The sequence below is a fragment of the Prunus mume genome, linkage group LG7 (genome assembly GCF_029339155.1).
Source record: "Prunus mume cultivar Tortuosa linkage group LG7, ASM2933915v1, whole genome shotgun sequence".
In the NCBI taxonomy this organism is placed as follows: Eukaryota; Viridiplantae; Streptophyta; class Magnoliopsida; order Rosales; family Rosaceae; genus Prunus; species Prunus mume.
In genome coordinates this window covers 5,553,113-5,661,513 of record NC_142704.1, presented here as the reverse complement: position 1 = coordinate 5,661,513, position 108,401 = coordinate 5,553,113, and the positions used below count along the sequence as shown (strand labels likewise).

General features: G+C 36.8%; 20 protein-coding genes, 2 long non-coding RNA genes, 1 other non-coding gene and 3 pseudogenes across 35 annotated transcripts; 14 read left to right on the top strand and 12 right to left on the bottom strand.

Moving 5' to 3' along the window:
* The first annotated feature begins 459 nt into the window (after positions 1 to 459).
* Positions 460 to 5,190, top strand: LOC103338072 (coiled coil protein). 5 transcript variants are annotated; one of them, XR_016121980.1, is made up of 10 exons: positions 460 to 1,022; positions 1,208 to 1,334; positions 1,572 to 1,890; positions 2,018 to 2,094; positions 2,206 to 2,260; positions 2,488 to 2,915; positions 3,058 to 3,095; positions 3,206 to 3,367; positions 4,018 to 4,290; positions 4,399 to 5,190. XR_016121980.1 is itself a non-coding variant. In XM_089041379.1 (8 exons), exons 1-8 carry the CDS (start codon positions 754 to 756, stop codon positions 3,273 to 3,275), a joined length of 1,383 nt encoding a protein of 460 aa, XP_088897505.1. In that variant the 5' UTR covers positions 460 to 753; the 3' UTR covers positions 3,276 to 3,452. The 5 variants fall into 5 exon arrangements, 4 of the variants coding, with proteins under 4 accessions (XP_088897505.1, XP_016651399.2, XP_008239479.2 ...); XM_089041379.1 differs by lacking the exons at positions 4,018 to 4,290; positions 4,399 to 5,190 and having other exon boundaries at positions 3,206 to 3,452; XM_016795913.2 differs by lacking the exons at positions 4,018 to 4,290; positions 4,399 to 5,190 and having other exon boundaries at positions 461 to 1,022; positions 1,572 to 1,857; positions 3,206 to 3,452.
* LOC103338073 (glucuronoxylan 4-O-methyltransferase-like protein (DUF579)) lies at positions 3,385 to 5,011 on the bottom strand. Its single transcript, XM_008241258.3, has one exon. It carries the CDS (start codon positions 5,009 to 5,011, stop codon positions 3,992 to 3,994), a length of 1,020 nt encoding a protein of 339 aa, XP_008239480.2. The 3' UTR covers positions 3,385 to 3,991.
* A 595-nt stretch (positions 5,191 to 5,785) lies between the features above and the next one.
* Positions 5,786 to 10,761, bottom strand: LOC103338074 (uncharacterized). Its single transcript, XR_514568.3, has 3 exons — positions 10,549 to 10,761; positions 10,318 to 10,432; positions 5,786 to 6,021 (listed from the first exon to the last, which is right to left on the bottom strand). It is a non-coding gene; the product is annotated as an uncharacterized LOC103338074 (long non-coding RNA).
* Positions 10,762 to 12,335: 1,574 nt separating this feature from the next.
* On the bottom strand, positions 12,336 to 14,903 carry NF-YC1 (nuclear factor Y, subunit C1). Of its 2 annotated transcripts, none has more exons than XM_008241261.3 (2): positions 13,948 to 14,903; positions 12,336 to 12,599 (listed from the first exon to the last, which is right to left on the bottom strand). In XM_008241261.3, exon 1 carries the CDS (start codon positions 14,663 to 14,665, stop codon positions 13,949 to 13,951), a length of 717 nt encoding a protein of 238 aa, XP_008239483.1. In that variant the 5' UTR covers positions 14,666 to 14,903; the 3' UTR covers positions 12,336 to 12,599; position 13,948. The 2 variants fall into 2 exon arrangements, with proteins under 2 accessions (XP_008239483.1, XP_008239482.1); XM_008241260.3 differs by having other exon boundaries at positions 13,953 to 14,903.
* Positions 14,904 to 16,375: 1,472 nt separating this feature from the next.
* On the top strand, positions 16,376 to 16,807 carry LOC148915313 (uncharacterized). Its single transcript, XM_089041879.1, has one exon. It carries the CDS (start codon positions 16,376 to 16,378, stop codon positions 16,805 to 16,807), a length of 432 nt encoding a protein of 143 aa, XP_088898005.1.
* Positions 16,808 to 18,758: 1,951 nt separating this feature from the next.
* Positions 18,759 to 22,509, top strand: LOC103338076 (uncharacterized; annotated as a pseudogene). Its single transcript, XR_016121895.1, has 2 exons — positions 18,759 to 18,955; positions 19,849 to 22,509. The product of XR_016121895.1 is annotated as an uncharacterized LOC103338076 (transcript).
* A 1,773-nt stretch (positions 22,510 to 24,282) lies between these two features.
* Positions 24,283 to 26,612, top strand: LOC148915312 (uncharacterized; annotated as a pseudogene). Its single transcript, XR_016121896.1, has 4 exons — positions 24,283 to 24,832; positions 25,037 to 26,003; positions 26,110 to 26,194; positions 26,328 to 26,612. The product of XR_016121896.1 is annotated as an uncharacterized LOC148915312 (transcript).
* Positions 26,613 to 26,904: 292 nt separating this feature from the next.
* On the bottom strand, positions 26,905 to 29,981 carry LOC103338077 (protein NUCLEAR FUSION DEFECTIVE 4-like). Its single transcript, XM_008241263.3, has 3 exons — positions 29,429 to 29,981; positions 27,953 to 28,884; positions 26,905 to 27,841 (listed from the first exon to the last, which is right to left on the bottom strand). The coding sequence occupies exons 1-3, from the start codon at positions 29,762 to 29,764 to the stop codon at positions 27,346 to 27,348; spliced, it is 1,764 nt and encodes a 587-aa protein (XP_008239485.2). The 5' UTR covers positions 29,765 to 29,981; the 3' UTR covers positions 26,905 to 27,345.
* Positions 29,982 to 32,166: 2,185 nt separating this feature from the next.
* LOC103338078 (thylakoid lumenal 17.9 kDa protein, chloroplast) lies at positions 32,167 to 33,826 on the bottom strand. Its single transcript, XM_016795652.2, has 4 exons — positions 33,451 to 33,826; positions 33,035 to 33,149; positions 32,744 to 32,813; positions 32,167 to 32,524 (listed from the first exon to the last, which is right to left on the bottom strand). The coding sequence occupies exons 1-4, from the start codon at positions 33,723 to 33,725 to the stop codon at positions 32,301 to 32,303; spliced, it is 684 nt and encodes a 227-aa protein (XP_016651138.2). The 5' UTR covers positions 33,726 to 33,826; the 3' UTR covers positions 32,167 to 32,300.
* LOC103338079 (uncharacterized) lies at positions 32,206 to 33,444 on the top strand. The gene is made up of 2 exons (XR_514569.3): positions 32,206 to 32,342; positions 33,055 to 33,444. It is a non-coding gene; the product is annotated as an uncharacterized LOC103338079 (long non-coding RNA).
* Positions 33,827 to 33,955: 129 nt separating the features above from the next.
* TRNAS-UGA (transfer RNA serine (anticodon UGA)) lies at positions 33,956 to 34,037 on the top strand. Its single transcript has one exon. It is a non-coding gene; the product is annotated as a tRNA-Ser (tRNA).
* Positions 34,038 to 35,157: 1,120 nt separating this feature from the next.
* LOC107881573 (uncharacterized) lies at positions 35,158 to 36,722 on the top strand (annotated as a pseudogene).
* A 1,700-nt stretch (positions 36,723 to 38,422) lies between these two features.
* NPC6 (non-specific phospholipase C6) lies at positions 38,423 to 41,437 on the bottom strand. Its single transcript, XM_008241265.2, has 3 exons — positions 39,868 to 41,437; positions 39,325 to 39,501; positions 38,423 to 39,044 (listed from the first exon to the last, which is right to left on the bottom strand). Exons 1-3 carry the CDS (start codon positions 40,976 to 40,978, stop codon positions 38,746 to 38,748), a joined length of 1,587 nt encoding a protein of 528 aa, XP_008239487.2. The 5' UTR covers positions 40,979 to 41,437; the 3' UTR covers positions 38,423 to 38,745.
* A 1,131-nt stretch (positions 41,438 to 42,568) lies between these two features.
* Positions 42,569 to 48,854, bottom strand: LOC103338083 (CBS domain-containing protein CBSCBSPB1-like). 4 transcript variants are annotated; one of them, XM_008241268.3, is made up of 16 exons: positions 48,715 to 48,854; positions 48,401 to 48,457; positions 46,594 to 46,762; positions 46,076 to 46,244; positions 45,802 to 45,934; positions 45,539 to 45,709; positions 45,295 to 45,373; positions 45,092 to 45,205; positions 44,879 to 44,945; positions 44,573 to 44,678; positions 44,426 to 44,484; positions 43,902 to 44,011; positions 43,656 to 43,789; positions 43,381 to 43,466; positions 43,199 to 43,288; positions 42,569 to 43,065 (listed from the first exon to the last, which is right to left on the bottom strand). In XM_008241268.3, exons 3-16 carry the CDS (start codon positions 46,728 to 46,730, stop codon positions 42,883 to 42,885), a joined length of 1,638 nt encoding a protein of 545 aa, XP_008239490.2. In that variant the 5' UTR covers positions 46,731 to 46,762; positions 48,401 to 48,457; positions 48,715 to 48,854; the 3' UTR covers positions 42,569 to 42,882. The 4 variants fall into 4 exon arrangements, with proteins under 4 accessions (XP_008239490.2, XP_088912005.1, XP_008239489.2 ...); XM_089055879.1 differs by lacking the exon at positions 48,715 to 48,854 and adding an exon at positions 48,537 to 48,598; XM_008241267.3 differs by lacking the exons at positions 48,401 to 48,457; positions 48,715 to 48,854 and adding an exon at positions 46,992 to 47,401.
* LOC103338082 (uncharacterized) lies at positions 48,406 to 49,153 on the top strand. The gene has a single exon (XM_008241266.3). The coding sequence runs from the start codon at positions 48,603 to 48,605 to the stop codon at positions 48,906 to 48,908; it is 306 nt and encodes a 101-aa protein (XP_008239488.3). The 5' UTR covers positions 48,406 to 48,602; the 3' UTR covers positions 48,909 to 49,153.
* Positions 49,154 to 50,931: 1,778 nt separating this feature from the next.
* On the top strand, positions 50,932 to 51,451 carry LOC103338084 (uncharacterized). The gene has a single exon (XM_008241270.3). The coding sequence runs from the start codon at positions 51,095 to 51,097 to the stop codon at positions 51,302 to 51,304; it is 210 nt and encodes a 69-aa protein (XP_008239492.1). The 5' UTR covers positions 50,932 to 51,094; the 3' UTR covers positions 51,305 to 51,451.
* Positions 51,452 to 54,978: 3,527 nt separating this feature from the next.
* On the top strand, positions 54,979 to 56,971 carry LOC103338085 (MADS-box transcription factor 7-like). Its single transcript, XM_008241271.2, has 8 exons — positions 54,979 to 55,184; positions 55,303 to 55,390; positions 55,734 to 55,798; positions 55,909 to 56,008; positions 56,144 to 56,185; positions 56,341 to 56,382; positions 56,486 to 56,562; positions 56,673 to 56,971. Exons 1-8 carry the CDS (start codon positions 55,003 to 55,005, stop codon positions 56,680 to 56,682), a joined length of 606 nt encoding a protein of 201 aa, XP_008239493.2. The 5' UTR covers positions 54,979 to 55,002; the 3' UTR covers positions 56,683 to 56,971.
* A 575-nt stretch (positions 56,972 to 57,546) lies between these two features.
* Positions 57,547 to 60,957, top strand: LOC103338086 (gamma carbonic anhydrase-like 2). The gene is made up of 2 exons (XM_008241272.3): positions 57,547 to 57,993; positions 60,310 to 60,957. The coding sequence occupies exons 1-2, from the start codon at positions 57,621 to 57,623 to the stop codon at positions 60,684 to 60,686; spliced, it is 750 nt and encodes a 249-aa protein (XP_008239494.1). The 5' UTR covers positions 57,547 to 57,620; the 3' UTR covers positions 60,687 to 60,957.
* Positions 60,958 to 65,050: 4,093 nt separating this feature from the next.
* Positions 65,051 to 69,143, bottom strand: LOC103338087 (F-box/LRR protein). Of its 2 annotated transcripts, XM_008241273.2 has the most exons (10): positions 68,766 to 69,143; positions 68,546 to 68,653; positions 68,342 to 68,434; positions 68,095 to 68,238; positions 67,804 to 67,905; positions 67,638 to 67,677; positions 67,142 to 67,297; positions 66,197 to 66,378; positions 65,861 to 65,979; positions 65,051 to 65,664 (listed from the first exon to the last, which is right to left on the bottom strand). In XM_008241273.2, the coding sequence occupies exons 1-10, from the start codon at positions 69,006 to 69,008 to the stop codon at positions 65,235 to 65,237; spliced, it is 1,617 nt and encodes a 538-aa protein (XP_008239495.1). In that variant the 5' UTR covers positions 69,009 to 69,143; the 3' UTR covers positions 65,051 to 65,234. The 2 variants fall into 2 exon arrangements, with proteins under 2 accessions (XP_008239495.1, XP_088897452.1); XM_089041326.1 differs by lacking the exon at positions 68,342 to 68,434 and having other exon boundaries at positions 68,766 to 69,135.
* An 825-nt stretch (positions 69,144 to 69,968) lies between these two features.
* LOC103338224 (F-box/LRR-repeat protein At5g63520-like) lies at positions 69,969 to 73,022 on the bottom strand. The gene is made up of 10 exons (XM_089041557.1): positions 72,729 to 73,022; positions 72,542 to 72,649; positions 72,359 to 72,451; positions 72,155 to 72,283; positions 71,938 to 72,039; positions 71,790 to 71,829; positions 71,499 to 71,651; positions 71,117 to 71,298; positions 70,847 to 70,953; positions 69,969 to 70,725 (listed from the first exon to the last, which is right to left on the bottom strand). Exons 1-10 carry the CDS (start codon positions 72,951 to 72,953, stop codon positions 70,290 to 70,292), a joined length of 1,575 nt encoding a protein of 524 aa, XP_088897683.1. The 5' UTR covers positions 72,954 to 73,022; the 3' UTR covers positions 69,969 to 70,289.
* Positions 73,023 to 75,228: 2,206 nt separating this feature from the next.
* Positions 75,229 to 78,797, bottom strand: LOC103338088 (squamosa promoter-binding-like protein 13A). The gene is made up of 4 exons (XM_008241274.2): positions 78,441 to 78,797; positions 77,382 to 77,907; positions 76,617 to 76,750; positions 75,229 to 76,059 (listed from the first exon to the last, which is right to left on the bottom strand). Exons 2-4 carry the CDS (start codon positions 77,798 to 77,800, stop codon positions 75,401 to 75,403), a joined length of 1,212 nt encoding a protein of 403 aa, XP_008239496.1. The 5' UTR covers positions 77,801 to 77,907; positions 78,441 to 78,797; the 3' UTR covers positions 75,229 to 75,400.
* A 4,308-nt stretch (positions 78,798 to 83,105) lies between these two features.
* On the top strand, positions 83,106 to 86,609 carry SAE1A (SUMO-activating enzyme 1A). 2 transcript variants are annotated; one of them, XM_008241275.3, is made up of 11 exons: positions 83,106 to 83,264; positions 83,350 to 83,445; positions 83,590 to 83,641; positions 83,759 to 83,954; positions 84,182 to 84,261; positions 84,356 to 84,472; positions 84,742 to 84,792; positions 85,176 to 85,242; positions 85,726 to 85,829; positions 85,929 to 86,033; positions 86,161 to 86,609. In XM_008241275.3, exons 2-11 carry the CDS (start codon positions 83,363 to 83,365, stop codon positions 86,266 to 86,268), a joined length of 963 nt encoding a protein of 320 aa, XP_008239497.1. In that variant the 5' UTR covers positions 83,106 to 83,264; positions 83,350 to 83,362; the 3' UTR covers positions 86,269 to 86,609. The 2 variants fall into 2 exon arrangements, with proteins under 2 accessions (XP_008239497.1, XP_008239498.1); XM_008241276.3 differs by having other exon boundaries at positions 83,118 to 83,264; positions 83,343 to 83,445.
* Positions 86,610 to 87,199: 590 nt separating this feature from the next.
* On the top strand, positions 87,200 to 88,420 carry LOC103338092 (uncharacterized). The gene has a single exon (XM_008241278.2). It carries the CDS (start codon positions 87,432 to 87,434, stop codon positions 88,227 to 88,229), a length of 798 nt encoding a protein of 265 aa, XP_008239500.2. The 5' UTR covers positions 87,200 to 87,431; the 3' UTR covers positions 88,230 to 88,420.
* Positions 88,421 to 88,523: 103 nt separating this feature from the next.
* Positions 88,524 to 90,026, bottom strand: LOC103338090 (putative WRKY transcription factor 43). The gene is made up of 2 exons (XM_008241277.2): positions 89,692 to 90,026; positions 88,524 to 88,918 (listed from the first exon to the last, which is right to left on the bottom strand). The coding sequence occupies exons 1-2, from the start codon at positions 90,024 to 90,026 to the stop codon at positions 88,741 to 88,743; spliced, it is 513 nt and encodes a 170-aa protein (XP_008239499.2). The 3' UTR covers positions 88,524 to 88,740.
* A 345-nt stretch (positions 90,027 to 90,371) lies between these two features.
* Positions 90,372 to 92,880, bottom strand: LOC103338093 (UDP-arabinopyranose mutase 1-like). The gene is made up of 4 exons (XM_008241279.2): positions 92,238 to 92,880; positions 91,837 to 92,087; positions 91,537 to 91,705; positions 90,372 to 90,899 (listed from the first exon to the last, which is right to left on the bottom strand). Exons 1-4 carry the CDS (start codon positions 92,544 to 92,546, stop codon positions 90,546 to 90,548), a joined length of 1,083 nt encoding a protein of 360 aa, XP_008239501.2. The 5' UTR covers positions 92,547 to 92,880; the 3' UTR covers positions 90,372 to 90,545.
* A 7,041-nt stretch (positions 92,881 to 99,921) lies between these two features.
* Positions 99,922 to 102,101, top strand: LOC103338094 (heavy metal-associated isoprenylated plant protein 7). The gene is given in 6 exon segments (XM_008241280.3): positions 99,922 to 100,067; positions 100,195 to 100,384; positions 100,387 to 100,446; positions 100,541 to 100,743; positions 100,860 to 100,947; positions 101,498 to 102,101. Coding segments are annotated over 6 exon segments (984 nt in total). The 5' UTR covers positions 99,922 to 100,058; the 3' UTR covers positions 101,932 to 102,101.
* The last annotated feature ends 6,300 nt before the right edge of the window (positions 102,102 to 108,401 follow it).

The window sequence follows — 108,401 nt, the reverse complement described above, 5'->3', positions numbered from 1 at the left end:
GGAAAGTTTTGAGATGATCATGTGGTGATGGTGGGGTTCAAATTGTTGCAGTCACACTATGTGGAAATGTGAATCACAAACCATAGCATCTGAACTGGACTGTTTATATACCCTACCAGAGAAATCTGAAAATTTTCTTACCAGGCAGTAACAGAAGGATGCAGTCAAAAGCAATTTGATGGGACAATGTGTTTTACAGCAATAAGCTGGAAATTTTACTTGAAGTTGCGCAGACCAATCGATGCACTAGTTGATATTCTACTGCAAAGTGTGTGACAGCTCTTGAGCTTTAAAAGTTTGGCATTAATCTGAACAGGAATTCTTTGTCACAAAGGACCGACGTGCATCGATATTGTCGATAACATGTTAGTACGTTTTGTTATTTCACGATCAACATTTAAAAAGTCTCATTTATCATATAAGCTTTAAGCTTCAAGCGTTGTTTAGTGAATTTTGTTTTTGGGTCTATAAGTGAAGTCACAGTTAAGCCTGTAAACAGTTGGACCAAAAAAAAAAGGAACAAATTACGGACCCGTTACTCCGGATAGCGTTTTCTATCACGGCTTCATTGTTGCAAGATTTGCTGAGATCGTTCGGAACAAAAAGAGAAAACGCAAAAGCAGGTGTACCGGCTGTTACACGTTTGCCTCCAAATTCCAAACAAATAGAGGGAGAGAGAGAAGCTGTGTCCATACGGCAGTGGAGGAGGGACGATCACAGGTACCCTAACCCTAAAACAAAACCAATCGAAAGATGCCGGAGAAGAAGAAGAAGAAGAGGTACGAATTCGAGTACTGCGTGGTTTGCAAGCTGAATCATGACCAAGGCCCGAGCCACAAGTACATACCGAGCCATACCAAGTCCCTCTCTACCTTCCTCTCTCGGTTCCAGGACAAGCTCTCCGACGTCCGCTTCTTTCTCAAAAACCCTACCCCTCTCCGCCCCGAACTCGCCTCTCGCAATCGCCTCTGGTGCGTCTTCTGCGACACCGACATTGACGAGCTAGATAGCTCCTTCGCTTGGTAAGATTTCTATCGCCATGCTTGAATTAGCTTTTCGACTTCTGTTTGTTTGCTGAGAAAACAGAGGAAAATAATGGAACATGTGGAGAATTGCTGTGCAATTTGTATTATTTAGAGCTACCAAATCGTGCATTGTGATATAAATGACTTTGGCCTTACACTTTATTGGTGTTCTTGATTATCAGTGGTAATGCAATTAATCACCTTGCAAGTGTGGAACATCTGAAGAATTTGAAGCATTTTTTGTGGAAATATGGTGGAGGAATGGATCGCCTTGATACATTTAGAATATCGGAAGATGACCTTGCTATGGTATGTTTATATAGTATATATGCTTTCAGTTTCATTCATCATTTATGTCATATGAGGCAGTGGGAGTGAACAGAAAGATTGTAGAATTCTGTGGATTTGTGTTTTCATGTGATTTGTTGAAGAAAGATGGTAGAATAATGAATCTTATAGTTCCAAAGAAGAGAGTAAACAGAAATTCAAGTCAGTTTTTAGAGTCGAGTCATTAAACGTATGGTTATTATCCCTTTGTGGCTGCAGTGGGAGAAGAAGTGCAAATCATTGAAGAATGAAGCTGTGCCTTGCGGAGAAAAATCTCGAGGACCAACGTTTGGACCTTCAAATGATATCCATAATGAACTGAAATATGGAATTATAGATACTTTTGAAAATAATAGTAATTCAAGTTTTTCAAATGGTGTTATGCCTTTACTATATCATACAAATGAGCATCAGGTATCCCATTCAGGACCCCCTCAAGTTACAAATGTTGGCTGCTTTCCTCAAGACGTGGCTACCTCTTCTTTACACGGGGAAACATGTTCTGGTACATATTCCATAAATTCAAAAGGTTTAACCGGTATGCATGTTCTGTTTATATGATATTTGTATCCATTTGGTTTGTATTTCATAGAAGTTGCTCCCCTGTAGTTAAAAGGCTTATGCTAGTTTTATGATTTCTGCTGTCTGCTTACATCATGACTCAGTTAGCAGCAGTACCCAACATTCTTTTATTTCTAATGGTAGAAAGTGCTCAGCTGATGGTTATTTCAGTAATGAAAGGGTAAGTTTGGTCATATACACTCTTCACTAAAAGCATCCGTTTCTTGTGGTTGTACTTATATGGTTGGCTATAACATTGGAAAATTCCAAATATGTAATTCATTTGGTGTAGATGAGCGAGGTGTATCCGCATGAAAGAATGACAAAAGGACTGAGCAGTTCTCCGGGTATTAACCTTCAATTTTTTTGATGTTCTTATTCTCAATGCTCCTATTAAGCTGATCATACTGATGCCAAATGTATACGTCATTTGAGAAGTGAGCCATCTGTTCTTAGGAATTGCAGAAAAATTTATGTACGTCTGTATCGACTCAATGGCTTAGCGCAGGAGGTTGATGGAGTTATGATTTATTTATTATAGCTGTGCATCCTCATTTAAGGTTCTTTTCTTCAGGTTTTCAGAATCTCACACAAATATCTTCCACGGGTTCTAAAGAGGCTAGTGGAAATGTGCATTCTGGGGCACCTCCTCCTTGGCTTGAAGCAGATGAAGAAATTCAGTTTACTGTTCCACTGAAACCAGCTTCAGGTATCCGTATCTCTCCGTCAAATAAGTCGGGGAAGTCCAAGAAATTGAACCCAAAACGAGTGGGAGCAGCTTGGGCAGAAAGAAGAAAGAGGGAGATGGAGATGGAGAAAAGAGGGGAGATTGTCAAGAGTGACTGTGATGCCAATTGGCTCCCTAATTTCGGTAGAGTGTGGCAATCTGGTAGCCGAAAAGAATCCAGAAAAGAATTTGAGTTGGAGAAACAAAAATTACCTAAGGTTGAAAGTGAATTTGAGATGCCAATTAAGATACAGCCTTATGTCAGCAAACGGATGGTGAGTTCCATGTTCCCTCTTACTATGTCAGTTTGTTGTAGATTTCAAGATTTTTAAAGCTAGTTATGATAGATGGAAAAATATCTTTATTTAATGTTGTGATACAACATGCATGGTTCTCAATACACGGATGCTATGACAGTCCCGTTTGAATTTCACTAGACCATGCAGCAAACTGATGTGAGGCTTTCATTTTATTGTTTTTGTAAATAAAATCCATAAACTTATGCAGACACATTTCAAGAATTACCAAGGCTTAGGCATTTTTTATTGTGTCCCTCTTCATGCAGCGAACAAATGAGAGTGAATGATTGTGCCATGATGGTTATGCAAGTTGATGATAGCTCTGATGACAGTTGAGCTGGAATTTTGAAGGAAGGCAGGAAGCAAACACGTGAAACTCTGCCCAAAATTGGATGATCAGTTTTTAGGCTGGTGTACAAAATAGAGTTGTAAGTTCAAATGATCATGGCACTCAAATGTATTCAACTTAAATTTTTCTCCATCAAATATATTAAACTTGAAACTTTATCCCCATATGTTATGCATGTGGCAAATGAGGTCTTCTTTTGGTGACATCAATGGTTAGATCCTTCAATAATTATTTAATGTTGAAACACTGTGTCAATAGTCTGGAATTTCTTTAACTGCAAAAACTATGTCAGCCCTATGACTATGACACCATTAATAGAATTGAGACATTTCGACCTAAAAAGAAAAAGAAAAAGAAAAAAGAAATGACATTGTTAGGCACTGGATATTCGCCCGCAAATAATGATTCTTATTTACAAAGAAAATAAAGAGGAACAAATGATGGGAATATTTTTTAAAGGACTCTGTACCCCAGGAGAAAGAAAAAGAGCTCCTATATTTTTATGGCTGCAACCTCACAATTTGAAATAACTGTTTTTCTGTCTGCCATGTTGAGCTGGTTCAGGAAGAAATGTATGGCATCCGGTTTTCCTACTTTTACCATTGCTCTGTTGAAACTATCAATAATGAAAGGAGCTTGTTCTTTCTACTTACACCTCATGGGGGAAAAATAAAATAATAGTAACAATATAAGCTATATTATATTACTCTATCGTAATGGTCTTGGCAGGGCAAAAATTTGTAGAGTTTGATTGGCCTGTGATCCTAAAGTTCCATAATCTCCCTTTCGAAGAAACTAAGTTCTCATCACACAGAAACTCCCAGGAAAACCACTTCTCAATCGTTCGATCTACATCATGCACTACCACATCTGTAATTTTCCCATTTCTTGCCATCATACTAGCAGTATAGATTGCTGCCATCCTACCCGGTTCGTCTGGTGTACTGCCGCTTGGTCCGTCCACCACCACCACATCCCATTTAAGCTCATAAACTTCTTGTGGTAAGTTTTTCAATGCAAGTTGACATTTGGATAGTTGGAGTTTTGAGCTAGGTGCACAATCTGGGTTTTCCCTTGCATGCTTGAGCAGTTTGTAAGCCTCTTTTGCAGGTATCTGGTAGTCCACCTGGTAGACTCTGGTGGTGTTGGAATTAGTCTTCAGTGTGCTTATCTTGTTGTGATCGTCCTCTAGAAAGATGGTGGTGCCACCTGCATTGATTGATGAGAGAGATACATACTGAGGATCAATCCCGAAAATGAGGAGGTTGCAGGGAGCTTTCTGCGAAATGAGATTTGACAGAAGGCGGTATTCCTTTTCCCTGAGGCCGGTGACGTTGGCAGGCACCTTTTTTTCTGAAGGAAACTTGGAGCATGTGGAGAGAGGAGAACATGCATCTCTAAGAGCAGTAGGAGGCAAGGCAGTCAAGGCAGGAAATGGGGGGGAAGAAGATGAAGTTGTTACTGCAATTCTAAGAAGTCTGAGTACAGAAATGATTGAAAGGATCAAAACAAGGAAAGGGATGAGTTTCTTTCTGCTAAAGTTCATGTTTTTAGATCCTCTGCAGTGCTTGTGCTGATAAGGTTGATCTAGTGGTGCCTTAGGTGACACCGGGGAAGAGAATCGAACTTGAGGAGTTACAGGAGAGCGACAATGAGGCACTTCTGGGGGCATTTTTTGGTGTTTCTCTTTGCTTTCAGGACCTCCACAGCCAGCCACTATCATATCCTCAGTGTAGGTATCTGTGGTGGGGCTCTTGATAATATAAGCTGTTATGCTGAAAGTCTACTTGGTTGTATCTTCTTGAGTGAGGAAGAAGGAAGGCTTTGCTTTTGTTCCAAGCGTTGCTTTTCTTATATCCAGGTGTGTGTTTGTTACCTAATGAAATATTGCATTCCGAGATCGATCTGCTATTCGCTTACCTAAGAAAAAGAATAACAACAATAAAGGGTTGGTGTTCCAATAATTTATTTACAACTTTATAAAGAAAATTATTTTTTAAAAAAAAAAATAAACTAAACTTTCACTGTTGGATTGTTTGGTAATTATGAGTGAAGTTGAAGGAGGTTAGCTAATGCGTGGTTGCTGGGCCACTTTCAAGCTTCAATCATGACCTTTTTTGTTAGTTATATAATATTTCCCGTTTGATTGCTGGTTTTGATGGCTAGTAGACATTGATGCATAAGGTTTTTGCATGCCAAATGATTTGCTGTTTTACAATCCTTTTGGGGCAGCAATCTTTAGGGAACTATATTATATAATTAAACTCCCCATAAGATATAGGAAACATCCAATGAATCAAATGTGCCCCTCAATTTGGAAAAGTAGTCACAAAAATGAAGCTCAAGGGGATCAAATTTGGGGTTGTTGACCCAGCCCATCAAATTTGAACATTAAACCCTAGTCGGAAACCTAGAAAAGAGGTCAGTCAGGGAACGGGGTTGCCTCGTTTCGGGGTTATATTGTTGAATGTTTTTTTTTTAAAAGAACAAATAAAACTTTGGTTAAAAGCGGCATATGGATGAGGTCTCAATTATGGAAAACTAAACAAGTTGATGTATCACAGTTTTACATATGTTTGGGCAAAAAGAAGCATCATAATTTTACAGAACTAAGGCAAAGAAGAGCCCAACCAAATGAGAAATAAACTAAAATACTATTGCTTTCTCTTTGAGTACAAGTTGCTGCCTGCCTCCATGATCTAGTCAACTCAGAACCTTAAGCATGACCTGAAACTAGATTGGACAAATAAAATAAATCAGTCCCAAATTACACCATATTAATCTAGAAAATCCGTCTTGAAAAAACCCATCATCTAATGGAGTGGAAGTATCACCGGCTGACGTAATGGTACAATACCACTCTATAGACGTAGTGGTACAGTACCACCCTATCATTTCTCCATCTAATGACAATCAGCAAAATTACACAAATCGATAAACCCACTAAGAGCATCCACAGTGGAGGGTGTATGTTAAATATACACCCCGAATCACCGGAATCGCTCCAATGGGGAGATGTATGAAACGACCCGACCCAAATTCCACTTTGAAATCCGCCAATCTGCTTAAAATCGACACTGGTGGGTGTGGGTGATAAATGACAAAATGCCATAAAAACAATAACACAAACCCGAGGCCCTAACTCGTGGTCGCCCGATAATCGTAGGTCGCCACGCATTTTCGAGAGATCAAGCCACACGTAGTTCTTTCCTCTGTTCGATCCGCAATCGTTCGCTTATCTCAGAATTGGTTTACTTATCAGAAACTCACTTTAGGGTGACATTCCCGGAATATTAGGGACTCCGTTTACGATCCGTGCTATATGATCTCGCCAAGTCTAGATTACCATATATGAAAATAGTTACGATCAACGGTTCAAACTATTGAACCCTAAATCATACAATATGCGAGATCCGTTCGGGTTCAAACGTTAACCAAATTGAAATCCGTGAATTCCTACGTGCTCGTGACGACCCAAGTATCATTCTAGAACCGAAAGTGGTCTCTACCAATTTGCCCACGCGCTGGTGGCTTGATCAATTCTGGCGGTCGGAAAAACTCCAAACCACCGCCCAAACTCCAAACTTAGATAAAATACCCCATTTGGAACAACTTTGTTCTTGGACATAACCCAAAAACTGGCGGAAGTGGCCAAGCGGACGAAAATCTGAAACCTAACTTAAACAATCGAATGATCTACGCTTGAAATATCAAATCCTACCCAACCAGCTAAAGTATGAAAATAGTTAGAAAACCATACCTCACTCGTCCGATTTGGTGGCCGAGGTGTCCGAATGAGCTCGTGAAATTCCATCAAAACTATCCAAATTGTCCTGCTTGTGGTGGTTTCAGCGATCACGACGGCAGAATCGGGATGTGAGGCCGAAAAAGGGGAGTGAGGCGTTCGCTTGGCATCGGTCTTGCTCGAATTGGTTCTTGAGTGAGAGAAATCCTCTCCTAAAGTCGGCTGGTCCAGTTGCCGACATAGGAGAAATATGGGTTTTAAGAACTCAACTTCGAAATATTTACGGCTATGCCATGAACTTCTTTTGATCGTAACTCCTTCGTTACAACTCGATTCGAGTCCACTACGTGTCTACGGACTCGTTTCGTCGCACTCTACGCAACGGTACAACTGAAATCCCCAAATTCCTTCCCGATCAAAAAGTCAACTTTTAAACTAATAAAATATTCTAAGGGATATAATAGTCTTTTATTGAAATAAATTAATAATTAAATATTAATTAAGGACCGGGTTATTACAATATACATATATATATGTATTTACTTATGAACTTTATTTATTTTAGTTTAGTTTGCTTTAATTTATCTTAGTTTACTTTATTTAAGTTGTTTTATTTTATTTCATGTAAGTTGTTGGCTTTCATATTTTACTATTGGATATGGTATTAAACAGTTCCAGTATTTCTAGTATATTTTGCCCCACGAGTCTTACAGTTATACTGACCGTGGGAGCGAATGCGAATCAGTTGACTGGATGTCTCATGAGTCCAAAGAAGGATTACATAGCAAGATGAACTATATATTCAATGTTTTTCAGCAAGATTACGCTTAGTAAATTGTGTATAAGCAGGAATGCATGAGTTCAAGACCTTACTATATGCTTTTAAACATTTTAAATTTCATGTCACTGAGCTAGATTACCGAATATTATTACTGAAATGAAAGTTGAGATTGATTAGCGATTGATTTATTTGGTTTGTTACGACCTGAGACCTGAATATTATGATGTTTGATTGCTTAGATATGATTTAATGCATGCTAGCAAATGAGTTATATAAATATACATGCTTGTTTTACATGTGTAATATTTTTTGGGAATGTTTAGTTTATAGGAGACTCACTGAATTTTCTGTAGAAGTCGACTTGAAATTTAGTTAATTTCAGTTAAAAGGGCAAATTAGTCTTTGGTGCCCAACATTAGCTGTGTCGGACACTTCTAGGAAAAAGGGATTTTAGTTAAATATCGATTAATGGCAGAGAGTTTTAAGTTTATCGAAATTCACTAATTAACAGATCCTTTCGAGTTTTATATTTCCTTAAGCCAGCTCAGGTATTCAGATATAAATGTGTGGCCCTCAGATTTTATTGATTGCCTTATAAATACCGTTGTTGAGATGCAAGTGGTGAGTGCAGTATTAGAATAGCAGACTTGAGAACCCGAGTAGCAGTCGTGGGCCTAGTACCCTCACCCCTCAAGTGAAGGTTAAGTAAATTTCGAGGACGAAATTTTTATAAGGGGGGTAGATTGTAACAACCCGGTCCTTAATTAATATTTAATTATTAATTTATTCCAATAAAAGACCATTATACCCTTAGAATATTTTGACCGGGAAGGAATTTGGGAATTTCAGTTGTACCGTTGCATATAGCACAACGAAACGAGTTCGTGGACACGTAGTGGACTCGAATCGGAGTTGTAACGAAGGAGTTAGGATCAAAAGAAGTTCAGTGGCATAATTGTAAATATTTCAAAGTTGAGTTCTTAAAACCCAGATTTCTCCTATGTCGGCAATCGACTAGCCGATTTTAGGAGAGGATTTCTCTCACCCAAGCACCAATTCGAGCAAGACCGGTGCCAAACAAACCACCTCACTCCCCTCTTTCGCCTTAGCCCATCCCCCTCGATCCGTCGTCAGAGTTCACTGAAACCGCCACAAACAGGCGGTTTGGACAGCTTTTGATGAAATTTCACTGAGCTCGTTCGGACACCTCCGCCACCAAATCGAACGAGTGAGGTATAGCTAGGCGGTTTGGACAGCTTTTGATGGAATTTACTGAGCTCGTTCGGACACCTCTAGCCACCAAATCGGACGAGTGAGGGTTTTCTAGCTATTTCCCATGCTCTAGTCACTGGTTGGGTAAATTTTAGATATTTCAAGCATAGATCATTCGATTGTTTAAGTTAGGTTTTAGCAGATTTTCAGTCACTTCGCCACTTTTTGGGTATGTCCAAGAACAAAAGTTGTTCCAAATGAGGTATTTTACCTAAGTTAGGAGTTTGGGCTGGTAGTTTGGAGTTTTTCCGACCGCCAGAATTGATACCCACCGCGGCGCGTGGGCAAATTGGTAGAGACCACTTTTTCTAGAATGATCCTTGGGTCGCCACGAGCTCGTAGAAATTCGTGGATCTCAATTTGGTTAACGTTTGAACCCGAACTGATTCACATATTGTATGATTTTGGGTTCAATAGTTTGAACCGCTGTATCGTAACTATTTTGATATGGTAATCTAGACTTGGCCAGATCGAATAGCGATTGACGGATCGAAACTGTCCGGATACTCCAGAATGTCACCCTAGAGCGAGTTTTACAAGAAGTAAATCGATTCATGATAAACAAACCGCAGATCGAATAGAGGAAAGAACTACGTGTGGCTTGATCCTCGAAGTGGTAACGAAATTATCAAAGCGCAACCACGAGTTAGGGCCTCTGGGTTTGTGTTATTGTTTTTGAACATTTTGGTCATTTATCACCCACACCCACCGATGTCAATTTTAAAGATTCGCCCGGATTTCAAAATGGAATTTGGATCGGGTCGTTTCATGTAAATGGATGTGAATATACACCACCACCATATGGATGTAAAATAAAATGTATATTTACATCTATTTTTACATCCCTTGCAGGCAGGACCCACCAAGAAAAGAGAAGAAAAATGAAGAAAAGTTAACATAAAAGGTTGGACCCACGGTTACACCTCCCATTGGAGCAACAAATATATTTACACCCCCTGAATTTACATCCCCCATTGTGGATGCTCTAAACATGAAACTAAGAAAAGAAAAAAAAAAAAAAAGGTAGTGGGATAACAAGTGTGATTAGATTTATAATATCTGAGTAGGCTGTTCTGGTTTTCGTATCCAACTTCTAGATCTTATACAGCAATATCAACAAAGTAAACTCAGCTAAATTCTCAACCAAACCACAAGCATGCAAATTAAAGCCACTAAATTTAAACTTAATTGCATTGATCAGACGGAAATTGAGATGTAATTGAATGAATACCTAAACAGAGCCGACGATGATGTTGTTGATGGGGATGAAGACCAGCTTCACGAAAAACCCAACGAATCCCATTGCTACGAACCCGATGGCTGTACGGATCGCCACCTTCGTGAACCTGCACCGAAATCAACCATTAAGTACGCATAAATTAGAGAATTAAAATCCCCAATTTTTGTTAAAATTTGATCCAGAACAGATCCGAATGTTATATGTAGATTCTTAATTGGTTACCTTTGCGATCAGGCTTGTGGCACCTCTTCACCAGTCAAGTGCTTTACTTTGCGAACACTCTGAGAGGATCGACGGCTGAGTCTATGGCTTCAATTTTCTCTGAAGACCAAATTGAGAGAGAGAGAGAGAGGTGTATGAGAAAGGAAACGAGTAGTTGGGCGCGTTAGGACTTTTAACTAACAGGCGGATTTTTCAGACCGAAGGAAGAAAAAAACCTGACGAGAGGAATTTATTTATTTTTGTCAACGTTTAGGCGTTCTTCAACCCATTTGGTCATCTCATCCCCTTCCAAAAAGTAACTATTTTATTTTGCCATCTAAACTCTAAATTCAAAATTTAAGTCTATAACTTTATTACATTATTTAAGAATGGTTTAAATCCAATTCATACTTATAAAGACTTTTTTTTAAGTGAGTGACTTTCAAGAATGACAAATTCTTAAATACTCTCATAGAGTTGATAAAAGTACTTAAATTGGCAAGACTTTTGCTCTTAACAATACTTAAAAATATGGAAAAAACATTCAATAAGTTTTTTAAAAATATTAACTTTTTTACCACCAAACAAAATTTAAGTCTGAATACTACCAAACTTTTGAATACTTTCACAATGAATACACTTTTTACACTCTTTAAAAGTTTAAATTGAATACTTCCAGACTTTTAAACTCTATAAAAGTCATTAAAAATTTGAATTGGATACACCCCCCTAATTTTTTTTTCATTGATAACTTTTCTTCATTTAACTTTTTAAATAACTTTATAATTTAATTTTTAAACAATTTGATAATAAAAAAAATTGAAAATCCATAAATATAATTTTATTTGAGAAATGAGTTGGTATTTATAGAGTTTAGAATGAGTTTTGGGGTTGGATATGATTTAGATTAATTTAAAATAAATTTTTGACTTTTGAATTTAAAGTTCAGCTATTGGATCTTTTTCTTTACCGTTAAAATAGCTTGGATTTAATATGAATAGTTGATTTGGGTTATTGTTGGAATTTTTTTTTTAAAAAAGGAGTTGTTTGAATTGTGTCGTTGGATTCTAATGGCAATATCATCAACTTCCGACACCTGGTGCGACAACATCTGCAGCACAATAGCCGCTGGCCTTACTTTTTTTTGGGTTGGGAGAAGAATTGGGCTAAAATTTAGGACTTTTTGAGTTTGGCCTGCTGAGTTGGAGATGGCCTAAGGAAGGGGAGGGGGTAAAACTCTCACACACAAGACCAGTTGGGAGAATACCAAAGTTGTGGGACAAGGAAAATCCCATTTTGTCATTTGTATGTGTATTTTTATGAATTTATTTCCGTTTTATCTTACAAAATTTTTTGATTTTAAAAATTATTTGCCCATATGTCAATGGAATGACAGAGCAGAGTAGCCCTAATGCTAATGTTGAGAGTGAGTGGAAAGTCGAATTCGGATTAAGCCAAATCAAGATTCTGATTCCCTTCCATTCTAATAAAGGAAAAGTATTTCATCATATCTTCAGAGTTTTAAACAATTTCAAAAGGAAATATTAAAATTGTGTAGAAAAGATAACAAATTATTATATTTAGACAGATGGCGGGCTGTGATAAAAAAGAACTAATATTCCCACATGTATAATATAGTTTAAGGCCTTGGTTTTCTAAAACTTGGTGACACTTGTGACTCAAAATCCATGTTTATCAGAGAGGGTTTGGTCATCGGTGACGATTAAGAGCACCAACATTCAGAAGTTCCATAAGCAACCAAAAAGAAAGAAGAGGGGAAAGAAAAGAGGAACAGAAATCACAAAACATACTAAAAACTACCAGGTTTGATTAATATGAAATGACCACAATCATTCCAGTTAGCAACACAAGGACCTAAATTATAAAGACTGCACATTCAATATTAAACACAGCAGTGATTTTCCAGCTGCTCTCGATCAATAGTCTTAACAGGTCTAAGTCATCCTCATAAGAAAAAAAAAATTTAATTCAAGCAATCAAAAATCATCTGCAAAGCTCAATATCTTTCCTTCGCGCCACGCAGCATGTCATCAGCAAATTAATCTCTTTAACTACATAGAAAAATTGGGAAAAAAACAAGTTGGTATTAGTAACCAGTTGGAGTTACAACTTAGGCATACTACTAAAAGTTCAATGATATACATTCAATTAGTAAGGTCACCTTTACTAAAGCACCCAAGGAACTAAATTCCCTTTGCAGCATCATACTTCTAATACAGCTAAGGAAATTTCACAACAAAATCCCAGAAGAGTTGCCAAAATTAAGCTTGTCGCAATTCAACTAGCATTTTTAACCATTGCATCGAAATACAAGCGTTTTAATGCATCTTACTTTAAATACATCAAACGAAAAAAGCACTCCATTTGGAAGATAAAGTTAATTCATCATGGAAACACAAAACGGTTTAGTTTCAATTTTTTGCCCTGCAAAGTGCTCCTCTAAGTTGATTGATAAAAAGAAAACATGAATATGAATTCTACAAACAAGAGTATTATAAATATGTGCCACGTGCCACAACAAGAAAATTTAAAAACCCTCTTCACCTAGGGGGGATGCAGAGAACAAAAGAAAACTTCACGGCTCCCATGGGAATCAATTGCTACCAGCAGCTGATCGTGTTAAACACAAGCAGTTTCAAGTCACAACCATGAAATCTCTTGGTGCATTCTCCCACGAAAACTATAAATCACTGCCCTAAAATCGATTAAACTAATTCGCGTTATGTGAAGACCAAGTGGAATCACCTTGATCTTCTCTTCCCCAGACAAGCATACGTATAAACCACCATGCGATTGAATTCCATAAAAGCACAGTAATAAACTTGGCTTGTAAGAGTTGGATGCAAAAGGCTGAGTCAAGTTTCACGTTGATCAATTTCAATAACATAATAAACAAAAGTGTCTTCCTTTTACCCTAATGAAATTGCCCCTGAAATTAATATCCACATTTTTGCATGCATCTAGGATTTCCATTTTCCTTTAGTGCAGGAAGCACCGAGGCGGCCCACACTATAAACAATGAAAACTCACAAGCAGGTGCAAGAGAAACAGAAATATTTCAAGTTTACAGATTCAAAAGCCAAAATGCCTCCTTGGGAATGAACAACATTTATGTCCCCAAAAGCTATAAACTCTAGCACCTTGAAACGAATTCCATTAGCACTATTTGAGAAAGAAACCATTGGATTCAAATATCACAAATGAAGGTCCACATTTTACCTAATCAGCCTAATAAGAACAAAAAACCACCTACAAGAAGGTAATTTATCAGAGAAGCATCAAATTGCCACAAACCCAATAACTAAACTCACAGAAATCTCAATTAAACAAACCAGCAATACCCGCATCAAGAATAATCAAATCATACCATTAAGAACACACATTTTGATAGACACATACATTACCTTTGACCGTCAAGGTTGCCCTGTCCACTGCTGCCACCACTCCCATACGACCCATCATCCGCCGCTGTCTGCCACACCGACTGCCACGCCTGAGACGGCGGCTGCACTCCATAAACTGCAGCGGGGTCTACCGCCGGCCTCCCAATCATCATCCCCCCGGGCCCACCAGCCGGCTGACCCATCGGCGGATAGTAGTACGGGACACCACTTGCCGTGGCCCCCACCATCCCCCCGAGCCCCACCGCCTCGTCCTTGATCTCGTCTCGGGGCACAATATCCACCAAGAAATCGAATATATCGGTCCTGGTAATCGCGGCGGCAATGTCGTTTTTCTGCAAAGTTCGTCGCTTGTTCTCCTCGGCGTGGAGCCAAGAGCGGATTGTGAGCTCGAGGATGAAGAGCTCGCAGGCCTTGGCGAAGAGAACGGGGGCCTCGGCCGATATCATGCGGACGTCCTCATCCGCCTTCATGATCTTCTTGATGCGAGCCAATGGGAGCTGGTGATTCTTAAAGTCGTTGACTTGTTCAATGTCGTGGCGCTGGTAGTTCCAGAACATCTGCAGCTGCTGCTGCTGCTGCTGGAGGAGATGATGAAATGGAGGGGCAGGGACTGAAGATTGGGTTGGTGGGTAGGAGGATTGAGCTTGCTGTTGTTGCTGGGTGGGGTTGGGGGTGGTGGTGGTGGTGGTGGTGGTGTTGGGGTTGGTGTCCATTGGTGGGTGTGGCTTGAGCTTTTGATGGGGTGGGCTGATGAGGAAGAATAGCCAAATGGGTGTTTGTGAGTTTTGGTTTTGGTTTTGGTTTTTGGGGTGAGTGGGAAGGAAGGGGGTTTGATTTGATCAGAGGGATGTGTTGAGATTTGATTTTCAGGGATTTTTGTGGTGGGATTTCAAGGGTTGGAGATGGATATGAGAGAGAGTGAGAGAGAGAAAGACAGGAAGACAGGGATGTGATACAATACAGCCTTGCAGATTCTTTTTTATTGGGCCTTTTTTTGTCTTCGAATAGGCTTGCACCACCTTGATATAAGAGAATAGGCTAACCAATATAATTATAGGTTACCTGAAAATTATTAAAATAAGTTGCTATTAGGATGTTACGCGGTACACATATGGAACGAATATAATTAAAACGCAAGACGAATTATATGAACGAAGAAAGAAAATATAATGGCTTGCATTTTCCTTTAATTATCTTCAAAAGTACATGGTTATGTGAAGTGCCTCTCACATTATAAAAATTAAATAAATATTTGTGTGTGACGAATGAATGCAATACGAATGTCGTTCATATAGGCGTTGCATTACTTCTACGAGATCTTCCATGCATGAGAACTGAACACGTCGCAGTTGTTTATAAGAGTACCATATTCATGGGAGAAAGAAAAAACCAAAATACAGATATTTTGTAAATCTCATATCATTTCAAACACGTCGCGTCCGTTCATAAGAGCATCATTAATGAGAGAAAGAAACAACCAAAATACATATATTTTGTAAGTTTCATACTTTCATTTCATCGTCTATTGGTGTGAGTGGAAATTCAAATTCTAGATTTGTCTCACATTTTTTAAGTAAAAAAGTTAAATCCCTTTCTTTAACCAAAGTCTACTTTGCATTGCACCAATTACAGTTTGAGGCAATCAGGAATCAAAATAGAACCTGCACATTTATGTGTGTCGTCTATTGAAAAATAGATCTATAAGTCAATGAACTAAAGCAAACACATTTTTTACTTGATGGCACCTAAGCCACTCAATTACCCATATTTAGAATTATAGGCTTTAAGCCTATACCCAAATGTTGTTGACTTGACTGATGCCTGTTGTCCCTTACTTTATAGAATATATTAAACAATGCTGCTTATTATAATATAACAAAAATGAGAATGTCCCTCCATATATAATATAATAAGAATGAAAACATCCCTACAGTCATGCCAGCCAGGGATAGAAAATTGAGAGTTTTACTAAAACGCTCAAAATATGGGCTGAAATTATAAAAAAACTTAACATCCAAAACACTTTATAAACACACTCAAAACCCATCATTACACACACTCAAAACTCATTTATAAACACACCCAAAAAATATACAATTGTTGATTTTGAGTGTGTTTCTATGTTTAAATAGTGTTTAGATTTTTTTATAAATACATGTCTAGGATTGGGTTTATTTATAAATTTGTATTAAGTAAATTCCATATGTATAACCGTGATAATACCCAACTTTGCCTCCTCTAGGCCTATACCTTATTGAATGGTTTTAAAGTGTTGGTACTTATAAACCATGAAAGGAAACTACTCCCTATCAATGTGGGACTATGTGAAAGTGTATTTTCCTATATAAACTCTAACAACCATTCCTAATGTTCAATGTGTTTGCTATGTTACCAGAGACTTCGCCTATCCTAGACCACTGGCTATGGCTGTAGTTCAGGTCATCATGGCAATCAGGCTCTTCTATTATGCTGTGGGGTTGCCAGGACAAATATATGTGACAACTGTGTTGATAGGGCTAGGGTATGGTGCTCACTGGGCAATTTTGCCAGCTGCAGCTTCAGAGCTATTTGGCTTGAAAAGTTTTGGGGCCCGTATAATTTTCTTACAATGGCAAATCCTGCTGGTTCTCTTATCTGCTAGTGGTATATACGACCACTACGCGAAGGAACAAGCTGCACTCAGACACCATGACTCGGCTGAGATGATGACTCACTCAGTTGTGTCGGTACTATATGCTATTCCCATTACTTGTGGAATACTCTCAGGACTTTGCATTGTTGCAGCTGCATTGAGTTTAATTGTTGTTTACCGGACTAGGAGGGTTTTTACGAAACTCTATGGATCGCGCGGTTGAGCTGTGAAAGCAAAGGGCAAGTGGATATCTCCTGTCAGCAGAATGAGTCTGAAAGGTTTTTCATCCCTATGATATATGGCTGGAGTCTTTCTGAGGGTAAGAGAGTCTGAGGCAAACATTTCTGCTGCACCTATTATCACAAAAGCTGCTAACCAGCCATCTAGTACATCTAAATTATTATGCCATTGTATTATAAATCCAATCCCTCTGTAGGCATTCTTCTCTGAACATGAAATGAAATTGTTTTCTTGTCATGGCGCTGTAGTTTTCCCAAATTTCTTTTTCCTATTACAACAGAAGAGCAATGCCGAAGATCTGCAGGATATACCATCCGACGGATTACTTTATGCCAGTACATAGGTATTTTTATTCATGCTATGTCAACAATACAGGTGCAGAAATTGAATGAATCTATTGTCTACAAATCCTTTTTGACTGCTTTGATGTTTACCCTTAACTTCTGTTAAGAGTTTCATTTTTGTCCAACCAAAGAAAAAGCTGTTATTACGTCAACATGAACAGCTTGAGCTTGAAAAAGCTGAAATTCTGAAAGAGCTGCCAAGACATTTCCAAGACAAGAATGCCAAAGCACTTTGTGTATAATTCAGAATTCTTATCGAAACGGAGGAAGAAACATAATGGTAACTAAGCCTTCATCATAAGAACAGAGGAAGTGCACTAGAATGTGAAATGGAATTCTGTGATCGACATCAGATAATAATATCATGTTATTCAGCATCTGTAATAACATTGTCCATATTATTAACTTGTCACTTAAATCCAGTCAATTTTAAAAACTTTAGTTTGTATTTGTAATTCAAAATTACAAAATGAAAGACAATTTCTCTCTTTCACACACACCAAATCCATATTTTAGACTTCATGTCCTTCTCGTTGTATTGATATGATTGATTCTCCCCTCGTACCTTCGTACGTAGTTCTCTTAAAAATAATAGTTATTACTTTACACACATACGAAAACAAGAAACCAATGTAATCATTATCTGTGATTTCCTCATTTGGGTTGGTCTAATAAGGCAATTAGTTCCTACATATCTTTGAGAAGTTTTGTTGGTTCCACTTGACCATGAATGAGATTTTCTTGGTCAAATGAAATGTCTTAGAATATGGGAAGAATCTAAATACATGCGTATCTAGTCAGGACCTGAGGTGGTATGCATCAGATTATGGTAGTATAATTCTCCTTACTTGTAATGGTGCTGTTGCTGTTGCCAAAAAATGAATAAAATAAAACAAAATTACAAGGAATGTAATATCCATCCATATTTTCAAAAAGAAACCTTACTATGACTTCAACAATAAAAGTTAAATTGAAAAGGAAAAAACTAGTCAGTTATTATTTCTTTTTTAATCAATGGGGAGAAATGATTCGAATTTAGACATCTTTCAATAGTGGAAAGAAATATCACTAATTAAGAACTTGCTGGTAACTTTTCATCGTATTTACAAACTTACGTAAGATGCTAAAGTGTTGTGTCACTAGATGAGACTCATTTGTTATTCATTTAGTATTAGTACCGTTGTGTGTAACTTCATTAACTTTTACAAGCATTTAGTCTTTTAAAAATTATTAAAATTTTAGTTGTATATACCCGTCTTTATATAGACTAATGTACTTTAAGAGCTTATTTTAGAATAGATACACCATGCAATTTTTGAAACGATTAGAATGTGAACAAGAGGAACATTGTGAAATAAAATACCTAACAAAATAAAATAAATTGAGGTAAAAATATGGCAAACCAAAAATTAATTCTTGGTATTATCTAATCAAAATTTCCATGTTTAGGGAAAAGTAATTATGGATGGAAATGTAGCAACCCTGTAAAGCAGAATAAAATTGACCATGGTTAGGGTTTTAACCATAGGCCGAAAAATGGTTAGGTGTCATGATTAACAAAAATATTTATATATATATGTGTGTGTGGATATATAAATATTATATTGTCATGCAAACTCTCCTCTGGAATTGAAAGAAATTCACCAAAAAAGAAACGAAAAAAAGAAGAAAAAAAAAACACCGGAAATTGAGATTGTTTAAGTTTTGATCAGGGCAATCGGGGCAAACATAAGAATTTTGTTGGGAATTCATCAATGGCGACTCTGCGATACGAATATTTGAAATGGGTAAATTTCATACCTCTTTTATATATCTGTGTCTTTATGGTTTTCACTGTGCCCTGTATGGAATATTATTTTCCTTGTCGTTGCTTCCGTTAGATTTTCAGTAATGCTATAGACTTTCTAGGGTTTTAACCAAAACTACTGAAATTGGGCAGGTTGAATGTGTAATTTGAACTATCATTGATAGCTAATTCTGATTGTTTGCATGTCTCTATGAGATTGTGGGTTTGTCTATTCTATCAGATTTTAGTCAATTTAAGAACTGTATATATGTTTTTGTTCTTAATTCTCCAAATTTGGAGAATTGGTTTTTCTGTTTGGGATTGTTTATTTATTTGAAGTGTATGATAACTGAGATTCTACTTCTAAGAGAATTGTCCTCTGGTTTCTGAGAAACCGTGAGGAAGGAGAAGTTGGAATTCAACATTATCCTTACACCCTGCGATCTGTTCTTAGTTTTGCCAGCATTTTTCAGGAACAAAACTGCCATTGTTTTTTTTTCCTTCTTTTTTCAAAACTAGCTATTGTTGATTGTATCATCTCTGTGTGATTAGTGTATGAATGTGAAATGTGGCTGGCATTGCAATCAGGTTAACCTCAATGTAGTTTTGTCTATCCATCCAGTGCTTATTTTGGAAGTTGAGTGCTGTAACTTGTTAAATTTCAAGGATTCTTGATTTCCCGCGTATTTCGGTTGATTGAATTAGTATTCTAGATTTGAAGGTGTTAAAGATTCTGTAACTGATGTTTCGGAGGAAGTAGCTCTTTTTTTCTATGTTTGTAGTTGTGTCTTTGATTAATCATGGCCATATTGCTCAACTAATACTCGCCATCTTTATTTAATATCTTAAATAAATTGGTTTCCTTATTGTGGTTTTTCTGTTTTCCGGTTGCAGCTTCCACAATCAAAAGTAACTTCTTAATGATGCGCGAAAATATCGGGTGTTAGATAAGAAGTAATACCTGGATTGACTCTTGTCCATAACGTGGCGGCCTATTGTTAAAAAGAAGAAAAAAAGGAAGTAACGTGGACAGATACAGAGAGTTGCCAACATTGTGAAAATGGAATGTAATAAAGACGAGGCCCTTAAGGCGAAAGCGGTTGCTGAGTTGAAGGCTGGACAGATTGATTTCCCTGGGGCTAAAAGGTTTGCTTTAAAGGCCCAAAACTTGTATCCAGAGCTTGATGGTATTTCTCAATTTTTAGCCACTCTTGATGTCTACATCTCTGCTGAGAAGAGAGCAAATGGGGAGATTGATTGGTACAAGGTCCTCGGTGTGGAACCTTTGGCTGATGAGGACACAATCCGAAAACAATACAGGAAACTGGCTCTCATTCTTCACCCAGATAAAAATAAATCTGTAGGCGCAGATGGTGCTTTCAAAATTGTAAAAGAAGCCTGGAGTTTGTTGTCGAATAAAGCCCAGAGAATTCTTTATGACCAGAAGCTGAACTTCAATTATATGCACGAAAGAGCTCCAGATGGGAATTCATCCGTGGCAACTAATCAGAATGGTTTCCATAATTTCTCCAAGCTATAATCATTTAAATGCAAGGATGAGGAGTGCTACTCATACCAAGCCTTTTCGAACTCCTTATCCACAAAAACCCACATTTTGGACCGTGTGTAATAGTTGCAAGATGCATTTTGAGTATGTTAGAGCTTTTCTCAATCACAATCTTTATTGTCACAACTGCCATCGGCGCTTTTTAGCCTATGAGACACCACTGCCACCCATAAGTGAAAATGGTTCATCCACTTCATGGACTTCCTACATTCAGCAACAGAATTCTAGTCTGCGCAACAGGACCAAGAATTCATATGCTCCGGGAAGGACACAGACTGCAACCACAAATGTGAAATTAGAAGGAATCTCTGGTGTTGACACTTCAAAGAAAACTTTTCAGGCAGGTATATTCTTCAAGTCAAATGTTGAAAGTGTGCATTTACCAGCTTCCAGTGCTGGTCAAGCTGCACGTGACGTTCAGCCAGCATTTGGGCAATTGAAGAGAGGGCATGAAGAGGCATTTCCACACAAGGAGGCCCATAATAGGAAAAATCTTGCTTTTAAGAAAGCAGATGCTGCCTTAGCTACTGGGTTTCCGGGTGTTTTTTCCAGTTCTGTGCCCAACAAAGATAGGACTAAAAAGAAAAGGCATCTGAACAGGCAAGAGATGGCAACTCAAGTAGGAGTGGAAACTGGAGGAGTTGCTATTAAAAGTGTATTTGGACCTAACAAGGGTATTGCTGTTATGGAAAGGTCTGATGTAGCCGGAAAGCATAGAATTAATTGCACAAGGGAGCTATCACAGCAACAAATTAGAAGTATGTTGATGGAAGTGGCTAAGAAAGAAATTCACAAGAAGCTTAATGTATGGAATGAGGCTGCTACACCAAAGACTTCATTTATACCAAAAACTGCAGATAATAACGAGGTGAAGGAGAAGGAAAAGGAAGAAACTGCTCTGCATGGTGTAGAAACTGACGTGACAGGATGTAGGGTATCTGTGGATGCCAAGAATGTAACGCATGGCAAAAGGCCTTCCCTTGCCAATTCTGGTGTTGACTCTGATGTGGAGGAACATAATACAGTGTCAATGACTGTTCCAGATCCGATTTTCACGATTTTGACAAGGATCGCACAGAGAAGTCATTTGGTAGCAATCAGGTTTGGGCTGTGTATGATGAAGATGATGGCATGCCTCGTTATTATGCTATGGTTCACAGTGTGATATCTTTGAAACCATTCAGACTTCGGATTAGTTGGCTTAATTCCAAAAGCAATAGCGAACTTGCTCCGCTAAATTGGATTGCTTGTGGTTTTCCTAAGACTAGCGGGGAACTCCGAATAGGGAAGCATGAAGTCTATAGGCATCTTCCTTCTTTCTCACACAAGGTTAGGTGGACAAAAGGCACAAGAGGAGCAGTTCGCATATATCCAGCAAAGGGAGATGTCTGGGCTTTATATAGGAACTGGTCCCCTGATTGGAATGAACATACCCCAGATGAAGTGATACACAAATATGACATGGTGCAAGTGCTTGAAGATTACAATGAGGAGCGAGGTGTGAGCATTGTCCCGCTGGATAAAGTAGCTGGTTTTAAACAGTGTTCCGCCAACATTTGCATCGAAGTAAAACCAGGACAATTCCAAGAGAAGAAATGTTTCGCTTCTCTCACCAGGTCCCTTCTGTCTTGCTCACTGGTCATGAAGGTCCTAATGCTCCCAAGGACTGCTTGGAGCTTGATCCTGCTGCTACTCCTTTGGAACTGCTTCAGGTGAAATCAGAAGCATATGAGGATGAAATGGAGGAGATAGCTGAAACATGTAATGGAGAAGATCCACTGGGATGGTTGAAAAGCACCAAGGAAGAGGCTCTGGCGGAGAATGGAAAAATAACAATAGAAACAGGTTTGGTAGATGATCCTGAGAAAAAAGATGTGGCAGACATGATGAAGAGGGAAGAGGAATCCCGAGGAGCAAAGTTGCTAGTATATTGTCGGAGACGTTTCAGGAAAGGAAAAATGGAGGCTGCTAAGTGATTGCAGCTTTAGTGGACTTGTCGTAAATAGAAGAAATCAACGATTTCTTTGTTTTATGTCGTTTACTCTGTGGCACTGGAAGTAGCAAAGATCGTTTGAGAAGAAGAAGGCTTGCAATCTCTTCCACCCGTTGAATTGAAAGTCCATCCTTTTTTCCTGCATCTTCTTTGCCAATTAGGCAGGGCAGTTATCATGAGTCACAGTACTGAGGTACAGCAGTTTTTGTTCACTTTTGTTTGTGTCGATGGATCCACAGTTTTGTTCAAAGGCATGCAATGCCCTTGAGACCAGTTTCAGCTGTATTTGTGACTTGAGCCACAGTTTAGGAGGTTTTTGTTTTCAAAGTTTTAATACCCCAGGAAGGGCTAATCTTTTGCAGCTGGTCAAATTTGCAGACCTAGGAGCTGCTTGACTTTTTTTGTTATACCTCATAATGCTTTACAGGGTTCGGTATCTGTTATATCAAGAAGAAAATGAAAATTGAATGACAGTTTCAACTTTGATAATCTGTCTACTACGTGGCCAATACTTGTTATTTCCTTATCATGCTTACTCTTCGTTGTCATTGCCGTGTTAAGTCCATTTATTTTTTATTTTTTATTTTTTATCATACTCTTGATCTTCAGTCAATGTTTTAATTTACATATACAATCTGCCATGTATCAAAAGTAAAGCATTTCACATTCACTATAAAGGGATTTTGAAATCCTTAATTGTGTTTTTTTATCTTGTGTATTTTACCTGTACTGTCCATAGGTAAACAATGGTAAAAACTGAATTTCAGAGGTTTCCATGTTAAATAATCCGTGGTTCTAAAGGAGAAAAATTTTCCCAGCACGGGTACATTGTAACCTTTCTCTCTGTCTCGATCATTAGCCAGTCAAATGAGGGGTGAGATAGAGCAAAATATTTTCTTGCTCTTCATTCAACCTGTCAAATGAGTGAGATAGAGAAAAAAGTACATTGCTGCTGTGACACCACTTTTCTATACAAATTTATAAATAAACCCAATCATAGACATGTATTTATAAAAAAAACCTAAACACTATTTAAACATAGAAACACACCCAAAATCAACAATTGTATATTTTTTGGGTGTGTTTATAAATGAGTTTTGAGTGTGTGTAATGATGGGTTTTGGGTGTGTTTATAAAGTGTTTTGGGTGTTGAGTTTTTTTATAATTTCAGCCCCCATTTTGGGTGTTTTAGTGAAATCTCTTTATTTAATTTCAAGATACTAGCTTTGGGCTTTCTTGCTGCAACTATGCAGGACTCTATCACCAATCCAAATTAGTATTTTCTTTTTTTGATTATTTATATAGAATATATTTTCGTGTTATGTTATTTGTTTAGGGGGCGTTTGGTATCCTATTTAAATAAGGAACTCAAAAACTTTTATTTTTCTTAAAAACAAGGAGTTCTTAAATCTATTTTTAAGATTCAAAAATTTGTTTGGTATGCAACTTAAAAACTGTTTTCAAATCTTAAAAATTTGAGAACTTGTGGGTTGTTAGAAAAAAAAATTGAAAAAACAGATAGTTTTTGTTTTTAATAATTGGGGTGTTTTTTAGTTGTTCTTGAGTTTTAGTTTTAAAAAATAGGGCTACCAAACATTTTATTTATTTTATTTTTTATTTTGGACTCAAATTCTGTTTTTGAGTTAAAATTTTGGATTCAAGTTGAATGTCAAACAAGCCCTTATATTCTGATTGTTACCAAATCCCCATCCCGAAACCCTAAATTCCTTGTGCCACAAGTTAGCATTTTAATAGCAAGCAAAGCCCCTATAAATACCCTGTTCTTCTAACATTTAGATTTGAATATTGAGTGAACCTTTCCCTAACACTCTCTGATTTCTACCCTTTTTTTCGTTCATTCCATTCGAAACCAATGTCCCTTCTGCCGCAGCATCCCCATCCCCAAACCCTAAATTCCCTTGTGCCTAAATTTTGCAATTTGATAGCAACGGATCCGGTATAATGGGGGGTTGGAATAAATCTCAACCTTCTGCCTCCGCGGATTTGCTCCCCTACGCTCTCCCCTTGGATCGAAATGTTAACTTATCCCGTTTCATCGAAACGTTCACTTCAAGCAACCATGAGGTCCTGCACGATGTACAGGAGGTCGAGAAATCTATGCGCCAACCGTGCGAGAGAATAGAGATGGAGATACCTCCGAGCGAAGTGGGCAAGATATCGGTGATGAATAATTCTCTTGCCGTGCTTTCCGCCCAGCAAATGCAACTTGTCGATTTAATGCGTTCAATGTCGGAGCAGCTTCGCTTAATACAATCAATGTCGGTGCAAATCCAACAGGCAGATAATCCTGACCCAAGGTCAGTGCATGGTTTAGTAGATTTCATCATCTTTTCTCTGCAAAATTGTGCATGTTTTTCTATGTCAAATTTTCCTCAAGTTTTCTCTAGTTGCTGCATGCATGTCTAGCTGCTTGGACCTTTGCTTCATTCATTAATTCTCTCTAGCTAGTTAGGTCGGTGTTTAAAAGGACTTACTTGTTGTATATACTCTTCTCTGTCCAGCTTGACGGAAGCTGCATCTGTATATTTATTTGTGTCTTATTTTGGGATTCAAGATGAAAGTAATGCAATATATGAAGTGAAATTCAAATACGGAGCCCCAGTAGTTGGGCGTGTTGACAGGTTTTGTGAGCGTGAGAAGAATCAGGTTGTTGGCTTGGTCGCTGCACAGATCCGCTCCAATTTATACTTCCTTGCACGGGATTGTGGATTTATTATTGACACGAAGACTATGTCCAGATGCTCATCTTTTACTCCTCCAATAAAACATAAACGATCACAGTGTCTGCATATGACAAGCTCTATTGTCTTGCATGTCCATCGAGCTTCCCACCAAATCCACAGGCTTCCTTTGAGAGATATGATCCCAATAAGAAACTCTGGGAGATAATGCCTTCTTTTTCATTTTATAATGATTATGACACCTATATGAATCTAATTGGTTATGCCATTTGTTATGGGGGTTATTTTGTTTTCATTGTGTGCCTCGAGAGGACAGAATTTCGATGTCGTTGCATTTCACATAAGTAGAAACCAATGGAAGCCAGTGGAAGTTGACATTTCTGTTTATTATGCTCCTTTCCAAGGGAGGGCCGTGGTTGTAGGCGAGAAAATCTATTCCGTACATGGGGAGGAGTTTATAGCATTCGGCTTTAAGATGTACAAAGGTGATGACGGTAGTATTGTATATTTCCTAAGCCGACTTCGTATTGGAAGGCCCGGAGATTGTGCGTCCACCATTGCCATATGAGGATTATGAGACAGACTATTTGGTTGATTTGGGGAACAATGACTTTTTCCATGTCAAGACTGGCCGTACACTTCTCTCAGTTCAATATCTTTGTATCACCATGTTTCGAATTGTTGTTGGAGAAGGAGGAAGTCTTATGATCAAGACCATACATTCTACTGTTCGTTCTGTGGATATACAGCCCAGTGAATGGTTCAATCTTGTTTCCTGCTTTGTGCCGTAAGTTTCCTTCACGTTTCTTCTGTTTTCATCAATAAAATTAATTTGTGCATTAGAGTTCTGTTATGTTTTGTATGTAACAAGGTTTCTCATTATTATGACTTAGTGGGTGCGATGATTATGAACCTAAAGAAGAAGAAACCAGTATGGATGAGAGTTTTTCTATGTTGAACCATAGGAGAATGGCAAAGGTGAAATGTGTTTAAATGAAATGTTTTTGTTTATTTAATGACCATGAATCAAGAGACTCAATTTTTTTCGTGTCTATAAGCGTTTTTTTTGGCCTTTGAATCTAATTTCTTGTAATATAATTGGCTTTTGCAGAAAGAAGCTGGGCGTGGAATAGCTGCCAGGGCGCTATAATTGAAATCCGTCAGGAAGAGGAAGAGCTAGGCATCGTGAGAGAGTCGTTGTTGTATGTAATCTGTTGTAGCTACGGCATGCTTGCTTCTCTATTAGCCTTTCTCTCCATGATTTAGAACAAAGGGTGTCCCCGTGATGTAGAAATTTGCTGCTTTGTGAGGAACAGCAGGTTCCGATAAATATTGAAGGATTAGTCTTTCCTTTTGTAATTTTCAACTACAAACTAAAGGTTTTTTAAATTGACAAGTACTTAAGTGATAGGTTAATGATATGGACAATGTTATTACAGATGCTGAATATTATAACATGATACTGTCTGATTTCGATTACAGAATCCCATATCACATTCTAGTGGACTTCCTCTGTTCTTAGGATGAAGGCTTATTTACCATTATGTTCCTCCATTTTGATAAGAATCATACACCAAGTGCTTTTGCATTCTTGTCTTTGGAAATATCTTGGCTGCTCTTTCGGAATTTCAGTTTTTCAAGCTGTTCAGGTTGATTCAATTTATGCAGCTGTATTGTTGACATCTATATATCAAGGAGTTGAACATTACTCATTTCTCATTGAAATGTAATTTCTAAGCACAAAGCATGAATAAAAAAAATCCTGATGTACTGGCATAAAGTAATCCGTCGGATGGAAAATCCTGCAGATCTTTGGCATTGCTCTTCTGTTGTAATAGGAAAAATAAATTTGGGAAAACTACAGGGCCATCCCAAGACCCTGTAAAGAATTTCGTTTCATTTTTACAGAAGAATGCCGACAGCGGATTGGATTTATAATAAACTGGCATAATAATTTAGATGTACTAGATGGCTGGTTCTCACTTTTGTGATAATATAGGTGCAGCAGAAATGTTTGCCTCAGACTCTCTTACCCTCAGAAAGACTCCGGTCATATATCATAGAGATGAAAGACCTTTCAGACTCATTCTGCTGACAGTAGATATCCACTTCCCCTTTGCTTTCACAGCTCAACCGCGCGATCCATAGAGTTGCGTATAAACCCTCCTAGTCCGGTAAACAACAATTAAACTCAATGCAGCTGCAACAATGCAAAGTCCTGAGAGTATTCCACAAGTAATGGAATAGCATACAGTGCCAACACAACTGAGTGAGTCATCATCTCTGAGGGGTTTTATAAGCATTGAAGCCGAGTCTCGGTGTCTGAGTGCAGCTTGTTCCTTCGCGTAGTGGTCGTATATACCACTAGCAATCACTTCTGAGAAGATAAGAGAACCAGCAGGATTTGCCATTGTAAGAAAATTATATAGGGCCCCAAAACTTTTCAAGCCAAATAGCTCTGAAGCTGCAGCTGGCAAAACTGCCCAGTGAGCACCATACCCTAGCCCTACCAACACAGTTGTCACATATATTTGCCCTGGCAACCCCAAAGCATAGTAGAAGAGCCCGATTGCCATGATGACCTGAACTACGGCCATAGCCACTGGTCTAGGATAGGCGAAGTCTCTGGTAAAATGACAAACATATTGAACATTAGAACTGGTAAACCTTCATGTGCCAAAATTTTAGAGAGAAAAAATACTGGAGTTTATGATTTTAAGTTATATCTGGTTTCACCTTACTATAATCTCAGAGAAGTAGCCGCCACCAACACGTCCAAGAAAGTTCCAAATGCTGATCATGGAGACATATATACTTGAATCGGTATACCCAAGTGACTGAGTTATCTGACCCAAATTATCAATAATTGTCAACCCAGATCCGGCAGCCAGTAAAAGGGAAACAACTATAAGCCAGAAATCTGCCTTTATCAATGCCTGCATTAATGTGAAATCCTCTCCTCTACGAGGGCCTTTTCTCCTCTTGACCCTCACTGCTCCATCTGCAGCTGCTTGGAACAGTTTAGCCTGCAGCTGAGCAATTCGTTTTTGTCTCTCTGATGCTGGAAGTGAATCTACTTCTGGACTCTTCTCATCTTCCACCTCACTAAGAATCACCTCAGTTTTGTCCTGCTCAGATTTGCCATCTTCTTCTCTCTGAGCCTCAAGGAGAAGGCTCTCCTGCACCGAAGGTGTTGGTTCGGAGAAGAAAACTAATATGATAGGGATTATGATTGGAAGTAATATGAGAATGATCAAAATGACTGCAAACAATGTGATCAAAGATTGACTCAAGTTAAGCGCATCCTCAAGAATCAAAACTCCCAATAAATAAGCTGCCAGGACAAGGCAAACACTATAAGTAAATAGAAAACTTGAATTATCAGCTGGCCTGACTTGTCTGTGACCTCCCACAGGCCTAACAATGAACATCAGAGCAATGACAACCATAGATGGGCCAACTGCAATCATGAAAAGCAATGATGATTCATTTGGGGAATTGATCATTGCATAAATCTGAGTAATGATTGCACCACTCAACCCGGCATATCCTTTTAGGATCCCCACAACAGGACCCCGGCTTTTGGGAAAGTTCTGCACACATGAAATCAATGCTGCTGTGTTGAAGAAGGTCTCTCCGTTTGTTCCCACAAATATACAGATGCAAAGCTGCACATAAAAAAACAAACTTCATTAACAATTCTGCTCACAAAGAAATGTAGAAGTATTTCTGAACTCTGTTGAAATAGCAATGAACAAAAAGAAGAGATTTCAGTCGAGTTTTCACATGTCCCAATTCAGCTTGGACATCAATAGAATGTGTATGAGTGTTCTGTCAAGAAAAACAATATTAAGAAAGACAATGGCAACTCTTTTCCATTTGAAAAATATACTCAGAATTCAGCACCTTATAGCTCCTCTTTCCTTTCCAATAGGGAATTTCAAATTTGTCAACGCTTCTATCATTTCCAAATCTGATATTTCAACCAATAACCAAAAGGGTATTGAACAAAATCTTGACAGAGTAAGAAAAACCAATCGAAGTTCTCAGTCTATACATATATATATATATATATATATATATATAAAATATGTAAGTTATAACAATGAAATTCAAGTCCTGACAGCAAGAGAGAGAGAGAAATCTATCTGTGTACCAAATCCAAAAGAAGACTTGATGATCAGATGAGACTTGATTGAAGTTTGAACTCACCACCCACAAAGGAAAAGCAGGCAATCTTTGAGAGACTATAAGCCAAAGGAAGCCATAGCCAAGAAAATTGAGAGCTGCCCCAATGGACAGAAGCCCCCACGTGGGCAAAACCTCAGACAAGCTTCCTGCCACAAACCCAACAGCGTCACCCCAGTCCTTGGCCACACCAAGAATGGCCACCTGCCTCTGGTTGTACCCCATGGTGCTCTTGATCACTGGAGATATGCTCCCAAACAAGTACCCAATTCCTGCAAATGACTGAATCCACATTGCACACACAAACACAAGCCATCTGCTGTTGAAGAGAGCCTTCAATTTCCCATGAAACTGAACCATCTTTGTGTTTTGATGAAATCAGTGGCTGATGATGATGATGATCAAAGACAGTAAAGTCTACTGCATCACACTATTTGATTGGAAATTGAGATCTCTAATGACCACTTTGAAACTTCGCTGTGAATGTTTGGTTTTTTGTCTGCCTAAGCTTGACATAAATATAAATATCCAGCTGTGTGATATTTTCGATCAACATGGCGGTAAATTAATCCTCGCCTCACCGTCGGTCAATATAACTACCATTATATGATATGTAGAATGAAAAGAACAACAACTGATATGTAAATGGGGTTAAAAGTTTTTGACTGCTCAAGACAAAAATGTTTGAAGAGTTTCAATTTCTGAACTTTCTTAATTTAGGTTCAGTCTTTTGCATGCCAAAAAAAAAGGAGTGGTGATTATTTTTTTGAGTGACAACAAAATTAAGAACAGTGGTTTGTGAGTGTGACCCTGATGTTATAAATTCTTTTAAAGTTTTTTGGAAATCAATCATAGGAGGCGTGCTTGTTTTTCAGCCACTAGTTTATGAAGACCATCATTGTTATTGTTGACCTCGGCAGCTGATTTCTAGATTTCTTTTACACAGATGGAGGAGAGACACACACACACTTGTATATAAAATGTTATTTTCACGTATTTATATTATTTTTAGAAACGTACCATATTGATGTTTACATCTCAAATCCATCAAACTTGCGTGCACACAAAAAAAATCCATCTGACTTATCTTTGGCTGCTTATCATTTGGCCTCTTCTGGGATTTGCATTTTTGGTTTTACAACCGTGAGTCATACAACAATGAAGAGTATGATGTCAAGAACAACATATGCGAGTTAGGCTAGTTAATCAGATTTTTTTTTTCTTTTTCATATTCCATGTTTCATATATCATTTTTTTATATATCTTTCATTACGTAACTCATTTTGTGATGAGATAGATAAAGATAAAGGTATATAAAACATGTTACATGTAAGCTTTACTCGTTAGCCAGCACAGTGAGCTTGTCTTACACCCAAATTTGAGTTCTTCTCTTTGTAAATTAGATTAATTTAAACTATCACTTGTATTAAAAATGATATTAAACAAAAGGGCAAGTGGAGAAATTGTCCAATTTAGAGGGCATGCAGTTGGGACCAGAAAGTGATAGAAAATCCAAATTCAACAACTTAAACCAAACAGAAAAATGAAAGAAACAGTTTTAAACAAACAAAAGACCATCGGTGGTCCATCTTTTCAGGGGATTGAATCCAGGCAAAGATTCGAAGTCTTGTAATAGGATTGTAGGGTAAGATGATCCATCACTAGAGTTCCCCCTCGGTTTTTATGAAGTACACGACTGATAGATGTTGAAGGAAAGAGAACAAAAACAATGCAATTTACAACTGGCAGCATGTGGTGATTTAACCTTCGTTTTCTTTTATTTATTGCTACGCATAACATGCAACCATATTAATTGTCGATATGGATAGAATTTGTTACACTTCTTAATCAATCTATTATTTTTTATACTAATGCCACGTCGAGAGAATAGCTCATCACAAATAGATCTGGAAATAGGGATATTCGATTTTGTCTAATTGATGTTACATAAATGTAACGTGAAAGGAAGAGATTTTGTAGCTCAAGTAGTTAAGATTAGTTATTATTGCATCCGAGATATCATGTGGTCAAACTTCAAATCCCCTCTAGAGGCGGTCCTACACCTGGGGCAAGGTAGGCTGCTGCCTATCCCAACATTTTCAAAATTAAAAAATACCCACATAGAATAGGTCAACCCATGTGAAACATACAAACCAATGCCCACCCAAAAAGTAAGCCATATGTATGCATAACTCAAGTAGGAATATTCAATTTTGTCTAATTGATGTTACGTAAATGTACTGTTATAGGAAGAGGTTTTATAACTCAAGTAGTTAAGACTAGTTATTCTTACACCTGAGATATTATGTATTCGAATTCCCTCCATCGTTATCTTTTGTATAAAACCAAATGTTGAAACTTGATTTAAAAAAAGTGAACAAAAAGTGAGTGAAAATGCCAACTAATAATCGACTAGTTTATAAAAAAGTTCAGTTAAGTTAATTAATATCTCACTCCTAAATTTCTCCTAAAATGGTATTAGTTTCGTTTGATCAACACGTGACGTGACATGCATAGCCGACAAATTGAAAAGAAGAACAGTTCAATTTCAACACGCAGGAACCAGATGCAACACACCTACCTACATAAGTTGTTGAGCTTTCGAAAATATGGCCTGATTTGTTGAGCTGTCACACATCAACCATTATAGATACGTAGAAGGAGATCATACGTCGTCGTCTGACTACAAAACCAGTTTTCCCAAATGCTTTTAACGTGCAAAAGAGCCTTCCCTCCCATGTCACATGTAATTAATCTGGCACTTAAGAAACAAGCTGATCATAAGATTCAGAAAACAAGAAGCACGAACAAATTATTCACAAATCAAACAAATTTCTTGTCAATAATATCAACTTTATTCTTTCTTTTCAGAGATGAGCAGATGAAGAAAAAACTTCTAGTCCATGGCTTCGAAACTTGGAGCATACCAACCCAACTGGTCAGTGATTTTCTTCATCCTTTCTTCTTGTCCCTTTGAATTCCCCAAAGCAGTAGTGAAAGGGTACAAGTAGGTTACTTTTGTGGCCATGCACCTGTAAGAAACCAAGTCTCCTTTCACCAGAAACTCCAGCACATCTCGGCCAAACCCTCCATCAAACTCAGCTTGTAGATATTGGCCTCCTGGGATTGTTTTCATTATCAGTAATGTCTCACTAAAACTTGGTTTAAATTTAATTAATGATTCGCCAATAGGGTCTAACCCAATGGAAAAAGGCCTTGTACCAAGTTCCTCTTCACTTAAATTAATAAGCATCTTGGCAACATTCTGTTTTACTACTTGAGATCAAGTTCATGGGCCAGATTCAATTTGTTATGCATGTGTTCAATCAATCTACTTACCATCAGGGGTATCTTGCAAGATTTGAATTTTTGCATTCTTTTGAGTTTCCAAGATTGCTTCTTCCAACCTCTGCATAATTTCATTAAAATAAAAAGAAAGTGACTTTAAGCATTTTGTAAAGCTTAAAACTACATTTGGACCAAAAAAAAGAAGAAGATTAGAACTAGTTAACTCAAGATGCAAACAAGTGAATGCAGAAAGTTCATAACCAAGCAAGTCTCGGATCATGAGAAAAGTAAAAGTTCAATTCAAATTGTTCATGAGAGTGGATGCATTGATTCTCTCTAAACCTGAATTGCATTGTCTGAAGAATTTGCAGGAATCGTCAATGGAAATGCAAACGATGATGACCTTGGATTTGTTGACACACAGCCTGGATTTATCGATGGGCAAGGTCTGATTTTTCTGCAAATTGAAGGGACACACACACAGGTCATACTGAGCAAACAGAGCAAAGCACATTGCACAAGGCAAAGGAAGAAAAAACCTCTAATTTCTCCATGCCTTCCAACAAATACATTCTTTTCAACACAACATGGATGTAAATTAGCAGAAATAGAAGGAACCCATTAAAGAGAATTGGATTCAGTACAAACCAATTAACTAATTTAATCCAAAACTCCTTGAAGAATTCTAATTTTGACACTTTGTATGTAGCAAAGGGAGAAAACCCAGTTAAAGAAACTGTGAGTTGAAGAAAGTGTACCCATTTTCCAGCCCAGTCTGCAAATTCTTGGATTGAGAGAATGGAGTCGTGGGGGGAGGGACAAAATTGGACTGGGGGTTGAGAGAAGGGATTGCTAAAACAGGAAAAGGTGAGCTTAGTGTTACAGAGAGAGCCAAAGAGAGTAGACTGGGTAAGATTGTGGGCTTTGGGGCTGAACTTTGCAAACTAGCTTTTGGGTTTTGAAGGCAATGAGAGGTTTTAGTGAATGAGTGTTTGGAAGTCGGAGGTAGAAGATGACCAACCATCAAACTCATGTTGGTTAAGCTCTTGTTATCCTCTCACTCTGGTTCACTCTCTCTCTCTCTCTCTAAACGCAGTGTTTAGCCTGCAAATTCATCAGAACATTGCCGTTTAGTCGTGCAAATGACCACCACATATGCATATTGTCGTTCGCTGTGTTAATATATATGTCAATATGAGAAGCTTGGTGTCGTTTTGTTTCCATAACGGTTAAATATTATGTAGTGAAATATGCAGACAAGAAGTCGATATGTCCGAGTGGTTAAGGAGACAGACTTGAAATCTGTTGGGCTTCGCCCGCGCAGGTTCGAACCCTGCTGTCGACGAATTTAATATTTTTTGCTTATTATTATTATGTTTTTCTTCCAAATATCTGTTTGTTTGGAAGCCAAGAAAACGCACGAAGAAAAAAAAGTTTCGCCGAGTCCAAAACTGCAGCATGAACATCTCCTATTTTCACTATAATTTTCAAAACCAACCAAAGAATACAACAGAACCCAAAACATGACATCAAAATTCACGATTCAGTTTTCATCTAGTGTTGGTGTCAGTTGCCTTGCACACCAAGATTCCCTTATTGATTATAATTTGTTTCTTTTTTTATTTATATTTTCCTACTGTAAATAGAATTAGAAGTTATAGTTTGAGCCTAGACGTGATGTATACATAAAATTCACACAATTACTCTTCTATGTTTTACTTATTTGTATCTAGGAACCCTAATCTAGGTTTCTTTCCTTTTTTTGCCATTTTCGCTATTTTTATGCTTTTACCTTTTCATCCACATATATAAAGTTCGAGGCAGAGTTTGGTGAAAACTTTAAAAGTACCAAGAAATGCCCATGCTTATTAATTAATACTAGCTCATTGGCACGCACAAACCCTCACGCTTGTACTAGTTGGTTTTTTATATTTTATTTTAGAATTAAAAATAATAATGAGCAATTGTGTTCCTTAAAAATAGGATCTATAATCTAATTTTGTTTTTATTTTTTATTTTTTATTTTTTAAACATGAAAATGTGTAAATTTACCATATTATCCTCATTTAATTAACAATTTCTATTCTTAATTTTTAGATTAATGTTTAGATTAACCAATGACATTTTCTGGTTAATGCAAACATTAAGAATTAAAATTATTAATTAAATGAGGATAAATGGTAAATTCACACCTTTTATATTAAAAAAAATTAAAATTTAAAACAAATCAGATAATAGGTTCTATTTTTATGGAACACAACTACCCATTATCTTTTTTTAATTCTTAAATAAATAAAAAATTAAAGAAAGAATCCAATTGGCACAGGATGAGGGGCTAGTTTAAAATCCAAAAACAAATCGAATTTATTCTGCACGGGCTAGCATAACAACATAATGCGTGCGGAATAAGATAGCAGCCTCTAGAGTTAGAATTTTCCAAGAGTTTTTTTTTAATTGGAATTTTTCCAAGAGTTCGAAACTTTCATATCATACCCAAACCCTAAACCGAACTCCCTTCTGCCGAAACCCTATTCCCTTGCGCCTAAATTTAGCATTTTAATAATAGCAAAGGCCCTATCATCAGGAATAATGGGGGATGATCGGAATACATCTCAACCTTCTGCCGCCGCCGCTCTGCTCACCTCCGGTCAAGATGTTCAGGACCATGCCTGGATGTTGGTGGATTCACGCCAAAGTGAGGTCCGCCGCAATATATATTTGATCAAGAAATATATGCGCGAACTGTACTACAGAACGGAGATAGATAAATCTCTGGGCAAACTGGGCAACATACCGAAGATGGAGAAATCTCTAGCCCAACTGGTCGATTTGACGAAATCAATGTTGGAGCAGATTCGCTCACTACAACCCACGGTGCATAAGGCCGTTAATCCTTACCCAAGGTCAGTTCTTGGCTTACTGGATTACGTCTTATTTTGGGATTGAAGAACCAGGTAATGCAATCTATGGAGTGAAATTCAAACATGGAGGAGGAGTCACTCATGAACCCCCAGTAATTGGACTTGTTGACAGGTTCTATGAGGGTGAGGAGTATGAAATTATTCACATGAAGGCTGCACATATTTTCAACCGCTCCAAATTATACATCCTTGCACAGAGCGGTGGATATATTATTGACACGAAGACTATGTCAAGATGTTCATCTTTTCCTCTTCCCCCTAGCCTATAAATCAATACAGAATGTTGTATCTGCGTATGACAAGCTGTATTGCCTTGCAATCCTATCATCCTTCAACTCTATTACTGACCGACCCCTCATTCGAGAGATATGATCCTGATAAGAATGTCTGGGAGGAAATGCCTTCTTATCAATTTTATAATCCTACGTTTATAACTGGTTATGCCATTTGTTATGGCATTATTTTGTTTTCATTGTGTGGCGGGGAAAAAGAGAATTGTCATGTCCTTGCTTTTCACATTAGTAGAAATCAATGGAAGCAGGTGGAAGTTGACACTTCTGTTGATTATGCTCCTTTCCAAAGGAGGGCTGTGGTTGTAGGCAAGACTATATATTCCTTACGAATGAATGAGTTTATAGCATTCTCCTTTAGGATGGACAAAGGTGACAATGGTAGTACTGTATATTCCTTAAGCCAATTGTTTATATTGCAAGACCTAGAGATTGTGCGTCCACCATTGCCATTTGATATGGAGAGTGAGTATTTGTTTCATTTGGGGAACCATGACTTTTTCCATGTCAAGACTGGTCGTTGTTTTGACAAGGCTGAATATCTTTGTATCACCACATTTCAAATTGTTGTTGGAGAAGGAGAAAGATATATGATCAAGACCATAAATTCAACTGTTCATTCTGTGGATCTAGAGTGCGCTGCATATTTCAATCTTGCTTTCTGCTTCATGCCTTAAGTTTCCTACACGTTTCTTATTGTGTTTTCATCAATAACATTATTAATTTATGCGTTGGAATTCTGTTACATTTTGTATAGAAGATAAGAGTGTGAATCAGCCAAAACAAGAAGAAACCATTCTGGATGAGAGTTTTTCTAAGGTAAAACGTAGGACAATGGCAAAGGTGAAAGAAATGTGTTTACATGAAATCTTTTTGTTTATTTAATGATCATGAATCAAGAGACTCCATTTTGGTCATGACTATAAGTTTTTTTTTTATACTTTGAGTCTAATTTCTTGTACTATAATTGAGTTTTGCAGAAAGAAGCCAGGCATGGAATAGATGTGAGGCAGCCAGAATTAAAATCCGAGAGGAAGATTAGCTGCCAGGCATCGTGAAAGAGTCTATTTTGGGCGAACTGGCACCTCGTTGTTGTAAAAGGAATGTGAATTTTGAAAATTCAAAAGCTTTGGATAGCCCAAGATTATATTATGTCACTGAATATATAGATGGGATCTTTTGAAAACAACTTCATGTTAATTTATACATGCATTTGGAAGTTTCCAGATGGTTTTTGCTTCATCAAGTCCTAAATTGGCTCTGGTTTCATGTTGTTCATGAGTGGTTGTGGTCTCTCATGTAATCTGTTGTATCTAAGGCATGCTTGGTTTTCTCTTAGTCTCTCTCCATGATTTAGAACAAAGGGTTTCTCCATAATATAGAAATTCTCTGCTTTGTGAGGAACAGCAGGTTCGGATAATTTCACTTAGGGAGTAACCTGATTCTTAATGTACTTATGGAGTAATAACAAGGCTTTAATTCCCAAACGGAGGCAGGCTTCTTGGTTCAGGCCGTTGTATGCGTTTGACGCTAATTACATGTATATTCAGCCCCAATTTATTTCAAAAAAACTAAAACAAAATAACTGGGCTATGGAGTATAGCCGGGCGGCTATACTATTTTTTACAAAATTAAATCAATCGATTATAGCCGATCGGCTATACTATTTTTTCAAAAATAGGCAAAAAATTAAGAATAAACCAAGTACAGCCGATCGGCTATACTATTTTTAGAAACATTACCGAGTATAGCCGACCGGCTATACGATTTTTATAACAAAATTTAAAACAGGTATAGCCGCTCGGCTTTACAATTTTTATATATTAAAAGTTACACTCCTAGCGCTATGGCGCCACATGTTCAAAAAGTAAAGCCGTCGGGCTATATTGTTTAAAAAACATTAAAGACAATTATAGCCGTGCGGCTATACTATTTAAAAAATTAGTAGATGGAATCTTCTCATTCTCATTTGTTAGTATTTTGTTAGCTCTTCTTGCCCATCTCTATTTCCTACCCTACTTACATATGCAATTAATATTTGGTTTTTTGCTTCGTGAAGTAGTAATTTAACTCTGGTTTCATACTGATAATGGGCGGTTGTGGTCTCTTATGTAGTCTGTTGTATCTGAGGCATGCTTGGTTTTCTCTTGCTCTTTCTCTCCAAGTAAGAATGTTGTGGTGCTGATTAGTTGGAAAACAGGTGGGTGTGTGTATCTGGAGGTGGCCTTTTCTGAACCTGTTATTCATGTAACATGGCTTATACTTGGGTGTAAGTAGTTTACTTCATTTCTTCATCAAGAATTTGGAATTCATTCAAGTTGTAACATTTACCATATAACCTTGGAGCATCTTTTTTCTTCATTTGTGGGTTTCTGCTTTAGGCTGAGTTTCTAACTCGTGAAGTTTGTTTTTTGTTTGATTTAATGCTAAATACACCCAAAAAACAAAACCCAAATGAGGTGAAGACTCCGCTCCTCACTTTGGTCAAAGCAGGATCCCTGAAAGCAATGCCAAGAGCATTAAATTTGAACTTGTTGACTGCCTTGATTCTTCTGAAAGTAAAATGTTCAAAGGGTAACGCAACTACATATTTTACAATTACACAAGCGAACGTGAAGGGTGCCCAAAGAGGTTTGAGCCCATGACTACCTCTTAATTTTCTATTCAGAAAGAAGACACTTGTTTCAAGTGATGTGGTAGAAAAATATAGACAACGGTTCATAGAGATGCATAGAAGAACAAGCAATCGAACACAATCATTATAACAATCTCCTAACGTTTTATATGGGACATGAGCACAAACACTGATGTATGTATAGAAGAGTGACCCAAGGAGGATGAATTAATTTTTAATCGAGGACCTTGTTGTGAGGGAGGATCTCATATCTACAATTGCTGACTGGTCTGCTCCCAATTTGATGGCCTCTTTGCTTGCTCTAATGAACCTTGAAACAGCACCTTTTACGTACCCGTGAGCTTGCTTCACACTCATCTTCTTGCTCATTTCATCAGGGAAGCTGCTCAAGAAGTGGTCACCATTAAGTACACCGGCTAATTGGACTACCTCGCCCTGAAACTCGGATAAACCAGCATCTTCTTTCGCCTCTGTGCTCCTCAAAGGCACCACATCTGGCAAGGTCTCTACAAGAATTCAGTAGGAGACAGGTTCAGCTTTCTTCCATTGACAACCTCAATAAGTTGGAAAATAAAGATGATGCATGGGGCTCCACAGTGACAAATGTATCTTCATTTTTCTTTGTTTTTTCTTTTGTTCTACTTAAAGGGATCAACTTTTCATGTTTCTAATCAATTCTCTTCTAACCCTGTTACTTTCTAATGGATCTCTAAATAATTTTTGTCACGAACACTGCATAAATTTGATTAATTCAGATTCTAGATAGATAGATAGATAGATAGATACCTGGGCAGTCAGTCCTGGGAGAAGTCAATTGCCCAACAACATGCTCAAATGTGCCGGCCCATGCATCTCTGTGAGTTAAGAAGTTAGAGGAGAGGTTGAACATCTTCTTTATGGTGGCAGGGATTGAAGAATGCTCAAACTCAGAGTTTGGTGTAGGTCCTTGCGGACCACTCATTACTGCAAAACCAAGTAAACATCAGTGCAATAAAGAAGTGAAACAGAAACCCTTGATTGATTATACTTTACGCATTTCAGATGCTCAACAATATGCAGATGTGGCAATATGGGTTGACCCCAATACAATAACCCACCCACCAAATTCTACTTCTACTTGATCCACAGACACAATATGCACAACATTTTGAATCAAGGAATTCAACCAACTAATCCAATTTAATTTGGACACTCAGAGACAGAAAGAAATCAAAAGATACCAGACAGATCCGGTAGAACAGGTAAGTGGACCAATATCACATCAATTATTGAAGGCTAACATCTAAAATTACAGATAAGGCAGGCCAAATAATGAGAATTTGAGCTTACCAGTCCCTTTCTTAATCCATGGAGAGACCATAATTGTCGGTACACGAACCCCAAGCCGATCAAACTTGAAGAAATATGGAGCAGGGCCACTGTTCCCATCTGGGTTAGGAACATTAACATAAGGAGTCTTGACATGATCAAAAAATCCACCATGTTCATCATAGGTGATGACCAAAAGGGTCTCATTCCACTGAGGACTTGCTCTCAGTGTCTCATAGACCTCCTTAATTAGTTTTTGCCCATTGGCAACATCATGAGAAGGGTGATCATCATTTGCAGGCATTCCCGTTAGATCAAAATAGGCCGGCTCAATCACAGTTAAACTTGGGAGCTTCCCCTTCCTGGCATCTTTCTTAAACTTCAAATCATACTGATGAAACTTAGAAATGTACTTCAGTTTCCTCATATTTCTATAGAACATAGTGGTGGGTATGTTTTGAAAGTAAACACCAAAGTTCATGTCATTCTCGTGAACCGAATCAAATATGGTTTTTTGTGGATACCCTGAAGCCAATTGCTTCTTAACATGGCTTGTTGAGCCATGAGAAGTTGCAGAATACACAAAAAGCCTATTGGGTTGTGTTGGGCCAGGAATTGAAGAAAACCACCTATCAAATACAGCAAATTCACGCACTAAAGCCGCATAAACAGGCACAGATTCAGGCCTAAAGCCTTTCATGACTGTCTCAGAGAGATTTGGGGACATTGATAATGCTTGCTCTACAAAACCAGTCATTGAAGGAAGGGAACTAGACCCAAATACCTGTTGCTCCACTGCTTCAAATGAGTGACCCGGATCCGGATCCACAAACTCAGCATCGTCTGAGAAGCAAATGGATTTTGGGTCTGCATTTTTGGTTGAAACAGGGTTGCATTCCTTGCCTGTGACACCATTGATTGCTGGATTAATGGCTTTCTTCATCCACCCAAGCATATGATCAAAGGACCTGTTTTCCATGACCAAAACCACAATGGTTTTGATGGGTTGCTGCTGCTGCTGGGCTAAACACAAATGGGTTGGTTGGGAAGTCCATGACAGAGTGAGAAACAGCAAGAAAACGGAGGAAAATGAAGGTGGCCATAGTAAAGGTCTGGTCTTTGAACCTCCCATGTCTTTGTTTGCTAACAGAGAGAGAGAGAGAGAGAGAGAGGTTCCTTAGCTAAATGGGTCTGTCTGGCTAATGAAGGAAACAATGAGTATGTGGAAGAGAATCTGAATAAATAATTACTCCATCTCTGCTAGATATTTTTATTTAAAGAGAGAGTGAGATAGAGATACAAGGGCAATGGATTTTTGGGTACAGAGTACAAGAGCAAGAACAGATGAGAAGAAGCTTCTGGTTTTGTACTGGTGCAATAGGCCCTGGGTGATGCTTTGTTTCTTTTGGAAAGAAAAGAAAAAAGCAAAAGGCAACAAAAGGAAAGGTGGATGTGATAATTACTCTCTGTTTATATAGAATTTGTGTTAAACATGGAAAGATGGTTTTCTAAAATCCATCTCTTTCGCAAATTCTGTTAACCTTGCAGAAGTGATTGCATGATGGCAAGGAACCACCCACTCATTGTATGTATAACAGCTAGTATGAATAGCAGAATAAGAAGCAAAGAATGTCAAAGGGTTTGACTGAAATAGTTGAGAATATCCTGTGGCCTTTCTTCTTCTTCTGGTTTTTCATTGGGGGTTTCTTAATTTGATCATTTTTTGCTATCAATTAATTTGATATAACTTTAACTGTCAACAGCAAGCAAATTAAATTATGTCACTAAATATCAAAATCGACGTAAGTTACAAAATTTCATATTCCGATCCGATCCGTCCGAAAATTAAATTTACAAATGCCACTGAAAAATAGCAGTTTTGAAGAATTTGGGGGAACAGTCCGTGGGCGAGGGAGATTATGCCAATTCCACTATACAAAAGTTGGTGATGCCAATGCCAAAAATAGGCTAAATTATTCTGATAATGCTATGCATGCGAATCATGCCACATATCTTGCAATATAAAGATGATGTGAGATTTGATGTCAAATACTATAGGGCTCTTTTTATTCTCTTTCTCTTTTCTCACTTTGGAGAGTGCAGGCAATATCATATAATATGTACATTGCCATGTGAATGTGTGACTTCAAGCTATCCTTATAAAAATTTGCCAAATTCATGGGGATCGATCGTTAGAACGATGGCCATGTTTTAAGGGGGTCCACATAAAGAGAAATAACCAAACAAAAAGGAGCATATATAAAGTCAAAATTTTCCACCATTAAAAAAAAAAAAGTAACAAAAATTAGAGGATTTTGGGCCAGGTGGGCCCAAGAGCCGACCAAGAAAATAAAGAATGCAACCGCCAAGACGGACGCCCCAGATTGACACCATGTGTCTGTTATTTGTGGACCTTTTGTGGTTATCATCCACTAAGCCACTTTTGCTTCTCTCACAGTCCCACTACTTTTTTTTCGGTTCTCTCAGAGTCCCGCTACTGTGATGGAAGATAAGACATAAAAAAAGAAGAATGGCATTGGCTGTGTAACTTATTTTCAGTTCATGTCCCACTTCGAAATACAAAATTTACGTAGAACAAGTTGAGTTTTCAATTTTGTGTTGAAAAACATTCAGAACTTAAAAGCACTACGAAATATTATGTTATCACAATGTCAATCACGATTATAGATCAAATGGGATCTGTATGAACACACCGTCAATGTTTTGACACTCTAACAACATAACATACCACTTGTTCGATACGACAAAATCAATCCAAATCCTCCGAATTCAAGAACTTGTACATTTCAGGTGGCAGCGTTTAATTTTTACACAAGTTCATGAAGTTGCGTGAGTACGCATCAGAGACAATCAAGCATGTAATTCAGCAATAATTAGAAAACGAAGAATTGAATTTCACTTGTGTATGTGGTATAGTTTCTATAAAAGGACGTATGAAGCACAAGTTATGCCCTCCCAGCCAATTCCATTGAGCTCTTGGAAAATCGCTCTAGGCTTCTTCAAACAGAAATAGTATCAGTTGCCAGATCTCTTCAAGTACGCTAAAACGCCTAATCCGGCAACAAGAGCAGCCCCAGCTGCAACGGTACTGTATGCTGATGACCATGCAGAATCTGCATAAGCATAATCCATACTTCCTCCAGCTGAACCCCTTCGGCGACCGCGTGTTCCTGAATAATCCAAATGCAGTCTCAAACCCTGCAGAGTTGATCACTTCTACGTCAGACTTCACAGGAAAATCGATAACAGAAACTAAGACCTAATTCAGTTGCATACTTCACTATATTTTCTCTTCTCTAAGCACCAAGCAACACCAGACAGATAATCATACCTTCCAACCAACTTGCTTTGCATGTTCCACAGCCGCTACAAGATCATTATCTGATGCCAATATAACTTTATCACGGTCTTCGTCTTCATACTACACAATTTTCCACCAATTAAAAGAAGATTAGGAAGATAGAACTCTAGAGTCAGACTCAAAAAACATGTAAATTGCTATCTTAGAAATACCAAAATTTGAGGAAGGTTGTTGCGGTCAATGTCATCTCCCATTCTCTGAACAATGGAGGTTATAAGTTCTGTCAAACTCTGAATATCTGAAGAGAAAGCCATAACAGAGAAACCCCAGTCAAGAGCTAATGTTAGGCCAAATTGTTCTTGTTGAATGTGAAATATATCCTAGATTAGGTGGCTCAACCAGGAAATCTGAATTAAAAGCCTAAAAAACGTTGTTTGTTTCAATACACACACAGTAATTTGATAGGTTACTGGAACAAGGAGCATACTGCAAGAAAATCTATGCATTCGACCCCTCTTATCTTGAAGTTTGAAAGCAAATGTATTAGGAAAATTTGCCGATGGAAAGGGAAGAGATCTCCCTGTCTCTGCTCCGTCAGAAGCCAACTTCAATGACCCTTCACTGAGATGACAATAAAGATGCATAAATACATATAAGCATAAGTAAAATAAAATAAATTGAACCTTCATGCTAATTTCAATAACATATGAATATAAACAGATAAATATATAACCTTCGAGAATCCTCATCTTCCTCATGTGGACCCAAGGCCATGGCAGAATCCCAAAACTTTTGCATCAAAGAGCTTGCGGCCTCATTGCTGACTCCAGCAGTATTTCCGACCTGGTTAGCAAAGAAAATTATGTTTACAATTTCTTCTTTGCCCCAGGGGGGGGAAAAGTATTAAACAGCCAAAGAAAAGAGAACTGCAGAGATGATATGTTTGTTCTAGATGCCAAGGATCTAAAACAGCCAAAGAAAGTGAAGCCTAAGTTTTCCCCACTAGGATAGTTCAGAATTGTGAAAATCAAGTCATTAGTAAACAAGTCAAGCAAGGACAGCAAAATGAGAATGATGTTTCGTGACACATAAATAATTTTAAACCATTATTCCATGCATATATGTAAGAACTACAGATTGGTTCATCAAGTAATGCTGAAAGCATGAAAAAGTGGATATATTCCTCTTATCCTAGAAAGATTAATGCAAGATTGACGTAAATCACAATAATTAACAGTAGGTAAAGACATGACTTACAGTAGCTACAGCAGCATGAGTGATATGAATTACATCAACAACAGCAACCACAGTTCCATCTGTATATGGTCATCCATAATCATCAGAAACTAAAAATCTTCTGTTACTTAAAAAAACAAAAAAACTTATACTATATCATAATTTTACCTCTGTCTACTACGGGAAGGTGCAAAAATTTTCCGTCATGCATTGTATGCAGCGCATCAACAATTGGTGTATCAACTGTGGCACATTCTGGATTTTGAGTCATGACCTATTAATCAATTCAAAAGAAAGCTGAGATATGTGAATAATTTATATTCCTTCACTTACATAAGCATAAAATGAAGTGTTCCTTGGAATCAGCAGATATTACAACTTCTGGCCAGATAAGACAAGGACAGAGGGATTGATTTACAGTTTTCCTCAGGATGGTCCAAAGACCAAAATTTCCAAACGGATAGAGACATGTACCTTCTCTACAAGAGTGGCCTTCGGAGAAAGATTTTGTGCTATTACCCGCATCAAGATATCTTTTGAACTGACAAGAATCAAAAGCACAAATCACAATTCATTTTATCTATAAAACGATACAGTGATAATAGTGACAAGAAAGGATAACATTATTGAGAAAAAAGGTAAACTGTAATTTTTTTTAATTAAAGAAACAGAACACAAGAAACTCACGTAAGAATTCCTCGTGGCTTGTTATCAACTGTCACAACAGCAGAGCTTACTCGCATCTCCTGCATCTTCTTTGTTGTCATCAAAACAGTATCTGTTGGCGAAACTGTTAAAACCCTGAAAGACATATCCATCTGTTAAATGAAAACTTGTAATATCTTCAACATCTGGCCACATAAAATAACAGACCTAAAAATATTACCTACTTTGAACTTTCCGGAATAATTGTGGACAAGGATGGCCTAAACAACTGCTCCCGAAGTGTCTCAACGAATGTATTGGAACCTGAATCTCAAATAAAAAACATAAAGTTAATCTTTGGTTTATGAGGAAACTGACTACTCTCCATTACATAAATCTACAGAAGGAAGTTATTCCTAAAAGCTGCAAAAATATTAAAGAATGTGATAAAATAAAAAATAGAAAAGAAAAGAATAAATGTCTACTAACCAGAAGTAGATGTGCCCCAATGTTTTTCAACACCTTCCACAGCAGCAGCAATAGCCTTTCCCTTTTCAGCTGCCCTTTCCATTCGAGCAATAGCATCATATAAGCACTTTGCTATATCAAGTAAAGCAATGACCTCTCCATTCTCAACAACAGGCAAATGTCTGAATTTTCCTGTAAATGCAGAAATCAGCAACATATAGCAAGAGCAAGCCACTAACAGAGAGTATGTCAAGAAGCAAATTTGCCTCTAATTTATTACTAACCTTGCACCATTTTTTGAAGGGCTTCAACAGCGAGAGTGTCAGAAAGAACAAATATCGGGTTCCTTGTCATAACTTTAGAAACAAGCGTATCCTCAAGATTAAGCTCACGAGAAATTACTCTTGTTGCTATATCCTGCAACCACAGAAACAAATAGATACATCAGAAAACAGTACGCCAACAAAATCCATCAAAACATACCAAACAAGTGCTTTTTGAAGTTTTTCTGTGAACGGCATTTTCTTGGTAAATTTCACACTGAATTCAAAGTCATACCTTGTCCGTAAGTATTCCACAGAGCAATGCATTAGAGTCAGTTAACAACAAAGCATCAACTCTACGAGCAGCCATTCGACGACACGCTTCTTGAATACTGGTATTTTCAGGTACTGTCAGAGCCTTTGATAGCCTCAGGCGTTTTACCGTACGCTCTCCAGTTAGCCCCCTGCCCCAATGCAAGCAGAGAAGAGATTTTTGTTACTAAGATTCCAATGCACAAACTTTAAATTGAGCAAGCCTATTTCCAACAAAGCACCTTTTCCAACAAAAACTGATTCATTCTCAATACCCAACTTCTATGTCCTACAACCACTACATATTTTACTGTTTCACTGCTTTACAATAACACAAACGCAGTCATAACACAACGAAAATGAAAATTATCACAAAATCAGTCAAAAACACAATCATGGGTGGGTTTCTTCTTCACGCAATTCAATTCAACAAAAGCTCAATTATTTACAGAAAACATTCATTTCAATGAAAAATTTATCTGAAAAAATTTGAATACGCACACGGAACGAGAAGCCGAAAAAGATTTACGGGCTGATTCAGGGCCTCCGTTAATACCGTCAGAGGATTTCTTCTTATCCTGCAACGATGTGTTCGTCAATGACAGACTTCTTCTAGAAGAACCGCCCTGACTAGCCATCGTCGCCTTTAATCAAACACCAATTTATTATCCTGCAGCAAAAAATCACTAATCGCATTATAAAATCTAAATAATTATTGTTCAAAATATGAAAATATTTGACGAATTTCATTTCCAAATTGAAGGCCTGCCCAAAATAGAAGTTCCTGCACAATTGATTCTGAGGCTCATCGTTTACGAGCTTTCGAAATAAAGAAATAAGGAAAATATCGCATTCAACGTATTATTTTTCTCGGAAACCAAACGGAGACAGAAACTCACCGGATTTCTTATGCAGCCCTTATTTTTCTCCTCAATAAACAGAAAAGAAAGACGCCTTCAGAATCGGAAATCAGAAAACCTCGACAAGAAATCACAGCTTAGCCATTGGCCATGGCCCGGGAAATGGAGCTACAAGAAATTGGATTGGATTGGATTGGATTGGATTGGGATTGGAGGCGGTCAAGATTGAAGGGTTTGAAAAATCTTTGGCAAAATGAAACACTCGCGGTCGGGAATCTGATCAGAAAATCGGAATTTTCCGGGGAAATACACCGACCGGCGAGAGTGAATGAGACTCAGAGAGAGAAATACCCTAAAAAATGGGACAATGAGATAGTGGGCCAATCAAAACCGTGCACGTCAACGTTTTTCTAACAGAAGTTTTCAAATTACCTCCAAATTTACTGGCGCTTTTTTGAGGCCTCCCAAATATTTTATGCTGTAAGATTCTAATTAAGGTCAGAAATAAATTGTAAACTTACGGTTTTGGCCTTATCTTATCTCTCTGGCATCTCTAGTATGGGTGCAGTCTGGTCATTTCATATGAAATTAGGAGAGATGAAAATGCCAATATATATATCTATGTTTGGCTTACAATGTTGTCACGCTTCAAAGTTCAAATCATATACTAACATAGTCAACTCCCGAATGGTCATAATGCAACTATTTATCTTAATCTAATCACATAAATTCCAGATTTTAGTAACTAGCTTACTTAATTTGTAGTGTAAATTTTATTTATGTTTTAAAAATAATAATTTTTATTATGTTATCTGTCATATTCCTTACAATACAAAAATATATATTTTTCTATTTTAGAACAGTTGGATTCCTCTTATAAGACAACTCATTGTAGCAAATAACTCTAACATTAATATGACGTTTTTACTAATTTTTTAATAGAATGTCTCAAATAGTGTAAGGTTTTTTTTAGCACAAGCGATTGGGTGACGGGAATTTACACATAAATATTCATTGGGTGAGTTGGGGTTTCGAACTCTACCCACATGGGTGGAGGTGAAATACCTCAACTAACTGAGCCATAGTGTAACTTTTTATATCGTTTATAGCTTTTAGTTCATACTTCTCAAATTTTCAAGTTCGAATCCCTTCATTTCCATTAATTTAAAAAGGACTTTTCAAGGTATAGAAAAGGTAAACTTTGCGCTTAAATACTTCGGATTTCCCAGCATAAAATGATATGATGATCAAGATGCTAAATTCTAGTAGTAAGGTTTATGTAAGGCATCAATGGATGCATTTCTTTAGATAAAGGAAAAATAGGCATATTGCGTGAGAATTTTGCCCTAATGTGCTTTAGAATCTACAAGTTCCCCTCCAGAAGTAGCAGTATTGAATTTGTTATGCAACACTGAAATATATAAAGGAAACAGCAGATGCGCAGTTACCTTGGAGGCTTTGGAGTTTGGATGCTACACTATATGATGCAACCTTTCGTGTTGGACCTGAAATCAAATCACACCATGAAAAAAAAAAATTAATAAAAAATATTGGGGCCAGAAGAAAAGAGAGTTAAAGGCTTACACAACACTTTAAAGCAAGCATTCTTTGAGCTAAAATAGTTCCTAAGAATCCACTTTTTTCTTTCAAATGTGTTGTATAAAACTGTTTTGCGCCTTGTGGGTTGGATTGTTCATTGATGAATTACAAAAATATATCAATTATAGAGAGAAAGCAGAGAAGAAAATGGTGGACTGGGCACCCGTTCTACTTGGGTTGATGTTGTTCATACTGCTGTCTCCTGGTCTTCTGTTTCAAATACCAGGAAACACCCGCCATGTTGAGTTTGGGAGCTTCACCACAAATGGCAAGGCCATTCTTGTCCACACACTCATTTTCTTTGGCATTTTCACCATCCTCATATTGGCTTTTGGCATCCACATCCACACTGGCTGATCAAACTTAGCACCTTGCAGTTTGGATAAGATTTTTGTAATTTTCTGTGTATTTTTCTTCTTCAATTGTTTTCTTGTTATATATTTATTGGTTTTTTTTTTTCCGTATTGGTCCCTCATCCATACCACATGAAATGGGTTTTGTTTTGTTTTGTTTTTTTTTTTTGAGTGACCCCATGAAGTGGGTTCTAATTGTTCTTGTATTAATTAACATCATATGATTACTGAAAAATTATTTTACATTTTTCTTATTGTATTTTTGTTGATAAATTTCTGACTAGATTGGTACTTTTTATGAATAAATATAACAAATTAATAAGTACAAATTTTTAAAAAAATTAAAAATACCTCTCTATTGGAACTAGCTAGAGTACTTGACAGAGATTCAGAGGATTAAAAGCAGAAAATGAGAGAGGAGCTATTGGAACTAGTATAGCCATATGGCTTTACACTTTTGACACGTGGCACCGAGGCATAGGCGGGTCCTTTTTTAATATATATAAATAGTATAGCAACCGGTTATACGAGGTTTTTTAATTTTTTTATAAAAAATAGTATAGCAGGCTGGCTATATTTATTTTGACACATGGGCGCCTAATCATTGAGAGGTCCTCCTTTGTTTTTTATAGTATCGCCGCGTGGCTATACTCTCAGTTTTTCCTAATTTGTTTTAATTTTTAAATAGTATAGCCGCCCGGCGTTATCTTTTTACATTTGGCGCCTAGGGCCTAGGAGGAGGTCCTTTTTATATATATATATATATATATATATAAATAGTATTGCCGTGCGCTATACGGTTTACATTTTTATCGAAATAGTATCGCCGTGCGGCTATACCCGGTTTTAGTAATGTTTCAAAAAAATAGTATAGCCGACCGGCTATATTCGAGTTTTTTTTTTGGGCCTATGTTGTAATCCTAACCGTCATGGCATATGCTTGGGCCTGAATACCCAATTCGAAACAAACCCAAAACCCGAAAAACAAAGAAGATCACAGTCGTGGAAACCAAATAAACAAGATCGTGACACGTATTAGCCTCAGACATTGCGCTCGCCCTCAATCACGAGAAAAAACATGATATCCCAACCTCAGATTTCTTCAAATTTCCAAAACCCCTCTTGCCTTTCTCAGATCTTCTTCTTCGTTTTCTTCTAGTTTAGGTTTTGCAGACAAAAATGGCAGATTGAGGTCCTGTTGTGCTATTTGTGGTATTGACAGGGCTTTTGTTTGAATCGGAAAGGGAGGGTGGTGGAGTTTGGGAACATGCAGACCAGTGGCGCTTCTATTGTGGTTCATGCCACAATCTTCCTCATTGCCATCAGTCTTTTCCTAATTTGTTTTAAAATAGTATAGCCGGCGGCTATACACGCTTCCCAATTTTTAAAAATAGTATAGCCGCGGCGTTATTTTTTGACATGTGGCGCCTATGTGATAGGTGGGTCTTTTTTTAATATATATAAATAGTATAGCGAGCAGCGATACGATTTTTAATAAAAATAGTATAGCCGCAGCGATCGTATTTTGACACGTAGGCTCCTAATCACTGGCGGTACTCTTTTTTTCATAAATAGTATAGCCGAACGGCTATACTGGATTTTTTTTTAAAAAAACTTACCGCCGACCGGCTATACTTGGTTTTTAATTATAGTATAGCCGCACGGCCATACACTGGTGTGTCCTAATTGTTTTAAAATCGTATAGCCGCACGGATGTACTCGGTTTTATCTAAAAAATAGCATCGCTGGTCCTCTTTTGTTTGTTTATAAATAATATAGCCGCGCGGCTATACCTGATTTTTAAATTATTTTTGGGCCTATCTTGTGACATTCCGACACGGCTTATGCTTGGGCCTGAAGACCCAATTCGAAACAAACCCAAAAGCCGAAAAACTGACAAGCAAATATGAAATTTCCATCCTCATCATCCTATCGAAGAAGATCACACCCGTTGAAACCAAATAAACAAGATCCTGACACGTATTAGCCTCAGCCCGGTCGCGCTCGCCCTCTTGTCACGAGAGAAACACACGATACCGAGGCACCTGTCCATTCATTTATGCTCCCAACCTCAAATCTCTTCAAACTTCCAAAACCCCACTTGCCCTGCTCAGATCTTCTTCTTCTTCGAAACCCATCTAGTATTTTCTTCTTCTTGGTTTTCATCTAGTTTAGGTTTGGCAGAGAAAAATGGCAGATTGGGGTCCTGTGGTGATAGCAGTGGTGCTGTTTGTGGTATTGACACCGGGGCTTTTGTTTCAGATACCGGGAAAGGGAAGAGTGGTGGAGTTTGGGAACATGCAGACCAGTGGCGCTTCTATTATGGTTCATGCCATCATCTACTTTGGCCTCATCACCATCTTCCTCATTGCTATTGGTGTTCACATCTATGCTGGCTGATTTTGTATTTTGTATTTTGTATTTCAGTTGAGTTTAGAGTTTGCTTTCATCTGACATTTAATTTCTTATCATGTTTAATTACCTTGTGTATTGCAAAATTTGGTATTGCTTTTACTTTAAATCATGAAGCTTTGTTTGGTAGTGGAATTTCCTTTGGTTTAAACGTAGCAGGAGCAGCAGTATTGGGATTTTGATGCAAGTTTTAATGGTTTAGCGGCTCCTGAATTTTAATGGATTCCTAATTAGTATTTACTAGGGAGGATTACCCACATCTAATTGAATGGATGCCTCAATCAATTCAATGAAATGGATGGCTATGAAGTTCACCTATCGTCATATTTTGGCATAACTCCCTCTTTGATGTGGAAATTATTGCCTACATTCTATGAATCTAGGTCATGTGTTTGGGCTTTTTTGTGGGCTGGAAATTATTGGTGTTTGCCAGAAAGGCCATGTAGCTCAAGCCCAATTGGTTAAGAGACTTGAGGTTAGGTTTGATTTCCTCTTTCTCAGTACCATTTGCATAAAAATAAATAATACAAAGTAAATGCAACCCTTAAGTTTTATTAAAACAAGCGATAGTTTGAACAGGAAAATCAAATTTGAGTAAAGAGGCGAGTACATTGTCTTGTCCAACATCAAATTTGAGTAAAGCGCGAGTACACTGTCTTGTCAATTGAACTAACTATTTGAGTGAAAAGGCGAGTACACAATCTTGTCCAATTGAGTAAAGAGGTGAGTAAAGCGCGAGTACACTGTCTTGTTCAACTAGACTAACTATTTGAGTAAAAAAGCGAGTACACAGTCTTGTCCAACCGAGTAAAGAAGCGAGTAAAGCGTGAGTACACTGTCTTGTTCAACTGGACTAACTATTTGAGTAAAAAGCGAGTACACAGTCTTGTCCAACTGAGTAAAGAAGCGAGTACACAATCTTGTCCAACTGGACTAACTACGCCCAATTTTAAAGAAAAAGAGTTTTTAATGAACCATACAATACAAGGAAATAGAAAATGAAGAGCCTAAGAAAGTGCATCGAGAAAGAAAGTGGAGTAATTGGGTTAGGTAATGATAATCTAGACCCACACCACATGTCATTGGTCACGATATCCGACCCCCCCTCACTTAGAAGAAAGTTATCAAATCTTGACGAACGCGTGTTTCAACTTTGAGCTTAGCCCAATCAATAAAAATGCGTATACTTTTAAAGATGTAACACCATGTTCGATTAACTATAAAGTTTTTAGATTTGATTGCTGGTTTGCTGAACAGGAGACATAGAAAGGAAAATGTGTTCCCATTTTTCTCTTAAATCACATCATGTGTTGTAACCAATCCTAGATGAGTAATTTAAGAGAAAAGTGAATGATATTCACGAGCATTTGCAAATGTTTTCACTTTCGGTTCAAGTCTAGTTGGAGTCTAATCACATTTAGCAGCCCCTGCAACTAACTTTGAACAAGAATAAGTGGATACGTATCTAGAAAAACTCGTATGAACCAAGCATGATACACATAGAATCTTGCTTGTAACCTAAGTTTTCGAGTATGTGTCAAATAATTATGATTTATATGTAAAAACTCCTTGTAAGCTAACATGTAAGGAGTGGATTATTTTCCATTTAGATACAATGTGAAACTCGTATACAATAATGGACTACTATTGTGAGAGCCTATTGCATTTTCATAATCTTTTTTGCTTTTCTTTTCATTAAAGTGTGAACTCACGTACGTATGAACAAGAATGAAGTACAAGATTGTTCTAAGGGTATGCTATAATTTACTTTTTTTTATTTAAGGAGCTTCTGAAGGTTGAAACGGACTAATTTTTCCTGAAATGAAAGAAGCTAATTTATACTAAACACGATGAACGTCTTAAAATTTAAGATTAAATTGCTATTGTTTTAGAATATTTGTACTAGGCTAGAACTCACCCTAGTTTAAGTATGGCTCCGCCTTTGCGTATAAGAAAGCAAAACATTATATCTGAAAGCCATTCAAAATCTCCATTTTGTGTGTTTCAAGTGTCTCATAAAACATCGAATTTTCATAAATTTACAAGAGAAGAGAGAACTTATACAATACTTAAGCTCGAAGATTCCCACAATGTAAGTGGTAATGTCCTAGGTTTGAATCCATCAACATCATGGTAACTTGACCACCATCGAAGCATATAGCTCCAATCTTGACCTAACATGTCTCTATGAAACCCCTTCAAGATAAGCCATGATTTGACGCTTTGTTTGTCACTCACTACATTTTCTTGTAAGTCCCAACAAAAACTTTTTTTCTTTTGACCTTTCCAACATATTTTTCTCTTTTAATTATTCAGAAAGCCATTGATGGGTTTGATTTTGCAACCCATGGACGTCCCATCCGTTCTCCTCTTTTTTGAGTTCTAAGTTTTACGTGTCAACTGCTGATTGACCTTTATCGCAACATGCAATTTATATTGGAGTATAACTGACATGGCATATATGCAAATGCATGTTTCGTATTGGCTAATCAGATGGCATCTCTTGCATAAAGATATGTCACTCCTTTAGTTTGATATGATTCATACAAAAGATGTTCTATTTTAAATTATGTGAAAGGGAGTTCAAACTCGGGTACAAAATAGAGAGTATATTTGTTTTAGCCAATTAGGTTAAGTTCATATTTGTTTTTTAATTGACATATTAACATGTGATAATTGATGTGTTAATTAACTATCATTATATATAATATTAAATGCACACATCACACTCAAACTCACTTGTATAGATGGGTTTCTTCATGTAGAATATTCCACCTTTGTGGGACATGGGACTCAATACCAATATTGTCAACAAATATTGGAATAATATGCTAATTCAAACAAGATAGTTTTTTAACAGCATCTCTGATAGAGATGTTAAATGCAAAGAGATGTTAAATGCAAAATGTTAAATTTGAATTTGATAGCTTATGTGGTAATTTGAACTTCGGAAAAAATTTAACTCCATCTAAAATACCAAATATTATATTTTCAAAAGTAAATAGGACTCATATGATGCAGAAAATTTTAAAATAGAGCACATGATAGAGGGGTCTATGACTAAAAAAATATTAAAATAATATTTGACATCAAACTTTTTGATATGTGATTTTTAACATATCTCTTCCAGTCTTAAAATTTACGTATGATTTGACTATTCGGTTGGAACAACTTTAAACTTTAATTTTTGACATTTCATGTCCATGTAGCAATTTGAGATATCGGTTGAAGATGCTCTAAGTACTCAACTTGCGTGAACGTTTAGGATACATGAGTGTACGTGATTAATAATATCGTAACTCAAGGATCCGAAGTTTGTGTCAATTATCATTTAGTCTAGTGTCATTCAGTCTTCACTTTGTTAGAGATTTAGAGTTGGAATCTTTGCACCTAGGTTTTAAACCCCACAAACTACTAGCTAGCTAGGTTAGGTTTAATCAGAAACATGCTGAAAATTCACGTAACTAAAAGTGAATGCATAGGGTAGGGGGTCATAGTAAAAAACAAATAATAATGAAAGGGGAGGGATGATTGCAAAAGGGGAATTTGAGTAGTGGCGTCGTGTCAAAGCAAATTAAACTAACCAACCTTGTAAGTAGAATCATCTATGGCTTATTCTTCTACTTAAACATATGTCTCTATATATATACATTGATATAGTATGAAAGAAAGTGTGATATAGTAAAATGGGGAGGGGGAAAGTGGAGCTGAAGAGAATAGAAAACCCAACAAGCAGGCAGGTGACCTTCTCGAAACGACGAAATGGGCTTCTGAAGAAGGCTTTTGAGCTCTCCGTCCTATGTGATGCTGAAGTTGCACTCATCATCTTGTCTCCCTCTGGCAAGATCTACCAATTTGCAAGCCATGAGTTCGTCTTCCCCATCTTTAATTAATACATCACGTTTAATTACCGCTTAATGAACTTTGGTGCATGTTTAATTATAAACAACTAGCAGTAAAACCAGGATTATTGATCTGTGGTGCAGCATAAACAGGACCATTGCCATGTATAGAAATCAAGTGAGTCTGCCTGAATCAAACAACTCAAGCTTCAGACGGCCCACAACCATGAAGGTATGGTTATATATAACGCAAAAGATAGAGAACGGTAAAACATTCAAAATACTAAAAAAATTAACCATGGTTAATGAATTTATTAAGCATCGAAACTTTTCATTAAATAAGGATAATATAGTAAATTAACCTTTTTAATATTAAAACAATTTAAATTAAAAATCAAAAATCAAAATAAGAACACTGGATCCTATTTTCACGGGACGCAACTTCTCTTCTTCTCTGGGATTCTCTTTCTTAATTTTTTTAATTAATTAGTGTCCCATGAAGGTGAGCTAATTGTAATCATCTTATGTCATGTATGATTTAGTTATAATATAATCTCTGTCTGTCTGGTTCACAGTTTGGGAGTGATAATGAAAATGAAGAGCTAAGGAGATCAATAGACAACTTGGACAGGAGGCTGAAGTAGGTTTTTACACCCACTAAAAATCAATTTGCCTTGTGTTAATTATGGTTGTTTTAGTAATTTGACCTTATTTATCATTAAAATGGAATTATATATGACTTGTACGCAGGAACTTGGCTGGGGAAGAGCTTGATATGCTGGGCATGCAAGAGCTAAAACAGCTCGAGCGGCAGTTGAAAACTGGGGTTGAACGCATCCGCACTCAAATAGTATGCTTAAGGATTAACTAATTAATCACACCAACTTCTGGTTTAATTTGTTCAAGTCATAAGTTAATGATCATCATCAAAAGTTGAGTACAATTAGAAAGATTAATTTGACTGTGACTTCTGATTAATTCGCAGGGACGAGTCGTTTCTGAGAACATCAGCTCGTTGAAAAGAAAGGTAATTATAATTAAGAATTAACCCTAACTAAATACTAAATGGAAGAATTTTTCCTCACTACTTTAACCCAAGGTGTATACTTAACACTCTTCTCAATACTTGATACGTGTTCATAAGAATAAGAATTAATTTTTCATAGTATATATGAAATGCAGCATAAAGCATTGCAAGAAGAAAACAGTCGTCTGCAAAAAAGAGTGAGTTGCTTTTACAAATTACTTTGAAATAATATAAATATGTATATAGTTTGGATATTTCAGTTTGACACGCAAACTGATTTGTCTTGTGAATTGACCTAAGTTCCATGAGCTTCATTGTGCTGATCACGCAAGCTCGAGGATTTTGGAACCAAATGCATACACGCAATTCTTTCCAAGGTACTCATTGCTGATGTTACAAACTGTTGTGACAATTTCTTATTTACTATCTCAATAAGCTAACGGTTTGATCGTATTTTAACTAATAATTATATTCTGGTGTGTGACAGTGAATTTTGAGATTCAAGATTCTTCAAGATATCTGATCTCTCGCACCAAGTACTTGATTTGTAAAGGCCGTAATAATGCCTTCAGCTATTTTCCTATTTGTACCTACAGCTTGGGTTTCTAATGTTTTTTTTTTCTTTCTTTTCATTTTTCTCGTGTGTGGAGTTTGGTATATGCAGTTCTTTTTTCATCCGGATGTCTTATTATCGTCTGGATGCTATGGTAGATGATGTATCGTTTATAATTGTATGTAAAATTCCTCAAGTAGTAATTATATTAAGAACTATTTTATCAAGAGAAATTAAGTCTATGTTAGGTACTAAGCACAAGTAGTGCAGAAAGAACCCAAAAGATATATGGTACAAATACTGATCATGATCAACTAATTACCCAAATGAAAAGAAAAAATATATAAAAAGAATGAAACAAAAAACTTCTTATTAAATTACAAAGAACTTCGATAACATCCATACATACACATGCCAAGAACTTGTACATACAAAATTACGAGAACAATAGAAAATACTATAATTAATTCTCACTCATTTGAGTTTTATTATTATTATTATTATTTTTTACAAGATAATAGTCTAAAATATTGATGATCGAACTCGGGTGCAAGGAGGGAGAACACTCCCTTTATCAATTGGCGGAATACATATATGCATGGTAGCTAGATTAATTATGTCGTTGATCCATCAAAGAAGTACAAATTATGTAATGTAATAAGTAAATGTGGTACAAATAAAAACATCATGAACATATACATCAATTGAGTCAATGATAGTTGGGGTTTTGGGCCAAACAATAGTTATCCGGCTTCAGCCCAATTTATTCACATTAGAATCTCCAGCCCACATCCAAACCAAACGACTCTCCCACCTCACTCTCCTCCATTTCCAGCTTCCACTCCCAAACTACCTCTCTCTCTCTTTCTCTGCTTCTCTCCAATGGCGGCCTTAGCTCGCATCTCCAGAAAAGCCCTAACTTCCTTCTCCAGCTCAGCACAGCCTACCTCACTCCACCGTACCTTCGCCGCCGAAGCATCAAAAGCCGCGGCCATAACACCCTCGCCGGATCGGGTCAAATGGGACTACCGAGGTCAGAGAAAGATAATCCCGCTAGGCCAGTGGCTGCCGAAGATCGCCGTCGACGCCTACGTGGCACCCAACGTGGTCTTGGCGGGACAGGTCACGGTCAACGACGGAGCCTCCGTTTGGCCCGGGTCGGTCCTACGCGGTGATCTCAATAAGATCACCGTCGGCTTCTGCTCCAATGTTCAGGAACGCTGTGTCCTTCACGCTGCTTGGTCTTCCCCTACAGGTAGGTTCCCCAATTTCCTTGTTTTCGTCGGTTTTTTCTTTTTCCTTCAATTAATTTTTTAATTTGTTATTTAGATAGTGAATTTGGTTGAGGTTCTGTTAATTGTTCGATTTGAAACGAGTTAGCACCTGAATGTAGTTTTAAATTGCTACACTGATTATAGTTTCTGTGTATGGGCTGGGCTGATGAGGCTGATTAGCTGAAAATGTGGGGGAAAAAAAACTTGAAATTGATAAGTTAATTCTGGAATATTGTCGTAAATTTGGGTCTTCCACTTGGTGTACTGTAGTCCCCGAGCTATTAATTTTTGGGCTGCGGTGAGGGAGAAAAGATGGGGACGATGGAAAGTAGTGGACTTATCTAAAGGTTAGACTTAAACTCAGTCAGCTTTGAGCGGCTTGGTGATTTTATATTTATCTCCTTTTTGGATTTGAGCAATGACTTAGAGGATGGAGAAACAGAAACTAGTGAATTTTTTTTTGTGTGGGAGGGCTTTGGAGAAGGAAAAAGGGCATCGTCTGTTTGGGTGGGAAGTTGTATAATGCAAAATAGGTCATAGGAGGTGGGTTGGACAATTTGAAATCATAAATCTTGCTCTTTTAGTTAAGTGGTGACGGAGAGAGAAGGGGAAGGGGGAAGCCCTTTGGCATATCTTTCAAAAGAAAAAATATATGTCAATAGTGGGGTTCTAAAATTGTGGCCATAGGTTCGAGTTGATGTCATTGTAAAGACATTTCACCATTTCATTGTTTCCTTCTTTCCTCATCTTCAAGTCATGGGGATTTGGAAAGAGTTAGATTGGAAGGATAAATGGATTGGAGACTCTCCTTTGTGTGGAATGTTTCCTAATCTGCCAATGTGTCCGCTGTGTCTTTTTTTCCAAGGAGGTGGAATTTTTGTTTTTGTAGAATTTGAATGGTTTGGAAGTTAGGGAGATTTCTTCTTTAGTCTCTCATTGATATAAATGTCTCTTTCTTTACAATCTTTTAGATTGGATAGAAGATTGGGAAATTGAATCCTCAGGTCTATTTCCATGCAACCATTGTTGAGTAGTGATTGATGAGTTATCCTTTCCCAGTTTTAATCCTTCTGGGAAGGAGTGCCTTGCAAGGTGAAAGTTTGTACTGGGATTATTGCTCATGGTAGGACTTGGGATATTATTCAAAGGATAGGACCTAATTCTCTGTGTCACCCCATTGGTGCATTACGTGTGAAAAGGTTTCCAAGAGTATTGACCATCTTTTTCTAAATTGCGCCTAGGACACATGTTGTTTATGGGAAGCAAAGTCATTGTGGGTGATTCTGGCTTCATACATTTCTTTGTTCTTTGAGAATCATTGTGCTTTTGTTGGTGGGGAGAAATCAACTGTTTTGTGGAAGTCATGTGATGGCTATTTTTTGTGTGGTTTGAGCATAAAGAAATAGAAGAGTTTTTTAAAACAAAGTTGGGGAGGAGGTGGTGTGCAATTGCCTCTGCCATCTGGATTTTCCATTCCTATATGGGGTCTCTTAGGCTATCCTTTGTCCATTTTCCATTGCCCAAATTTGTGGGCAGACTGATATGCTAGGCATGGGTGTCAGGCACTATATGATTAGAAATTCTCTGCTTTGAGGAACAGCAGGTTCCAATAAATATTGGAGGATGAGTTCAGTAGCATTTGTGGAGAAAATTATATTTTATATGATAAGTGAGAAAGTTGTAATGTTGACTAGTTGGATTTATATAATGTTTTAAAATAGGTGAGTGGAAGTGGCCTTTTCTGAACCTGTTATACATGTAACATCTCTTGCTTTATACTTTTTGAACTGTCAAGCTTATAATTAGGTTTAAGTTCACTTCATTCAAGAGTTTGAAATCTCCTTCAAGTTCTAATATTTGGCATATAACCCTGAGATTTTTTCCTTAATTAGTTTTCTCCCTTGGGTTTCTGCTTTAGACTGATTTTCCACAGGTAGATCTCTACATTTTTCGTGGTCCTACCTAGAGACCAACCTTAATTTCATCAACTTGTTATGAATATGATCATCTGATCCGTCTTCTTCATTGGCTTCGTAAAAGGAGCATATATCAATATTTCTAATAAGGAGACTTGATGAAACTTAAAAATACATGGCTTGTTAGTCCATCCTAGAACGTGATAGCGACTCCTTTATATTCCATTGTTAGTAGTTGTTGATGTTTTGTCTTGACATGCATAGTAACTAGCAAGTTTCTAAATGAAAATGTCTAAAATATGCAAGTGAGCAATCGCTAGTTGTAGATATGGTTGGATTTTTTCTGAGTTTTACAATACGTGGCCCCTTTCCTTATCTCAGGACTTCCAGCAGAGACATCCATTGAGAGGTTTGTGACTATTGGTGCATACAGTCTGTTACGGTCCTGTACAATTGAGCCAGAATGTATTATTGGGCAGCATTCAATTCTCATGGAAGGTTCCTTGGTGGAGACCCATGCTATCCTTGAAGCTGGATCTGTCGTTCCCCCAGGGAGAAGAATTCCAACTGGTGAACTTTGGGCTGGAAACCCAGCAAGGTTTGTCCGAACCCTGACGCATGAAGAGACCTTGGAGATCCCCAAACTTGCTGTCGCAATAAATGATTTAAGCAAAGAATATTTCCAAGAATTTCTTCCTTACTCCACAGTATACTTGGAGGTTGAAAAGTTCAAGAAGTCATTGGGGATTTCTATTTGATCAGTTGCATTGTCATGTTTCTGTGTATTGTTTAGTTGGAGGCTTTCCTTGTAAGGAAATAAGCAGCTCTCGAGACAGAGCTTTCTTTTTTGGGTGTCTACCTTGTATTTCGATCAAATTGTTTTCAAATATCAATTGACAATCGGCTGTCCTATGGTAGTTCCGGGCCGGCACTTATCAGGAAATTCTGATCATTTGTTAAAGCTCAATGCCTGTGGATGTGGCTGGCAGGTTTTATGTTATATATAAAGATGAGAAACCATTGCTGTTTTCCTAAGCTTTATGATACCCACATGGCACTAAAAAAAGTTTTAAGATTTGCTCTGCATGGACTTGGATTATAGATTCTTAGGTTTGGTGAGGAATATTCCAGCCACCTTCACCACTTCCTCTTCCTTTCCTTCTGGTTGGTCTAGCATTCCACAGTACCAACAAAAGCGACTTTTCATGGAGATCATTGCACTATTGTATGATTAATCTTATAAGGTCTGTTTGAGAACATTTTGTGTAGGATGCACTTTCAATCGTAATTGCTTTTGTTGGAAACACTTTTATGAGAAGAAAGTCGATATTTTCTTTAAAAATCCAAGTGTTTCTTGTGTATGCTAGAACGTTTTTTGTTGTCCGAAATAGCTTTAAGTCATTCCACAAGCGCTCCCAAACATACAATACAAAGTGTTCATCGAACTTTTTATTTACATTTACTTAATCACTTCCTTTCTCTTTGGTTGGTTGCAGAAATCCAGAGCACTAATTGTCGGCTGCCGACCGTTAATTCCCTCTTTACCTATTGGTCGGTCAGATGCCGGCTATAATTTGTTTTGACGTTTTTTGTTTGATTTTATGCTAATTACACCCAAAATAAAATAAATCCCAAATTTAAGATCCCAAATGAGGTGAAGACTCATAGCCCCACTTGGGTGAAAGCAGGATTTGATTCCATATCCTTGAAAGCAATGCCAAGAGCAACATTCTTCAGTTTCAGATTGGTGAATTGAAGTGGGCAATGTGGCTCTTGGGCAGTCAATAAATTGAAAATCTTATAAATAATAAATAAAAAACAATAAATTTGTAAATCTTCAAAGGGCAAACGGTGGAGCTAGTGCTTGTTTCTTCTTGTGGAGGCTGGGGTCATATCTGGTTTCGTTTTCAGTGGGCTTCTATATTCATTTCCCTTTCAAAGACATGCACTTAAATCATGAAGAAAAATGGGACAAGATAAAATTAGGTTTGAGTCATTCAGTGTTTGGCGAATACGCATACGTTTGTTTCTCCTGTGTTTAGTGGAGATAATGAGCACACCATTACCATGCATTATTACATTAATTAATTATAATATAATTTATTCACACTAGATTAGAGGTTGTATTTTCTTGCTAAATACATTTATAAATTTTAAAAAAAAAACAAACGAACAAACCCTAGTTGTCAACAACCCAAATAAGACCTTCAAAAGTTCCTCAATTGAACATATTATAATTATGATCACCATCATCGCCATATGAACAAGTCTCCTAAGCATTCATTTGGCAACTTCTAAATTGGACGGCAACGAATTCCATAGAATATTGGCTACTTTTAATTTCATGGTTTTGCCAGTTCAATCTACCTGTGTATGGTTGAAAATACAATAATTTGAAAGATTCAACCCTCTAAACTATGGGGGGTGACAACACCAATACACCAAAACAAAACCCAAAAAAAAAAAAACTATTATGAAACTATTATGGCAAAGGTTTGTGTAATGACCACTACAATTGGAAATTAGAAGGAAATTGCAACTAAGGCATCTTTCTTGTGCATTCACTGTGACAATGTCATAGATCACTAAGCATTTGTGGAAGACCAAATGGAAAATTTTATTAAATATAATACCTTCTCCCAAATGAAACAAAGATTTTGACGTCTCAACCGTTGTCTGCTTGTATTTGTTTGCAACCCATCTTTATAAATTCCTTTCTTCTTTCATTTCTTTTATATATCTGTCTCCCCATTTGCACCTTCTAGTTCAATGGCTTCTCCACATCCATCACCTCTTTTTTTGGTTCATTTTTTTTCTTCTATGCATCGTTGACTCGCCATCGATACGTATAAGAGGAAACCATATGAAGAAGAAGAAGAAGAAGAAGAAGAAGGTTTTTGATAGAGTGATATAAAGCAATGGAGGTGATCAAATTTATGATTTCCTTCCTGCCTTATCAGTTGTCTTCTTGTTTAGCTAAAAAATGTGGGATGTTGGAATGGCTCAATCAAATCAAATCTCCCAAGTATTGGGTCCTTTGATTTGATTGAGCCGTGCCAATATCACAGTTGCATTTTCACTTCATCCCATTTCGTGCTAACTAGTTTCTTCTTTTTTCCCTTTTTGGGCTCTAATTTATTACAAATTTTGTTGTATACTGATAACTGTGCTATACATGATCCTACGCACATGTACGTATACACATACATCCACATATATACATCTCATCTTATGTTAACATGCCTAAAATAGAACCCTGCATTCAGACATGATTCCATCTAATTTATTATTTTAGTAATAGAAATTACTATATTTTTGTATTTATTTAGATATGTTTGCAAATTGCATGGTTGCATCCACTTGTTTGGAAGCAAACTAAAGTTCTTGCAATTGAAAATATTTAGTGCATTATGTTCTTGGCAGCTAAATTTATTATAAGTGGTATATTGAACCCTCATTCGCATATATTTATAGTATATCTATATATGTATATAGCATGAAAATGTACTACACAATGTTCGTTGATCACCAATTGTGCAACCAAAGTGTATAAGCAGTTATGTTCAACTAAAGTAAAGGTCCAAAATGGACTCCACACCACTAAAGCATCCAAGGAAGAAGCTGACCAAGCCGAAGGGGTAAGAGGAGCTAACCAATTCCCTTCTCCTTCTCTTTGATCTTTCCTGAAGGATACCTACTTCTTGGATGTTGGATGTGAGAAGTAAGGATAAAGAGTTAAGTATAAGCAACCAAATTACAATTGAGTGATCCCCAAGCGAAATCTACATCCTTCATGAAGGAAGGAACATCAAACAACATATCTAATGCTATAATGGTGCGGGAGTATATGATATCACAAGATAAACGCTGTTATAGACATGCAGAGTGCAACGAGTATCACTATCTTTATGCAAGAAACACATTCCCAATCTACCGTCGGAAATGTAAATGAATCGTACCTAAAAACCCAATGCATTTGCCTCTGACAACCTATCGACATAGTCAACCGAGAATGAGCAACCAGACTGCTTCAAATCCTCGTTGACATTGCAAACAGTATGTTAGAATTGCAAACATCGAACAATTATAATTTATGAATCTAGTGTATATTAAAGAAGAATACAATAACAATAGTTCAAGGGATGTAATCATAGGATAAAAGGTGTGTGAGCGTTTTTAGCAACAAAAAAAAAACATTGTTTGGCTAAGGATGTAATTGGTTGGAAGTAGATGAGGATCTTGTTCGAGAAATCGATGAGTTTTTTTATTTGTCAAAAAAATTTAAGGGTTTTGGAGGTTTGAAAACAAAGGTGATTGCCAAGCGAAAACTACATCCGTCCTGAAAGGAGGAACAACATGCAACATATCTAATGCTATAGACATTCAAAGTGCAACGAGCATCACTATCTTTTTGCAAGAAATTCAGTCCCAATCTACTATCAGAAATGTAAATTAACCATATCCAAAAACCCAATGCATTTGCCTCTAACAACCTCATCAACATACTCAACCGGCCTTTGACAACCTCATCAACGTACTCAACTAACAATGACCAACCAAACTGCTTAAAATGTTCGTTGACATTTCTCCGGGACCTCAGCGAAACTTAGATCATTATAATTATTGCAAACATCCTATCCCGTGGATGGAAGCATCAGACAATTTTATGAATCTAGTGTATATTAGAGAGGAATACAATAACAATGGTTCCAAGGGATGTAATCATTGGATCAAAGGGGTGCATGTTTAAGTCAAATACAGATTAGTCTACTGGTAGGGTGAGTGTTTTTCCAAACGCATTGTTTAGCTAAGGATGTCAAAAATGGGTGTGTGTGTGTGTGTGCGTGCGTGTATACGCATTCTGAGGTTACCCATAAATAACCTCAAAGTTCCCTTTATAGGCCACCAATAAAGGAAAAGATCACTCTAGTGGTGATGTTAGACTTTTCTAGTATTGGCTAAGCGTGGTTTCTATTCTATTAATACGCAAAAAGTGAGAAAAGTTTTTGAGTTGATTCATTAGGCCAAAAATTGCACACACCCAAATAAAAAGTGAACGGCTTGAAAAATTAACTTCGCATTTATGACATAGTATATATATCGCATGAAAATGCGCTACACAGAAAAGAAAACACCCAATGCAAATTAATTTCGGGGTCATACAAATAGTTCATTGATCATCAACAGTGCAACCAAAGTGTAAATAGTTGTGTTCAACTAAAGTAAAGGTTAAAAGAAATAAAGAAAAATAAGGAAAATGAGTCAAGCATAAGCAACCAAATTACAGTCGAGCGAGCGTCAAACATCTAATGCTCCAATGGTACTGGAGTATATGATAGTACAAGATAAATGGTGCTATAAACATGCATATTGCAACGAGCATCACTATCTTTATGTGCTTCCCCAGTCAACCTTGAAGGGCCACGTCCAATTTCTCCCCCGCAAAATATTCCTGCCAGTGGAACCCCAGGGAAGTTCTCCACGAAAGGAGAACCATCAACATTGACGCGTCCGAAGAATGACTCACCACGGCCACAACAAGCGAACATAAAACCCCCAAATACTTCACTTATATGACGACGATGTTTTGAATCTTCATCTGACTTCAACTTTTTAAGGCTTGAGGAGACATTGTTACATGAAGATAATGCAGATTCGGGGTCAGAACGATAGAAATGGAAGTAATCGGCAGTTTTAATGCCAACACCACTGACATAAAGGTACTCATCATCTCCTCTGTGGAAAAGGCCTCATGTTAATACTTAAATCAATAGATTTATCAAAAAAAGTTTTAAATCAATATAATAGAAATTCAGAAGAGAGCTGGTATACTATCCATGCAGAACTGTGCAGGAAATCCATTCCGAGTCCAAGATCAAAAGTTGCAAAAGACAATACAAACCAGTTAAAGATGAAAAGTTCTGAATATTACCCTACAACTCCGTGGAATTCTAAGGACGTAATCATTCTTGGCTTCTCTGATCCCATGGAGATATTTCTTCGTTTTATAACCCCAACGTATAGATCAGAAGAATCAGCATAATCTTCTAACTGTCACAAAAACATTTCAAAAACAAGAAAAGTACTTGTAAGAATATCTGATACTTACATAAAATAGGTTTTACATTTACTATATATGTTAAATTAATTCACTTGTAATATTTTTTGGATTCACTAATCCAATGTAAAACAATACTTCAAAGTCAACTGGCACTTTCTGCAGATTTTTAACATGCACCACTTGGAAATTTTAAATGTGTTCTTTTACCTCATCGTTGATGTCATTAAGAAGTTGTTGACCATCAAGAATCTCTGGGTGTCCTTCTCTTCTAGCAGTTAGCCAAGTAGAATGCTCACAGTTGTTCTCTTTAACAGAAACAGCCTTGTGCCTGGGACCTACTGTTGACACTCCTTTTGACAATGCAATTTGGAATTGAATATCTCCCATACCTTCTCATTTATATCAGACCAGATAAGTGATAATGAAACACATTGGGCAGTTTGATATAATAACTTTACAGAATAAGAGAGCAATCATAGATATACTACATGATTACTAGAGTAACAGCAAAGGGGTGGGCCAAGGTTTCCACATGAAAGCAGGAAGAAGAAAACAACTAAGTCACTAGGAAAGTTCAGAAGCAAGCATCTATGAAACCTTATCAGCACATAATGAGGCGTGTGAGATACAATCTGGAAAGTTCAAAAAAAGAAGAAAAAAAACACTTACTCATAAAAATAAAAACAATTTGAAAAAAGCAATGCATTAAAAAAACGGAAAACCTTTATTTATCAAACGTTGAGATTAGCATGCATCTCAAATATGGAAACCAGATTAAAGTCAATTGTGAAGTTATGCAATTTTGAAAAGTCACTGTTCCAAAATTTGAAAACAAACTGTGATCGAAACCAAAACCCCATTTTGTTAAAGTATGCAAGCATTAAACATGAAAAGCATAAGTAATATGCTTCAGAATTGAATACATCTGGCTGTGTTTTAAATTGGCAAAGGGGGCTGCAAAATATACTGCAACCTGAAGTGGCTTCAGATTTTCAAAGGCTAAGGTAGCAATCTATCAAGAAACGATATATATCTTTGATTTCTTTCTTCAAATTTTGTCAAGGCATACAAGTTAGCTATGTGAACAGGAAACTACACTGGAAACAACATGAGGAGCACAGTAATGTATAAATAAAGAAATTAAATCATTACCAGATGGCTTGTCTTTGTCCCTGGCAAATATAAGAGCAACAGCATCTGAAAAGTTTTTTGCACTCCCACAGACATTTCTAGACTCATTCCCACTTCTATACAAAAAGCGACCTCTCTCATCACCCACAATGACCGTTTCCATAGGCATAGAATAGTCTGCAATAAATGAGATATTGAGATATAATCAACAAAAGTTGATCCAGTAAGATCTTGCAACAGAAAATTTTATTGCAACACACAAAAATTTGAAAGTATCGGCCTGTCTCCCTCATGTTTCAAAAGCTAAACAAATCATTCCTTGTATTTCCTAGCCATGAAACAAAGTGTTTTTTTCTTTTCTTTTCTTTTTCATATTCCTCTTCTAACCCCATTTCTTTTTTAGCAGTTAAAGTTTTCAGTTATAAGCATAAAACTACTTTTATGTTTTTCCTCATAAAGACAGTCTAATTAAAGAAGATATAAAAACATAATATGATTACACAGTGAGGATACTCACCCAATGCATCAATTATTGGTTTCATGTTAATAAGCCCATCCTGTACCATCAATCACGTCAAATATTAGCAATGCAACAATGGAAAACTGCAGTTGATTTTTAACAGAGGGAAAAAACAAGGAAAAAAAGAACGAATAGGCAATCAAGTATGAGGACAGAAACTCACTCCAAACATCATAATTCCAACAGGGAAGGTGCAACCTGAAACAGAGGCTGTGTAATCTTTAATATCCATGATGAATTTATCAAGCAAGACCTCTCGAGGTTCCTGATGTCATTGTAAACGTTTATGCGTCAACAAATCCATTACTGCGGAAAGAGCTTGAAAGATTCTACAAATTTCCACAAATGATAATAACAACCGAAACTATATGTCCCAAGTTTCCACATCTGAAATTCATCACTGTAGAACTTTCAAAAAAAATCAGCATTTCAGATTCATTGTAGAATTTGGCACCTTTGTTGATCTTAACAGTGGAATAGCATCAACTTTCAATCCCGGCACAAAGCCAACTGTCAAAAGGATGCCGTAGTTCACATCCTTTGCTGGTATAGAGCAATCTTCATCACTTCCATCACCACAAACATCTCCCCACTTAACCTAATTAACCAAAGTTTACCCAAAATTAGTAAAGAGTTAAACTTGCTGCAAAGTAATGAACAAAACCTAGGCGAACCCCAAAATACACAACTATCTATGAAACCTCTTTGAATTCATGGGTAAGAGCATCCCTTCCAATAATTCCGCTTGAAGTAGAAATGATAAACGGAACGTTGGACCCCAATTTTTTTGATATCTACAATATTGAACAGTAACACAAGAAAAATCCATAATTTGATTTTTTTAAAATTAAATATGTGTATATATAATGAAGTAAATTAAGGTTCATAGGATCAAGAACACATACAAGCTTGAAAATTTCATACAAGCGAAACCCACTGCCAATATTAGCTACAACGAAATGAGGTCGTATCGGCTCAGCTAGAACCTTCTCGATAACCTCTTTCACAGCAGCCTATCAATTCCAAGACACAAAAATAAAGCTTGACATACATATATACGCAGAGAAAATGTGTGATAAAATGTGGGTGCTCGTGATTTTCTGGGAAACCAAACGGGGGCAAAACCTTAGGCGAGGGGTGGAGAGAGAGGGCAGAGGCGAGTTTTGGGCGAGAGAGGATTCGACTGCAGATTTGGTTCCAGGATTTGCTAACGCACGCCGCCGATGCGAAGGATAAGGCGGGCAAGCGCGAGAGGATGTTGTAGATAAGGTCGTCGTTTATCGGCGATAACAACCCCGCCGTCGTTTGGGGCCGTTTCATGTCCTTTTTGTTTTTGATCGTCAACGACGACGACGATGCCTCGTCCATCTTTGTTCTGTAAAGATGGCAACTTTCAGAGTCTCAAGTCTCAAGCAATTGCAAGTTTCAAGCTTTGGTTGGTTTCAGCTATCGTGTTTGTATCTGCCCTTTCTTCCTTTAGTTGGAAAAATCGAACGAACTACTGGTAAAATATTCTTACTGTATAAATAAAAACAGGAAAAATACTATATAAGATTATAAAATAAAATAAATATTTTTTTTCTAAGCATATAATATAAATAAACATAAGTAATCACAGGAAAATTTGGAACACATTTCAGTCAAGCAAGTTATGTAACAAGCGATGTGTCAATTACTAAATTAATATCTCAACTCTCTCCCATCATAAAGCAAAGGTTAGTGAGGTAAAGCTCAATTGATTTAGATCTTCTATTTTCACTGTAGTTCGAAACTCTCAAGCACTCAATAAATATTTGTGTGTAAACTCCTCCACCAATTGCTTGTACTAAAAAAAGAATTGAAAAAAGAGTTTGTATATCTATTATTATTGTTCTAACTTCTAATGATATAATTAGTTAATGTGATTTAAAAATGATGTCCATCAAGCATTACTTTTGAGTTAATAGTCAAGTATCCTCATATCTACCAAGGACGTGTTAGTTCATTTTTGAAAGGCTATGTTTAGGGGTGGGCATCAATCCGGCCGACCTAATGAATCTGTAATTATAAATCTGGTTTGGTTTTAATTAAAAAAGTCAAACGGTTTAAAAATTGAATCGTACCGTATATAGTTTGATTTGGTTTGATTTTGAGCTTTTGTAAAACCAGCCTAAACCAACTTATGTTTGAGAGAGATATTTTGAGATTAATTTATATGTTAATTAAACACACATCCATGTCTATGATTTGAAAAAGTGTTTTTTAAAAGAAGCAGCTAACGTGCACTTCTTCAGGAAGAACCTTCAAATGCTTTATCAGGAAACACTTGGTGATGATAAGGGCTTCATATGCACATAGGATACTACCATTATCAATTTTCATTTGGATACATACTAATAGTACCAGCACTTCTCATTTAGCTCCCTCCACATGATCAAGTTTGAACAACTATAGAAGCTACAATGGAATTGCCTGGCCTAGACCTAGTGTACATAAATGATAAACGCAATTGGAAGAGATGGCAAGACAGAACACCAACTTTCTGCCAACATCCCTACCAAAACCAAACAACAACAAAAGAAGATGAAAAAAGAAACCCTAGATCTTGAAGATCTTTTATTTCCATTCTCCAACTTTATTTAATCCACATGGAGAAAAATTGAGCAATATCTACTCATCTATGATCATTGGAGCCTCAGGAGGAGGAACATATGACATGGCCAAGTAAACAGAGCTGTAGGCATGGACACAGCTGCGAGGACCATTTCGTCGTAGATTTTTCTTAACACCAAGCAAAGCACCACGTCCAATCTCCCCACCGTTACCAAACATACCAGCTACTGGAACTCCCGGAAAGTTCATAGCAAATGGCTTGCTATCAACTCCAGGCCTCTTGAAAAACGACACACCGCGATTTTCGCAGGAGAAGATGAAGCCTCCAAACACCTCTCGCCCGTTTTTCTCATAATCTTCACGCAAAGTTTTAAGTTTGCGACAGGCTTGATCAATGGTGATCAAGGCATTTTCAGCATCTGCATGGTAGAAGAAGAAGATATCACCAGGTTTGATACCAATGCCATCAACAAGGATGAAGTCTCCCTCTCCACTGTTCAAAGTTCAAACCATAAAAACCAACACTAATTAGTCCCTTTTTGTTTTTCAATTGAAATGAATATTTCTACAAGAAATTCAGGCAAACAGAAGTAGAAAAGGGGTTTGTGACTTACTCCTTAACTTCATGAAAGGACAAGGATCTTATGGAGCTTGGTGGTTTTTCCAAAATGGAGTAGTTTCTTCTTTGTGTGACCCCAATGTACATATCAGGCTTTTTGATCTACATCACAACAGATTTTTCTTATAACGAAGTTAAATCTATTTCAACCCTAATTCGGGGGATTTTTACTCTCATTTGTGGTGCTAAATTGACGGTCTGACAATATAATATTCGAGCATATCTATGTTATTCGTGAGTCAATTACGAATTTATAGTGACACACCTGGCTTTTCAGTTCCATTAAAACATCGTAGCAATCGATAATGACACTTTCAAATCCTAGCATTATGGCAGAAACCCATGAAAAAAGACAATGCTTCTCCAGAACTGAAACCGTCTTGAGATGAGGACCAAATGGTATTATACCGTTCGACACTGTGACATGAAACTCAGTCTCCCCTATGTCTGCTCATTAAATTCAATACCAGGAAAGACACAAAGTTGATGAGTTATTAAAAACAGAACTTTGAAACAAGAAAATGGGAAGCACATGAATGACAGAAATAAGCAATAGAGTACCAAAAAAGGGTAAACTACTATGAATTATGATTATGTTCAGACATAATTTGTTGCAGAATATAGGACAGTTCTGCATAGGGAAATACCTTCAGGCTTGTATTGATCCCTCGCAAAAACTAGAGCAGCAGCGGCGAAAGAGAACACATCCTTATTGTAATTTTCCGCTTCATCCATTCGAGTGCACAGAAAGGCGGCACTTGCATCACCAACAATGGCTGTCTCATCTGCCATGACCTGATCTGCAAGATACAGAAAGTTATCAGCCATAAGATCCATAAACAAGTTTGTGGAAACATAAAAATCTATGAGCTTAGAAAATCAGGCTAATAAGTAAGTAATATATACTTATCAACTCATTTTAGGAAAAAAGTACTCACCAAGGATGGTAAGAATAGGATTCATATCCTCATTTTTATCCTAGATGAGCAACCATGAAGTAACCCAATTAGAAGAAATAAAAGAAACTGCCTTGTTGTGAATGTTTAACCAACAAAAGAAAAGATCAGATGAGGAAGACCAACTTACCCCAAACATTATGATACAAGATGGGGATAAAGAACCTGAAGCAGCGCAGGTGAAATCTATAATTTCCATCAGAAAGTGGTCAACCATAGTCAATTGTTGTTCCTGATTAGCAAGAATCTCCAAGTCATGCAATTTTCCTTCACACCAACAAATGGTAATAAAAAGAGAAACACTAATTAAAACCTTAATAGCATTGCAAAGGCAGCAAAAGCTTTACATTCTTTGGCCTTAAGAGTGGGATGACATCGACTTTCAAACCGGGCATGTATCCGACAGACAAAACAATCCCTTGGTTCGAATTGTTCTCATTCCACTCAGAATCACCATCAGTCGATCCCCAAACCACCTGCACAAAATATTCTATTTAGTCAACATGGTCTTTTTATTAACTCAAACAATTCCATGAAATTAAAGAACAAACCTCTCTGAGCTTATCAGTTTGGACATCAGTGCCAATTAGTCCCTTGGCCTTATTGGTTATAACCGGAATTCCAGGGCCTACCTTCCCAGTGATCTGCAGCAGAACAACCACTCTCAAAAAGAAAAAGAAAAACAACAAAAGATAACAACAACAAATTTAAGCAGAGGTAGAATGATCATTTACAAGGTGGTGAGTTTCTTCCAAGCTAAAATTTATGCCGATGTATGCGACAATGAAGTCCGGTCGAAGCGGCTTAGAGAAAGCGTCAGCAAGAACCTCATCTAAGGCAGCCTTCAAAAAAAAAAAAAAAAAAAGAACCATACATGAAACAAAATCCAGAGTTAAGCAAACAGAGTTATTTAAGACTCACATGCAGGTCCGGATTGAGAGACAAAGCTGAAGAGAACTGAGGACGAGAAAGAATTTTGTTGCAGCTTTGGTTCCACGTTTTGCCAACACAGGCAGCTGATGACGCGAAAGAAACGGCGAGTGGTCTCGCCAGAATGTTCGCTGAAACGTCGTCGTGCGCCGGAGAAAACACTCCTTTTGCGTCAGTCATTTCCACTTCTGCAACCATGTCAGGTTTTGCAGCCATTGTCGTCTTCTCGTCTTCTCGTCTCCTCCTTCTGCTTTGTTATGAGAACGGAACGTAACAATGCTCTGAGTAGCTCTGCTCTATTGTGATGGTAGGAGTGGGAGCTCCTTTTTATATCTGATTTTTTGAACCTTCCTGAGTTAGGTAGCAGAAAACGACGCTGTTTTACATGCAAAATCATAAATTTTCATTTGTCTACTCTGCCAGAGAAAATCCAATCCAATCAAACAGTTTCCTAAATCCAAAGTATTAAATTGGATTTGAATTCTCTCAATTTACTACTTTTTTGGTGCTAGGCTATGCTACGAAACGAAAGTTCGTAGGTGCGATGTACCGTTAATCTCAATCGTACGTTTATATGGGTTATATATCAATGTACGGTTTAAATTGCTCACATGAGATGGATGTAATGCTTATTTTTCTACCGGAGATATTTTCGGTGTGACGGTCATGCCGCTACTTATTTTTACCAATCCACTAGTCTTATAAACATGTATTTGTTTTTTAATATCATACTTTAGGTCAATGCCATATAATTAATGCCGTCTACCTATATATTATAGGAAATTTCACTAAAACATCCAAAATGGAGGTTGAAATTATAAAAAAACCCAACACCCAAAACACTTTATAAACACACCCAAAATCCATCATTACACACACTCAAAACCCATTTATAAACACACCCAAAAAGTTGACTTTGGGGTTGATTTTGGGTGTGTTTCTATGTTTAAATAGTGCTTGAATTTTTTTATAAATACATGTCTAGGATTAGGTTTATTTATAAATTTGTATATATTACAATACGTAACTAAGCAACAGGATGTGACAGCAACAATCACACACAAGTATTTTGATAACTTTAATGTTATTTATTACCGCATCTGTCTTCACTGATTGTACTACAAGAACCTAATTAAATCGTATCTGGTGTTTTTTGAGTTGTTTTAAAATCTTTTGTCCTTTTCGACATGAATGTAAGAATGGATGCATAGTATGTATCGAATTGGAAGAGTTCTCTTATGTTGCTAAGCCACGAAAGTAGAGTTTACGCATGCAATATACTGTTTATCTCTTCCGTACGTATATGTGGGCCTATATCAATATACGGTATTACCAATACACTCATGTCACTCGGTTTTTTTTTATAACTAGTATAGCCGTACGGCTATACTCGTTTTCGTAATTTTTTTTTAAAAATAGTATAGCCGCTCGGCTTTACTGTTTTAACACGTGGCGCATAGGCGCTAGGTGGGTCTTGTTTAATATACATATAAATCGTATAGCCGCTAGGCTATACAACTATTAGTGTTTCTAACACATAGTATAGCCTCTCGGCTAAACCTAATTTGACACGCGGGTACCTAAGCGCTGGGCGGGCCTCTTTTGTTTTTTATGAATAGTATAGCCGGTCGGCTATACGTGATTTTATTTTTTATTTTTAAATAGTATAGCCGGGCGGTTTGACTCGGGTTTTTTATTTAAATATTTCAATTGAAATGGACAAGAGTATTAGGCGCTGCTTGGTGAACTTATAAATGTTGGGACTTGACTTATTAAATTAAACAACAATCCCACATATTGTATCTTACAAGTCCTAACCAGAGGGTGGAACTCAAAAAGATTGGCTTGGACTCAACACCAATACAGTCCAAGCTGAGCTACCAATTTTATAACATGTGTATTTGTTTGTCCTATACCTTGGGTTTGCAACATATCATTTATGATGTCCACTTTAATGATAACACATAGATTAGTAATACTTTGTGGCGGTGTGAGGATGACACCCAAGTATTTTTATATCTTTGATGCTATTTATTACCATATCTCGTCTCGAGTCTTCTTTGATTATGTTCGAATAACCTAATTAAACCGTATCTCGTGTTTTTGAGTTGCTTTTAAATCTTAAGGTTTCACTCATGAATTTTTTGTATTTTGAGGTTTTGCTCCTGAACCCTATGAATTTTCGTATTTTGGTGTTTCGCTATGAAGTTTTGCATCTACATATTATTTAATTTGCAGAGACTCAATATGTCCTCAGACTCAATATGCCCTCAGGAACTGGCAGAGCCCTCAAAAAACGAATTGGCACTCAAGTGAGTACAGAGCAAGCCGGCTTTTGCTTCCCCATATGGTCAAACACATTCACAGTTCTTTTGCAGGTCAGATTGGTAATTAATTGACTGATATTCTTTGACCATAGTACAATTTCATGAGAAACTACGAAGCGAAGAGTCAAACTCCTATGTGGTGAATGGAAAAGGCAAATAAGGAGTTGACCAAAATGGTTGTCCATCATGATTCATGAGGAGCCAAATATAATTAATCATAGTTGGGAGAGTATGTAAATAGTATCCTTTAGTTTACAGGAAGGCTAGAAGGCCCTGCAAAATCATACAAAGAGGTTCTAAATGAATTATGCAGCAGTATAGGAAACCTGCATTTTGCTACTGCCAATGGAAGGGAAGTGTTTGAGGGGCTTGATGTTGATGTTGATGTTGTTGATTGTTCCCCAGAGACCCATCAGAGCCTATGTGAAACATTCCGGGGCAATGAACATTTGCTTCACTTCCATTGGAGACCAGAACTGAATCCATGGGCTCTATACTGTTGTTCCCATGAAGGCTTCCGGGGCCTAATCGTTGTTGCATCAGAGATATTGAATTAGGCTGCTGCACCATGTGTCTCAAACCTATTTCAGATGTCTGCTGTGTCTGTGGTGATGACAGAAGAGAGAGAGCACAATCCGAATCGTGGATTTGAGTTGTTAGCCTGTCACAAAACATTTTGCTCTTTGCCCCACCACCAGTTTCTGAGAATGAAATGGTATTCAGAAGAGGCTGGCAGACAGATGCTCCATGATGAGATGTTTGGTTGTGGAGTGGGGAGCTTTGGAAAAGTGAGAATTGCTTTCCTCCCTTGTAGGTGCTGCTGGTGCTGGTTGAGGACCCAAGAAACATGTTTTGTTTATCTATCAATGGCAGTTGGAGATGCTGGTTATGAAGACCGGTATCGGCCTCAGCTTTGACAACTCCGGCCCACGTTGGGTTCACAACCGTGGTGGAGGGGTACACAAGTGAACTGGAGAATGGTAGCAATTGTGTACCTGCAAGAAGTGAAAATCTAATTTAATGCAAGAAATCCAAACTGCTTTATTTTAAAGAAAATGCATAAGTATATACTGGATTGTGAGTTGACATCAAATTCAAGAAATCCCATCAGTCTGCTTGAGAATTTAGTTCATGTAAGTTTGTACTAATCTATGATCAGTTAGTAAAAGCAGAAAAATTTGCAGTTCAAATGACATCTAAAGACAGGCAGCACTTGACAATAAGATTAATACTTTGGAAGAACCATAAAAAAAATTTAAAGAGAAGGATCTTATTGAAGTCAAATACCAGGCTATAAGGATAGGCCACCAGAATTTGCTTTAGTGGCCACTATGTCATCAAGTGCGGAAATTGACCACACATAGTTGATGAAGCACTCAGCTGAGTGGATATGTTCAAATAAAAAGTTCCAGAGTATACTATACTATTACTTCTAAAGTTCTATGTACGGATGCAAGAATGAGTCATATCTGTCTGTGCCTGTGCACAAGTGCATGCACATGCCAGCTTCGAAGATATAGATAAGTGCACCACAAACAAGGTTGCAGCTAACCTTGGTAACTGGACAAATAACTTCCCGAACGTGACAAGGGTTCTGGTTGGGGCTTCCTTCGTCTACGATTGTGTCCATCAAGACGCTTCCTGCAGCTTCTCTTTCCTTCATCAAATTCCTCCAGCGAATGGAACCTACATAAAAGACTGAAGTTTGAGAAACTTGATCTTTCCAGGATCATGGCTCAGAACAGAAGGAATAACTCATCTGAAACTAACATATATAGATATCATCTTGAATATAAGAAACTAATCGATATCAGTTGAATTCTTGTTCGTTCACATTTGCAAGTCTACTAAAATATAAACAAAATATCAGATAGACTTGAAAGTTAACTCATATTCCTATTGCAGAGACATGAGGACATCTGTGGTACACTACCTCTTTAGAGAAGGATCACAAAGATGAACATCCTTCTGTAAGACATTCTAATTCCTGTATAATCAACCCAGCTATGACTCTCTCTCATATATAATAAGATCGCTTTCTAAATACTAAATACATATCAAAGTTACAATTCAGTGCAAATGCTTCACCAAGGCAGCAGAATGCTTGGAGAGATGAAAATGACCTACCAACTTCTGTTGACAATATTTTGGGATAATCGCTGTGTAAGTAAAATTAAAATGCAAAATCAAAATAGGGAAATACTTGATCAAGAACATTGCAATAACTAAGGTGCTCCACATTCTAAAGCAAAATTCAAGTGAAAGAAAAACAACCAATGTTACTCTTACATGAAACACTTGCTGTAAAATCTTATACCTGCTGCACTGCTGGCAGAATCGTTGCTTTTGGCCGTTAATTGTGACCTGAGGAGTCTTAGAGTGGAGCTCACAGACTTTATGGCGTCTATGGTAATCTCTACAAACACTAAGGTCTGAATTGCAGCCATCAACAAGGCATGAGACTGTCTGAGATCCACTGTAAGCTGCTCTTGACCTCTTTGATGGTCCAGAAGGCGATGATGTAGTTTTCGGACCCCCAGCCTCCTTCAACATATCCACCAACTCATTGTTACCTGAATCACCCAACCGACCAAGCTTCAAATCAACAGAAAAGTTGCCTTTGATGGTCCTATGATCTCCAAAGCTACTAGACCCATCAACTGTGCCTAAGTTGGAAAAGGTTTCTTGTTCTAGTTCAGTCAAATCCCAAGAAGGTGCTTTCAAGTTCCAGTCCATAAAAACTCTTACTTCTAAAGCTTGTTTATTCTACTTCTCCTCCCCGGCTCCCTCCTCCAACCCCCCTCAATTAAGCTTTTCTCTCTTGCTATTTGTAATTGTATCACCTTCAATAAGAATGCATTTCAAAAGTTCATCACAATAAACATTATTAAAGAATGAAAACACCAAATAACTTCATCAGAAATCCAAATAAACAGAGGTTTAATGATGAAACAAATTTCTCTATGCAGCTTGTGCACTCTCAAATTCCAAAAGGGTTAATCTATTCTATCAGACATAACAGCAATATGCCGATTTAAATACTGTCTCAGAAACCCAAATTGACCAAAAAATTATACAAGAATCCCAACCAATTTATATGCGGGAGCTTAAACAAAATTAACACTTAACTAAGAAAATATAAAGTAGCAAAGCAAGAAATGCAACTCTGGGAATTGCAATCTTTGTTTTCTCCAAATAGAAGATAGAAACCCAAACTAGAAAGTCTTCTAATAAATTAATGATATCTAAGCAGTGTTTCTCCAAGAAATTGGGAAGCTATAAGATGAAAAACATTACTATTTTAGACCATTAAACAAATAAATAAACACAAACAAACAAGAGAGAGAAAGAGAAGAAGAGGTGAGAGAATACTTACAGATAAGTGGTGCAGAAGAAGAATGGTTTTCCAGCCATTTATTCACTGACATGGATTCCATTAATAACCAATAAAGTGGGTAGTCAAGGAAATAAAATAAAAAGCTAAAGCTAAAAAAATTATGAGTTGGGAGTTGTAGGTTTAAGAGGTGAAGGATCACTTATTGTACCAGTCAGCAAAATGCCATTGGAGGTATCTGCTGCACAGAGAAAGAGAGAGAGAGTGGATAATGTAAATGAAGGAGCATAGATATTATTAGTGAAGTGAGAGAGAGATGCTTATAGAAAAGGAAGAAACTGCAAATGAAGGGGGCCAAGTTCACTTCCCCTTTATTTAAAAATTTCTTTTTGTCCATTTTAGGGTTTGTTTGAAATGTGTTAAGTAGGAGGAGGAGAGAAGGGAAAATAGTGACAGCTTGTTTGTAGCTTTCAGACTTTTACAAACCAAGAAAAATAAGTACAAGGATGGATGCTCAGGACAAACCATGTGGCATTGTGTTTCGCATTTCATGGCATGTCCTTCATTTGGGTTCCTTTTACTTCAAACCCTTTGTTTTGTAACCCCACTCTCCCACTCTCCTCATAGAGAGAGTGAGCCTTCCTCTTCATCTTGGAGCCCAAAACTGTAAAATTCCAAGCTTGCTTTCAATTGAATTGAAATTTGAGAATTATTAGTACAGACCTTTTGCTGGGCTGTCTGTCTCTAGGCTTGTTAATCAATGGGGCCCCTAATTGCTTGGATTAATAATTGCTTGCCTTCTTAACTATAAAGGAAGGGGCAATAAAGGAAGGGGGTTCCATGTTAGAAGGCGAAGAGAGAAGTTGAAGATACCATCTAGGAGCAAAACCTGCATTATGTTTTTCAAGTGGCCAAGGTCAATTTGATTGACTAGATTACTACTTTACCTCTCTCTCTCTCTCTCTCTCTCTCTCTCTCTCTCTCTCTCTCCATTAGCCATAAGCCAATGTCAAAATATTATTCACAATTTTGTTCCATTTGCATGTGCCATATCAATGATATCATGTCTCACACAAATAATTGAATTTTGTTGCTTTCTTAGTTGGAAATTAAGTCTCTACCAATTTTATGAATTGGGTTTTCTCTCCCCTTTGCTAGTGACATAATATTCGTGGTGTGCTCATAATATCACTTTGATTTTGAGTTTTTGAGGCTTGGGTATTCCACAATCTTTGTGTGAATCGTGATCCTCCTCGTGTGGTTTTCAACTAGAAAACCATTAAAAGTGATTTATTTTACATAGATTGAGTTTTTATTGCTATCAAAGTTAGAAAACGGGAGGGAGAAAAATGCACACACACAAATACCATTGGAATACCTCTACTAATTAGTAAAAGTAAATGTTGGTAAATTTGGATTAGGGTCTGCTTTCATATGGGATTATTTTGTGGACTTGGTAGTTGTGGTCCATGATCCATGTGATAACCATAAAACTTAGCTGGAATTTTGTTGGTCTTGGGAGTATTTGGGAGCAGAGCGCGTGAGCCGTGCATGTAATGATTTGTTGAAGGCCCATACAAGGAAGAAAAAGGAAGGGGAAGGTTGGCGCTGTCACCAAGCACCTTCAAACTCCTATTTCTGCATTTCTATTAATCTAAATTATGTATTTCTTTTTTCTCAAAAAGAAAAAGAAGTTGTTATTTACATGTTACCGATTATATGTAGGCATACCGATTATCAAGTATTTTTTTTTAGAAGGATTTGAGGGAAAACACGTTGAAGGTAGGTTTGAAGAGATGCGCTAATGACTATTATTCTTGAAGATTTGAGGGCTCAAGCCAAGAAATGGTGTTTGTTCAAAATACAATAGTTACACTATTTGACAAAAATTACTTTTATAAAACCTTGAAAAAAAAGATAAACAAGTAGTTTACGCTTGTATATAAAATACAATATTGACACTTTTTGACTTCTTTAGACATGCGTGTCTAAGAGACTTTGCTTTTTAACCTTTTTTTCCGCATAAAAATTAGTGGTTTAGACTTGTTCGCATAATTTATCACTGCAAAATTTTATCCACCCACAAACCAACATTTATACATTAATTAAGAATGTTTCATTGTTACGAGCGTTTATTCATACATCAGAGGTCCTAAGTTTGATTTTTCCCTCCCCCAATATCACTTATATGAAGGGGAAAAAATCAAATAAATTTGAAAGGGATGTATTAGTTTATGAAAAGACAAGGTTTTTTTTTTTATAATTAAAAGGAATGGCTGACGTATACGTAGGATTGGGAAATTAGAACTTTATTAAGGATTTTATGTTACGTATTGGTTAGGCTAGGGCCCCCCGCGCCCTCTTTTTTTTTTGGTGGACCTCTTTCCTATATTATATAATTTAATATATACAACTTACTAATAGACAACTTGTAATTTCAATTAATGGTTTATTTGAAAATAATTAGACATGACTAATTTTGAAAATTTTAGTCTAACATATATTTTGAACACTTATATATATTAATAACTTTTAATCTCAATTATTGGATCGCATGTATGCTACCTGTAACATATAACGTAGACTTAGCAATGCATACATACATTCATATATCGATTCGTTTATTTTCCATATCCGTGGCGTTCCTTATTCATGAATAAGAGTAGTAATATGAGTAATAATTGAAGGGTAAAATAGTCATGCTACAGAAACGAGAGACATTAGACAAGTCCTTTAAATCTGCAACAACCCAAAAGTCAGTGTGGCAGCTGTAATTGCGAATGTCAGTGGGACCAAACTCTGTCAGTAGGGGGAAAGGTTTTCCCACAGTGGAAGAAAAGGTGTTTAATTATTTGCCACGTGTTGTCCTGTCCACCTCTTCCTCCATCCCCTGAAATCCAATTTTGATAAAATTTAAATAAATAAATAAATAATTTTAAAAAAACCCAACACCCTAATGTGTAGTTTTCACTTGTCGGCACCATCGCACCATCAATTCTCATATTGATTTTGTCGTCAGCCTCCCTACGTCTCAAAGTACATCCATCTCCACATGAACACGATTGACTCATTTATGCTAATATTTTGACTCGGAAATATTCTAATTTGTACTTGGATTTTATCCTAATTTAATTATATTGACTTGTAGATTAGTATTTGATTGAAGATAATCCCATTTTCTATGGTTACCCAAAGAAAAAAAAAACTCTTATTCTTTTTATTATTATTATTATTATTATTATTTTTCGTATGTTGCTAATGTAATGTTGATTGCAATCGTTTATTTGTTGTTCATACCTTTCAAAGACCTACGCGTCATACTCTTCTGCAATTATAATGATGGATGATTGTTCAATACGTCCATTGTCATTGCTACCTTACTTTGACAATGACTTCACTTAAGAGGGCAATTCCAAACTAAGTTTGCGGTAATGGTGATAGTAATGGCAATTTTTCTCGTTGTATTATGCAAATATATCGTGTCAGCGTCGCTTTTAGTTGCTTTTAAAAAAAAGACTAGTCGAACTTTGATCCCATGACTAGAGCAATGTGCACCACCCATAAATAACACTCCATTGTGTGTAATGTTGCATTATTGTGGATTTATTATAGTTTTGGATGATCAGTTGCTTCAGAGTCAGAATCAAATTAGGTATCTATAATTATAATTTACTCAGATGATGAGTTGCTCTAGAATAACTATATGCCAAGAACCCAACAATTATTGTCCAATAATTCAGTAACTCAAAGCAAGTCATTAATTATTTTGCATGTGTAAATTCAGTGACCCAAAAATTTAATAATTTTAACCAACAATGGTGAAATTATTGATTCATCTGAAAAATTTGCTGCAGGCGTGAGTGGGACTAAAAAGCACTGTTGTGCATTATGGGGGAAGCATGTGAATGTGAGTACTTTTATTCATTACGTGGACAGCAGTTTCAGTTTGATTTTTCTACGCATTCGATACGATCCAACTCCTCACCTATTCACCTATCACCAAAGATTAGATTGCTGGAATATATCATGTTACGAGTTCATTTATATTATAAAATATGCGTAATGATTGGAATATACAAAACTCACACCCGACACACTAAAAATCAATTAAAATTTAACAAAATTTTAAAACATCACAATATCGGATGCAAACAAGATCTCACATCAAACAAAACAAAGAGTTCGAAAGCGCCAAGATGAAGGGCACTGCCACTCAGCAATCTCCGAACACCACAAGGAACGTCAACGCCCCTTCGAGCCATTGTCAGGTTGCATAAGCACCCAAAAGGATCCGTCATAAGATTATATTTGATAGTTCGATAAATTTAAAATGAAAACTTATCAGAGCATGAGTGTACAAACAACAGTCGTGCACGCTCAAGTATTTTTCTTACCAAGTTGATGATGCTGACCAATTATGAGAAAAGAAAAGGCGCAATAAAATGGATGTGACCATACACCGTTCTGGTTAAAAGAGTCAGTTATTTGGGCCTCTGCAAACACTGTGTGCAAATTGGACATGGACAGTTAGTTTCCCACAATTAGGCGGGTCCAGTTTGACAGACCTTTTTGCATTTCAGTCCTATTTTTTATGGATAACCCAAATATTTGGGAAACATATACATCCCAATTGGAGACAGAGTATGAAATGAGGCCCAATCTGTGACTGAATTTTAAGGCCCCATCCAGGTTGGGTCTAAATAAAAAGAAAAAACTCCGAATATTGCCTCGAAAGTAAAAAATCCTGAAATTCAATTCCGGAGATTTTATTGCTGAGCCCCTGTGTCTCTGTCCGTCTGTTTTCTCAGTAATTCAAATTCTCAGCTCATCTAGGGTTTTTCTTGCTCCACCTTCCCTACCAATTGTGTAAGTAACTGTTTTTTAGGGTTTTTCAGTACACTCAAACTCTTCGAGTTGGAAATGTGAATTTTTTAATTTTCGAAGGTTTCAGGTTGCGGTTAGGAATGGACGGCGAGGAGTTGACTGAGCAGGAGACTGCTCTTTACGATCGCCAAATAAGGGTTTGGGGCGCTGGTGCCCAGAGAAGGTACGTACACATATGTGACGATAAAGTTAAATACACAAGATATAAAGTGAGCATTTTTATAAAATATATATTTCATGAATTAATTTTGTTGTTTTGTTTTGTTTTTAGTTTTGAGCTAAACAATTTGTTTTTTATTTGCTTTAGACTGAGCAAAGCTCATATACTAGTCTGTGGAATTACTGGAACTATTGCTGAGGTAATTCAACGAAATTCAACACCTTTATCTATTTTCTTTTTTATTGGTGGTGATAGCATGTGTTAGAATCTTAAGGTGCATTTATGTTCACGCTTGTTGCACTTTTTCTTTGGGTAGTTTTGCAAGAATATTGTACTAGCTGGAGTTGGTAGTTTGACACTGGTTGATGATCGGGCTGTGACCGAAGAAGCGCTTTCTGCCAACTTTCTGATACCTTCTGATGAAAATGTGTGTGCCGGGAAAACTCTAACTGAACTTTGTCGCGATTCTCTGAAAGATTTCAATCCGATGGTTCGTGTTTCTGTAGAAAAAGGTCTGGCCTCTAGTGCTACTAATTTCCAATATTATTGGTTCACCATTTTTACTATTAAGCTTAACATCATTTTTGAGTTGCATAGTTTCTATATCAAATCTGGTGTTCATGGTTATAATATTTTATGGCACTAAAGACAGGCTAGTTAAACAATGCTTTCTAATTTCTGGTCTAAGTTAAGTGAGAAGGGAAAGAAACTAAGAATATACCTCATTTTGATCTCACAGGTGATTTGTCAAGCTTCGGAGCAGAGTTCTACAGTAAGTTTGATGTCGTCGTTGTCAGTTGTTGCTCCTTCACAACTAAAGTACCGTGCATACCCTTCCTCATTGATGTTTAATTTTAACCTTTTAAAACATCCATTTTTTATGAGTTCCATTTCCTTTCTCATTATTTTGCAGAAATTGATAAATGAAAAATGCCGAAAGTTATCGAAGCGTGTGGCATTTTATACAGTTGACTGTAGAGACTCTTGTGGTGAAATATTTGTTGATCTGCAACACCACAAATACTCGAAGGTGAAGATCTTATTTGATTTCGCACTCTTTCTAATATCATTGTTTTCAGTTGACCAGTTTCTTTGTTCATTTTATGGATGATGCACTAATGACCGTCATTGCTAGAACTGTAAGAAGGTTTTCAGTGAAGTGCTATTGGTTTGCACATACACTAGACTGGTTATGAAATTTTAGATTGCATGTACATTGAGAAGTATAGCCTTTAAGCATCTTCAGCAAAAATGCTGTAATGACAATAGCATGAATGATTTTCTTGTTTTTCTTGACAGCAAAAACGGGAGGAAGCAATCGAATGCGAACTACATTATCTAAGTTTTGAGGTACGACTTGGTCTGTCATTGTTCTTCCTTACGATGTATTAGGTTTCAGATCATTCTCATGCTAACCCTCCCAAGACCTTTTTCCAATTGCTGATGCTTGTTTATGCCTTTTTCTGGGTGACAATTAAATATAAGACCACCTTGATCAAATTAAGACCACAAGATTATATTTTCATATGGTAAACCATTCTTCATACAACAAGCATTTAGGGCTACCATCTGTCTTTTCTCTTGCACTGAGGTCTCATGTGGAATTTATTTTTTGCTATTTTTTTTTTCTCATATAGTTATAATTTTATATATATATATAAATTGTGTTGTAATGGATCACATTTACGTTTAACTTACTAATGATGAAGTGTGTTTTGCATCTTACATTACAGGAATCAATTTCAGTACCTTGGAAAGCACTTCCCAGGAAATTCTCAAAACTATACTTTGCTATGCGAGGTGTGGTAAATTATTTTCATTGTTATTTTAATTTGTTTTGAAAGAAGTAGTTAAAAATAAATTTAGCAATAGATTAAAGAAGAAGATGAGAAAGCTAATGCCGTTACTAAAGGAGATACGAGAGTACTTCCCAGGAATGTGTCAAAGCTATACTTTGCTATGTGAGAAGTGATGAACTATTGCCATTACAAAAAAAAGAATTATAATTACCAAACTAGTAAAGAAGAAGAGGATTAAATTGGAACTCGAAGAGAAGGCTAATGCTTTTACTAAAGGGGGTGTACATATCATTTTCATACCACCAGAATGCATATTGATGCTTTCTTTCTAGTCTAATAGTCGTGCTGCAATTCTACTACACCTTGAATGAATTGATTGTTACCATCTATTTATAACCTTAAACTCTATAAATCTTGTATGAATTGGTTACCATCCATTTATTGTTAAAATAAATTGATCAGGATTATCCCCACTTTCTTGCAGTAATAGAAAGGTTTGAAGAAGCTGAGCAACGTAAACCTGGAGAATTATCAATTGCAGATCTTCCTGCTGTTGTGAAGTTGAAAAAGGAGCTCTGTGAGGCACAGGTATGCTACTTAAAACTTGTTATTGTTTGTGTACTTGAAACTTGTTACTGTTTTTGTGTTCTGCATCTTCCTAAGCTTGCTATTGTAACAAAATTGCAGTCATTGAACGAATCTCATATCCCAAATGTCCTCCTCGAAAGACTGGTGACTGATACAAGAGAATTTCCTCCAGTTTGTCCCATCATTGGGGGGATTCTCGGACAGGTGCGCTACCTATCCATTTTCTTTATTGTATATAAAGAAATGTTTATTTGTCAAAATAAAATTATAGTGAAAATGCTAGTTACCACATATTGACATTTTCTTGACGTGTTGGTATTAAACTTCTCAGGAGGTCATTAAGGCAATATCAGGCAAAGGAGACCCTCTCAAGAATTTCTTCTTCTTCAATGCTATGGATGGAAAGGGCATAATAGAGGACGTATCAGGGAAGACTTGAAGCTGAGCAGTATTGCAGAGGGAAACTTAAATAGATCGAAGGGCTAGGAAAGTAGGAGATGTCCTAACTGCCGTATAGGGATTTCAGGTTGTTGGTGATAGATTGTTAAGAGAGTTGACCCCTTTTCATGGATACTAATCTTTGCTAGTAGTGTAGCTTCAAAAAATTCTACCTCTCCTTTTGTGCTTCTTGAGCTTTTGCAGTATTGTTAAATGAATCATAAATTGTAACATCCAGTGGATGGTCATGTGTTTAGACAAGTTCAATCAAAACCATGGCTAAAACTTGAACTTTTTATTCATTTGTTTAAATCGAAATATGACATCATATTGGTTGGTCCACACCCAACGGGAGCGTAGCCTTATACCTTTCTTTGGGAAAAGTATTGTTTGTGGTCATCAGGTCATGGGTGGTGGTGGGGGAGCAATCAATTTTGTCTGATAAAGTCCAAGGAGGAAAGGGGATGAAAAGTACAATATCACTATAGCTGCATAGACTCTGCACTGCGGCCCTAAATTCAATGAGCATAATAGTAATTATCAGTTCTCTCTGGGACATGATTTTTTAAGGATCATGATTATCATAAGAAAAAAATGACGACGATCGTGGACGAATTTTAGTTGTAGTTTTTATGTTCTTAGTGTGAGATTGTGATGAATTTCCCCAAATTGGAGGAAATAAAGAAAATGTTTTAAAAATGGTAAGGAAAAAGCATTATAATTCTCCAGTAAAAAGGATTCTCTCTTTTTTAGATTAATCAGTAAAGTAAGTAAAAGCAAAAAAGAGAAAAAGAAACAGAAAATAGAAAGAAATCGGATCCTAAGAACAGAAAAAGAAACCAGTAGGGTAGCTTAACAAAGGTTATACTTATCTAATTTGCTACTATAATCTGATTAGTGATTCAATGGCCCGGATTAATTCTTCCTAATACACAGAATCATAGGACAGTCTCCTACTTCATCCCAATTACACCAAGGATGAAAATCCACAGAAATGATGATGAGAACGTGGGTAGTTCTTTCTTATCCAAGTGCAAGTCATTTTGACTGTCTTCGAAAATCAAAATTAACCCACCAAATTATCTGATACAGATTACCCTTCATTCAAATTCAATAAAAAAGATTCAAAAAACAAGCAAACCACAATTTCACAGGGACCCTACCATGAAAATCCAAAAGGGAAAAGAGCGCCCTACCATGAAAACTCACCAAGTAGAAGAAGAAAGAGAAAGTGTGACCAAACTGCAGAAGCAGTTCATGATCTTGCAGCAAGACTGGGATTCATACAAACAGTCTAACCCAAGAGCCAAGAGGAGGCATTCAACCAACTCATCAAGTTTCACCATGGTGAAAAATCTTGATCAGCTCCTTGACACTTCTCCAAGGCACCTCATGTCTTCACTTCAACATGGACTGTCACCTTCCCAAGGAGAATGGCCAGTGAGGACCAATGATTTGGTGGAGGAGATTAGGAGAGAGAGAAGGGCAGCCATTGAGAGTGGTAAGTTGAAGGGAAGGAGGCTTTTTGAGGCAGAGGAATGTGAAACAGAGATGGGTTTTGGAGGAACAGAAGGGATATGGTGTGGTGGGAATGGGTTGGCGCAAGAGAGAGAGGTGAGAGCAGTATCTTTTGATGATTCTGATGGTGATGATGATTATGGCTCTGGTAAGAGCAAAGAGATTGCAGTTTGCTTTCAGGGTTGTTATAAAACTTCTTCATCTTCATCTTCTTCTTTGTCTGATGAGGATGTGGAGAGAGAGGTGGAGATAGAGGCAAGAATGAAATTGGTGAGTGTGGAAGAGAAAAGGGTTGATAACAAATATGAAGGTGGTAATGGAAGAAGGTGCACTGCTGTGATCATGCCTTGGCTTGCCATTGCTTTACTTGTATCTGCAATTTTCTTTATCAGAGGTTTTGCTGGATATCCAAAAGTAGATGAGGTGGTTCTAGTCCCAACATGATATGCCTCATTCATCTTGGTTAGTTATTGCTTTTTTGCTTCATCCTCTTCTCCGTGGAGCTTGATGAACCAATCTTCTTTTTCTTTTTTTCCTTCTCAATTTTATGAGTGAAGTTTTGATAATCTTTTTGAAGAACAGAGAACCCTTTAGTGGTGGTTGGAGTGTTATCTATCTATGTATGTGTAGAGATACTTACTCATATTCACAATCCAGAAAATGGTAGTTTTCCAAAGCAGTGACTCAGCAGATTTATCTTATAATAGTAATAAAAAGCATATGTAGAAACATGAAAGCAAGGAGGAAAGAAAATTTTCTAGAAACTATCCAAAAGAGGATGCATGTAAGACAAGCGTATAAGATTTGTCTTCCCATTTTGATTAGCAGATCGTTGCCTGATAGCATGACTTGTATTTTGCATATCAAGCAAATTTGCACAGCATAGCATCAAAAACCATTTGCCTATGAAGACCCTCCAACCCTATGTGACATGGTGGCAATATTGCCTGCTTTATTAGGCATTATATGTTTGTAAATGTCTCAGTATCTGGTCAAAGTTTTCTGCGGAAGTTTCATCAGTGGGATGTGAATGGATTCCTTCATATGTCGTCACAACAATCTCTTCATCTTTCGAAAGGCGTTGGACTTGCTTTTTGACAACGCACCCTTGATGCGTGCACCTATAGTAGCTTCTGCATCAAATGGTCAAAAAACCAATTTACTAGAACGAGCAAGATGACGAAGGCATTGCAGAAACAGAAGGAAATTTCAAGCATTAGGCGAAGCATGGAACTAGACGAATACGAAGTTACAGAGCAGATATGAGCAATCAAGTGTTTTAGTGCATTTTTTCAGAAGACTATCTTAGGTATAAACTTTGCAAATCTAATAATTAATTGCTGGCAGTTTTCTAACAGTGTTTGATTTTGAAATAGAAAACTTCCATTTTGATCCCCATTCTTAGCACTTGAACTGAGAACCAATATATCAAAACTTCATCACAAGAATCCAAAACTTCTTGGTCTTTATTGGGGTTTTCTCTCTTGGTTCATTGTGTGTTTCACAGAAGATTCATTGCAAAATAAAATCAGAACTGTAAAAGGTAGCTATAGGTGATAGATTCGACAAACGAGCCAGAAATTTGACAAAGTTCAATATAGACAGATCAAAGGAGAATCATGCTAACTTCCAGGTGACAGATCAAAGAGCTTTTCTATATCTATTGTTTACTAGTCAATGAAGATCTTCTATCAAATGGGTGGTTGGTGTTCTTTTTCCAGGGTTTAAGTAGTTGATAAGTGAACCCTTTTGCTTTCTATCAAAGGCATGCATATAAAGATAGATATAATGGTGGTTTAGTCTATGTGATTATTGTGATAAGATGTTCAAACATACACAAATTAGATCAAAGATCAATAACACAAATTCACAAGAAAACTATTTGATGAGAGCCAGCAGAACTAACCTAGGAAATTTACTGTTTTTAACTGTTTTTTGCCCGTATTTTCGCCATCGGTACCCATCATCAAGTATATCAACCTGGCTCCTTGTTTGAAATGCATATTTGTGCTTCTTGGTCTCTTTGCCACCTTCTTTCTTGTCGGATTTCATCTTGTCCACTGAACCATAAGAGGTTCCACAATGCTGATAAATTTTTGCTTCATTCTTCATTAGACCTGCGCTGTCAAAGTGAAAACGAGGAAACACTTGAGAAATATTTGATTGGTTTGATGGAAGATTAGGAGAAGCTGAATCAGATGATTTTGGTAAAGCCAGGAAAAGTATTTGGTTGTGCTCCATCTCTAATATGAGGGATGTGAATTATGACTAAGAAGTGTACCACACGTATTTATCGCGAGGGACCAATGAAGGCGGCTTATGAATCTTGTGAAAATGTGAAACATGTAGAAAAATGTGGGCGGCTGTAGTGGCCAAACGTCCAATTTCACTAGCTACGAAGAAAAAATTGACAGCGGCTGCTCCAAATGAGAAGATCCTACCTGTAAAGAAAACTCGTGTCGGCACGTATACGAAATTGAGGACGTTACCGTCACATGAAATAATTATCTTTTACTCTTTGTCAAAGTGACCAAGGAAAATGAATATTCTGTTTCTGTTCATCAAACACCTCACTCACCCTCAACCTAGAGTCATCTTATGTATAGCGACCTTGTATCGTAGATAGAATTTAAATTCAATTAATAATACAGAAAGCTAAAAGTCAATAAATTCTTAAGAGAATAGATGGAAGAGAAAATTATAACATATTACATATGCAAGGGCCAAATTGGCTTTAAATTTAGAGGAGGGCTCATGGCCTTAGTTTTTCATGGCAACATTTGGATCAGCCAGAGTTGCAGTTTGTGCTGGTGGTGGTGGGTTGAGCTCATTCCAGGCTTCAATCCAAGTAACCATGGCATCCCCAAGCTTCTCAAAGTAAGGATCAACAAGGCCAAGCCTTTCCTTGACCTTGTTGGCAAGCTCAATGTAGCAATCTTGGACACTTGTGCACTCTTCTCGGAGCGCGATTGATTGGAAAAATGGAATGATGTCTTCCTGCCAGTATATGCCCTTGTACTCTTTCTTCAAATTTACAAATGGGTTGCTTGCCTTGCTGTGCCATATGTATGGCAGCCCTGTCTTCACCCCTAGCAACAAATGGTCACATATCACCTGAAAAAACCAAAAAAAATGTCACTATCCGAGGTCTCATCTCATCTCATGTAGATTTAAATCATTAACTAATATAATCCGTCCAAATATGTGTCATTTTTAAGCTTCCCCAATTTCATAACCTAGCATCCTTGTCCATTGAATCCTAATACCTAGCTTGTTTATTAAAATGCATAAAATATTGACTTCTAAAGTGACACATCATTTGAAACTCAAATATTTGGTACGGAAGTTTGGTATTCTAGCATTATCGTAAAAATATAGGGAATAAAATAAGGGAGATTCACTGTTATACTCAATATAGGAGCCCAAATTATAAAAACATCATATATAAAATGGACTTTAGAAACACACTCAAAGCTCATTGACAACATAACAAAATGGCTTTTAACTTATTTTAAATTACAAAACTGTCATTGATTTCTTATAACAAACCCAACTCCAAAACCTCATAAAAAAACTCAAAACACTCAATAGGGCATCAAAGTAATTTAATAATCAAAATTAAATTCAATAGGGCTAGCTGTCATTTTTTGGGTTTGTTTATAGAAATTAAATGGTCTAGGATTTATTTATAGTTTTAGTGCTGAGAATGAGTATATGACTAAATATCTCACAAAGTAATATGGAAAATTACCTTGGCACACCAGCCAGCCCACATATCATCGTATCTGCCAATGGGTTGGCCATCACCCATGAGCCCAAAATACATGGCTGGGCCTATCAGCTCCCTGTCAAAAGCTAAGTTCATCCCACACATTGGGAAAAGGGCTCCTTTGGGGATTGTCATCACAGCATTCACATACCTACATGAGCTAAAAAATCTCAATCCGAAATTATTTTAAGCACCCCAAAAATGAAAAATAAAAAAAAGAATGGAAGTTTTTCAAGGCATAGATATATCGAAGATCATGGGTTATTATTGTAAATTTGTAACCTGGTGTTGCGCTCACGAGGCTTGACTAGCTGAGTTGGGGCATCATAGTCAGGGATATTGAGCCAAAGCCCATGAGAAATAGCAGTGGGCAGGCCTTCTCTTAAGCTAAATGGGTACCCGCGAACAAAGTCCGACCCGTTTGCAAAAGGGTCATAGAGTGTGTTGAAGAACAATGGAGTTGATGGTGTCAATAGGTTCCTGATGTGTTGTTCCAAAGCATTTATCTCTTTCCCACTAGGCTCCTTGGCCACCTTTAATTTTTCTCAACAAAAAAAACCCGGGTTAATGCAATACATGAACATTGAGCACTTACTCGAATCACGTAACGTATGTTAGTTACATGTATGCCGACACATTATTTGTTGAAGTGCGAAGTGAAACATAAAGCAGGAAAGGCTTACAAAGCAATCGTCGTCGATGGTGAAGATGTACTTCTTCTTGGAGACCAAGAAACCGAAGCAGCGGCATGCAGAGTCTTTGAAAGATATGCAGCTGGCCTTGGGACCTAGGATCCTGTTCACATCGTTGCGGTTGTAGAGCTCGTAGTCAAAGCCCTCAGGGACCCCAATGGTGTTGGAGGGGTCACCATCTTGGACAATGATGAGGTGGTAGGGCTGAAAGAAAGGCCTCCACATCTCCAAGAAATCAAGGTTCCTGATTGTTGGGATCACAATGTCAAGCTCATCTTTCAGATCACGCAATTGAGCCATCTTTAGAGAGCTTGAGAAAAAAAGAGAGAGAGATTGATAGATTGGAACTTTATTAATGGAGGGGAATTTATATATAGTTGGGGAGAGAGGTATGAGGAGCGTAAGGTTTGGGTGGTATTAATTTATGTGTGTAACGAGGAAAAGGTGAATGAAATGAGTGAAGGTTACATTAAACTCTGCAACTAGCTGCAGAGGTAGGAGCGTTTTAGAATTGTGCTAGCTGTTCCACGTTTTGGGTTCTTTTGAGCACATATATTTTCCCGTGACAACACAAGTACATAAGTAAGTTATAAGAACTTTTTTTTTTTTTTTTTTTTTTTTTTTTATTTTTTATTTTAGTACAAGCAATAGTCTAAATAAGAGGAATGAGAATTTCTCACATACACATACAACTATGATGTCATGGGGTTCGAACCGAGATCTCTAGTATGCAAGACAATGTCCTTTTCCACTTGGCTAGACCCCGTTGGCAAGTTTCTTATAACTGATAGGGTTAACGTTTCGAGCTGACACTTGATAATCGTGTATTGGAGAAGAGACTAGGATTAAGGGGATCTGCTAATTAATAATTTGGGTGTGATAAGCAAAAACTTATCAGTTCGAAGTATATGTACTATATCAGTAACATGAAGATCTATAAATGAAGTCCCATTAGTTTTATAATTGTGTGCAGAATGTGAAGTTTGCTTCACTTGAGGTTAAGTAAAGACTAATAAACAAAAGAAAAGGCAGGTTTGAATTACAAATGCCCAAATTTAAACTTATTTTTTGTGTTAGAGAACGAAAGTGCACCCCCTCCTTAATTTCGACAGATGAAGTTCCTTGAGATACACATATGTAGGTAAATTAAATCAAGGTTCTGGTAATTAATCATATACTAAAAGAAAGATTGAGATTTGAAGTATATATGTGTATATGTAAATAGAAAACCTATTGCGCTTTTTTAGATTTACATGCGGGTAGGTTATTTCAGTGAAGCACATCAAAACACCCAAAAGTCAGTTGTTTGTTCCATCTCATTATTCTTTTGTTGGAGGCCAAAGGCCCAAACACATATAGCTAGCAAGAAATTAAAGTTTGCACCCATTTCATACAATGAGTCGGAAATGCAATAAGAGCATTTCCACCTGTTGGATTTGCCGGGGCAAAAGGCCTCCTGGCTCCAAATACACTCTCTAGCTATTAAATTCAGTCCGAATAGATGGTGGGCTAAATCAAGACTAGGCAGGCCCAAAAGCAAGAACAGCTAAAGCTGTTGTCTGACACTTAAAAACATTTTGTGACTCGTATGTGAGTCTAAGAGCATTTCCACCGGTTGGAGTTGCCGGGGCAAAAGGCCTCTTGGCTCCAAATACACTCTCCAGCTATTAAATTCAGTCCGAACAAATGGTGGGCTCAATCAAGATTAGGCAGGCCCAAAGGTAAGAACAGATAAAGCAGTTGTTTGACGCTTAAAAACATTTTGTGACTCGTATGTGAGTCAAATTCAATAACAAAATTGAAGCAAATATGAATTAGATCAGTTGAGTAAGTCAGTGTGTTTGTCATCTTGTTAAAAATAATCAACAAAATGAGAAGGAAAAAAAACAACTCTCCGGATCAAACCCATACATAAAATCACATAAACGAGGCAAAAATCAATAGAGTGATTAATAAGTTTTCAGGGCAAGAGAAATCCTAATACTAGGCAAGAAATCCTAGGCTAAGAAATTATCTTTTTTCATCGTACGTTTGTTATATATTAGGATTTGCTGACAATTAATCGACAGTTCATGCATGGATTTTTTCTGATTCCCTTTCCTCTCTGAATAATCAAAAACAGTTTGTGCTTATGGGCATATGTACAACAATGGTGCATGTTAAGTGGACCCTCTAAACAAGGGCGGAACCAGAAATTTTTCAACGGGTGGGCTAGCTAAAGTTATTAGCTTTAAAATTTAGTGATTATTTTTTTTTGGTACTTACAATTTCTATAGTCTTTCTAGAAATAAAAGTAAACATTAAATCATATAAACCAAGCTAGTTCATAGCTCCATAGACTAATTTTCAATAAGTTTTAACATAAACCAAATAAGATTTAATACCATAGTGGATTGAACATCTAAGATTTTTTTACCTAGATTGATCTTAGGTTCTTTCATGCATTCATATTATAGATGAAAAGTTATTTTATGTAAAAATATTGACTAAGTATGAGGTTTTCGAAATAATCATTTTCTTAAGATAATTTTTGGCGGCTTTTATTCCTTCATCAAATAAGAAAACTGACTTAATGCCATTATTTTTAGCCTATCGTATTTTGCACTAAAACCGATGTTTCATATTTTGATTTAGTGAATTTGATTTTCTAGTATTTTTATTTGAATCCAAATGGGTACTTCCTTATTTACATTGTAAACTTAAGTAAATAGAGTTAAAAATTAAAAGTAAAATGACAAAGACATTTACAATGGTGCATGTTAAGTGGACCCTCTAAATTCATGCATGGAATTATCAAAATCGTACTATTTTAGGTTACGTTTTTCCTGTTTACAAAAAAAAAAAAAAAAAAAAAAAGGTTAGGCTTTTCTCAGATACAGTGATATATATATATATATATATTTTGTTATGTTGGGAGTAAAGATAATTCCGGGATTTCGATCTTGGGTGTCAAGCATAAGGAGGAGGAGGCCCACAATCACTGTGGTACGTAACCCTGCATTGGCCTGTGACATATACTTTAACAATGTCTCTATGCTTAGTATAACTAATATGATTTGAATAAATCGTACGCTAATGTAATATAAAGTATTCTGTTAACAAATACGTATGTGACAAATAAACTTGTAATTTACAAATGATGATGAAAATATAATAACTATATGAGGGCATATTATTACAAATTTAGATAATCGAAGAAGGCGCCAAAACAACTTCAAGCTGGTGGTTCTAGATCTGGACTTGTATTGTTCATGAGAACGACGAGTCGTTGAATTGTGGGTCAGTGCCATTTCTTGGGGGTCAATTTGTAATAATACTATTGGGTCAAGTTTCAATAACTAAGAAACACATGCATGCATGCTATCGTCCTATGCCCGAAAGTTTTTCTGGTGACGTGGAATTATTTTGGTGAACATTGATTACTTTTGTTTCTACGTGTCTAAAAGATAACAAGGCTTGGGACATGTCATTCCCACGTGGCATTCAGATGAAAGAACAAACAACAATAACTATTGGAAAAATAATTGAATTTGTTTGCGAGAAAATGGCAGACCCTTCAGCTGAAGACTTATGCTGTGCTTATTTGAGGCAAGCTCACATGGGAAAACAATCCCGTTTCAACGGGAACATGGTGACGTGGTTTTCTGTATTGGATTGAGAAGTAGGCCCTCTCTGCCCTTCGTATAACATTTTAATCGTGATTGAAAAGGAAAAGAGCACTAAGATTGTTATCTCCAAATCAATGGTTAAATGTTTTATAATTTGGTTGTTATTTTAGATATGATTTGTTAATAATAACTTGAATGAGCGCAGGTTTGAATCATTAAAATACAATGAAAAATAAATCATATAAAGGTGTCTCTCGAGTAAAATTATTACATGAATTGAAAAAATATTGTGAATATTTTTGTATATACGTAACATACGTTGATGCATGCCAGCCCTGGTATAGGTATGGAGATTTTGTGGTGGATGATATATATACATGTGGAATATGGGCCCTCTGTCTATATGTACCTCATCCAAAAAGGCATGGGATTATGGCCACCCATTGTGACACAAGTCATACCCCATATATATATGTTTACTTAGGTGACTTGATCTTCTCTAGATACATTGTTTTGCTGTTTGTTCATCACGATTGCATGAATGATATACAAATATTATAATGAAGAAAAATATGTATATGTATATATAGTTATTCTTTCATCGAAATGTCCGCATGTTATTATCGCACAATAATAATATCGGAAAATTTTTATATATATACATGTTCAAAATGACTTTCCACAAAATCATTGAGATTTTTAATAGAAACATATTTTCCTCCAATGTTAGAGCTTAACAAAGAAATTAGCTAGCTAGCTGCATTCACATTGTCCAGGCACTAAAGTATGCAATCAAATCGGAGTCATGTCACATTTGCACTAAATTACACATCAAAATCCTTATCTTGTAAATCTGATGACCACTAAATGATTCCCATATTGATCGGCATATCCCATCACCATCCCCATTTTGTGGCTTCCAAGTCAACATTATTGCCTACCCTTTGAAATGTTGGATCGTCCCCTGCTACGTTATTTGATTATCAGTCAAAATCTGGAAACTATTTTGGCTAATCCAATCAGTTTTCAAGCATATATTTGTCCAAATTTTGGATTATCCCGTTCTAATTCTTCTCGATCCAAAACCAATTATACTAAAAAAATTGTTTAGTGATGTGTTTCGTCTGACTAATTTCTGGATTAGCAATCGACTTTTTTCCCTTCCCACAAGAGCTTAATGCTGCTTAAGCAGGTTTGAGACCCTTCCTTGTCATATTGAAGGCAACATATTTGATACTTAGCTAGCTAACTTGTCATATTATATATATATTTATTAATTAGAAGATTCATGATGACAATTAAACATCTGTTTCGAGATATGCGGTCCCTTTCTTCAGGTTGAATTTTATTTTCTGTACTTTTTTTTTCTTTTACAAAATTTTAAAAGCAAGCATTAAATAAGCAATCTTTTTTGACAAATCGATTGAGTATACAACAAATGTTATACCCTTTTCATTGCCGTAATACTGTAGCATTCTATAATGATGATATAAAATCAAGTTAATTTCGAAGCAATCTATGAGTTGTAAATTGTTCAGTTTTCAATTTAAATTTCCTCGTTTAGAACTTGAGATGGAGCTAGCTGGCTCTATCTTTCCACAACTTTTCACTCTCATTTGCATCTGTCACATCGAAATTAAGTTCGAAATCCCTATTCAACTATTTCTCAACAAACTATAGCAAAAGCTATACATGCATACATAAACAAAAAGAATCAAGTCGACCTACCAGAACAAACATGGTAGGGTTTTGGATTTTATTTTCCAATTTTTTTAATAATGAATTTTTAGGTCGGTGGTTAACTCATGCAGAAGACGCCTTAGCTAATTGAAGAGAGGTTTGCTTTTTAAGCCTCTAGTTCTGCATGATCGGCCATGCATTGGTTCGATCCAAGCTCTTGGGTTCATAGGGTGCCACGTTTTCTATAGGTGGGCCAATATATCATATGTGTAGGTGTAGGACACCTCTTGACCTTGCCTTTAACTGAAACCCTTATCTCTTGCTTCCAATAATTAATGAGGAGGAGGTTTCAATGTTAGAGCATCTGCAACAAACTTCAACAGCTTTGAAATGTTAAAATAGATGAGTTATATTATCAAAACTCTCTCGAATAGTCTTCTTAAACTCAATCATCAAAATTGTAACATCTTTTTTTCTCTTCATGATTAGTAAATTAACTTTGGCTCTTCAAAACATTTAACATTTACTTTTACTTTGAAAAAATAAAACCTACCTTAAAAATATTTAAAACATGCATTTTTTTTTTCTTTTCAAACAATAAATATATAGACATTTTCACATGTTTTCATTATTTTTCATAACATTGCATTAATTAAACTGAAGAGTATGTTGAGGCATAAATTATTAAAGTAGCAAACAAAGCTTTTCAAATTGTCATGTAGGTCAACAAACTTCAATTTGAATAGTTTAGTTTGCTACTACTGTTAGAGATGCTCTTAGGCCCCTTTTGGTATGAGAAATCGTTACCTGGCTCATGGTTTGTTGGTATGGGAAATCGTTGCCACATGTTATGAACAAACCACAATTTGAAGAGTTTAGTTTGACTTTGAAGAGACTGTTAGAGATGCTGTTAATTATACCGACTCTTTTTCGAACGTATCATACAAATTCACAATCTAATAACATAAAACGGCAGTTTTCATAAACATTTTACAAGAAATGGATTTAGAATTCCTTAAATTCGATTCCCCCAAACATGCAAACACAATCTATTATACCATGCGGTTTGGATCATTTTGCAGCCTATTGAAAGCACATGGTAAAGCCTAGAACTTGGTCGGCAATGGAAATGCTGCATATCTCAGCGGGCCAATGAATACGTACAGACTGCACTTATGGGTTTTCAAAGTTTTGCGTTTTTTATTTAACTAACTTCGGAAATTCACAGGTAAGTTATAAAGAGCAAATTTAAGAGGTAGAGGGTGAGAAATTTAGTAGCCTACCATGCATTGCCAAGTGGACCACTGCTTTCAAGTGTTGTACATATCATATTTCCATTTGTGTCCTAGATGGGGTCAACAAGGTGAAATCATTACAATGCTGTAATTTTGCAATTCTTCTTTACGGGAATTAATAATTTATTTATTTAGATAAATAAAATTTAGAAAATTTGTCAGAAACAACCAATCGTCTGACTCACAATTAACATGTATATCCAAAATCTAGCACTAGAGCCGTTGAAGAACGAGCCAACTGTTTGAATTAGGAGCCTTCACTGGCGGATCTATTAAAGATCCAGTGAAAGACACTTGCTCTCACTCAATTATATTATTTATCTATGAAGGTGCCAATTTTTTATGAAATTTTATAAGTAAGGGGGCAAGTTGTTTGATAAAAATGCATCAAAAATAATAAGTATGCTACAAAAGGTTAGGAATGGAGATTTTAATATAAGGGAAACAACAATGCACAAATGATTTTACTTGTTTATATTTGATTTTACTTAATTTTTATAGGTAACATTTATTAAGTAGTTTGTGCATGTTTTACGAGTGGTTAAGTTGTGTCAGGATAAGTATTAGAATGAATTATAAATTTAGACGTTACTTACGTAATCAAATCTTTATTGACGAAATATTTGAGTTTACTTATACATGTGATTTGCAAGTAATTGCAGCCAAATATAATAAAATTCTTTTAATCCCACTCACTCCACGAAATTCATCCCACCATTCTAATAACTCCAAGTCCAACACATGAAGGGGGTGCCAAAATGACTACGCAAGAGAGGAAAGATTGTGAAAGCAACAAGAGCAATGCAGGAGCAGAAACAAGTGCAAGAAAAATCCAGAAATGCCCCAAAAGAGCCAAAGCAAATAAGCAGAGACAGCATGGAAATGATAATCATCTCCAGAAAAGCCCGTCCTACGTAGCACGTGGCCCTTAAAAAATGCCACGTCATGGGGGGGTGGTGTATGGTTTAGATGAGAGAGAGTGACATAGAGAACCGAGTTGGGGTTTGGCTTCAGATCTGATGGCCCTCAACAGGGTTTTAATATGAAATAGCAGGGAGAAAAAAAAAATACAGGAAACTCGAAAGTTTTGTACACAACACAAAGAGAGCCCATTCTCTCTCTCTCTCTCTCTACACTTGCACACATAAAGAGAAAGCTGAGCTCCACCCAGGACCGAGAGAGTGTTTTAAAACTAAATCAGAGTAAAACTAGAAACCAAAACTAAACCAATGGGGGAGGTCCTACAACCTTATAATCTTTACTGTTTTGTATTTTGTATTTTTTTAAAATATGATTGTTTCATTCAAAGTTTGCATCTTCTGTTTATTTGGGCTTATTTGTGTATCTGGGTTGGTGTTTGTTTAGGAGGAGAAGAAAATGGAGGAGAAAAAGCCAGAGGAGGTGAAGAAGCCAGAGGCAGAGGAGAAGAAGGAAGAGAAGAAAGAAGAGAAAAAGCCTGAAGCTGAGGAAAAGAAGGAAGAGAAGAAGGCTGAGGAGGGCAAAGAGGCTGATGCTGCTCCTCCACCGCCACCGCCACCTCAAGAAATTGTGCTCAAGTTTATATGCATTGTGAAGGCTGTGCTCGCAAGGTCAAGAGGTGTCTCAAAGGCTTTCAAGGTTCGGCCTTTCAGATTTGGTTTGTTTTCTGTTTGTATTAATGTTAAGTGTTATTGGGTTGATAGATTAATGTGTGTTTTTTATAAAATTTCAGGGGTGGAAGATGTGAGCACAGATTGCAAGACTCACAAGGTGGTTGTGAAGGGTGAGAAGGCTGATCCAATTAAGGTTCTTGAGAGAGTTCAGAGGAAGAGTCATAGACAGGTTGAGCTTCTCTCTCCAATCCCAAAGCCACCAGCTGAGGAGAAGAAGCCTGAAGAGAAAGAGCAGCCCAAGCCAGAGGAAAAGAAAGAAGAGGTACTCAGTTCACTCAAGCCTTTTCATTTTCAGTTTTTTTTCTTTAAAATTTCTAATTTCTTGGCTGATTTGGTTCTTATTAATTTGTTGGGTTCAATTGTTTTGGTATTTTGCAGCCTGTGGTTATCACAGTGGTGCTGAAGGTTCACATGCATTGTGATGCTTGTGCACAAGAAATCAAGAAACGCATTCTGAGAATGAAAGGTAAGCACAACCTTGTTTTCCTTTGTTCTCCAGAAACTCCAGAAAGAAAAAAACAAAAAAAAAGTTGGTCTTTTCTTTGATTTGATCCCATTTCTTCCTCTTGGTTCATGCAATTCTACTACCTTCCATTTAAAATATTTAAAAACAAAAACAAAAAACAAAATTGAAGTATGAATGCGTTGGCAATCAACGGCACTTTTATTAGTGTGCAATGCATCTGTAACCTCCCAAAAAAAGAGAGAGAAAAAAAAATAAAAAAAAATAAACTCTCTTTTTGTGAATCTCTTAAAAAAAAGTTTATTCTCTCACCAATGAGCATGACCAATGTTTCAATGTCAATACATTCTTTTTCTTAAATTAAATAAATTCCTTTTTAGATTTCAATAAACCAGGGCCAATTAAAGTCAATTCAATTCCATTAATTCAAGACCAAATCCCACCAAACCCAAAATATAACTTATGTTGAAAATCTTCAAACATCTCTTTCTTTGTCCTTCAAAAATCTCATCTTTCTGTGCTTTTTTTTTTTTTGGGGTGTAAATTCTTTTAGGAGTGGAATCTGCTGAACCAGATCTAAAGAGCTCAGAAGTGACAGTAAAGGGTGTGTTTGATCCACCCCAGCTAGTAGAGTATGTGCACAAAAGGACTGGGAAGCATGCTTCCATTGTGAAACAAGAACCAGAAAAGAAAGACAAAGAAGAAGCCAAAGAGGCCAAAGAGGAGAAAAAAGGTGGTGAAGAAGGTGACAAAGATAAGAAAGGTAAAGATGAAGAGGCAAAACCAGAAGAGAAGAAAGGTGATGAAGCTCCACCTGCTGCTGCTGCTGCTGCAGAAGGGGGAGCTGCCACAGAAGAGACCAAGGTGGTGGAGCTCATGAAGAAAAATGAATATTATTATTACCCACCAAGGTATGCCATGGAGTTGTATGCCTACCCACCTCAGATCTTCAGTGATGAGAACCCAAATGCCTGCTCTGTTATGTAAAAAAAATAGCAATGCCAAGGGTAGAATGGGGACATGGGTTGAAAAATGTTCAATTACCATATGTTCTTGGCCTACTACTGCATCTGCATGTGCCCTCTGTGTTACTGTGTAGTTTCTTTCTCGCTTTGAACTTTCATCTATCTACAGAGATGAGCTGTGGAATTTTGTTAGGCTGCTGCTGCCGCTGCATGTATTTACCTTTTTTGTTGGTAACTTGTTATATATAGACTATATAATATAAAACAATAATAATAACAACTATATCATAGTATATAATGACATGTAAATACAAATCCTTGTGCTTTTTACCAAATCTTTTATCTAGCCAGGCCAGATTTTGGAGTTTCTTGGGGTAAAAGTCTTGTCAATAACTGTTTTAAAACAAGTGAATTGGGAAGTTTGAGAGTGATTGTCTCCAAATCGTTTCAGTTTTTTCAGCTTACTCAGGTCACTGGGGAAGTTTTACCCATGTCTGCCTTGTTATTGGGATGACTTTCTTTACAATTTGTGTCTTTTGTATTGTTGTTCCTATTGATTTAATAAAATTCTATCACCTTTCTATAACCCCCCAAAAAAAAAAAATAATAAAAAAGGTGGATTGGGTGGTTGTTCTTTCTTGTAGGCCTTGGGTTGAAAAGTGATTGAAATGAATGAAACATAGACCCTTAGGTTTCCCATATTTTAGCACTTACAGTGGCTGTGAGATGTGCAATTCTGCATTGACCATTGATTCTCAATAATAAATAAAATAAAATGAAAAAGAATGCCAATAGTTGTCTTATGTTGAGCTCTGTGGACCATCTTTTGGTTGGGGCAAACAGTCATTAGTTGACAATGCCATTGCCAATTTTTAATACAGAGTATGATGCTTAAGGACATTGCTGGTTTCTAATCATATGGTGGTCCACACATATATATATATATATATATTTATATAAGTATAGTCAGATTACGGCATTCATTTCATTCAGAAGTGGATCCAATCCAAGATTTGTATAGCCTTGGTATGCAAGATTGCTTTAGCATAAACTGCCATCCAAAATGACAAAATGGATCCAATCTCAACCTAATCTTTATATAAATTCCATTTGGTGGTGATTTGATTTGTGTTTTTCTGTGCTTAGTTTATTATGGCCAGCCTCTGTGACAAATTGAAGCCGTAGCTAGTTTTTACTCATGACTGCCCTGTTTCCAAAACTGATTCTTTTTTTATTTTTCATCTCTGCATCTACCTTTCTGCTCCATTTTTCTAAGAATTTAATTTTTACCCTCCTTTCACCTTTCTTGATCATATCTAGGTTTCCTCAAAACTATATGATAATTGTTTCTCACCTAAATCTTGAAAATGCCACTTTTGGAAGACCACGTTTTCTTTAAAATTCTCAAATCCTAAATTAAATTCATAGTTGGGAAAGAAACCGTGTTCCAATGAGCGGTTTCTGGGTACCTTTTTTCCGTCACATATCCTTGCAACAACAAGAAACGATTCTGCAATGTAGTTTTGGAATATAGTCTGGGAAATGTGACAGTTCTTCTGGATTTCACTGCTCAAGTCTATATTCTTCAATTTTTAATCACGACCACTATTTGTACCATCTCAATTAATCGCTTAGTAATATAATATTTCTTTTAACACAGATGCAACGTTTTATTCGTACGAGAATGATAGTAAACTAGAACGAGTAGTTGACACGGTACACATAGTTACAAAATTTGACAGGAAAAGTGGGATGAGGGCATGAGTGGGGGACATTAGAGACCAAATAATACAAATAGGGCTTCATTCATGGCACCACAATCAATCATACAAGGACTATGAGTCAATTATATATATATATGTAAAGGATATTAGCACATGGAATGGCTTTTGGTATTAGTGCAGGTTGAAAGTAGCATGTCGAGAGCTGTACCAACATTTGCTAATACAGCTTAATCATGGCTTCATATTTAGATTATAGGACGGCCTGTAGCTCGACCTTTTCAAAAAAGTGTGTGTGTGACCGACTGGTTGATATATATTCTACTGCCCATCAGATTCCACACCTCACATGCTAATTTCATCATTCCAGCTAGGGCTCTTTGTTTTTGTTTCTTAGGTAGGGGTTCAAGCATCCTAAGTGAAGAACCTCTTGGTCCTAATTGAATTTGAGTCCACAAAAGCGTCATATTTATTAAAATATAAAATGCCGCTATCGTTTTATGATCATATGTTTAGCATGTTATGTCATCAACTTATCTTTAGTTGTAGAACCATGAAATGAAACTTCGTACAATTTCATTGGATCAGGACGATCACAATCTAATAATTTATAACAGTTAATTACAACTTCTAAACATTATATATTGAATTAAACATGCAATTTGAACGTGAAACTTCAATGGGAAGGAGAGTGGTTGTGCTGGTTTAGAGTAAGAATATGTCCTTGTCCCACGCTTCACTTTCATTTGCTCATAATGGGGAAAGCATGTGTTGATTTCTTAGGAGAAGTTCTGATACAAAGTTGTGTAGTTGCCATTCCCTCAGAAAGATAAGGTCCCCTTTTCCCTTTCCCTCCTAGTATTTCATAATGTCAACATGGGATGGGAAGCACCTTGTAGTCCCTTTCCCTGTCTTTTCTTTCCCTTTCCCTTGAGTTGCCAAACAAAACATTCAATCTTAGCTTCTCATGCATGCTTTTTTATATAGAGTTTTTTGTAAAACAATTTCCAGCACATTGGTATATATCCAGATGTACCAACCTAACCACACTTGCTTTCACGAAAAAAGCCTTCTGGTGGTGCATAAAAAAGAATTGCAATGTAGGCACCAATCTAGCATATAGGCAGATTCTCACACCAGTTGACACCGAAATGCTCACTACTCACCCTTTAGTTTTGTTCCTTCAAATTTAGAAAAAACCAACCACCTTTTAATAAATAATTAAAATGAAAAAAAATCATATATTTTTCTTGAACAAAGTTAATGAGAAGTGAACAGAGGTAGATGAAATGGTGAAAAGGGTATTAGTTTCTTACTGTAAAAACAGTAATTTTCTGAATTTGTGGTAAGAAGAGCCCATGATATTCACCTGCATTACTTGCAGTATGTGTATATAATATATATATTGACGACCTACCTACCAGCCCTGCCAATACTCTGAGTGGGCCATTGAAAATCCAGTGCCATAATTGTTTTTCACTTTATTCACTGCTAAATTTTCTTTTCTTTTTAACCAGAGATCTCAGAAAAAGAGAGACAGGATAAATAAAAAGATTTTTTTGGCTAAATTTTTGGTCAGAGACGTCTGTGGGGATGGTGGATACTGGGCTCCTCTGAGAAGCTCGAATTTTGATGTACTTATATTTTAGTTTCTGAGTCACTGTTTTTCTATCATCTTACTAGATGATGACGACGATGAAAGATATGCATATTAATTCAACAACATGATATATATATATATGATTCACAAATCGCCGCAAATTCAGTTTCTTCGTCTTATCTTTTTATCTACAGTCATCATCTTGGGGTACGTAGTCTTTGGAGTTTATATAGCTTCTGCTACTTCTACTGTTAGTGTTGTGTCGTACGGTCATGCACTGCTCAGCACCGTATGCACATACAGATTATGTACGTATGCATGTACAGAGCCCTTCTTTTGTTTGATATATATCTTTGGGGCGACGATGCCTTTCAACTCAAGCAACATCAAACTTTCTCCGCATCAATCATGAATTTTGATTCTTTTTATTTTATTATCTCTTCAATCATGAATTGGATTTTGATTGAAAGAAAGTTCAACAACTCTAGTCTCTGACAAGAAGTTCTTTAAAGGAAGGGGATAGGGATTAAATAGCCTGCTATGTCACGAACAAGGTTCATACTATTACTGCATTATTCAATTTCAAACTACGCCGCCATTGTAATTCTTTGTTTTGTCTTCGGATTATAATCTCAAAATAACCAATTCAAATCGATGAAGGAATGTTAAGTGAGATAGTTCTTGAGTTGTCAACACGTAAAATTGAGACGAGAATATATTGTTCTCGACTCAATTATCGAAAACAATACGAAACTCAAATAGATGGTATCATTTTATTTATAATTTTCAGTAATTAATCAACGATAACTTATGATGTGTAGAAGTATGTGTTTAATCGACAATTCCAAACATTTTTCGTTTTGAATTAAAGCATTATTGTCCATCATCTTCAATTCATCCTATCATTTTATCTGTTCAACAATTAATAGATTTGATTAACAACATAATTTCTACTTAAGATCTTATGAAACCAAAAACAATTCATATATAATTGCACGGTTTGGGCATTTGGAGCTGTGGGCAACTGGAGACTGTACTACGTCAGCGTGACGTGATCGGAATATTCCATTCTTTGTTACTTCCAATTCAAAGCCACACGTTGTCGGAGCGCGTGACCGTTGGCGCTTTGTCTCATTTGTATGGATGGATTGGGAACTTGGAACATGATGGGTTGGTATGGGGGCCCACGTGATGGGCCCAACGTTGTTTTACTGCCCAACCCACGTGACACCCAACTGTTTCTTTTCATTTTTCTTTGCTTTTATATATTTTATTATTATTCTGTGCTCTTCCACTTTTGTCTTTTTCTTTCACTAACTTTTCTGCCTCCATCTATCACTCTCTCGCGTTCCCAACTTTTTAATCTTTTATTTAACCTTGCAAATTACCTATTTAATTAGAATTGTGTTAGTATTACTCAATGCTACGTTGCCTTCTCTAATGTTGTGGCGACCAAGATGCTACATTTTTGTCCCCCATATGTTCGAGTTCGATACTCCTTTACGAGAGATAAAAGTTCATTTTGCTCTCGTTGGTGACATACAAAACGAGCATCGAACTTGAAGTTATGAAAATCATACTTGAAATATCACCCAATAAAATCAATAAAACTTCCAATAAACAAAATACTGGTGTGCATTTCTTAATTGTTAAAGATGAAAAAGATGAATTAGAAGTGCTGAGATAATATCTTTTTAAAAAGCATTAATGTTAATAACGTGTAAACGCAGACTGGTCAACAAAGCTGAGTAAGCATTTCGAACTCACACGTAATTAACCCTATCAATCCTCCGTAATTATGTACCACATGCATGAATTATGACACACGGAGGACTCAAAGAAATCACAATCTCAATATATATTATATGGAGATGGAAAAGATTGTGACACTTTGCAAAGTTAAAGTTTAAAAGAAAAACGTGGCATGAATGAAAGCCACAAATTGTTTATTGGAACTTGGACAGAGATGCAAAAGAGCATGGGTTTTGGATCGAAATGTTATTGGGATGAGATTGGCAATGATTAATATTTGTTTAGCCAATTGCAACACCAAAATATTTTAATTATTTGTGCTTCTATTAATCTCTCTAATTATACATTGCATTTCGTAGTGAAAACGTCTGATTAGAGACAAGATGATTTGAAGGGGGAAACATTATCTCCATCACTCACTGATCAAGAATATTGTGTCAGCATTCATAGGATTCTTGTCACCATCAATGTCATCGCTAGTGCTTTTTTAATATTTCATAAGGATGTCACAGCTAGTTGTAGCATGTACCTTCGCATAAAGTAAAAAAGATTACACACCCCACGCTAGATTTGATGTTCTTTCACGAGAATGTAGTAACAACTTTAGTTACTGTCTCACTGTGACCATTGTTAATTATTGTTATTACTAGTTTATACTTTTGTTTGATTACAAAAATTTTAAAATTTTATTGATTTTTTAAATACAATCGATAGTCAAAATAGACAATAACAGCGATGAGAGATTTTTCACACACATACACACACTACTAAGTTGTCATCGGGAGATTCGAACATGAGACAACTGATCTACAAGTCAAAACCATTCTTGTAACACCTAAATTACATCATGTCACTCTAAAGAGTATTTGTCTTCTTACGCAACGAGAAAGTTTGATTCTCGCTTTCTTCAATTTTTATTTATCGTCAAATCTCATTTGTATTAAATGAAAGACACATATATATGAATTAATTAGTGGTGCCTTAAGACTTTATAAAATCTAATGCAAGAGAGGTAGACCACTTATTAAAGTAGAATTAACTGCGCTGCCTGCCTCTACAAATGGGTTGCTATGGAAAAAAGTGAGATTCATAAGATGGGCAAAGTACTGTATAATAACTCCTCCCACATATAATTTATTTTGGCAATTGTTAGATTAATACCATATGATTTGTGTCCGTTATTAAAAAAATAAATTTAAAAGCTTCAAACCTCAAGACTGTCTGGAATATGATATTAAGATGAATTGTTTAATGTGATCGAAGAAGAAGATGGGATCTTCATGCTTAGCTTAGCTGCAAGAAGATGAGATAATTTTTTTTTCTTCATATCTATATATATATATATATATATATATATATATATTCTTGGCCCTCATTGATTGCAGGCTTTGACTGGATATTCTTGTCAACAAAAGGTCT

Bases quoted from the DNA above. Each gene is read 5' to 3' on its own strand.
- LOC103338072 (XM_089041379.1), top strand. From the start codon at position 754: ATGCCGGAGAAGAAGAAGAAGAAGAGGTACGAATTCGAGTACTGCGTG. The intron at 2,095-2,205 runs GTAAGTTTGGTC...CATTTGGTGTAG, and splicing joins GTTATTTCAGTAATGAAAGG to ATGAGCGAGGTGTATCCGCA. The intron at 3,096-3,205 runs GTGAGGCTTTCA...CTCTTCATGCAG, and splicing joins AGACCATGCAGCAAACTGAT to CGAACAAATGAGAGTGAATG.
- LOC103338078 (XM_016795652.2), bottom strand. From the start codon at position 33,725: ATGAGTTTGATGGTTGGTCATCTTCTACCTCCGACTTCCAAACACTCA. The intron at 33,150-33,450 runs GTACACTTTCTT...TTCAATTTGCAG, and splicing joins CAGACTGGGCTGGAAAATGG to AAAAATCAGACCTTGCCCAT. The intron at 32,525-32,743 runs GTAAGTAGATTG...AAACAATCCCAG, and splicing joins CTTGCAAGATACCCCTGATG to GAGGCCAATATCTACAAGCT.
- LOC103338086 (XM_008241272.3), top strand. From the start codon at position 57,621: ATGGCGGCCTTAGCTCGCATCTCCAGAAAAGCCCTAACTTCCTTCTCC. The intron at 57,994-60,309 runs GTAGGTTCCCCA...TCCTTATCTCAG, and splicing joins TGCTTGGTCTTCCCCTACAG to GACTTCCAGCAGAGACATCC.
- LOC103338085 (XM_008241271.2), top strand. From the start codon at position 55,003: ATGGGGAGGGGGAAAGTGGAGCTGAAGAGAATAGAAAACCCAACAAGC. The intron at 55,185-55,302 runs GTTCGTCTTCCC...TCTGTGGTGCAG, and splicing joins TACCAATTTGCAAGCCATGA to CATAAACAGGACCATTGCCA. The intron at 55,391-55,733 runs GTATGGTTATAT...TCTGGTTCACAG, and splicing joins GACGGCCCACAACCATGAAG to TTTGGGAGTGATAATGAAAA.
- LOC103338082 (XM_008241266.3), top strand. From the start codon at position 48,603: ATGTGTTGTATAAAACTGTTTTGCGCCTTGTGGGTTGGATTGTTCATT.
- LOC103338077 (XM_008241263.3), bottom strand. From the start codon at position 29,764: ATGGTTCAGTTTCATGGGAAATTGAAGGCTCTCTTCAACAGCAGATGG. The intron at 28,885-29,428 runs GTGAGTTCAAAC...TTTTATGTGCAG, and splicing joins CTGCTTTTCCTTTGTGGGTG to CTTTGCATCTGTATATTTGT. The intron at 27,842-27,952 runs GTGAAACCAGAT...TCATTTTACCAG, and splicing joins TTCTCTGAGATTATAGTAAG to AGACTTCGCCTATCCTAGAC.
- NF-YC1 (XM_008241261.3), bottom strand. From the start codon at position 14,665: ATGGACACCAACCCCAACACCACCACCACCACCACCACCACCCCCAAC.
- LOC103338088 (XM_008241274.2), bottom strand. From the start codon at position 77,800: ATGGACTGGAACTTGAAAGCACCTTCTTGGGATTTGACTGAACTAGAA. The intron at 76,751-77,381 runs GTATAAGATTTT...TCTTTTATGTAG, and splicing joins TTCTGCCAGCAGTGCAGCAG to GTTCCATTCGCTGGAGGAAT. The intron at 76,060-76,616 runs GTTAGCTGCAAC...CACTTCTTGCAG, and splicing joins TTATTTGTCCAGTTACCAAG to GTACACAATTGCTACCATTC.
- LOC103338093 (XM_008241279.2), bottom strand. From the start codon at position 92,546: ATGGCTCAATTGCGTGATCTGAAAGATGAGCTTGACATTGTGATCCCA. The intron at 91,706-91,836 runs GTTACAAATTTA...TAGCTCATGTAG, and splicing joins CCTCGTGAGCGCAACACCAG to GTATGTGAATGCTGTGATGA. The intron at 90,900-91,536 runs GTAATTTTCCAT...TGGTTTTTTCAG, and splicing joins GGGCTGGCTGGTGTGCCAAG to GTGATATGTGACCATTTGTT.
- LOC103338092 (XM_008241278.2), top strand. From the start codon at position 87,432: ATGAAAATCCAAAAGGGAAAAGAGCGCCCTACCATGAAAACTCACCAA.
- LOC148915313 (XM_089041879.1), top strand. From the start codon at position 16,376: ATGGCTGTAGTTCAGGTCATCATGGCAATCAGGCTCTTCTATTATGCT.
- LOC103338087 (XM_008241273.2), bottom strand. From the start codon at position 69,008: ATGGACGAGGCATCGTCGTCGTCGTTGACGATCAAAAACAAAAAGGAC. The intron at 68,435-68,545 runs GTATGTGTTCTT...TCAATATTGTAG, and splicing joins TGTATGAAATTTTCAAGCTT to ATATCAAAAAAATTGGGGTC. The intron at 65,980-66,196 runs GTAAAAGAACAC...TTTTTGTGACAG, and splicing joins TTAATGACATCAACGATGAG to TTAGAAGATTATGCTGATTC.
- LOC103338224 (XM_089041557.1), bottom strand. From the start codon at position 72,953: ATGGCTGCAAAACCTGACATGGTTGCAGAAGTGGAAATGACTGACGCA. The intron at 72,452-72,541 runs GTAAATGATCAT...GTTCTGCTGCAG, and splicing joins TGGAAGAAACTCACCACCTT to ATCACTGGGAAGGTAGGCCC. The intron at 72,284-72,358 runs GTTTGTTCTTTA...TATTTTGTGCAG, and splicing joins AAACTGATAAGCTCAGAGAG to GTGGTTTGGGGATCGACTGA.
- LOC103338090 (XM_008241277.2), bottom strand. From the start codon at position 90,026: ATGGAGCACAACCAAATACTTTTCCTGGCTTTACCAAAATCATCTGAT. The intron at 88,919-89,691 runs GTTAGTTCTGCT...CATTTGATGCAG, and splicing joins AAAAACAGTAAATTTCCTAG to AAGCTACTATAGGTGCACGC.
- NPC6 (XM_008241265.2), bottom strand. From the start codon at position 40,978: ATGGGAGGTTCAAAGACCAGACCTTTACTATGGCCACCTTCATTTTCC. The intron at 39,502-39,867 runs GTAAGCTCAAAT...TTGGTTTTGCAG, and splicing joins ATGGATTAAGAAAGGGACTG to TAATGAGTGGTCCGCAAGGA. The intron at 39,045-39,324 runs GTATCTATCTAT...GAATTCTTGTAG, and splicing joins TCCCAGGACTGACTGCCCAG to AGACCTTGCCAGATGTGGTG.
- LOC103338083 (XM_008241268.3), bottom strand. From the start codon at position 46,730: ATGGCTAGTCAGGGCGGTTCTTCTAGAAGAAGTCTGTCATTGACGAAC. The intron at 44,679-44,878 runs GTACATGTCTCT...ATTGATTAATAG, and splicing joins AGGCCACTCTTGTAGAGAAG to GTCATGACTCAAAATCCAGA. The intron at 43,066-43,198 runs GTATGATTATCT...TCAACTCTGCAG, and splicing joins CAAAGCAAGTTGGTTGGAAG to GGTTTGAGACTGCATTTGGA.
- LOC103338073 (XM_008241258.3), bottom strand. From the start codon at position 5,011: ATGATAGTGGCTGGCTGTGGAGGTCCTGAAAGCAAAGAGAAACACCAA.
- LOC103338084 (XM_008241270.3), top strand. From the start codon at position 51,095: ATGGCAGATTGGGGTCCTGTGGTGATAGCAGTGGTGCTGTTTGTGGTA.
- SAE1A (XM_008241275.3), top strand. From the start codon at position 83,363: ATGGACGGCGAGGAGTTGACTGAGCAGGAGACTGCTCTTTACGATCGC. The intron at 84,793-85,175 runs GTACGACTTGGT...CTTACATTACAG, and splicing joins TACATTATCTAAGTTTTGAG to GAATCAATTTCAGTACCTTG. The intron at 85,243-85,725 runs GTGTGGTAAATT...ACTTTCTTGCAG, and splicing joins ACTATACTTTGCTATGCGAG to TAATAGAAAGGTTTGAAGAA.